At 42.7% G+C, this 144179-nt stretch overlaps 2 protein-coding genes, 1 long non-coding RNA gene and 1 other non-coding gene across 7 annotated transcripts; 2 read left to right on the top strand and 2 right to left on the bottom strand.

Annotated features, from left to right (window-relative positions):
• Positions 1-7030: 7030 nt before the first annotated feature.
• LOC103170763 lies at positions 7031-11530 on the top strand. 2 transcript variants are annotated; one of them, XR_003762139.2, is made up of 4 exons: positions 7031-7203; positions 10246-10327; positions 10515-10715; positions 10942-11530. It is a non-coding gene; the product is annotated as an uncharacterized LOC103170763 (long non-coding RNA). The 2 variants fall into 2 exon arrangements; XR_003762137.2 differs by having other exon boundaries at positions 11007-11530.
• Positions 11531-12483: 953 nt separating this feature from the next.
• LOC103170762 lies at positions 12484-19556 on the bottom strand. 2 transcript variants are annotated; one of them, XR_486374.2, is made up of 4 exons: positions 19339-19556; positions 15902-16012; positions 12658-12759; positions 12484-12570 (listed from the first exon to the last, which is right to left on the bottom strand). It is a non-coding gene; the product is annotated as an uncharacterized LOC103170762 (transcript). The 2 variants fall into 2 exon arrangements; XR_005659921.1 differs by lacking the exon at positions 19339-19556 and having other exon boundaries at positions 15902-16195.
• A 3314-nt stretch (positions 19557-22870) lies between these two features.
• On the bottom strand, positions 22871-26773 carry GPR65 (G protein-coupled receptor 65). 2 transcript variants are annotated; one of them, XM_039911742.1, is made up of 2 exons: positions 26688-26773; positions 22871-24333 (listed from the first exon to the last, which is right to left on the bottom strand). In XM_039911742.1, exon 2 carries the CDS (start codon positions 24301-24303, stop codon positions 23281-23283), a length of 1023 nt encoding a protein of 340 aa, XP_039767676.1. In that variant the 5' UTR covers positions 24304-24333; positions 26688-26773; the 3' UTR covers positions 22871-23280. The 2 variants fall into 2 exon arrangements, with proteins under 2 accessions (XP_039767676.1, XP_039767675.1); XM_039911741.1 differs by lacking the exon at positions 26688-26773 and adding an exon at positions 26512-26672.
• Positions 26774-37764: 10991 nt separating this feature from the next.
• Positions 37765-101421, top strand: GALC (galactosylceramidase). Its single transcript, XM_029062159.1, is given in 18 exon segments — positions 37765-37980; positions 43006-43074; positions 44433-44496; positions 51358-51471; positions 52465-52604; positions 53559-53597; positions 66774-66904; positions 75179-75305; positions 75308-75336; positions 78500-78624; positions 80101-80228; positions 83341-83430; positions 85255-85344; positions 87058-87202; positions 90844-91024; positions 97372-97535; positions 98252-98328; positions 99579-101421. Coding segments are annotated over 18 exon segments (2085 nt in total). The 3' UTR covers positions 99735-101421.
• Positions 101422-144179: the final 42758 nt, after the last annotated feature.

Below are 144179 nucleotides of genomic sequence, written 5' to 3' on the forward strand. Positions count from 1 at the left end.
GGGGAAAGAACTCTGGTTAGGAGGTGGCTGATAGGCCTTACATTCAGTCAGGGGAGAGAGAGTTAGAGAGGACGTTCAGGGAGCTTTTAAGTAGGAAGAAATCCTAAGGAAAATTGAAAAGAGATTAAAAAGGTAGTAGGGTTAGGCTATTTAAACGTAGATTAGAACACTGAACCTTTTGGTGAATTTCCAAGGGAAATTTACCTCCCAGCTCCCTAAAACGAATGAATAAAAAGTGTTGAGACGAGGCTCCCTGATTTTAGGACGGTTCACTCTCCTGACTAGTGGGATTGGGCTTATATTCCATGTGAGGTTTTTATTGGTGGAAGAAGAGAGGAAAGAAAATGTAAATTCTTGCCCATCCTCTACCGTAGTGATTGGCGAATGAGATCTGGAGAAGAAGTTGTGCTGTACCCGATGAAAAGGGCGGAATAGTCTGTGCTCCAAACCCGGGTTGCTATTTTTCAGAGGGACGTCACCTACCTGCCTCGCTTCTGGGAGCGCCTCATCCAGCCAGCATCCAACCGGGCAGAGCTGCAGTCTCTGGCAGCGGCCAAGGTGGGGACCAAGGAGGGAAGGGTTTGTGGCGGGGGGTGGGACGAGTGAGCTACGGAGCTATTTCCAAGCCTACCAAAGGGAAGAGTCGTCTCAGCAATCATCAGAAGTGAAGCGAGGGGGAGGCAGGGGCCAGGGAGAGGGAACGCTCGCAGCCACGTGCCGCACGTTCGAATCCTTGCCCGTGCAGCGGCGTTTTCTCTCTGGGCACGATTGATTATCCATGCAAAGGAAAGGCCAGAAAGTCATCCGTACCTGCCCCCGCTCATTCAAGGCAGTAAGAGAGTCATCGGATCGTCTTTAAGGGTGTTGGCTAAAGGCTGCCGGGCTAACTGGGGCTCAGTCTACCTCTCCTGATAACCCTAATGAAGGGAGTTTTCTTCTTCCACCACAGGACTGCAGCCTGAATTCAAAATCTCGTGTCGGCTGGGCTCCTTCCTGGAAGAATGAAGATTGCAGTGAGAGAAGACCTTCACTCCGGATGATGTGGCAAGAGAGGGATAAAGGGAAGACCCTTTTAGGCTCTGAACTAATCCCCAAGCCTGTGTCCCAGGTCATTATGGCCTGGAAGATTGAGGCAGGGGAGGGGGCAAAAATCTTTTTTTTTAGGCCAACAAGCTCCTGCTTTTAGTTCTGTAGCTAAAGTCTACACGACCTGAAAAGATACTATGGGGTTAAAAAAGGAGAATTTTGCTTAATGCCAAAACTCTCTTGCCTGTCTGTCTCCCTAAGGCCTTAAGGGCCTTCAGAGAAATTACACGAGGAGGAAAAGGAGAGATCTGGCTCTATGGTCAGGCATCTCCTCCACATCGGTCCACCTCGGGTCTCCAAGGCCCTTCACTGGAGAACAGCTGGAGAGTAGTTGAGGTACCGCGGTGACATTTGCTTCATGCCCAAATTCTCCAGGTGGCATATCCCTACCGAAGGTCTTTGGAAAGGATGTTTGAGGTGCCAAGGGAGAAATTTTCTTCATGCAAACCATCTCCAGGTTTAGTTTCTCCTTCGAAGGTCTTCAAGGCCACTGAAGGGTATATTGAGGTGAAAAAGAGGAAATTTGCTTGATACCAAAAAATACATGAATCCATAAATGAATCCATCAAAATCCTGCTGTGGATTGCCTCTCCCTCAAGTCTTCAACTCCTGAAAAGCCCATCTCTGGGGTTCGAAGAAAGGGAGAATTTTGCTTCATGCAAACCCTCTCTGGCTTATTTGGCCCACCGAGGTCTTCAGGGCCACCAAAGAGCATATTTGAGGGGCAAAAGGAGAACCTGACTTCCTGCAGACATCTCCGGTTCATTCCTCCACCTCGGGCCCCTGCAGCGAAGCCTCGGAACTGAAAATGAATGAGAGACTATTTGAGGTGGCAAAGGGGAAATTGGCTTCATGCCCAAATCTCCAGTGGGGATTTCTCCCCCTAAGGTCTTCAAGGCCAGAAAAGAGAATCTTGGAGGTCAAAACAGAGCAACTCGCTTCATGCGAACAATCTCCAGCTTTTCTCTCTCTCTCTCTCTCTCTCTCTCTGTCTCTTTCTCTCCCGAAGGTCTTCAAGGCCCCGAAAGAGAGTGTAAGTAGATGTTTCTCTATGGTCTTCAAGGCCTCAAGAGAGGATATTTCCAGTGGAAGAGGGAGAAATCTGCTTTATGCAAAGGATTTCCCGCTTTCAGTTAACCGACTCGAGGCCGGAAAGGGCAGGGCATTTCACCAGGAGAATTTTGCTTCACGCAAAACCCTTCCAGCTTCTTTGTCCACTCTAGGTCTACGAGGCCTCCTTCCAAGATAACATATGAAGTGAGAACTGATCCATTTGCTTCATGCAAACAATCTCCAGCTTTTATTTCTGTAAGGTCTTAAAGGCCTTGCAAGGGAATGATTTAGGTGAAAAGGGAGACGTTTCCTTCATGAAGTAGCTACGTCTCCCGTTGGTGACTCCACTTCAGGTCTTCATGGCTTTTGAACTGAGAATGGAGAGAGAATATTTGAGGTGCCAAAGGAGAGATTTTCTTCATGTGAACCAACTCCAGTTTTTGTTTCTCTGAGGTCTTCAGGACCTCCAAAGAGAATATTGGAGGTTCAAAGGGAGAAATCGGCTCTACACAAACAGTCTCCTGCGTTCTTTCTCTGACTAAGGTCTTCAAGGGCTGAAAAGAGAGTCGATGGCATTCGGGAAGGAGAGTTTTGCTTGCGGCCTACGCCGTCCTGCTTTTGGTTCAACCCAAGGTCTTCAAGGCCGTCAGAGAACCTAGGAGATGAAAGAGGATGATTTTGCTTCATGCAAACCATTCTGGCTCTTAGGCTTCTAGACAAGGTCTTCAAGGCCATGCATAGGGACTATTTGAGGTGCGAACAGGGAGAAATGTGCTTCATGCAGATAGACTTCCTGTGCATCGGTCCACCTCAGGCCTTCAGGGCCCCTGGAATGGAGACTGAGTAGAGACTCTCTGAGGTCATAAGAGCAGAAATTTGCTTCACGCAAATCCCGCCCAGCTTTTGTTTCTCTACCTGCGGTCTTGGAGGCCAGGAAAGAGAATAGCTGAGGTGCAAAAGGAGAAATCTGCTTCATGCAGACCATCTCCTCCTTTCATTTCTCTACCTAAGGTCTTCAGGGCCTCTAAGAGAAGAGTGGAGGTGCAAGTGGAGAAATAGATGGTTCATGGGACTCCATCTACTACTTTTCTTTCCCTCCCTAAGGTCTTCAGGGCCTGCAAGGAGAATACTGGGGGTTTATGGAGAAATCTGCTTCATCTAAGCCACCTCCCACTACTTCCATTTCTCTACCTAAGGTCTTCAGGACCTGGAAGGAGACTCTCTGTGTGAAAAAATGGACCCGTTTTCTTCCCGCAAACCATCTCCTGGTTTTGTTTCTCTACCTAAGAGCCGGAAAGAGTAATGAATAAATGGCGTTAGAAGGGGGGAAATGTGCCTCCTGCTACGCAAACCTCACCTCCTCAGTTTTCTCCCTAAGGTCTTCAAGACCCGAGGAGAATGTAGTTGCACCGGGAAAGGAGAAATCTGCTTCATGCAGAAGCATCTCCTGTTGTTGACGCCACCGGAGGCCTTCACGGCCTTTTGCAAGCCAGTGACTTGGAGCATATCGGTGGTTAGAAGGAGAAATTTGCTTCATGCGAACAATCTCCAGCTTTTCTCTCTCTCTCTCTCTCTCTCTCTGTTTCTTTCTCTCCCGAAGGTCTTCAAGGCCCCGAAAGAGAGTGTAAGTTGCCCTGGTGCCCGACTGTTGAAAAGCTTAGCGTCATGATGTGAAACAGCCTGCCCTGAAAGATAGGATCCAGCTGTCTTAAGCAATCCCCAGTTGGTCTTGATGGCTGTACATCTGGACCAAGAGATTATCCTCCTAGACATTTTGGGCTATTTCCCTTGCGAGCCTTTGTGTTTTCAGAGCGGTTAGAGCTGCTCCAGTTTGACCCTGTGGGCTCATTTTCCGTGAGAATGGATTGTGCGGTTTTCCGGGGAAATACCTTTCCCAACCGATCCTACGGTGTTATGTCAGGAGTAGCGTTTCCAAACCTGTAGGAGGACAGCCCAACAGAGGGAATTCCTTGTCCTTCTCTAAATCCTGGTTGCCCAACTCAATGGTCAATGGAATGCTGTTTTTCACTCATTCAGTTGATAGAAAACAACTCAAAGATTGAGGCGGTCCATCACAGCGGCATTTAAAAGTAGCTAAATAGCAATAAAACCTCTCTAAAATAAAAAGCAGTGTCAAAATCCACTAGGTGAAGCACAGTGAAACACAATAAACTAGCTTAAAATAAAAATGAACCGTAAAATCGCGAACATATAAAAGAATTGACATATAAATATCTCCAACACTCATTCCATTGAACGTCGACGTCTGGGATACCTTTGGATCTCAAAAAGGAAAAAACAATACCGTGTCTTGGAAGACCCAAAATGGCGAGGTGGATCTCTCTGCCCTTTGTAACGGGATTAGATGATTGGCTCTGTGAACGCAAACTGACTCTAACACTCTAGGCCCACCCAGTAACCTCAAGGGAAAATTCAGTCCCATTTCCAAGCCATTTGGCTGGATTCACTTTGCTTCCAAATGTCTTTCACATGGAGTATTTTGCCTTGAAGGTTTTGCATCTGTACAGATTTGGGGGGGCTGCTACGCTGGGCTGGATCTTGCCTGTCTGTGGTAGGCACCGGTAGGAGCAGGGGTAAGTGCGGGCCGGGCGGTGGAATTGTACCAATTCCCGTGATGGGGGTTTTGGGGGAAGGGGTTTGAGGGGAGGGAGGGTTCAAGGGATATCCTCAGGGTGGCCCTGGGAGCTGGCAAGTGTTGCCTTGATGAATGTCAGGGCATTCGTACCTGTCTTAGCTTTTCCCCTTCCAACTCTGCTGGTAGGATTTTTGTTCCCCACGTACAGCAAGGGGAGGATGGGTGTTCCCGGATCCAGGGGCCAAAAATGAGCAGAAGGTGCTGCGGGCAGACCGAGAAGGAGAATTCCCGCGACAGGATCGAGTCTGCCGTCGGAGGCTCAGCCTCTGTCCCTGCAGCCCCTTATTGCGGTTGGTGGGCGGGGGGAAGAGGGAGGGCCTGGGGGAAGCAGGGGCAGCCCGGTGAGTGGGGAACAGGGAAGGAGGGTGGTGAGGGACCGGGCCTGAGGGAGGTGGGATGGAGGCTCTGTGCCCACGGCAGCACTGCCACTAGGTGCCCCTGATCCTGGGTGGGAAGCCCGCTGCCAGGGGGACGGTGGCAGTGCAGGGGAGGTAGAGGCAGGGAGGGAGGAGGGTGTTGGTGGGGACCCCTTGTCTCCCTTTTCCCCTCTTTGCCTCCCCTCCTTTTACTCCAGCCACTTCCATGTCTCCTCCTTCCCTTTCTTCCCTACAAGAAAAGTCACCAATGTTGCTTCCACAGCACCCCAGCATTCGAGGACCACAGCCCTCCAGCCAAGGCAGCTCTACCTTCCTCCTGGACTCTCCACAGCCTGAGGGAAGCCAACCAGAGCCCTCCTGCTCCACCGCGGTCCCTGCCAAGCCGAAGACCCAAGCCTCAGGAGGGAAACCATATCCTGAAGCCCTCCTGACTCCACCCCAACCCTGCCAATGTGAAGACCCAAGAATCAGGAGAGAAACCATCCTGCAGCCCTCCTGACTGACTTCACCGTCCCCGTCCCCCCCCCACCCTCCGAACCCGAAGACTCAATCTGGAGTCGGGAAGCCATCCTGAAGACCTCCTACCTCCTCCCCACCCGAAGACCCAAGGTTTAGGAGGGAAACCAACCTGAAGCCCTCCTGTCTCCATCCCAATCCCTCCTAACCTGAAGACCCAAACCTCGGGGGGGAAACGGTACCGAAGTCCTCCTGACTCCACCCCAACCGTACACAACCTGAAGACCCAAGCCTGGAGTTGTCTTCCGGGGCCTGGGGTTGTTTCTGACTGCGCCCTGTGCCCCCGTCCCTCCTCCCGCCTTCCCCGCCCCCACTCCATCCGTCCTCCCCCCGCGCCCCCCTCCGGCTCCACATATTCGGAGAAAATCTTTTCTTCCTCCAATCGTCTGTTCACCAATAAAAGTTGTGAAAATCCCATCTCATACCGGATGGCGTTTCTTGTGGTGTGTGGTTTGGGTCTTTGTATGGTTTGGAGAGATGATACCTGCACAGGATTATGTAGACAGATGTTCGGGGCTAATGACTACAACTCTTCTTTTTACCAAGGAAAGTGATGGTGGCAGCCCTGCCCGAGGGCTTTACGGTAAGTAAGCTGATGGGTGGGCAGCACTCCTCAGCAACCCAATGGTGGGACAGTTTGGGGAGTAAGTGATCTATGGCACTAGATGATGATGGAATGTGTTCAGCGCTTACTGGGTGCCAGGCACTGTACTAAGAGCTGGGGTGGATCCAAGCAATTGGAGGGGGACCAAGTCCCTGTCCCATGTGGGGCCCCTGGTCTCAACCCCCATTTGACAGATGAGACAACTGAGGCCCAGAGAAGTGAATCGACCAGCCCCAGGTCACCTGGCAGATGGGTGGCGGAGTTGGGATTAGAACCTTCTGGCTCCCGAGCCCGTGCCTTCTCCACCATGCCACGCTGCTTCCCCAGAACGTAGGGCTCACCCGGGATATGAAGCCGGGACCTCTCGCGCCTCAAGTGAGAATCACGCCACTAGACGGACCGGCTGGCAGTATGCCCCCTCTTCTTCACCACTTGGGTTTTGGGGGCATTTTTCTTCTCTGCCGGATGAGATCTGCCAGATCTGCTCTCTGGGTAGAGCCGACGAGAAAGATCTGCTACCGCTACCACCCGCAGGTCTCAGGAGGTGCTCCCGGGCCTAGACGAGCCTGCCTTTGGCAGGGTGAAATCTGGGATTGCTCTTTCTTAATCAAGCTCTATCCCTCTCCTTTCTAGCATCCTCACTTGTACTCTTAGCTCCATTCCAAATTTGGGCACCTTTAGAATTACCATCAAAATATTAAATCCTTCCTGATATTGTGGAAACAGTCATTGCACCTATTTTTTTGTTTTTACTCGAGCCTATGAAAGTTCTGTGACTCCTGTCCGACAGTAAAACATTTCAGAGAGACAGTGTGCTTCATTCGGGTTTTTAATGAAGAGAAAGAATTCATTCTCTGGCTCCACCCTGAGGATTTCAGAAACCAGGTTTACGGGAAAACAGTAAAAGAGGGGTGAGTATCCCAGTATTCCGATGAAATGTCGGAATACATTTCTTCGGAAATTTTCTTTCTTTTTTTTAAGTAAACACGTATCGATTACAGAAATCTCCTCCAACTGTCCTTGGTGGAATCCTGACAAAGAGGGTTCAGCATCAGACCTACATTAGTGAGGTTGAGGGGTTATTTCATTTATTCGTTCTTTCAGTGGAATTGATTCATTCATTCATTCATTCATTCAATAGTATTTATTGAGCGCTTACTAAGTGCAGAACACGGTACTAAGCGCTTGGAATGTACAAATCGGTAACAGATCGAGACAGTCCTTGCCGTTTGACGGGCTTACAGTCTAATTGGGGGAGACGGACAGACAAGAACAATGGCAGTAAATAGAATCAAGGGGAAGAACATCTCATTGAATCAAAAATAGCAAATAAATAGAATCAGGGTGATGTACATCTCATTAACAAAATAAATAGGGTAATGAAGATATATACAGTTGAGCGGACGAGTACAGTGCCGAGGGGATGGGACGGGAGAGGGGGAGGAGCAGAGGGAAGGGGGGAGAAGAGGGTTTAGCTGCGGAGAGGTGAAGGGGCCGTAGAGGGAGCAGAGGGAATAGGGGAGCTCAGTCTGGGAAGGCCTCTTGGAGGAGGTGAGCTTTAAGTAGGGTTTTGAAGAGGGGAAGAGAATTAGTTTGGGGGAGGTGAGGAGGGAGGGCATTCCAGGACCGCTGGAGGACGTGGCCCAGGGGTCGGCGGCGGGCTAGGCGAGGACAGGGGACGGTGAGGAGATCGGCGGCAGAGGAGCGGAGCGTGCCGGGTGGGCAGTGGAAAGAGAAAAGGGAGGAGAGGTAGGAAGGGGCAAGGTGATGGAGAGTCTCAAGATCACGGGGGAGCAGTAGCGTGGCCTAGGAGATACAGCCCGGGTCTGGGACTCAGAAGGATCTGTGTTCTAATCCCACCTCCCCCACTTATCTGCTCTGTGACCTTGGGCAAGTCACTTGACCTCTCTGGGCCTCGGTTACCTCATCTGTAAAAGGGGGATTTAAGACCGTGAGCCCCACGTGGGACAACCTGATAACCTTGGAGCTATCCCAGCGCTTAGAACGGTGCTTGGCACATAGTGAGTGCTTAACCAATACCATCATTATTATCAAAAGCACTTAGTACGGTGCTCTGCACACAGTAAATACAATGGAACGAAATACAATGGAAAATACAATTGACTTTTAAAGGTGAGGTAACTGAGGCCCAGAGGAAGTGAAGTGACCTGCTCAAGGTCACCCAGCAGACAAGTGATGGAGCAGAGATTAGGCTTCCTCTTGCTTCAGCCCAAGATGCCTGGCTCGTTACAAGTGAATCTCGTCCAGATTGGGGGCCGACAGCTGCCAGGGACCACCCTGAATACAGTCTAGGTGCCAGGCTGAGACTCCTGGAGTCACTTCCAGGCTGCTCTGGGCAAACCCTAGCTGTTGGATCAGCCCCAGCCACCCAGATTGACTGGCCAAATCAGGCTGTCCTGGGCTTGCTCCAGACCTCCCGGGTTTACCTTGTTCAGGCCCATACCCCCGGGGTTAAAAGGATAACACAAGCTGCCATCGGGAACTCACCCATGCCCGTCCTCTTCCCTCCTTCTCTTTCTCCTCCTCCTCTTCTTGGAGACTGTCAGTTCCTTGCGGACAGGAATCTATTATACTGCACTTCCCCCAGGTACTTAGTCCAGGCCTCTGCACACGGTAAGCGCTCAATAAAGACCGCTGATGGATCGACTGATGTCTGACTCCTACCCCTCTGTGGCACAAGGCCTTGTGCTTTTTGACGGAGAAAACATAACCTATTTGGAGTGACAAGGAGAAGTGTTCTTCCTGTTTGAAATGTGTTCCCCGTCATTTATCCATCCAAGTCTTTGCCTCCCAAAGCCTTTGCGTTAGGAGAGAAAAGAAAATATTTGGGCCGAAAGAAAAAGAAAGGTAAAACCTGCTTCATGCAGACAAACCTCCTGCTCCTTTCAGCATCTCAGGCCTTCAAGGCCCTTGAATTTGCTGTTGAGATGAATGAAAAAGGAGGCATGTTGTGCTTCCTGCCAGTCAAAATGCCATTCATTTCTCCACCGTAGGTCTTTAAGGCCTTTTTTATGGGCTAGTTTATATAGACTAAGTGGAGGGCTGAAACGAGGGACCAGATTGATCCGCACAGCCCAACTGGCTCCATGCAAAAATCCAACCATGCATCCTCCTGAGCACTTGTCAGGCTCCATCCCTGGACTCTTCACGGCTTGGGCCGTTGGAGAGAACAAAGTGGTAGGGCTGGGGTGAAGAGAGCTTCATGCTAGTTCCCCCCTAATAAGAGTTCCCCCAAAAGAGTTCTCCTTTTTATCTTTCCACTCTGCCCTCTCCACCTGGGACAAAGTCACCGACCCACTCTGCCATCTGACCAGGTAGGACCAACCAATCCTACAGTGTTATGTCAGGATTACTGTTTCCAAACCTGTAGGAGGAAAGCACAACAGAGAGAACTCCTTGTCCTATTCGAAATCCTGTTGGCCCAACTCAGTGGTCAATGGAATGTTATTTTTCACTCATTCAGTTGATAGAAAACAACTAAAAGACTGAGGCAGTCCATCACACCGGCATTTAAAAATAGCTAAATAGCAATAAAATAGCTCAGTAAAATAAAAATAAATGTCAAAATGATTAGGTGTAGCACAGTGAAATACAATAAACTAGCTTAAAATGAAATTAGCAGTAAAGTCACTAACATAAAATAATTGACATAAATATCTACAACACTCATTCCATTGAACATCAAAGTCTGGGATTTCTTTGGATTTAAAAAAGGAAAAAACAATACCGTGTCTTGGAAGACCCAAAACAGTGAGGTTGAGCTCTCTGCCCTTCCTTATGGGATTGGGTGACTGGCTTTGTGAACGCAAACTGACTCTAAAACTCTAGGCCCACCCAAAACCTCAAGGGAAAATTCAGTCCCATTTCAAAGCAATTTGACTTGATTCACTATGCTTCAGAATGTCTGTAACATGGAGTATTTTGTCTTCAAGGTTTTGCATCTGTACAGATTTGGGGGGCTGCTACACTAGGCTGGATCTTGCCTGTCTATGGTAGGCACCGGTAGGAGCAAAGGTAAGTACGGGGCAGGCAGTCGATATCTACCAGTTCCCGTGATGGGCATTTTGGGGGAAGGGGTTGAGGGGAGGAAGGGTTCAAGGGATATCCTCAGGGTGTTCTTTGGAGCTGGCAAGTGTTGCCTTGATGAATGTCAGTGCATTTATACCTGCCTTAGCTTTTCCACTTCCAAATCTGCTGGTAGGATTATTGTTCCCCACATCCAGTGAGGAGAGAATCAGTGTTCCCAGATGCAGGGGACAAAAATGAAGTGAAGGTGCAGCGGGCAGACCAAGAAGGAGAATTCACTCAACATGATCATAGCTGCTGTTGGAGGTGCGGCCTCTGTCCCTGCGGCCCCTTATTGCAGTTGGGGGGTAGGAGGTCCAGGGAAACGGGCAGCCTGGTGAGTGGGGACCAGGGGAGGAAGGAGGTAAGGGGCCCGACCTGAGGAGGTGGGACGGAGGGTCTAAGCCCATGGCAGAACTGCCTCTAGGTGTCCCCTGATCAGTGGGAAGCCCACTGCAGGGGGAACGGTGGCAGTGCAGGGGAGGGAGCGGCAGGGAGGAGGGTGTTGCCAGGGACCCCTTCTCTCCCTTTTCCACCATTTGCCTCTCCTCCTTTTTCTCCAGCCACTTCCACTTCTCCTCCTTCCCTTTCTTCCCTACAAGAAAAGTCAAAAATGTTGCTTCCACAGCACCCCACATTTGAGGACCACAGCTCTCCAGCCAAAGCAGTTCTACCTTTCTCCTGGACTCTCTACAGCCTGAGGGCAGCCATCCAGAAGCCCTCCTGACTCCTCACCCAACCTTTGCCAACCCAAAGACCCCAGTGCTCAGGAGGGAAACCATCTTCAAGCCCTCCTGACTCCACCCCAACCCCTCCCAACCTGAAGACCTAAGTCCCAGGAGGGAAACCATGTGGTGGCCTCCTTACTCCACCCCAACCCCTCCCAACCTGAAGAACCAAACCTCAGGAGGGAAACTATCTTGAAGTCCTCCTGATTCCACCCCAAATCCTCACAGCTCAAAGACTCAAGCCTTGGGATGTCTTCTGGGGCCTGGAGTTGTTTCTGACTGCCCCTACACAGCCCCCCGCCCCACCAGCAGCACTCCTACATCCTGCCCTCCCCCTTCCAGATATTCATAGAAAACCTTTTATTTCCCCATACCTCTGTTAATGAATAAAAGTTGTGAAAATCCCATCTCACAACTGATGGTCTTCCTTGGGGGTTGTGGATTGTGTCTTTGTATGATTCATAGAGATCATGTCTGCACAGGATCATCCAGACACATGTTAATGACTAAAACTGCTCTTTGTACAAAGCTTAGTGAAAGTGGCAACCTTGCCTGATGACTATACAGTATGCAGATGGGTGGGCACTCCTGAGCTAGGCAAAGGGGTGACAGTTCTGTGGGGAACGTGGAAGAGTAATATTTGGCACTATATATGACCTCTGTTCTTCAGAAGCTTTTTTTTTTTCCTCTGCCAGCTCCGAGTAGATCCAGTTTACTCCCCAGAACAAACTGAAGCTTTCCAAGGTATAGTTAGTAGTGTGCACAGCTTCCTTGGATTAATGGCCAGGGTTAAAACTAGAAAAACACACATCCTTGTTGTACCTCCTGGATGCTAAACCATTCTTTACCTCTTTGCCCCACTACACATCCCTCGCCCTTCCCACATATATCTCTTCTCTTTTTCACTCACCCTCCTTAACACACAAACACACCCCTTTGCTCTCCCCTTAGGGTCCACATTTCTTCACACATACTCCTGTAACTTTCTTCCCATGCTGCACAGTACTAAACACACAACCTCACACACATTCCAATCTGCCTTGGACATACACATCCTCTCCCCTTCAGAGCTGGGGTAGAGGAGCAGAAACTGATAGAGCAGGTGAACAAAACTTGCTTCTGCCAACACCAGCAGGTCTCCTGGGGCTAGACCAGCCTTCCTAAGTGTGATGAAAACTGGAATTGCTCATTACTAATCAAGCCTTGTTCCTTTGCTTTCAATAGTCGCCCCCTGTGCTCCTAGTTCCATTCAAAATTTAGGGACCCATACAATAGCCATAAAAAATTAAATCTTTACTCATATTGTGGGCAGTCATAGTACTTTTTTTTACTATTGAGCCTATGAAAGTTATGTGACTGTTGTATGACAGTAAAACATTTCAGATAAATAATGTTTTTAATTCTGTTTTTAATGAAGAGAAAGAATTCACTAGAAGGCTCCACCCGAGGATTTCAGAAAGCAGGCTTAAAGGAAAACATAAAAAAAAGGTATCAGTATTTGGATGTTCTGATAAACATCAGAATAATCCTTGGTTACTGCTGGATATTCACCTGGTAGCGGCTTGCTTTTCTCATGGTAAACTTTATACTGCATGATCAAGATTGGGCTCAGGTCTAAGTCAACACCAATGGTGACACAGCATCTGTGAAGATCTGGATTTTTGAGAGAGTATTGCACATTTTATCCATGAAAACACAGAGGCAACTTCTGTGGTCCCTTGACTTGTGGGGGACATTAGAGCTCTGTCCTACTGCCAGCAGTTTAGACAACAGAAATGTCTCATATACTTTTATCACTTCCACTTATGTACTATCATGTCTGTCTCCCCCACTGTTCGTACAGTCCTTGTGGGTTTGGGATCACATCTATACACTGTTTTGTAACCTTCCAAACTTCCAAACCTTTAGTAATATGCTTAAGTGTTACAAATCCCATTGCCTAGGTGATCTAGAAAGGAAAGGAATGGCTGAAAGGGGACCTTAGTCTAGGGCAGAAAAAAAAGCTTATTTCATTCATTTTTTAAAAAAAGTATGAACATTGGTGTGATTAAAATATTTATCACAGAAATCACCTTAAACTGTCTGGTGGAATAGTGATGAATAGGTTTCAGCATCTACAATATATTTGTAGTTTTGGGGGGTTATTTTGACATCTAAAGGAAGAATGAAATGGATTTAAAAGTGAAGACATGAAGAGTTTCTTTTTTCTAGTTGGGGTGCAGGGGTGGAGAAGGAGAATATCCTACTCAGAGGGACAGTGTTGACCAGGCCCATTGGGTCATTGCGGCACCGACCTGACCTCCTGGTGACTCACTAGGTCACTCGGACACCAATCTCATTTTTTTCTGACCCATTCGGTCACTGAGCTACTGACTAGCTGGCCAGGAGGTTTCAGTAAAAGGCAAGCAGAACTGCCAGCAAGAGGCACAGGGGAGGTGAAGGGGGAAGAGGCTTTGTCACTAAAGGGAGTCGGAGTAAAAGAATAAGTTCACAAAGTACATCAATGAAAAAATTACTCCAGAGAGCCAAAAATACTATCTTGATCATTGTACCAACTCTCACTGGGGCATTTGATGGGATTTGCCTCTCAGAAATGCCAGTTGGATTTAAAACCATGACATGGTGGGTAATTTTCACTCCTAGAAGCCTGAAGTGATAACCGAGAAATGATCAAACATTAAGGACTTTTCCACCCAGTTCACTCCTGGAAGTTTCAGGAGGAAATTTGTGTAGAGAAAAATAGGGACCCCTGAAAAATTTTCCAAAGGAGTTTTCTCTGGTTTTTGTGTGGGTCATCTTTTGAAGACTTCTTTTCAATCCAATTATGCCTGTATGATTTTTCAATTTCTTATGAGGTGAAAGGCTAATCAAATGAGTGATCATTTTTCTTAAATAACTTTACCTCAACCAAATCACAATTCTTTTTTAATGCTAAATTAAACCGACTCCACAAGAGAAAGATTGATATAGTTCCGCAACAGACTCAAAATTCCTTCTACAGCAATAGAAAAATCCAATTTGGAATTAATGGGTATGCACCCAGTTTAGAAAACCTGAGGAGTATCTTTTTCTTTTCTTTTTTTCTTTCCCATTTTAATTGGGTGAAGAAGGCGGGGAGAAGGAGATTGCCTCAAGTCTGAGCCAAGAGAGGGCAATCCTTGGGTCCGCCTCCCACGTTCTTCCAGCATTGACCAGAAGAGGCCGCCACGCAGTTTCTCAGTTTGGAGCAGGCAGAGCTGAGAGGGGGAGGAGGCTGTGGTGACTGGTGAGGAGAGATGGATGGACATACGGGCAGGGGAGTGAGCGAGTGGTTGGGCAAACAAACAAAGGGACGTAAGGAAAGCCTTTGGTTACTCAGAGCCAGGCTGAGGGAGGATGGCAGGTTCAGGGGGAAGAAAAGAGAAGCATTAGCTTACAGGAAATCAAAGAGAGCAGCACTAACTCTGTGTGCCCTCCCCTTGATCAGTTTTACTGGTTTAGCTTTTCAAAAAATCAAAGTGATTTTAAGGAATTATGGGGCTCTAAATTGGCATTCAAAATGAGTCCCTTAAAAGTGCTGCCCTCCGTCCTTTGATGAGTCATCGAAATGTGAGAATATCATTCTTAGAAGGGACACAATAACTTGACTGCCAACCTGATTTGAGGAAAAACATTGATGATGATGATGATGATGGTATTTGTTAAGTGCTTACTATACAAGGTAATCAAGTTGGTCCACATGGAGCTCACAATCTTAACTCCCCTTTTACAGATGAGGTAACTGAGCACAAAGAAGTTAAGTGAATTGTCCAGAGTCACACACCTGGCAAATGGAGGAGCCTGGATTAGAATCCATGACCTCTGACTATCCACGAAGCCAGCATATGTCTTGCTTAGCCAACTACCTGTATGATTTAGAGAGCAAATAGTAGCTATGGGAACCCAGGTTCCATGCCATCCTGACGACGGCTTCTGCTACTCTACTCCAGGTGCTAGAATAGAGTAATAGCATTTATTAAGTGCTTACTGTGTTCAGAGTACTATACTAAGCTCTGGAAGAGACTACACAAGTGGGACTGGGACACGGTCCCTGCCCCTCACTGTGAGAAGCAGTGTGGTCTAGTGGAAGAGGCAAGAAGCCAGGAGTCAGGAAACCTAGGTTCCGATGCCGGCTCTGTCACCTGTCTGCAATGTGACCCCAGCCAAGTCAGTTAGCTTCTCCATGCCTAATCTTCTTCATCAGTAAAATAGAGACCAGTTCTCTCTTTCTCTTCTTCAGTCTTTGTGAACTCCATGTGCAATGGGACTATGTCCTGATCTTGTGGCATTTTCCAAAGTGCTTGGCTTGTGATAGGCACTTAACAAATATCATAGTCAATATCACTACAGCTCGTGACCCGAGTTGATAGTCACACCCAAAAAGGCTTTTATTTCTTAGGTCACAGCCTACCAGTAAATTCTAAAAAGCTCCTCAAGCTACCCAACAAAACACTTTCTTGATACCACACTTTCAGATGGATATGTGGCAGAGAAGAAAGTATAGTCAAGAGAATATGCCTCACTGGTTTTCTAAAAATACATAGGCACATTCACATTGTCAGGTAAAATCAGGAAAATAGGTCATGATATGTTAGACATAGAAAGCTTTTGGTTTGTTTGTTTTGGTGGGGGTTTTTTTGGAGAAGCAGAAAGCTTAGGAAGCAACACCAATTTTTGGAGGGAGGGATGGTTCTACAGTATCACTGTCTCTGAAATGATGCCCAGCAATGGAGTTTCTTTCCAAAAACCATTTAGAAAAAGTATTCATTCCAACTACCTTGTCATGTCACTTGGATAGGTCTCTCCTGACGTCATTCATTTCGGGAGAGAACTGGACCAGAGGAAACAATGAGGGCTCTCAACTCACATTTTGGACTCCCAGGTCTGTCTGAAGAGAAAGGTAGGTGACTTTCTCAAAAAGAAAGAAATAATTGCCTTATCTCCTGGCCTGCAAGGAAGTTTTCATCATGTACTAGCCAGATCCTCATTTACAAAGTATATTTGTACTTTGAAGATGGGGAGAGTGATCATCTGCAGAGCATGGGCCTGGGAGTCAGAAGGTCATGGGTTCTAATCCTTGCCCTGTCACTTGTCTGCTGTGTGACCTTGGACAAGTTACTTCACTTCTATGGGCCTCAATTACCTCATCTGTAAAATAGGGATAGAGACTTTGAGCTCCATATGGTACAGGGACTGCGTCCAATCCAATTTGCTTGTGTCCATCCCAGTGTTTAGTACAGTGCCTTACACAGAGTACGCCCTTAACAAATATCATTATTATTATTATTATTATATGAAGAGGATGGGAATTTCAGGCCAGAGGCCCCATGTATGCAGGAGGTCAGTAGTGAGATAGATGAAACTGAGATACAGGTTAGTATTAGAAGAGTGTAGTTTGCAGATTGAGTTGTAGTGGAAGAGTAGTGAGGTGAGGTAAGAGGGGGCAAGGAGATTGAGTAATTTAAAGGCAGTGGTAAACCACTTCTGTATTTTTACCAAGAAAACTCTGTGGATACACTACCAGAATAATTGCAGGTGTTCTGGGAGAGATGTGTCCATGGCGTCGCTATGGGTTGGAGACAACTTGACAGCATGACAAGACAAGAGTGTGTAATAAAAACTTCATCCTCATCTCCCTTTTCACTTTAAGATGACAAGACCCAGACTAAGCAACTTCTTATGGCTACAAGTTTGAGCTTGGGAAGAAAAAGCCACCCTTTCTCTCATGGTAGATGGAGCAAGATCAGCTTCTAGTGGTGGCAGGGCTTCTGGTATGATTTTCCTGAAGGAAACAGATGTACGCTATGGACTGAATGAATGAATAGAAAAGTAATGAGGAACACACAAACTTTTGTCTCCTGCCTTCACCTGATATCATTATTCAATTTTATAGAAAATAGCTAGATGGTAGTTTAGAGAATAAAAACCTGAGGCATCAGTTTGCCAAATGAAATATCAAAAAAAAATGAAATAGTATACTGAAGAGAAAAAGTACTAGCTGAAAAAAATCATTTTACCTCAAATTATCCCAGATTCCCACAATACTGAATTAAGCACAGATCTTTTTCTTTTTGATTCATTTGGAAACCTACAACCACCATGAAGGCTATGAAAGAAAAAAAAAACCTAATTAGAACTAGCTATGGGCCATCAATGAACACTAATGAAAAATTCAAAAAGCCATTTGCTTCTCCAAGCTCTTTCTGATAAAGGCCCATTGCTAGACAAGAAGAGGAACTTTAACCATTAAGATCTAGCCTGGTGGTTTGGGAAGGCTAAAAATGAAAGCAAGCAGCTGATGTCAAGGCAGCCCTGGGGAATTTGTGATTTGGCATTTAAAACTTTTATACAGTAGAATGGGGCAGTGCTTAAAGTGGAGTAGGATGAAGTGAAACTGGCATCCCATTTCTTTTCAAAAGGGCTCTAAACCATTTCAGTACCTTTTGAGAAGAAATCTATGCCTGCACTTGTATTATCCCACTTATTTCTCAAATGAAATGGTACATAAACCATCCCACTTCCTAATTTTTTCCCTTCATTTTAAACACTAACTTTTTTTTTATAGTGCAATAACATGAGAAAGTGTGTACTTTCCCAAATCTATTTACAGGAAACTTCATTGTGTGTAAAAGACCTAGTATGACCTAAGTGTTGATTTTTCATATGCTGTTTATCACACTAAGGGACTGTCTTTTAATTCCTAGACATCATCATGCTGTAACTAGACAAATAATTCTATAATTACAATGTCCTGCACAGTGCAGGATGTTTCCCTAGCAACCTAAGGATGGCTTTAAGTGGATTAAGGAGAGGATGCAGATCTCTGGATGGGGAGGAGAATGTCATATCGCTAATGCTATATATGAGAACTCATGGCATATGGTGAGAGTTCAAAAATAAAATATCTGGCTTGTTTTTACATAGGAGGAGGTGGGAGCGAAAGAGGTAATTCATACTTACATCGGTTGCATTATTTTATCATTACCAAGGAGTCTAAAATGAATGCTTGGAGGAGACTGTGCATATCTACAGGACTTAAATTGTAAGTGGAGGTAGGCGAGGTCAGCAAGGGAGTCAATTTTTAGAGGGAAGATTGGAGGTTCAAGGCAGTTAGGTCAGGTTAAACCTGATGATGATCATTAGTCTCTAAATTAGAAGATTAGAAATGACAGTGATGGATAGGAATATTGTTATGTGGGACTTTTAAGTTGATATAACTACAGTCTGTGGGATGGATGAGTCCTGCCCCATAGACTATCAGCTCCTAGAGGGCAGCAACTGATGCATGGGAACATTCTGAACAGAATTTAGCCCTTTATGACACTTACTGGGATTGATTATCTCTCACCATGAAGGGCAAGTGTAGACTTGTCCAAAATGACCATTGGGGAAGGTGATTCCGTAAAAGAATGTTGAATCCCCATTGTGCTGGTGAGGGAAGTGAGGCATAGAGATGTTAAGTGATTTTCCTAAGGTCACACAACAGGTAAGTGGCGGAGCCAGGATTAGAACCCAGATCCTCTGACTCCTGGGTCTGCCCTCTTTCCATTATGTCACGCTGCTTCCCTAAATAAGTAATATGACCTATCTTAGTACCATGCTCTGCACACAGTGAGCACTTAATAAATACGATTACTATTTCTACTACTAATGGAGAGACAATAAGAGTGAAAATCAGGAAGCCTGGGTTCTCAAACCAGCAATGCCACAAGGTTAGCTCTGAGATCTTGGGCAAGTCCCTTAACCTCTATAAGCCGCACTCTCCTCATCTGTAAAGTGGGTAGGAATTTCCCATTCTTCTTTAATTGTGAGCCTCTTGTGTGACAGGAACTGTGTCTAATCTGATTTTGTTCCAAACCCAGTGCTTATTCCTGCCACCTGAATATTGGGAACAGCAATGCATGGGGTTCATTGTGCTTGTCATAGGCTGGGGGATTGTGGGTATGAAGGCCTCTTAGCAGCCAAACGTGACTTATGATTCTCTGGCCTAGCTCTGGTTGTTCTCCCACTCTGCTCTCCAGTAGGGATTTCCTGTACAATGGGTGGAGGAAAATGATTTTACCAATAGCCATGGATTCCCAGTGAATACAGAGTGATTATCCCTTTAAGAGACCTATCTATCTCCACAGAAACAGGAGATGTTTTCTCTCCCATGCGAGCCCAGTTACTAATTCAGGGGTGAAAGTAAAAATAAATAAATAAATAAATTCTTACCTGATGAAAGCCTAGTAACTAAGGTTGCCACTGAAAAGGCACATGTATCGTCACACACAATTAGGCAGGGAACACTGTGTATAATGCTGTGATGTCACAGGATGGCACATTGTATATAATGCTGTGATGTCATGGGATGGCCCAAATTGGCTTAGTGGATAGAGCCCAGGCCTGGGAGTCAGAAAAACCCATGTTCTATTTCCAGCTCTCCCACATGTCTGCTTTGTGACCTTGGGCAAGTCAGTTAACTTCTCTGGGCCTCATCTGTAAAGTAGGGATTAAGAATATGAGCCCCATGTGGGGCAGGGACTGTGTCCAATCTGATTAACTTATATCTACCCCAGTGCCTAGAACAATACTTGGCATATAGGTATTATTATTATTAACATAAGGACCAGGATAAAAATTAGAGAGGCTAGAGTTGTCCATTGGACAGGAGACAGAAAGTCTAAGGAAAGAGACTCATCTCTCTCTGTACCCTTCCCCCTCACACCCAGAGAGCTCTCTTTTTACATCCTAAAAGTCACATGGGTCTGGACCGCAGCTGGAACTTGGCTTGGGGCAGCTCCTTCCCTTGGGGATGCAGAACCAAAGCTTGGGTTGTGGCAGGGCTACAGCTAGGCCAGCCCTTCTGGCTGGGACCTGAAGTATGCCTCCACCTGACTGAGAAGACAGTTTCACCCATTAAATTTGGGGGCTCCTCCCTCTTCCTTACTCCTGATTGCCTCTCCTCATGACCAGAAAGTTCCCCATCAACTTTCTCCCTGGAATTCTCCCCCGAATCCTGCTTAATTAGTGTATTTCTTAAGTGTTTACTATATACCAAGCATTGTATTAGGTGTTGGGGTAGATACAGGATAATCATGTCCCACAGGGAGCTCACAGTCTAAGTAGAAGGGAGAGTAGGTAGTGAATTTACATTTTGCAGATGAGGGAATTAAGGCACAGAGAAATTAAATGACTTACTCAAGATCACACAGCAAGTAAGTTGTGGAGCTGGGATTGGAACTCAGGATCGCTGACTCCCAGTCCTGTACTCTTCTGTTCTCCATTTACACTCACTCCCTCGGTGAACTCATTCGCTCTCACGGCTTTGACTACCATCTCTATGCAGATGACACGCAGATCTACATCTCCGCCCCTGTCCTCTCCCCCTCCCTTCAGGCTCGCATCTCCTCCTGCCTCCGGGACGTCTCCACCTGGATGTCGGCCCGCCACCTAAAACTCAACATGAGCAAGACTGAGCTCCTCATCTTCCCTCCCAAACCCGGTCCTCTCCCAGACTTCTCTATCACCGTGGATGGCACGACCATCCTTCCCGTCTCTCAGGCCCTTGACTCGTCCCTCTCGTTCACCCCACACATCCTATCCGTTACCAAGACCTGCCGGTTTCACCTCTACAATATCGCCAAGATCCGCCCTTTCCTCTCCACCCAAACGGCTACCTTACTGTTACGGGCTCTCGTTATATCCCGGCTAGACTACTGTGTCAGCCTTCTCTCTGACCTCCCTTCCTCCTCTCTCGCCCCGCTCCGCTCTATTCTTCACTCCGCTGCCCGGCTCATCTTCCTGCAGAAACGATCTGGGCATGTCACTCCCCTTCTTAAACAACTCCAGTGGTTGCCTATCGACCTCCGCTCCAAACAAAAACTCCTCACTCTAGGCTTCAAGGCTCTCCATCACCTTGCCCCTTCCTACCTCTCCTCCCTTCTCTCTTTCTACCGCCCACCCCGCACGCTCCGCTCCTCTGCCGCCCACCTCCTCACCGTCCCTCGGTCTCGCCTATCCCGCCGTCGACCCCTGGGTCACGTCCTCCCGCGGTCCTGGAACGCCCTCCCTCCTCACCTCCGCCAAACTGATTCTCTTTCCCTCTTCAAAACCCTACTTAAAAATCAGAACTCCAAGAGGCGTTCCCAGACTGAGCTCCTCTTCCCCCTCTACTCCCTCTGCCATCCCCCCTTTACCTCTCCGCAGCTAAACCCTCATTTTCCCCTTTTCCCTCTGCTCCTCCACCTCTCCCTTCCCATCCCCACAGCACTGTACTCGTCCGCTCAACTGTATATATTTTCGTTACCCTATTTATTTTGTTAATGAATTGTACATCGCCTTGATTCTATTTAGTTGCCATTGTTTTTACGAGATGTTCTTCCCCTTGACGCTGTTTATTGCCATTGTTCTTGTCTGTCCGTCTCCCCCGATTAGACTGTAAGCCCGTCAAACGGCAGGGACTGTCTCTATCTGTTGCCGACATGTTCATCCCAAGCGCTTAGTACAGTGCTCTGCACATAGTAAGCGCTCAATAAATACTATTGAATGAATGAATGAATACTCTTTCCATTAGACACTGCTGCTAAGCACTCTCGTGCCAGTGGTGGTGGCAGAGGGAGGGAGGAGGAGGAGTGATAATGCCACTGTCATCTCCTTTGATCCTACATTGTGGCCTAGAGAAACAGCATGGTCTAGGGATAGAGCACGGGCCCAAAAGTAAGAAGGACCTGGGTTCTAATCCCAGATTTACCACTTGTCCGCTGTGAGATCTTGGGCAAGTCACTTCACTTTTCTGTGCCTCAGTTACCTCATATATAAAAAGGGGATGTGGGACATGGATTGTGTCCAACCTGATTAGTTTGTATCTTCCCTAGTGCTAAGTTTGCGTAACACAAAGTAAGTGCTTAATAAATACCATTTTTAAGAAAACAAGAAACAACATGATAGCAGGGTTTGAAGCAGAGCAGGGATCAGGAGTGTCAGTGGGATATCGATACCCAGACATATCGGGTGGCGGGAAGGGGAAGTTTGGGGGTGGGGGTGGCTGAGAGAGACCAGTCGGATCTGGCTGTAGAGCAACTGCCCACTGCCCACCTTGCACTACTCAAAAGCATTTCCAATCCCAAACTCCATCCCACCATTCATGGCAAATCTCAGTCTCTGCAAGCCCCTGCAGGTCAGTGTGAAGTCTGACTCATTTGTGAGTATGAGGAGCAAGACCTAGGATCTCTGAAAAACTCCTACGAATACTCATTCCAGAACGTATTTTTTGATCTGAAACATAGTTTCAGTGAAGTTCTTGTTCACTTTCACCTTTGCTGGTGCCCCTTTCAAATATTAAGAGGAAAACCTAATAATAAATACACAATAATTAAAAATAATAAATACTCAAATTAAAATTATAAAATAAATACACAATAATTAAAAATAATAAATACTCAAATTAAAATTATAAAATAAATACACAATAATTAAAAATGATAAATACTCAAATTAAAATTCTATTCCATAACTTCAAGGCTCTGAACCTATTGGTTCCTCCATACCTACCTCCTCCATACCTACCTGCTTCATCCTCCTGCCACATCCTGGCTCATGCTTTCTTCTTTAAATAAGCAAAGATATTAATTGTTCCTGACCCACAGTAGTCCATCTCCAAATCTTTGCATTCTCTCAGCTGACATTGCTCTCCCCTCCTTCAAAATTACTCCTCCATGAAGGCTGCCCAGATAGTGCAGCCTGAAAAATCAAATCCAACAGGATCTTAGATTTAGAAAAGGGACAAATTTTATTTCAGCAAGTGGGATTGAGAGTCATGAATCTCTTCCACTTCGCTTGTTTTCACCTGGTCCCAACAAATGCCTACTGTGCTATCATTGTAGCATATAATCTAGGCCCTTTCAAACACATAGTATTACATTTATTTTCTTCAGCCTAACAGTCTGAATTTTTATCATTGTCCTCATGACTATCATTCTGTTATTGTCTGTTCTCTGTGTGGTATTCTATAGGACATCATAGGACTACAAAGTTGAATTCAGACTCCACTCCTATCCTCAAGGCCTTGACAATCTAGGAGAAAAACTTCCAGAGGTTCATAAAAAAAATCGTTTTACTTTTAAGTTCCATTCTGATACTGTGGAACTCAGTGCTTTGAAAAATATTCTGTTTAATTCAGTGCTCCATTTCTAATTCGGTATTTTTTGTTGACCTAGAAAATGAGGAATCTTTTGGTATGCACATCTCATGTTGTTGCTTATTGCTGCAGGACTTAAAAATATTCCACATATCTGATCTCCCTGTTTCACTAACAAAGCAGTAGAGAATTGGATCAGCAATACAGTTTAAACTTGTCAGGGCAACTGTGATTCTGTACGGTTTGAACATGTGCTTGCCAAAACTGTGATTGTTTCGTTCCCCAATACTGCGAATCAGCAACATGATGTGGAAGGGGGTGAAGCATAAGAGGAAAGTCAAGCTGATACTTAAGAGCAGTTTTATAATCCTCTTCTTTTCGTGGTTGTCTGTGGCTTGATTGCTCACTATAGCTCGGTACACTTTGTGATTACAAAACATCATTATGGCTAAAGGGATCCCAAACCCTGTACAGGTCCTGAAGATGTTTAGATTAGCTTGCCAGATTTCTAAAGGGTATTTGTCATAGCACAGAGTATAGTTGGTGGCATCTTGGCAGTTTTCAATATACATATCATTTTCAAACAAAATCTTTGAGTTGAATAGTATTTCTATTGCCCAGACTGTTATGCTGACATAGACGGCTATTCTTCTTGTCCGGAGGTAGGAAAACTGCAGGGGAAATACTATGGCCAGGTATCGATCTACGGAGATGCAGGTAAGGAATGCTGAGCTACTGTAAAAGTTCACATACATCAAAAAAGCACTGGCTTTGCACATGGTGGCTCCGAATACCCAGTCATCTTCATTCCAAGTATAATGGATCCACAGAGGCAAAGTCACTGAATACAAAAGATCTGCTAAAGATAGGCTGAAGAGGTAAACACCCAATTCATTTTCCTTCTTCATTTGCCGGAAGGACACACACAGAGATCCAATGTTAGCAGGAACACTGATTACAATCACGATGATGTAAATAATTGGAAACAAGTAGGGGTCCAGCTGATATTGTTCATTAGCACAGTGAGAAGAATGAGACAACTGAGAGGTGGAATTCCCCATTGCCTTACACGTGGCTGTGGAAGTAATTTCCTAGAAACAGGAGAGAAACAAAGCTTTGGCTCATTGTTGGCTTTCACTTGCTTGGAGACCTGTAAGAAAATATGCCCACTTCCATATCAAACAAAAAGTCCTCACCATTGGCTTTAGAGCACTCCATCATCTTGCCCTCTCCTTCCTCATCTCGCTTCACTCCTTCTACAACCCAGCCCGCATACTTTGCTATTCTAGTGCTAACGTTCTCACTGTGCACCAATCTTACCTGTCTCACTGCCGACCTCTGGCCCATGTCCTGCCTCTGGCCTGGAACGCCCTTCCTTTTCAAATCCATCAGGCAATTACTTTCCCTCCCTTCAAAGACTTATTGAAGGCACATCTCTCCAAGAGGCCTTCCCAGACTAAGTTCCACTTTTCCTTATCTTTCACTCCCTTCTGCATCGCCGTGACTTGCTCCCTTTGCTCTCTCCCATTCCCAGCCCCACAGCACTTATGTATATATCTGTAATTTTATTTTTTTGTTTAAATGTCTGTCTCCTCACCTCTAGATTGTGAGCTCATTGTGGGCAGGGAATGTCACTGATTATTGTTTGTATTGTACTTTCCCAAGCGCTTAGTAAAGTGCTCTGCACACAGTAAGTACTTAATAAATATGGTTGAGTGGATGAATGAATGAATAATAATAATAATAGTATTTGTTAAGTGCTTATTATGTGCCAAACATTGTTCTCAGTGCTGGAGTAGATACACCTTATTCAGGTTAGACACAGTCCCTGTCTCACATGAGGCCCACACTCTAATCCCATTTTACAGATGAGGTAACTGAGGCACAGAGAAGTGAAGTGGCTTTCCCAAGATCACACAACAGACATGTGGAGGAGCTGGGATTAGAACCCAGGTCCTTCTGACTCCTAGGCCTGTGCTCTACCAACTAAGCCATGTTGTTCCTCTGAATGAATGCCATCTGTTTATGTTGAAATTTCAAAGATGAGCTGAGTGACTGTTCTCTGTGAACTGGTTCAGGCATATTGTTCTTTTCAAAGATTCAGGTGAGCTTTCTCTCTCCCTTCCCTCCTCCCGAGGGACAGGGAGAATTGGGTGCCATATGTGCCCAGGGTTCTGACACAGAATCTGCAATCAAAGTTGTCCAGCTTCACTGTTAAGAACATCATCTTTGAGTAGTAAGTATAGTAAACATAGATCTTGAAAAGGCTGTCATTTTTAATCTAGGCAGAATTATGCCTAATCTTTCAACCTAGAAATGGCTGGTCAGATAAAAATGCGTAACTTTTTTGCAGCCCTGACTTTATTTCTCATTAAATATGATTTTACTCTGCAATGAATGAAATATAACAAAAATAATTAGGACAGTAATGTGAGTCAGGAGACTTGCTTTCTAGTCTCATGGATTTTGGGTGAGTCCTTTAACCTTCTTGTGCCGTAGCTTCTATATCTGTAAAATGGGAATAAAATACTGGGTCTCTCTCTCTCTCTTTCTCTCTCTCTCTCTCTTTCTGTGTGCATTTGTGTGTGTGTGTATGTATGTGTCTCTCATACTATGAGCTCCTTGTGAGACAGGGTTCTGCACATAATAAGTAGTTATGTGGTAAATATCATCATTATTATCATTACAAGGGTTAAGTGCCCACTTTGTTCAAGGCAGTGGAAAATATTAAGCATTAGATAAATTATAAAAGGCAATAAAACAAATGAAACTTGTCCATGAGAAGTGAACAATATAAGGGAGAGACAAACATATAGACTGTTAAAATATCAAATTTAAAATGCCGCTGTTGTTAACAATGAAAAATCACACACACAAACACAGATATCCAAGTTGGAGAAGGATAATGGACTGAGTACTGTAACTTCCATCCATCTAAAGAACCCACTGATTTTTTAAAAATTTTCACATCTATACAATAGTTATTATGCAAAGTAATTGAAAAATATTACTGGACAATTTTTACAGATGGGAAGCTGAGTCCCAGGTACAAAAGCAAGTAATAATGTAAGGGACGGTAATCTCTCCCTACCCTCCAAACTAGTGGTCTTTCTTTTAGAACACAAAGCTTCCCCTAAATTTAAATGAACTCTAGAGGAAAAACTTGTCGATACATCCAAAATTATAAACTATTTGCTCATCCCTAAGTGAGTAGAGATTTTCCCTAGACAATTTTAAATTGGTTTTAAAACCCAGACTGTCCACCTTACCTCCATTCATGAGAGGAAATTTTCAGCATATTTTTCTTCATCATCAATTGCCAGATTTAAATATCAGTCTACATCAGCAGTTTAAAATTGTCAAAGCTAAAAGTACTGAAAAGAATCAAAAGATAACCTACAATCTATGCCTCTCTCCCCAACCTTATTCATTTTATTAGTCTTACCAGGGGTTTCAGGGAAGCAGCATTTTGAGTTGAGGAGTTTAGTAAATCTGCTTGCTTTCAAGAACAGAAACTGCAGTCTAGGCAGGCAGCAGGAAATTACAGCAACTTGCTTGCTTAAAAAAAAAAAAAAGCAATGAGGAAGCATGGTTTGATAAGAAAAATGAAACATGTCTGGAAAAATATTACAAAATTTTATTTTATTTATCACATTGAATCATTTTGGGTCAAATCTGCAGAACTTTGCTGGTCTCTCTCTTTTTCTCTCTAGCAAACTTCCTAAATATAGAAAATCCATACTATTCAAATAATCCCGGCAAAATCCAATACACTGCTTGGTGCAATCTCAGACCAGCAGTTCTGAGATTAAGCTAGAGAGACATTAATTTCTACTCTATGGAACAGTAGGTTTTGTGCGATAATTCATTTGCACTGGTACATTTTAGGATGAAATTCTTCAGTATCAGAGAGAATAAGGGGTAGAATCTATTTGTCCCAGCAAGGGATGACTTTCAGAGTTAACCTGAAATATATACCAGAGGCAGCTCCTGGTGGGCAGGGGAGGTGTCTGCCAACTCAGTTATATTTTACTTTTCCCTGCATTTCGTACAGGTGTTATGCGCACAGAGGCCTTCCCTGACTGAGCCCTCCTTTCGTTTTTTTCCACTCCCTTCTGTGTTGCCCTGACTTGCTCCCTTTATTCATCTGCCCTCACAGCCCCACAGCACTTACGTACGTATCTGTAATTTATTCATTATATTAATGTCTGCCTTCCCCTCTTCTAGACTGTAAGTTCAGTGTGGGCATGGATTGTGTTTGTCATATTGTTATATTGTACTCTCTCAAGTGCTTAATACAGTGCTCTGCACACAGTAAGCGCTGAATATAAATAATTGAAAAGTTCTGTACACAGTAATCACTCAATAAATATGATTGAATGAATGAATTAAGCCATTCAATAAATACCAGTGATTGACTAATATTGTAGTTTTGGATATAAGAGTTGCCTACAAATGCCTTGAGCAATGACTCTCTCAAGTTTCTCTTTCTGGAATGAAGCAATTTCTGAGTTGCCTTACAGGCACTGGGACTCTGGGAGGGCAGGGATATGACTACCAAGTGTGTTGTACTGAACTCTCCCAAGTATTTAGTACAGTATTCTGCATTCAGTAAGCATTCACTAAATATTGTTGATTGATCAAATGAAGAGACATGCCTGTACTGCTTTAATTATCTCTCATTCCATTGCCTTCTTCCCTGGCCTTCAGTAGGTGCAGCCCATCTTGGAGGGACTGCAAGATCATTGTGAGCAGGGAATGTGTCTGTTATGTTGTTATATTGTACTCTCCCAAGTGCTTAGTACCTTGCTCTGCACACAATAAACACTCAATAAATACAATTGACTGACTGATCGACTGGTTGAGCTGCAGCAGGTTGCTGAAGGCTAGATGCTTCAGCTACCAGAGGGCAAAGGATGCCTGGTGGTTGGCCACTAAGGATAATAATAATTATAATAATTATGATATTTATTTAGCACTTATTATGTGCCAGGCACTGTACTAAGCACTGGAGTGGATACAAACAAATTGGGTTGGACCCATTCCCTGTCCCACGTGGGACTCACAGTCTCAATCCCCATTTTACAGTTGAGGTAACTGAGGCACAGAGGAGTTAAGTGACCAGCCCAAGGTTGCACAGCAGACAAGTGGTAGAGCCGGGATTAGAATTCATGACCTTCTGACTTCCAGGCCCATGCTTTATCCACTACACACTAGATTACATTGCAGACATGGGCCTTAGGGATAGAGTTAAAATAAGAGAAGTCAATCTGCGGCTATTGAAGACCAACAGACAGCAAGGGCTGGGGCCACAGATGAGCATTTCCTCCTCTCCCCAGGCCAGGCCCCTAGGGGTGAAGGCGTCACCCCTACTCCACTGGCTGAAAGCATCCCCCCACTACTGCCATGGTGGCTGACAAATAGTTCTCATTACTAAGGGAGTTTTTCTGTTACTGGAATAGAATCCTGCCCTGTTGGATTCACTTCCACTCCTGTCCCAAACAGAGGGGAAGGGACACTACAAACAAAGCTGGTGACGGTATATGCACATAAGGTTGGTTATTAGAGGGATTTGCAAAATTGAAAGTAATTCTGTTGGGGAAGGAAGAATACACTAAAAATAATACTGAAGTAGGAAAGAGGCAACTAAAAAGAGGTACAAATAATCTAAGGAATGGAGGATTTCCTTTCCTATCCAGTCCTCATCCTCTGAGAGGGCCAAGTAACAGCAGAGGGAATTAATTATCTTTTGGAGGATGAGATTTTTGTCTGATGGTGAGATTTATTCTGGTAGTGAGATTTCACATACTGTGGTGCTTGTTGAAAAGTTTGACACATAGCCAAACAACCATCCTTGATCCACTGGCACAGCAAAAATCACCCTTTACTATTTGCAGCGCTTTACACAGGGTTTGATTTGGCTTTTGCTACCCACCTAAAGGATTTCCCATGGGTAGAATCTTCAAGCTTTTTCTTCCTTCCCTTTTCTTCCAGCTATGCGTGACTCTCAGTTGAGGCAAGTTGATGGGGGATTTTTTTCAGTCTCTCTGGGCTTAGAAACAGTCAAGAGTTGGCTGCAGCGTTCAGGTGTGGTAGGATGAGGAAACATCAAGGCAGCAGGGAAAGCTGTTTTAACCAAGTGAAGGAGGCTGAGAGAAGGTGGATCAAGAAAAGAGCACCAGGTTTACTTTGAAATCTTGGCTCTGTTTCCAGGATGAAGCAGAGCCAAGGTCACTGTGATGATGTTTGAACCGACTCAAACCAACTGGGCCTGAAGCTTGCAGAGGTGACAAGACTTCTGAAAAAGCTGGCCCAACCAAATGTCAAAATGCAGTATATTCTCAGTTCCTGGATATATAGCCAAAGTATTTAGAATTCCTTCAGATTAGGATCAAGGAAAAGCTAAGACTAATTAACACCATAGCAGAAATAGATATTTTCATAACCAGATATGCTGTCTTCAAGATACCCAGAATTCTGGTCACTTTAGGCGAGGTGACGTTGGGACTGTGTATAAAAAGGGATTTCTGGTGTGGCTGGAAACATGTAGTTCCAGCTGACCTGGAAAATGATTACCGTTACCCGACCCCAAGATAAGTCAGAACAACTGTGTGCTGCTGATGGTAGCAGCAGCTTCTTCCATCTCTTGCTCTCAGTCGACTGCTGCTGCTACTACCATCAGCATTATGTCTGAAAGATTCCCTTCTGCCACTGGGAGAAATGCTTTTTGGGTGGTGGGTTGGAACCCCAAATTATATGACTACCCTTCCCAATTTACTACCTACTTTATTAGTGAAGTCAAAGTTGTCATAAGTGAACTCCCTTAAATTCTCCCATCTCTTCCCCACCATTCTCTTCCTTCTCCTGCTTTTTTATGTTATTTATTAAGTGTTTACTATGTGTCAGGCACTGTACTAAGTGCTGGGGTAGATACAAGCTGATCAGGTTGTACACAGTCCATGACCCACATGGGGCTCACAGTCTTTGTCCCCATTTAACAGATGAGGTAACTGAGGCAGAAAGACTTGAAGGGACTTCCCTAAGGTCATACAGCAGAAAAGTGATGGAGCTGGGATTAGAAATCAGGAACTGTGACTCTGAGGCCCTTGCTCTTTCCATTTCATTCTTTTTCACTGCTTTCTTGATGTTTCTCAAAGGGGGTCTCCTTCTTGCTCTCTAAATCCACTCCCTCCACCTGTACCTTTCACCTCCTCAAAGCACTTATTCCCACTCCCTCTCCTCTCTTTATGTTATCTTTAACCTCTCACTCTTTGATGACTCCTTGCCATCCTCTGACCTTTCAGCTACCTTTAATCAACCCAGTCATGCACCCCCTTCTGGAAATTTTATCCAGCCTTGGATTCTCTGACTTCGACCTCTCCTGTTTCTCCTCCTATCTCTCTGGCCACTCATTCTCAGTCTCTTCTGTGGGCTCCTCCTTTGCTTCCCACCCCCTAACTGTGGGAATCCCTTAAGGTTCAGTTCTGAGTCCCCTTCTATTCTTCAGCTACTCTCACTCCCTTGGAGAACTAGTTTGCTCCCATTGCTTCAACTAACCACCTCTTTGTGAATGATTCCCAAGTCTATGTTTCCAGCCCTGTTTTCTCTCTCTCTTTCTGTAGTCTCACATTTTCTCTTTCCTCTTTCAAGACATTTTCACTTACATCTCTCCCTGACATCTCAAACTTAACATGTCCAAAACAGAACACTTGATCTTCCCACCCAAACCCTGTCCTTCCTCTGACTTTCCCATCTCTGTGAACAGCACCACCATCCTTCCTGTCTCATAAATCTGTAACCTTGGTGTTATCCTTGACTTCTCTCACTCATTCGATCCACATATTTAATCTATCACCAAATCCTGTCAGTTTAACCTTTACAACATTGCTAAAATCCACCCTTTCCTGTTCATCTAAACTGCTACCATGTTAATCCAAACACTTATCCTGCCTCCTTGCTGTCCACCCTGCCTCCTGTCTCTTCCCAATTCAGTCCTGTACTTCACTTTGCTGCCCAAATCATTTTTCTACAAAAATGTTTAGTCCATGTTTCCCCACACTTCAAGAACCTCCAGTGGTTGCCCATCTACCTCTGCATCAAACAAAAACTCCTTACCATCATCTTTAAAGCAGTAGATCACCTTGCCCCCTTCACCTTGTCCCCTCTACCTCATCTTGCTGCTCTCCTACTACAGTGCAGCCCACGCACTTCACTTGTCTGGTGCCAATCTACTCACAGTAGCTTGAGATAACCTATTTTTGCCACCAACCCCTTGCCACATCCTGCCTCTGGCCTGGAACGCCCTTCCTCTTTGTATCTGACAGACAGTTATTTTCCCCACCTTCAAAGCTTTACCAAAGACTCATTTCCTCCAAGAGGCCTTCCCTGACTAAGGCTTCATTTCCTCTTCTCTCACTCCCTTCTGCATTGATTGCCCTTGCACTTCGATTTGCTCAGTTTTTCACCTCTCTCTCAGCTCCACAACACTTATGCTTTCCAAATCTACATCTTCAACTCTGATCTGTCTCCTTCCCTGCACTCTTGCATTTCTTCCTTCCTTCAATACATATCAACCTGGTTGTCCCTTAGACCCCTCAAATTAAACTTGTCCAAAACTGAACTCCTCATCTTCTCACCTAAAACCTGTCCTCCCCTTGACTTTCCCATTAATATAGACAACACCACTATCATCCTTACCTCACAAACTCATAACCTTGGCATTGTCCTTCACTCATCTCTCTTTTTCCACCCACGTATTCAATCTGTCACTAAATCCTGTCAATTCCACTTCCCCAACATTGCTAAAATCTACTCTTTCTTCTCCATCCAAACCACTATCATGCTGATCCAAGCACTTATCCTATCCTGTCTTGACCACTGCATCTGCCTTGCTGACCTCCTAGCCTCCTTTCATTCCCCACTCCTTTCCATACTTCACTCTGCTGCTTGGATCATTTATGAACAAAACTTTTCAGTCCACCTCCTTCTCAAGAACCTCCAATGCCTACCCATCCACCTCTGCATCAAAAAGAAACTCCTTTACCATCAGCTTTAAAGGACTCAATCAGCTTACCCCATTCTACATCACCTCATTAATCTCTTTCTTCAGCCCAGCCCGCAGTGTCTGCTACTCTAGCGTCAATTTACTCATTATGCCCTGATCTCATCTATCTCACTGCCAACCCCTTACCCACATCCTCCCTATAGACTGGAACTCCCTCCCCCCATATATGCCAGACCACCACTCTCTCCACCTTCAAAGCATTACTAAGATCATATCTCCAAAAGGCTTGATTAAGCCCTGATTAAGCCCTCTTTTCCCCATCTTGGTCTCCCTTCTGCATTGTCTATGCACTTCAATCTGTGATCTCTGGACATCTGATACTTGCCCCAGCCCCAGCCCCACAAAACCTATGTACATATCTTCAAATTATATATTATAAATTACTTATTCATATTTATGTTTGCCTCCCCCAATAGAACATTAGCTTGTTATGGTCAGGGAACATGTCTGCTAATTCTTTTGTATTGTACTCTCCCAAGTGCTTAGTACAGTGCTCTGCACATAGTAAATGCTCAGTAATTACCATTGATTGACTGACTATGTATATAGCCATAATTTATTTATTAATGTCGACCTTCCCCTCTAGACTGTAAGCTTTTTGAAGGCAGGGAATGTGTCTACCAACTTTGTTATATAGTACTCTCCCAAGCACTTAGTATAGTACTCCACATATAGTAAATGCACAATAAATATGATTGATTGGTCAATCAGCCCTCAAACATACCCAAATCTCCCTCAAACTAAAAAAAAACTCTCGAACCAGAGCTCCCTGTTGATATCGCCTCACTCCAGTTCCGTGATAGGGTGGCTGATTTTGCTGTACATTCAGGTGAAATCTTTTGAGAGATGATATATCAAAGGGCATTTTCGATCAATCTGCCTCATAGTTTGAATTACTAGGTTGCCCGATCTGGCAAGAAGGGGGCAGTACCAGGGAAGAGGGAGGCGGGACTTTCTTTGAAGTTCCAAAGGAAGGAAGCCAGGCTGATCACAAGCCTGTTTTTCTTGGCTGTCCTGGCTCATTTTCTTGAGTTCTGGAGTGGTGGCTTCAATGGGGGAAGCAGGAAAATGCTTTTTCCTCTGCCATCCAGTTTCATTTTCCCTGGTTGATTCCCAGATGCCAACCCGCCACCGCAGCCATGCTCAGGACTGGGTTGGGGATGGGATTAGGTTGGGATCTCTTGTTGGTCCATCTCTTTCTGGGGTAGGCAGAGGAAATTAAATGAGAAGTCTCCTGTTGGTTTTCTTTTTAAGAAAAAAATACTGAAAAAAAAATCCCCTGGGGCCAGAAGCGGTCTGAGGCATGGGTGACCATCAGATCAGGGAGCACTGTGGCCACAGCCTGGCCCAATAGGGCTCCACTCTGTGGGTGGGCACCAAACCTTGGCAGATTCCCTCTTATGACTTGTTGCAGGGGTGTGTGGGGGGGAAATGGCATCATGTTGGATTGTAGTTCAACCCTTTAGTCTCAGGACTGGTAGAACTGATAAGCCATCCAGACAAATTCATAAACCAAACAAGTGTCTCATTCAAATTGCCCAGCCCGGACTCCTTCCTCCCATTCCTAACCAAATTTAAACTTCATTTCCATCAAATCACTGTTTGACCTGCTTCAGCCAGATTTTTCACCCATCACTCCACTAACACTTTTTCCTCTAAGGCCATGGATAATCTTTGTATTGTGCTTTCCCACACCCTTGATACCATTGATTGATTGATTATAGCCTACTCCAAAGGACTCGACTCTGTTCCTAATTATCTCCCAGTTCCTTGCACATTAATCTGTCAACCACTTCTCTAGAATTTACGTATTTATTTAAACATTCCACCAGTAGTTTTGTTTATATATCTATATCTATATCTATGCATATTTATATGTAAGGTCAGCTGAGAGTCAATGTATTTATTCTGACTACTCTATTGGTAAATACTTTCATGTCTGAATGCCCTCTTCGGATGTAAGCTCCTTGTGGACAGGGAATGTGTCTCATGCTTCAGTTATAGTTTCCTAAGCACTTGGTACATTATGCCCAGTGGATGTACAATAAATAACTTTACTCCTCTATTCCTACACTTGGTTACATTATCCAAATGTCAGCACTCCACAGGTCTCTGTCTTATTCTGAGAGGAAAGTAGGTGCTGAATATCCTTGCACCTAAGAGGCAAAGCTCCGACATGTGGTTAACTCTCAATAGTGTTGTGTAGGATTTTGTAATCCACTGAGGCTACAAAGCCACCAAACTAAAAGGGACTCCTGTCCTGCTGCCTGGCTGGAATTTGGAAGGAAAAAGCATTTTCTTAAAAAAAAAAGAAAAAAAGTCCAGCTTCTCTCCCCTTTTCCCTCTTCTCCCTTTTCCTCCCCTTTGTCTTCCCCATTTTTGGGGTTTGAGTGTTTTAACATTTCAGGTATATGACCAGGTAATGCACCACACACCTCTTGCTGGTGACCTGATAAGAATCTGTGGACCAATATGTTAATCATTTGTTGGCTCTGGTAAATACTGTTGATGATGATAATGACGGTGGGGGTGGAGATGGCACAGGGTCCTGTTATGCATGTTGCTGAGTTGTCCTTGTTTGACTTCCATCACTGTTGATTACTCCCTTCTAAGAGTTCCTAGCATATACAGTCCTAGAAATACAGTTCATTTCCCAGGCCTGGGACTCCATGTCCCAGGAACACATGGATCAATCAATCAATAGAATCGATTGAGGATTTACTCTGTGCAATGCACTGTCTTAAGCAGTACACTAGAGTACACTAGACTTAGTAGATATGATCCCTGTCCTCAAGGAGCTTACAATCTAGTGGGGGAGCCAGATATTAAAATAAACTAGAGGTCTGGAAAAGCAACTGAGTTTGAAGTTATGTTCATACTGCTTTTGGGGGAAGTGAGGAGGAGGAGTCCCCAAGTGCTTAGATAATGTGGAAATATCGAAACAGCCCCTTAGGCAACAGACCTGCTCACATATTGTCCAATTACAAAAACTGTCACGCTGTTTTTAATCTTAGTAGAATGCCAGTTGATGCTTATTTGAACTACTTTTAAATAGTTTTGCAAATACCCTCTAAGAAGAGACTACTTTTAGTTGCTTAGTTGTGCTAACTTTATCAACTAAAAGAAACAAATGGCAAAGCATAATCTTGCAGAAAATCAGCATGTCATTTTATTTGAGATCTGTTGAAGACTTTGAGAGCAGCATAGCCTAGTGGCAAGAGTATGGGCCTGGGAGTCAGAAGCCCTGAGTTCTAATCCCAGCTCTACTGCTTGTCTGCTCTGTGACCTTGGGCAAGTCGCTTCACTACTCTGTGCCTCACTTATCTCCTCTGTAAAATGGGGATTAAGACTGTGAGTCACATGTAGGACAGGGACTGTGAGCCCCATGTGCACCATGGACTGCATCCAGTTGATTAGCTTGTATCTACCCCAGCAAGTTGCTTGACACATAGTAAATGCTTAAAAGAAAAAAAGAAAAAGATATATTTTGGGTGATTTCTTATGACCAGACATGCAAACCTCCCACCCAGATTCCCATCATCCTTGTATACATACAAGGATCCTAAGACAAGATCTCTCAGTCTTCAAGAGCTAGTGAAGCTTTGGGTTTGTAGAAATGCCAGGCTGAATTAATCAAATCAGTCTCTACACTATAAGCCCTTTGTAGGCAGATGTCTAATGTCAAATGTCTACCAATTCTAGTATACTGTACTCTCCCAAGGGCTTAGTTCAGTGCTCTGCACACAGTAAGTGCTCATTAAATGTGACTGATTTATTGATTACAAAACAAGCAAGTGATATATCCCTGCCCACAAAGATCTTGCATTCTAATGGGGTAGACAGGAAAAAAACACTTTACAAAAATGTATCAAGATAGATAATTGAATGTGCAGCTGAATAAATGCATAGGCATAAGTGCTGAGGCTGAGTGTAGGTAGATAGAAAAATGCTGAAGATGACTGATGGGTTTATAAGACTGAAGATATGGAGAGGTGATTGTGGAAGGTAAGGAAGATAATCCTTGCGGTAGCAAGCTGGTACAGATTGGAAAGGGAAGGGTTTGAAGCTCTGAAGGCCCAATAGCCAAGTTGACACATTCTCTGTCCCACACGGGGCTCACAGTCTTAATCTCCATTTTACAGATGAAGTAGTTGAGCCATAGGGAACATCAGTGACTTACTCAAAGTCACACAGCAGACAAGTGGAGGATCAGGGATTAGAATCCGGGTCCTTCTGACTCCCAACCCCTTGCTTTATCCACCAGGCCAGGGTGCTTTTGGAACAGCTTGTCCCAAGGTGGAAGCTATTTGAGTAAAAAGGAAGGGGCGGATCAGAGAAATTTTCTTAGTTAGAACCATCAGGATTTGGCAGGAGAATGAACGTGAGAATTGAGACACAATGAGGAGTACAGGACAACATTGAGGTTGAGGGCTTCCTGGGCAGGAAGGACGGAGGGCGCGGCTCTCCCGGTTCTTGACTTTAGTGTGTCCCCTGATGCTCCCATGATATGGTGGCGGGTTGGGAAGGGAGCCAGAGCCTGTTCCCAGGCTGGACTGGAACCTCAGAGAGAGTGCAGGCCAATGAGCGGCACCAGGGGAGCAGGCCCTACTTCGTGCCACTAAAAGCTGGGAGAGGAGAGGGGGCTTCTCTGGCCTGGTGCCTGGAGAAGCCAGGCTCTGAACCTCCTGGAATCAGTGCAGTAGCAAGGTGCCAACAGCAAGAGCAAACTGCAGTCGATCAGTCAATAGTAGTTATCGCAGGCTTACTCTGTGTAGAGCACTGGACTAAGCACTTGGGAGAGTACAATATGACAGCGAGGGTAGACACGGTCCCTGCCCACGAGTTTATAGTCTAGAGGGGGAGGCAGACATTAATATAAATAAATTACGATTATGTAGGTAAGTGCTGGGGAGTTGGGGGAGGGGTGCATAAAGGGTGAAAATCCAGTTGCAAGGGTGACGCATAAGGGAATGGGAGAAGAGGAAATCAGGGCTTGAGAAGCAGTGTGGCCTGATGGAAAGAGCATGGGCCTGGGAGTTTGAAGGACCTGGGTTCTAATCCTAGTTCTGCCCCTTGATTGCTGGGTGAACTTGGGCAAATTAGCCCCTCATCTGTCTTAGCTCCCTCAAGCTAAGCTGGAAAATGGGGATCAAGACCGTCAGTCCCTGTAGGACGGGGGTTGTGTCCAACCTGATTAGCTTGTATCTACCAAGCGCTTAGAACAGTACCTGGCCCATAGTCAGTGCTTAACAAATACTCTTAAAAAAAAAAAAAGTCAGGGAAGGCCTTTTGGAGGCGACACGCTTTTAGTAAGGCTTGGAAGGTGGGGAGAGTGATGGTGAGTCACAGATGAAGGGGGAAGGCGTTCCAAGGCAGAGGCAGGACAAGGGTGACTTGTCAGGCGGGCAGTCAGGCGCGCGCGCGGTCGCGGCGGGGGCGCGCTCACGTGACCCGCACAATGGCCGGGAGGCGGCGAGCCCCGCGTTGCCCGCTGCCCATGGCGCCCCGGCCGCGCCGCCGGAGCCGGGCCCCGCCGGCCTCCCCGTGGCTCGGCCCGCTGCTCCTCCTGGGCTGCGCCTGCCGCCCGGCGGCCCCCGGCCCGCACTATGTGCTGGACGACGCGGCCGGCCTCGCCCGGGAGTTCGACGGGATCGGGGGGCTCAGCGGCGGAGGGGTGAGTGGGGGAAGGACGGGGGGGACACCCCACGCCACGGAGTCAGCGCTCCATAGATAGGGAAACAGCGTGGCTCAGGGGAAGGAGCCCAGAGGGCAGGGGTGCGAATCCCGGCCCTGCCACTTGGCGGCTGGGGGACTGTGGGCAGGTCACTTCACTTCTCTGGGCCCCAGTGACCGCATCTGGAAAATGGGGATGGAGACTGTGAGCCTCACGTGGGAAAACCTGATGACGCTGTATCTACCCCAGCGCTTAGCACAGTGCTCTCTCTGCACACACTAAGCGCTTAATCAATACCAAGATTATTATTACTATTGAATAAATGAATGAAGTTCAAAGACATGGTAAGCGCTTAACAAATACCAACATTATTGTTATTACTGTTGAATGAGTGAATGAAGTTCAACGACATAGTAAGCAATTAACAAATACCAACATTATTGTTATTACTGTTGAATGAATGAATGAAGTTCAACACACGGTAAGGGCTTAACAAATACCAACATTATTGTTATTACTGTTGAATGAGTGAATGAAGTTCAACGACACAGTAAGCGCTTAACAAATACCAACATTATTGTTATTACTGTTGAATGAGTGAATGAAGTTCAACGACACAGTAAGCGCTTAACAAATACCAACATTATTGTTATTACTGTTGAATGAGTGAATGAAGTTCAACGACACAGTAAGCACTTAACAAATACCAACATTATTGTTATTACTGTTGAATGAGTGAATGAAGTTCAACGACACAGTAAGCGCTTAACAAATACCAACATTATCGTTATTACTGTTGAATGAGTGAATGAAGTTCAATGACACAGTAAGCGCTTAACAAATACCAACATTATCGTTATTACTGTTGAATGAGTGAATGAAGTTCAATGACACAGTAAGCGCTTAACAAATACCAACATTATCGTTATTACTGTTGAATGAGTGAATGAAGTTCAATGACACAGTAAGCGCTTAACAAATGCCAACGTTATTATTATTACTGTTGAATGAATGAAGTTCAGCGACATAGCAAGCGCTTAACAAATACCGACATTATTATTATTGCTGTTGAATGAATGAAGTTCAGTGAATAATAAGTGCTTGGATAAGCGCTTACTATGTGCAGAGCACTGTTCTAAGCGCTAGGGTAGATACAGGGTAATCAGGTTGTCCCAAGTGAGGCTCACAAACTTAATCCCATTTTACAGATGAGGGAACTGAGGCCCAGAGAAGTTAAGTGACTTGCCCACACTCACACAGCTGACAAGTGGCAGAGCTGGGATTCAAACCCATGACCTCTGACTCCCCAGCCCGGGCTCTTTCCACTTAGCCACGCTGTTTCTTTTATTGTACTCTTATTGTATTCTTCTACTGAGAAGCAGCGGAGCTCAGTGGAAAGAGCCCGGGCTGGGGAGTCAGAGGTTGTGGGTTCAAATGACGCCTCCACTGCTTGTCACCTCTGTGACCTTGGGCAGGTCACTTCACTTCTCCGGGCCTCAGTTACCTCATCTGTAAAATGGGGATGAAGACTGTGAGCTCTGTGTGGAACAGCCTGATTACCTTATGTCTACCTAGCGCCTAGAACAGTGCTTGGAACATAGTAGTAAGCACTTAACAAATACCAACATTATTATTATTACTCTCCCAAACCCTTAGGACAGACAGTGCACTGCATATAGGAAGCGCTAAATAATAATGTTGGTATTTGTTGAGCGCTTACTATGTGCAAAGCACTGTTCTAAGCGCTGGGGTAAACATAGGGGAATCAGGTTGTCCCACGTGGGGCTCACAGTCTTAATCCCCATTTTACAGATGAGGGAACTGAGGCACAGAGAAGTTAAGTGACTTGCCCACAGTCACACAGCTGACAAGTGGCAGAGCTGGGATTCGAACTCATGAGCCCTGACTCCAAAGCCCATGCTCTTTCCACTGCGCCACGCTAAATAAAGAGCACTGATTGATTGTTGGTGGTGATGGTATTTGTTAAGCACATACTGTGTGTCCAGCACTGGGCAAAACACGGGGGTAAATACAAGATCATTCAATCGTATTTATTGTGTGCTTACTGTGTGCAGAGCACTGTACTAAGCCCTTGGAAAGTACAATTCGATCAGATTGGACAGTCTCTATCCACGTGGGGGCTCACAGTCTAAATTTAATCCCCATTTTACAGATGGTGAAACTGAGGCATAGAGAAGTAAAGTGACTCGCCTAAGGTCACACAGCAGAGAAACAGCATGGTGTAGTGGATAGAGAGCACTGGCCTGAGAGTCAGAGAGTCAGGCGTTCTATTCCTTGCTCTGCTACTTATCTATTCTGTGACCTTGGGCAAGTCACTTCACTTCTCTGGGCCTTCTTCTCTGGAAAATGAGGATAAAGGCTGTGAACCCCATGTGGGACAGGGACTGTGTCCAACCCAATTTTCTTGTAGCCACCCCAGTGTTTAGTACAGTGCCTTGCACATAGTAAGCATTTAACAATTGCCATAATTATTGTTATGATAAGTGGTGGAGCTGGTATTGGAACCCAGACCCTAGACCACACTACTTATTCATTCATTCATTCATTCATTCATTCATTCATTCATGTTTATTGAGCGCTGACTATGTGCAGAGCACTGTACTAAGCACTTAGAATGTACAATTTGGCAACAGAGACAATCCCTGCCCAACAAGTCTAAATGGCTCACAGTCTAAAAAGGGGAAAGAGACAGCACAACAGAACAAGTAAAAAAAAAAAAAAAGTTGGTATTTGTTAAGCACTTACTATGTGCCGAGCACTGTTCTAAGCGCTGGGGTAGATACAGGGTAATCAGGTTGTCCCACGTGAGGTTCACAGTTAATCCCCTTTTTACAGATGAGGTAACTGAGGCACAGAGAAGTGAAGTGACTTGCCCAGAGTCACACAGCTGACAAGTGGCAGAGCCGGGATTCGAACCCATGACCTCTGACTCCAAAGCCCGGGCTCTTTCCACTAAGCCACGCTGCTTCTCATCAGTACCATCAGAATAGATAAATAGAATCAGAGACATATACACATCATTAACAAAGTAGAGTAATAATATATACAAATATGCACAAGTGCTGTGGGCAGGGGAAGGGGGAAGAGCAGAGGGAGGGAGTAGGAGGAATGGGGAGGGGAGGAGCAGCAGAGGGAAAGGGAGGGCTCAGTCTGGGAAGACCTCCTGGAGGAGGTGGGCTCTCAGTAGGGCTTGGAAGAGAGTTAGTTTGGCGGATGTGAGGAGGGAGGGCATTCCAGGTCAGTGGTAGGACGTGGGCCAGGGGTTGACGGCGGGACAGGCGAGAACGAGGGATCGTGAGGAGGTTAGTGGCAGAGAAGCAGGGTGGGCTGTAGAAGGAGAGAATGGAGGTAAGGTAGGAGAGGGCCAGGTGATGGAGAGCTTTGAAGCCAAGAGTGAGGAGTTTTTGTTTCCTGCAAAGGTTGATAGGCAGCCACTGGAGGTTTTTGAGGAGGGGAGCGACATGGCTAGAGCGTTTCTGTAGAAAGATAATCCATGCAGCAGAATGAAGAATAGACTGGAGCAGGGATAGACAGGAGGATGGAAGATCAGAGGAGGCTGATGAAGTAATCCATTTGGGTTATTATGAGACTTTGTATCAGCAAGGTAACGGTTTGGATAGAGGAAAGGGCAGATCTTGGTGATGTTTTGAAGGTGAGACTGGCAGTTTTTGGTTCTCTGCTAGAATTTACTGGGAGGGAAGGAAATGGAAGGTTCAAATGAAAACCACTATCCTTGGAGAAAGAATATCAGTTCATCTATGAAAAGTACTGGGCAATTGCTTTGGTCCAGTGAACTGTGACTCCTTCCCATCACCCCCAGACACAAACCCCCGACTCGAGGCAGTGGGAAGGTCAGAACTTGGCAAGGGTTCTGTGGAACTATGGGATTTCTGTTATTCTTGCCTTTCTAATATATAAAATGGGCTTTAAATACCTTTTTGCTCTCTCCCTTAGTTTGTGAGCACCATGAAGGACAGGGAACTATGTCCAACGTGATGATCATGTATCTACTTCAGTGCTTAGTACAATGCTTGTCACATATTAAGCACTTAACTAATATCACAATTATGATTTTTATTATTATTAATTGTATTATTTTTTCTAAAGCCCCTGGAGCAAGGGAAAGCAGAGTTTCTGCAGTTTTTTGCAGTTATAATAATTATGGTATTTGTTAAGGATTTACTATGAGCCATGCACTGTTCTAATCCCTGGGGTACAAGGTAACAGGTACCTTGATACAAGATAATCAGGCAGAAAGAACGTAATCAGGTTGTCCCACAAGGGGCTCGTACTTAGTCCCCCTTTTACAGATGAGATAACTGAGGCACAGAGAAGTTAATTGGCTTGCCCAAGGTCTCACAACTGACACATGGCGGAGCTGGGATTAGAACCCATGTCCTCTGACTCCCGAGCCCATGCACTTTCCACTAAGCCACGCTGCAGTAGTTCCAGGCTAATGTGGATGCCCGATGTCTGCACATTCAATTTTTATTTTTTAATGACAATAGTGAAAACTCCTACTGAAAGCACTACTAAGTGCTTTCATAAATCCCCCCTTCCAACTCTGCTGTGGCTTCTGAGCCGGCAACACCCAGGAACTAGCTTGGGCTTTTCAGCATTTAGTGCCGGCTCATGTATCCTGTGAGCACTTAAAAAATAATGAGGGCAATGATAGGGAAGAGAATAAAAGGAGAGGCCAGACTGGCATCCCTCCATGCCAAACTGCTGCTTCTGCTACTCTCTGAGTGGTGGAAGGGTACTATTGTTTAAGGGCTACAAATTTATCACAGCAGGTGAAATAAATTAACAACAACAACAAAAAATACCCAAAGACTGTAACATGGGGGAAATCTTTTGCTTTCCTTGGCATCATCTCTACTGCTTTTAGGCAGGCCAGTTATGGTCAGATGTTGGTACTGAGTTACGGGTAAGTTGTTGGATATCTTTTTGTTTACAAGGTTGTATTAAATCTATCTGCTAATGTCTTTCCAATCTTTTTTTCAGGCAACTTCTCGACTTCTAGTGAATTACCCTGAGCCATATCGCTCCCAAATCCTGGACTATTTATTTAAGGTAAATTCCTTTGGGTCAAAAAACCCCCAACCCAACAAGTATTTAAGCCTGAATTTATAATGCTAGAGCTTTTTTTCTTTCTTAGAGTGTATTGTCATGCTGCTATATTCTTTTGAAATCCGGGTAATGTGGCCCTATTGCACATTTGGAAAAGTGGTCTGTAACATAACAGCCTTATCTCCCTGCATGCCAAGGGCTCCCCCAGCTGCAGCTGAGGAGCTCTCTGCATGTCCTCAGCATGCTCTTGGCACACTGAGGTAGGTCTAAAGGCTGCTGCTGTGCCTCCTTGGTCCTCTACTGCCATGGCTAAATGCAACGTGGTAATTTCAGTCTTGCCTCTCTGCACAGCCTCTACCTTCCCAGCCCCCACCATGCCCAATGAATTCTGTGTTCCAACTACTCTGTCTCCCAGAAAACCAGCACCTCTCCTCCGCACCATCTCAGTGGACACCATGTCATCCTGTTTGGGAGGGAAAGAGAACAGAATCTGTAGCACGAAACTTCTCATGATCTTAGGAAAGCTGGTGGCTGTGGTGGCTGTCGTCGTGCCCTTGGGTATGAGATGGACTCTGACTCATGAGGAGCCTTGAAATTCATTCTTCTAGGCACAGTTCTCTGCTGACTTTGGTTTCATTTTGTGTATTGTGTATTTCTCCTTATCTTGTGTTGTTTTAGTATTTTATAGTTTCATTGCTCTCGATGTATCTATCTCCATTCCTGTGCTCCTCCTATATTCATGTATTATGAGCCCCTCGGGGCGGGATACAGTCCATGTCTTATTCCCATCTGAATACTCTTTCCCAGTACTTTGTACAGTGCTCTGCACACAGTAAACCTTTAATAAATGCTATTATTATTTTGTAGGGCACCTGTTGTGTACCGAACCACCATCTTGCTAAAGTCGTGGTGTATTTGAGTAGTAGGACATAGAAAAGATTTTATAGATTTACTTATGAAGTAGTTCCCTGATTATCTCCTGCTTAGGTTCCAACACCTATGCTCAAAGCCTCTGGCACAACAAACGTCTGATATTGGTATTCACCTTGGCTCTAAAAATGGATGACTATCCCAGGCCTTCCTCAGAAGTACACTAGAGCAGCTGAGGTCCTCTAGGCTCCCGTTGCTTCCCCCTAAGCTTCAAAGTCCATGTGACAAATCTCCTTCAGTGTTAAATGATAATTCTGCTTATACATTTTGGGCTCTTCCTCCAGCAGATAGTCATTTAACTTCACTGCCTTGTTTTTTTTGCGGTTGTTGCTGTTTTTAATCTGTTGAACAAGGGCATACTTGTATATAAGAAGGACCTTGACCTACTTAAACTAAGCACTGTTTAATTTCTGTTTAATTCTTTTCCCTAGCCAAACTTTGGTGCCTCCTTGCATATCCTGAAAGTCGAAATAGGTGGAGATGGGCAGACAACAGGTAGGAATTGGTGGGGATTGATGTTTTCTCAGGCTACTCTTAGTACCTCATAGGCCATCCTCACACAGTTGGTTACATTGGCGGTCCACTGGTATTACTGATCCAACACCTTGGCCTAGTGGATAGAGCACGAGCCTGGAAGTAAAAAAGGACCCGGGTTCTAATTCTGCTTCACCACTTGTCTGCTGTGGCAAGTCGCTTAACTTCTGGGTGCCTCAGTTACCTCATCTGTTAATGAGGGTTAAGACTGTGAGGCTTATGTGGTTCAGGGACTGGGTTCAACCTCATTTGCCTGTATCCACCTCAGCACTTAGTACACTGCCAGGTACATAGTAAGTGCTTAACAAATACCACAATTATTATTGTTATTGTTACAACATGGCTAGGAAATCTCCTTTTTCTCCCAACTTTCCCCACACCCTTTTTCCTCCTCTTTCTGTTTTTTAGACTTGGACAGACTTTGAATTTTCTCATGTAAAAGCAGCAATTAGCACTTGAAGTAATTAGAAGCAGTCAATCAGTTCAGAACACAAAGACTTAAAGGTTGAAAAGTGAAGAAATCAGGCTTTAGGATTGAAATTTTACAGGTCAAAGTAACCATTGATTTCAACTAACTCATTGTGGGCAGGGATTGTGTCTACCAACTCTGCTATATTGTCCTCTCCCAAGTGCTTAGTTCAGTGCTCTGTGCACAGTAAGTGCTCAATAAATGCCATTGATCCATTTTTTTAAAGAATAAATGGTTCTTTTACACTTACATTTTTTTGTTTTAAATTGGTGCAACATTTTATATTTGGTTGTTTGAAGCCTTTTATTATTTCAATTATTTAAAAGACTTCATTATTTCAAATAAGAAGTAAAGTGGGCCTCTATTCTATTGGTAAAGCATTCAATTGATCACAACAGAAAAAAACAGGTAGGTTCTATGTATACTATCTGGGCAGGGAATGTGTCTGTTATAGTTTTATATGGTACTCTCCCAAATGTTTAATACAGTGCTCTGCACACAGTAAGTGCTTAATAAATATGATTGACTGACTATCTCCTGAGCATAGGTTAAGGCTCTTAGGGGGAGACCTGAATTCTTTCAGGCTATTACACAGCCTAATTTTTTTTTGCATGTATCACTTTCAGAAACCTTTTTTTTTTCCAAACCTAGATTATCCTGATTTTTTATATCTCACCTCTGACAGAGGTGGGTGATTGGGGCTGAATTGGCCCTTCTGGGCATCAGAATAAACTCAGTGCCAGCTGGTGCCAATGTGGATGGATTTGGGGTGGAGAGGCCTTGGAATTAGAAGAGCTTCCACTTCTGAAGCTCTCCCTTCCTTATTCCCGCTAAATTTTTATGCTGTGGATTTCCCAATAAAATCTTAAAGGCATTCTGACCTTTTTGTTCTTAACCACAGACTCTCTTGTCCAGGCATTAGCTTTTAGTTAGTCTAGTTAGAAGGAGTTAATGATATTTGCTTCAAAACCTTATTGAAGGCATTTCTCCCTCCAAGGGGCCTTTACAGACTAAACCCCACTTTTCCTTATCTCCCACTCCCTTCTACATTGCCATGACTTGCTCCCTTTGCTCTCCCCGCCCTGCCTCAACCCTGAAGCACTTATGTACATCTCTGTCATTTTATTTATTTGTATTTTTGTCTGGCTCTCTACTCTGGATTGTAAGATCATTGTGGGCAGGGAATGTCACTGTTTATTGTTGTACTTTCCCAAGCACTTAGTGCAGTGCTCTGCATACATTAAGCACTCAGTAAATACAATTGAATGAATGAATGAATGTTAAGCACGTACTATGTGCCAAGCACTACATTAAGCATTGGAATAAATACAAATGAACAGAGGACAAAGTCCCTGACCCACAGTGTAAATAGGATGGAGAACAATATTGAATCCTTATTTTACAGATGAGTAAACTGAGGCACAAACACATTAAATGATTTGCCCACAGCAGCAAGTGGTAGATTTGGGGATAGAATCCAGGTCCTCTGACTCCCAAGATCATTATCTATCCACTAAGTCATGCATGGCTAAATCAGTCAATGGTATTTATTGAAGGCTTACTGTGTTCAGAACACAGCACACAGCATTTGGGAAAGAACAGTACAGTAGAGTTGGTAGATGTGAGCTCTGCCCACAAGGAGCTTACAGTCTACAGTGGGAAGCAGCCACTGGGAAAAATTACAATTAGGGGGAAAAGGCAGAGTATAAGGATGTGTGTAAGTACTTTGGGCTGATTATAAAGTGCTTAAGGAGTACAGTTCAAGTGCATAGCTGATGATGATGAAGGGCGGGGAAGGGAAATAAAGGTTTAGTAAAGGAAGGCCTCTTGGAGGAGATATGATTGTAGAAGGTGGGAAGAGTGATGGACCGTCATATATGAAGGGAGAGAGTTACAGGTTAGAGGGAACATGAGGTCAAGGGGTTGGTGGCGAGATAAAGATTGAGGTTCAGTGAGTAGGTTATATTAGAGGAGTGAAACTGCACAGGTTGGGTGTGGTAGGAGACCAGCAAGGTAAGAGTAGGTGGGAGAGATCTAATTGAGTGCCTTAAAGCTGATCATAAGAGTTTCTGTTTGATGCAGGGTTAGGTAGGCAACCATTGGAAGTTTCTGAGGTGTGGTGTTTATGGACTAAATCCTTTTGGAAAAAAGTGGCTTTAAAGCTCACCATTGGCTTAAAAGCTTTCCTTCACCATGCCCCCTCCTACCTCATCTCACTTCTCTCCTTCTACATCCCAGTCCACACACTTGGCTTCTCTGGTGCTAACCTTCTCACTGTGCCTCTATCTCACCTGTCTTGCTTGCAACCCCTGGTCCATGTCCTACCCCTGACCTGGAATGCCTTTCCTCCTCAAATCTGCAAGACACTCTCCCCCCTCCTTCAAAGCCTTACTGAAGGCACATCTCCAAGAGGCCTTCCCTCCTTTCCTCATCTCCCACTCCCTTCTGTGTCACCCTGACTTGCTCCCTTTACTCTGCCCCCCTCTCCCTACCCCACAGCACTTATGTATATATCTGTAATTTTATTTTTATTGATGTATCTTTATTTGTATTGATGTCTGTCTCTCCACCTCTAGACTGTGAGCTAGACTCTTTGTGACCAGGGATTGTCTCTCTTTATTGTTGTATTGTACTTTCCCAAGCACTTAGTACAGTGCTGTGCACTCAGTAAGTGCTCAATAAATACGATTGAATGAATGGATGAATGTCAGCAGTCTAAAGTATGGACTGGAGAGGGGAGAGACAGGAACCAAGGTAGGCAGTGAGTAAGCTGATGAAATAGACATTCCTTTTACCCTTTTTAGCTCTTGAAGTCAGTGGAGAATTAGGAGTTAAATTTTGCATCAAGCTATTGAACTTTCCTTTTTACTCTCTTGAGGCATAGACTGGACCATCTGACATCCTATGAAATACCTCTACTTGAGAAGCACCCTATAGCTCTTTCTCCCTCTCTCCCTCCTTCCTTGTATCACTCTATAAAATCATTTCCAAATTACTTTTGATTTCAGATTGGGAAAGGTTTTTCATTTGGGTTTACTGGGTATATGACTCATCTCATTTAAACGTTAAGATAACAGGTTCTTCATAGATTTAATTGACATGCATTTTAAATATAGACTATGATTTAAATATAGACCCTGATTTCTAAATAGACACATCTCTTGGGGATACAAAAAAGATCAAAATGAATGGAAATCCACATGATTAAAATCCACAGTTAAAACTGTAATGATTAAAATGAGCCCACTGACCTTGACTCAGCTAATATTGTGTTGACTTTCATATTAACATTTCCCCAGAGCTCAGTTATTTGATGTTGAACTTTATCTGTAAGTTTAGTTTGTTACATATATCTAAGTAATCAACAAGACCCCTAAGACATGACGTAACTGCAAAACTGATGAAGTATAACCTCATGATTTTATACAGCCCTATGCCAAACTGATAGCAAGATTTCATCATCACATTTTTATAGTTATTGATATGGAAGAAACATTTTTAGTATTCAGCTCTTCAGTGCATAATAAATGCCATTATTGCATCAGGCTGATAGTCCATCCAGTCCATTAGTGGCACCAGGATGCTTGGAAGAATCATGTGATGTTGCTTTCCTTGATGTCCATTCTAATATTTAGGGCTGTGCTATCAAATGCTAACTTTTCCATTCAACTTCCTGAGATATCCCCTCTAATAGCCCCCTATGGACAAGTTATTCATGAATTTTTCCAGCCTCTTCATAAATATATTAGTGTTTTCTCTGCACAATTTCCTGTTTGTAACAGATCACATATGCTTTTTTTTTTTAATAGTATTAAGTGTTTATTGTGTGTCAACTACTATTCTGACTAGTGACTCCATGGACACATCTCTCCCAGAATGCTCCACCTCCATCTGCAAACGCTCTGGTGGTGTTATCCATAGTTTCCTCAATAAAAATACAGAAGTGGTTTACCATTGCCTTCTTATGCACTGTAAACTTGAGTCTCTGCCCTTGACTCTCTCCCATGCCACTGGTGCCCAGCACAGGTGAATTTTGACTTGTAGCAGATTGCCTTCCACTCACTAGCCTCTGCCCAAGCTAGGAATGGAGTGGGTGTGCCTCTGCTTGACTCTCCCTCTTGTAATGAGACTGGAGAATATTGGAAACTCCAGGTGCGATCCTGAGAGGAAGACTGCTGGGTAGGAATAAGTTAATTAAGTCAGGCACAGTCCCTGTCCTGCATGGGGCTCACAGACTAGAGGGGAGAGTAGGTATTTAATCCACATTTTACAGTTGAGGGAACTGAGGCACAGAGAAGTTAAATGACTTGCCCAGGTTCAAACAGCAAGCAATTGGGAAAGCCAGGATTAGAACTCAAGTTCTCTGACTCCCAGGCCTATGCTGTTTCCATCAGACCATGTTGCTGCTCCCAGCTTCTTGGAGAAGAAATAATTTTCTTTAGTCTTGCACCAACCACTGTCACATTTCATTCAGCTTGGTGGTCTTGTGTCTTCTCTCTGACCTCCCTTCCTCCTCTCTTGCCCCGCTCCAGTCTATTCTTCACTCCGCTGCCCGGCTCATCTTCCTGCAGAAACGATCTGGGCATGTCACTCCCCTTCTTAGACAACTCCAGTGGTTGCCTGTCAACCTCCGCTCCAAACAAAAACTCCTCACTCTAGGCTTCAAGGCTCTACATCACCTTGCCCCTTCCTACCTCTCCTCCCTTCTCTCTTTCTACCGCCCACCCCGCACACTCTGCTCCTCTGCTGCCCACCTCCTCACCGTCCCTCGGTCTCGCCTATCCCGCCGTCGACCCCTGGGCCATGTCCTCCCGCGGTCCTGGAACGCCCTCCCTCCTCACCTCCGCCAAACTGATTCTCTTCCCCTCTTCAAAACCCTACTTAAAACTCACCTCCTCCAAGAGGCCTTCCCAGACTGAGCTCCTCTTCTCCCTCTACTCCCTCTGCCACCCCCCCTTTGCCTCTCCGCAGCTAAGCCCTCTTTTCCCCCTTTCCCTCTGCTCCTCCCCCTCTCCCTTCCCATCCCCACAGCACTGTACTCGTCCGCTCAACTGTATATATTTCCATTACCCTATTTATTTTGTTAATGAATTGTACATGTAATGAATTTGTTGTGTGCAAACATGCAAAATTGGGCTGTTTTTGTTTTTTATCCCCTTCCTGACGATGCCCAGTGTCTGAATTGCCTTTTTGGCTGCTGCCACATACTGAACCAGTGATTTAAAAGAACAGTCAACAATAACTCAAGCACAACTTGGGGAAATAATCTGATAACTCTGAGTCCATGATCATATAGTTCAATTTAGATTATTTTTCTTTCAGTACATTCCATATCAATTCTTTACACTGAAACACATCTACCACACTTCAGCCTAGTCATTTCCTCCCATTTGATATCAAACCGACAACCACTTTCCCACCTTTGTTAAAAGGTGTTAGGCTTTGGTCAAGACAGACCTTTGAACATAATAATAATAATAATATTGGTATTTGTTAAGCGCTTACTATGTGCAGAGCACTGTTCTAAGCACTGGGGTAGACACAGGGGAATCAGGTTGTCCCACGTGGGGCTCACAGTCTTCATCCCCATTTTACAGATGAGGTAATTGAGGCACAGAGAAGTTAAGTGACTTGCCCACAGTCACACAGCTGACAAGTGGCAGAGCCGGGATTCGAACCCATGACCTCTGACTCCAAAGCCCGTGCTCTTTCCACTGAGCCACGCTGCTTCATGAGGTGACCAATGCAATAGTTCAGAGGTGTGCACTTCTCAGAAGTTTGGTCAGCTGTGATTGGCTCTGGCCAAGAGAAAAAACAGGTGCTGAGCAAAGTGTGAATCTCATATTTTTGGGGTTGAGTCTTGGGAGTTTGGTTTTTGCAAGGCTCAAAAGTTGTGCCTTGGTGACACATCACAGAGGTTATCTTGCAATCTTGCCTGCTCCATGTTTGTGTATTGTACATGCATAAACTTAGAACAGTCCATAATGTTTAAGGCCAAGATCTCTTTTTTATTGTGTCCCACCAAGGTCATGAGAATCAGTCTGTTAGAGCAACTTTCCAAATCCCCCTTTTGTGTCCTGATTGGGCCTGGGAGGATGTTGGGAGGGAGAGGTGCCACAGATGTTCCTCGCTAAAGATTGTTCCTCATAAAAGATTGTGGAGCATGGATCTGGTCCACACCTTCACCTTCACCTTCACCTTCAGTTGGTTTAAAATTGAACATTTTCTATACAGAAATGCATTCCTGTCCAATTATTTGGAACCCTCTGCATTAGAACCTGAACAAAAACCAAGGAATGTTAGAACTGAGTTGGGTAATACAATGTCATATTTTCTTTCCTTGTCCTGTTCAGATGGCACTGAGCCCTCACACATGCATTATGAAGGTGATGAAAATTATTTCCGAGGCTACGAATGGTGGCTGATGAAGGAAGCGAAGAAGAGGAACCCCAATATTACACTTGTTGGTAAGTATTTGAAGTTCTTTTTCTTCCCCTGAATTCTTAGAAAAGATTTTTGTCTGTCTGCCCCATTAGAATGCAAGATCTTTGAGGTCAGGAAGATGCTTTTTGCTTCCATTGTAGTCTCCCAGTTAATACAGTGCTTTGTACTTATATACTCAGGGTACTAACTGTGTTGTATCGTACCCTCCGGAGCTCTTAGTACAGTGCTCTGTGTACAGTAACCGCTCAATAAATACTAACAATTGATTGAAAAGTCTTAAATGGTTGAGTCATTCTTGTTTTGTGGGCAGCCAAATAATGTTTATTAACAAGTTGATACTTTAATTGAAATTTCCAGGAGAGAAAACACTTTTCACGGAATAGTTAAGTATGAGTTACCTTGTACTTGTGCTGATGAAAAGTGGAGGCTATGCATTATTTTCATTCCTGGGTATTATAAATTATAACCTTATTTAGAAGTGTAGTCAACATTTGATGCTATTTATGATGGTCTCCTTCTGGGATTAGTTCTCCTTCTGGGATACTCTTTGTTTGAAGTAGCAGTTGTCTTTACTACTCATTTTCTTTAAGGTGAACCAAAATTGTGCAGGAAAAAAATTTCCAAAGCAATGTTTTATTAATTACTCTTTTATTACATCTGAATTAGAATTCAGAATTTGAATATTTTGCTAAACATGCTGAAAGTCCTCTCCCAAGCGCTTAGTACAGTACTCTGCACATAGCCCTCAGTGAATACCATTGATTGATTGATAGATAGGCCCTCAAGGGAGGTGATTGTTCTAAGAATCATGTCAAAAAACAGTAAGGAATTTTAAGGAATCTTCCCATCATAGGACTGGAGGAAATTGTCGGTGGTTAACTATCCCATTACTGTATATAAAAGTAGGGGCAAAGTTATGTCCTTCCAGGTATTAACTGAACATTGCTTTTGGTCTTCAGTTGGAACAGATGAATTGCCCACTCAGCACTTGGTGCTCTGACTTTGTCTTTCTACAGGGTTACCCTGGGCATTTCCTGGATGGATAGGGCAGGGTGAAAACTGGCCTTATGACTTCCCGGATATTACTGCTAGCTATATTGTAGCCTGGATTCTGGGTGCTAAACAGCATCATGGTTTGGACATTGATTATGTCGGGGTTAGTAAAAGTACTTTCAATACCTTTTTATCTTTAATTTTCACCCCACTGTCATTTTTCCTGCATTTCATTAGTTAACGCTTCCTGGGTTCTAGGGCTTGGTGTGGGGGTGCTTTCTGGTAGTCATGTAAATTGGGTTTATTATCTGATACACCCACAGTTCATGAAACTGATTTTTGAAATCTGAACTTGAGATTTTCAGTATTCTTAAATTTGTTTGTGGTTAAAGTGTTTTGTGATAGTTTTCCCTCATGCATTGGTGACCCTTAGAAACACTTTCTCATCATTATAGTGGTTCATTTTATTCCTGGTGAAGTAGTCTTAAGTAATCCACCAGGTTTATTCAGACAATTTTTGGGAGGCATAGTGTTTCACACTTCCTAAGAGTAACTCTTTGGGGAAGGGATTTAAGGAAGAAGCTTGTTCTCCTTAAGTATATCATTACATTGGAGCCAAAACTGGTCTACACTGAAAAGCCCTATCCTTGCTCTTTCCTCCGGCCCCTTGCACTTCCATCTCCTCCACTCTCAGTTAAGGATTTGGCTGTTCTGTCTGACTCTAGATCCCCTAAGCTTTTCTTCTTTCTGGCCTAGAGAGCTTGCTGCAGAGTTGGCTTTCCAATATTATAATAAAGTTGGTTTTTCAGGATATTCCTAGGTATGTCAGAGAATATAATTCTTCCCCGAATTGGTTGTGGTTTGGGAATTTTTGATTAAAACATTTTTATGTATATGACAATTAATTTAAAAAAATTAATTTCCCTGTTTACCTTGAATGATTTACATGAGGGAGGAAATTGCGTGAAGGTGACAATTCCTAGGGAAAGAGGAAACACCATATCATCTGGAAGATGGCTGGGGTTTATGAGTAGTGTGGAACTTATGTGAAAAAAGGTCTAGTATTTTTAGGCTTAAAGTTATTCATTTTATTGTTCCCCATTTTTTTGTCTCTTAGATTTGGAATGAGCGATCCTTTGACATCCAGTATATTAAGGTCTGTAGAATTTTTGTTACCGCAGTCATTTCTTTACTGCCAGTGGAAACACTCATTTACTGCCCCTTATTTATTGAGTCACTTTGGCCCCTATCCTCTGGTTGCTTCTTCTGCTGATATGATTCTCAGGACTATTTCAAACATCTTTTACCTCTGTCCTTGATCTTTTCATGTATGTTTCATGGCATTTCTTATGTGACTTTGGAAAGCTTTTGAGGAATTGCATTTCTCACTTTTTAAAACTTGGATCACCAATACCATAAACTATTTAATTGATTACACTCCTGAAACAAAACAACCATGTCATTGTCAGCTTTAGATTTTAAAACATTTTGTGACAAAATAAGTATAAATTAAGTTTGCTTTTGCAGCTGTGCCAAGCAATCATTATCTTCTCAGAGAAGAGGAAGGTCTGACTTAAAGTCAGTGACAATAAGTAGTTGGCTAACTAGTTATGGGGTATTTGCACATTCACCAACCTCCCTCTTAGTACTTTCTTAAATCTCAGCAGAGCATTTTCATCCTGAAAAGCAGTATATAAAGCTGAGATTTAATTGGTAGATGGAATAGAATTAGATAATTATCTTTTGTTTACATTTGTAAAATTGCAATCAGTGCTTAGGTCTTTAAAAAGGCACAAGCCTCATGTGATGACTTTAATCCCCTAAAAGTAATCTACATAATCGCAGTGAGAAGTCCTCACCAGTTACAGTGACAGGATGACACCTGGGCAAACAAGCTTAGCAGCTCATGACTTGAATGCCTAACCTGCAAAAACAGGAAAGAGTAGGAGAAAAGTGGCAGGCAGACTGGAAATTGCTTCCTGCACAAAAGGAAATTCCATCTTTTAAAACAGATTAGCTGTAAGTGCTACCTTATTTCTCCTCTGGGGTCCTACATTTGATCATCTCCTACAGAGATGAATGGCCCTTTTATAGGTCTTCAAAAAGGGGAAAGGTTTTACTTCCATAAATGGTGGCTAAACATTTAGACGTGGAGTCCAGAATAGTAGGTTATTAAAACCGAGAACCAGTAATAGGAAACCAGGCACATTTTTACTTTTTTTTTAAATCAAAGTTATTTGGTCACCCTTTGCTTCATTATGTTATTGCATGTTTCTTACTGGAATGTACACCATAAGAAGATCTATTTGTGATTAGCCATTTCACACTTGCATAATTATTAACTCAGTCTTTATGCTCATTTGGAAAATAGTATTCTTGATAGATTTTGGAAGGGATATGAGGTTAATTTCTAACTCTAAATTTTACCTCACTGGAGATATAATTAGTTTATTACTGCAATTAATTACCAGTTTTATACCATAATTTAGGAAACCATTTTTTGTTGCTAAGGGAGAGTTTTTACCCCTGCCTACATTGGTTTTTGTAAAATTGCAACCCCAAAGCATTCCTTGACTTCTAATTGTTGTTCCTCTATGCACTTAAGTGTTTAGTGTTTTCTAACTTCCCTGCACCCCATAGCACATTTCTGATTACATTTTCTTTTTTAACATTGCTTATAGCTTTTTTCAATGATTAGTTCTTCACCATTTTGTGAGACTGCCAAACTGTATTTTATATGTATTTATAGAACCTTACAAAATAGAGGATTTTTTTAAAAAATGAAGGCATCATCTGTTACAATATGTCCTTTCCCCATCTGTCGCACCTATGGGAAACAATCACAGGAGCTAGGTAGCCAGTGTTGCAGCCAGGACCTGATAGCAGTGTAGGAGAGAGAAAGATGAGTGAGAAGCTCAGTGCTTGGACTGGGGACACCAGGAGTAGGAGAGGTAGGAGTGGGAAAAGGAGTGAAAATGGTAGTTGGTGAAGAGCATGGCAGATCCTGTGGTAAACTTGAGAGCAGGCCTGGAGCAAGATTGACGGTAGGTGCTAAGGGGAGCTATTCAGCCTTGGGTAGGCTGGGATCATAGGGAAGCTCTCTCAGGTTAGGAATTGTGTCTTACTCTTTCAGTCTCTAGTACAAGTGACCTGCACAGAGTAAGCATAGAGTAAATACTGTTGAGAAAATGAGTGAATGAAACTGGGATGCAGTTTTGGTAGGAGCGGATTTATTCCTGTGAGCTCAAGATACAGAGTGCTATCACTCCCAGAGAGGTGAAGCATAGAGAACACAGAGTCAACAGGTCGCATCACGTCAGTCACCGGGTGGGCTCAGCACATGGCCTCCAGTCCAAGTACTGAGTGTGGGCTGCTTACATGGGTGATCCCTCCTCAAATCAGACAATTACTCTCCCTCTCACCCTTCAAAGCCTTACTGAAGGCACATAAGCTTTATTGAAGGCACATCTCCTCCAAGAAGCCTTCCCTAAGCCTTCTTTTCCTCTTCTCCCATTCCTTTCTTTGTTACCCTGGCTTGCTCCCTTTATTCATCCCTCCTCCCAGCTCCACAGCACTCAGATACATATCTGTAATTTATTTATTTATATTAATGTCTGTCTTCCCTTCTAGACTGTAAGCTTGTCATGGGCAGGAAATGTATCTGCTTATTGTTATATTGTAATGTCCCAAGTGCTTAGTACAGTGCTCTGGACACAGTGAGTGCTCAATATGATAGAATGAATGAACACATCTGTTCATTTGCATAAGCCCACCCCAGCCTGAAGCAGTTAGCTCCTTTGGCCCTCCTGAAGCTGCTCGCATGGTTGCAAAACCTCATTAGTCCTTGGGCTGTTAGGTTCCGTGACTTATCTCTGGTGGTTGAGCAAGAAGTTGACATCTCTCAGTCTCCAATGGTCCCCTTTCATTACTCTTAGTTCCCCCTCCAATGGTCTGTTGAGCTCCACCTCATGGCCCAACCCACCATCTTGGAGCCATGAGGCCTGGCGGGGGTTGGACAGTGGGAACCCCCAAAATGCCAAGGCGTTGGGGAAACACAGGGCATTAGGATCAATCCCAAGCTACGTTAGGGCAGGGGTTAGAGATATCCCGGTGTCCTAAGGTGGCAGCGTGCTCCAGGGCTGTAACTGGGGACACATCATGATACCTTGGTGTTGGGGGGTGTGTGTGGGGAGGGGACAGTGGTCCTGGGCCACTGGAGCCAGTCAAACAGTGGAGCTGGGCCCTGGGACTGGTAAGGAGTGGCAGGGGGCTGGGGGAAGTGTGCTGTGGTCATGGAGGCACCCACTAAATATCACAGGTGCCCTCCGAAACAGTGGTGGTTCTGGCCATCAGAGTGTGCCTCAGGGGAAGGGGGGCAGGGGAAGGGAGAGGCTGCATCAGCTCCATGCCAGTGGCAGCTCGGAGTCCCCTCTGTGCTGTGGGGGCCAATCTTGGGACATAGGGATGACAAAGTGCCTTGAATCCCTCGCCCCACAGAGTGCAGCTCAACCCAGACAACAGTTAGGGGCAGGAGGGAAAGACTGCCGAGGCAGCTCGGGCACCCCCCGCTGCCCTGGGGCAGCAGAGGATCTATGTGTGGGGCTCCATGGTAGAAGCATTGCAGGGCTCACTTCTCTTCCAGGAGCCCTTGTCTGAGGAGGGCAAGGGGAACACAGAGTGTGTGAATCTTAGAACCAGGTGAATGAGTAAATACCTAAGAGATGCACTTTAATTTTTGAGGGTTTCCAAAGTGGAAATTGGTGGATCAGCTGTGTGCCAGAATGTGGAAGTCTTGAAGTATTTTATTATTTCTGGGTGCTAATCTCTTCAAGACTGGAAAGTTACGATGTGTTATCCTTCTTAACTGGAAAGGTGGGAAAAATCTTCCCCCATCTCCAAGTCCTTATATCTTTGACTGTCCCTTATTTTTACAGGTTGGATTCAGGCACTTAAGCTGTTGTCAAGTTTCCAGGCCCCAGTTCAGTATAGGTGCACCCCAAGTTATCAGTTAATTATATTTATTGAGCACTTACTGTGTGCAGTGCACTGTACTAAACACTTGGGAGAGTACAAAATAGCAGATTTGGTAGACACTTGCCCTGCCCACAGTGACCTTACAGTCTAGAGGGAGATACAGATATTAATATAAATAAATTACACATATGTACGTATGTGCTGTGAGGCTGAGGGAGGGATGAGTAAAGGGTGCAAATACAAATGCAAAGGTGATACAGAAGGGATTGGGAGAAGAGGAAATGAGGGTTTAGTTGGGATAGGCCTCTTGGAGGAGGTGTGCCTTCAATACGGCTTTGAGGGTGGGGACAGTAATTGTCTGTAGGATATGAAGAGGGAGGGCGTTCCAGGCCAAAGGCAGGATGTGGGCAAGAGGTTGGCAGCAAGATGGATGAGATCAAAGTACTATGAGTAAGTTGGCAACAGAGGAGTGAAGTGTGTGGGCTGGGTTGTGGGTAGGAAATTAGAGGTAAGGTAGTAATGGGCAAGGTGACTGAGTGCTTTAAAGCCAATGATAAGGAATTTATGTTTGATACAGAGGTGGGTGTGCAACCACTGGAGGTTCTTGAGGATTGGGGAAACGTGGACTGAATATTTTTGTAGAAAAATGACTGGGTCAGCAGAGTGAAGTATGGACTGGAGTAAGGAGGCAGCGAGGCCAGCAAGGAGGCTGTTGCAGTGATCAAGGCAAGGTAGGATAAGTGCTTGGATTAACATGGTGGCAGTTTGGATGGAGAAGAATAGGCAGATCCTAGCAATGTTGTGAAAGTTGAACCGATAGGATTTGGTTACAGAATGAATATGTGGAATGAATGAGAGAGATGAGTTGAGATTGATGCCAAGGCTGTGTGCCTGTGAGACAGGGGTGATGGTGCTGTCTAAGTGATGGGAAAGTTAGGGGGAGGGCAGGGTTTAGTTGGGAAGATGAGTTTCGTTTGGATATGTTGTGTGGTTTATGACATAATCCGTCTACCCCAGGACTGTGCCCTGCTCTGCTTTACTTAGTACAGTGCTTTGCACAAAGTAAGCACTCAATAAATACAGTTGAAAGAATTGAATGAATACATAAACTCGGCCCATAGTTATGACTAGAGGCCTAAGGAAGGTCAATTCTTTCCTGCTCCCTACTTTCCTGCTCCATCTTTCTTGTCCTTCATCCCTGCCTTACCAGGGAGGCCCTGGTTCCTTCTACCACTCCCCATTGCTCCAGTATTTCTTTCTTTGTTTTAACTTGAATAACAGTTATAGCTATTTTTTGCTACCTTACCCTGGGGATGGGGAAAAGAACGGGCCAGGGAGAGATGAGGGGAGAGGACTATTTCCCCCTTGCTTTCCCTGTTTCAAATCATTCCTAGTCTTTACCTGTCCCTGTTCCTGGCCTTTTGGCTACAAGCAAGGAGGGGGAGAGGTCGTTGCCTTTGCTTGTAGCAAGAGCTGTAGCTTTGATTTAAGTTTAAGAAAAAAAACCAATTAGAGCATTGGGTAGAGAAGCTGGAAAGACAGGGAAAATATAGGGTGAGTTGGTGTCTAGTTGGGTTGATGGGGAAGCAGGACAAGGGGAGGAGAGGGGTTTACAGTGTAATTTGTACTTTTAGGGCTCAGCTAGAAAGAATTGTAATTAATTGCATGAAACAATGTTAAGAAATATCCCATGATAGACAAAATAAACCACATTTTCAAGGAATGTTCACCAATTCATTTATTCATTTAATCGAATGTATTGAGTGCTTACTTTGTGCAGAGCACTGTACTAAGCAGTTGGAATGTACAATTCGGCAACAGATAGAGACAATCTCTGCCCAACAATGGGCTGTATTGTATGGTACATTTGTAAGAGTTTCTAGGTAAAGGTTTAGGTGGTGTACATGGTAAATGGAACACTGCACACTGTGAAATTTAAATTGGACATTTGAATCTGAAAGGTTTTGCTCAAGTATTTTTTAATTAGAGTCCTGCTAGATAAAGTCTTTTTTAAAGGATATTCCTGATTACACCAAATCTGCTGTTGAAACTCTTGTCAATTGAGTTTCAGTCAGTTCAAGTCTTTTGCATTTTGTAACATCTATTACCAAGGTTCTTTGCCATACTTTGGACAAAGTGGGTTTTAAGGACCTTGGTATCATTGCTGCAGATGGAAATTGGGAGATTTGAAGCGCAGTGCTAGTTGATCCGTATCTTAACCATGCTGTTCACATACTGGGGTAAGTGCTGGAACAAGGCATGATGGTGTTTCAAAGGGTGTAGTTTTCTTATTCTGAATCTGCATTTGAGAAGAAGCCACTATCTCCTCATCACACTAGCCATTTTCTTTTGTGGTATGTAGTGTCTTTGTAGTTGTACCAACCCTTTGAACGGAAGCTGCTCTCCTTTTCTTGGACTTCCTCTTGACCCTACAGTTTCCAACGTACACACAGTCGCCTTTGACACTGTTGACCATCCCCTTCTCCTCCACACCTTATCTCACCTTGGCTTCCTTCACATACTCCTCCTCTCCTGGTTCTCCTCTTATCTTTCTGGCCATTCATTCTTGGTCTCTTTTGCGGGCTCCTCCTCCCTCTCCCATCCGCTAACTGTAGGGGTTCCTCAAAGGTCAGTTCTTGGCCCTCTTCTGATCTCCATCTATACTCACTCCCTTGGTGAACTCATACGCTCGACTTCACGGCTTCAACTATCATCTCTATGCAGATGACACCCAAATCTACATCTCCTCCTCTGTTCTCTCCTCCTCCCTTCAGGCTCGTATCTCCTCCTGCCTCCAAGACGTCTCCACCTGGATGTCTGCCCGCCTCCTAAAACCCAACATGTCCAAAACTGAGCTCTTTATCTTTCCTCCCAAATCCTGTCCTTTCCCTGACTTCCCTGTCACTGTGGACGGCACAACCATCCTTCCCGTCTCACAAGCCCGCAACCTTGGTGTCATCCTTGACTCAGCTCTCTCATTCACACCCCACACATCCAATCCGTCACCAACACCTGCTGGTCTCACCATTACAATATCACCAAGATCCGCCCTTTCCTCTCCATCCAAACGGCTGTCGTGCTGGTACAAGCTCTCATAATATCCCGGCTGGATTATTATGTCAGCCTTCTCTCTGATCTCCCTTCCTCCTGTCTCTCCCCACTCCAGTCTATTATTCATTCCGCTGCCCGGATCATCTTCCTGCAGAAATGCTCTGGGCATGTCACTCCCCTCCTTAAAATCCTCCAGTGGTTGCCTATCAACCTCCGCATGAAACAAAAACTCCTCACTCTTGGCTTCAAGACTCCATCACCTTGCTCCCTCCTACCTCACTTCCCTTCTCTCTTTCTACTGCCCACCCCGCACGCTCCGCTCATCTGCCGCTCACCTCCTCAGTCCCCCATTCACGCCTATCCCCCCATCGACCTCTGGCCCAAGTCCTCCCGCTGTCCTGGAATGCCCTCCCTCCTCACCTCTGCCAAACTAACTCTCTTCCGCTCTTCAAAGCCTTACTGACAGCTCACCTCCTCCAAGAGGCCTTCCCAGATTGAGCTAGCCCTTTTCCCTCTGCTCCCTCTGCTCCCTCTCTGCTCTCCGTCTGCCCTCTGCTCCTCCCCCTTCCCCTCCCCTCAGCTAAGCCCCCTTTCCCTCTGCTTCTTACTCTTACCTCTTCCCTTCCCCTCAGCACTGTGCTCATTTGTATATTTTTTAATTACCCTATTTATTTTGTTAATAAGGTGTACATCCCCTTGATTCTGTTTATCGTGATTATGTTGTCTTGTTTTTGTCTGTCTCCACCGATTAGACTGTGAGCCCGTCATTGGGCAGGGATTGTTTCTATCTGTTGCCAAATTGTACATTCCAAGTGCCTAGTACAGTGTTCTGCACATAGTAAGTGCTCAATAAATACTGTTGAATGAATGAATGATCCATTGTTCTTTGAGTGCTTTGCATGACATAATTTACTTCATGCACCTTTTCTTTAGGCAAAAAATGTTCATAAATCTCACCAATCCAACTGTGGAATAGAGTTAAGGCAGTCTGTGCTCTTTGGTTAGGTTTATAATCCAAGAAGTCATGTTAATGATCTGGATTGCTTGGAATTATATTATTTCTCAATGATCCAGTTTAACATCATTTGAGGAGTTCTGTGCAAGTTAGATTTTGTGATCTAAGCACATTTTCCTTTATCTGCTTCATATTGACATAGTAATGATCTTATCTGTAAACTTTTTATCTGGTTAAAAAGTCAGCTGGTTATAAAACTAACATGGAAAGTTTTGGCCCTTCACTAGGACACGGCAATTTATTAAAAAAAAATTCCCGGGTATGCCTGATTATTTCTTTCTGATAAGAAGAAAACAATTGTCATCAAAAGAATCTTTTTCTTTCTTTTAAATTCAGCATAGGGGCTTTATCAAAAGGCAGCTGAAATGAGGTTAGTCCAGTACACTAAGCAGTCAACACCTGCAGTAAGATCAGGACCAGCCCTCCTTAAAACCAGCACTTGGAGAACATTTATTTAGAGTTTGCTTTTCACAGACACTAAAAAAGAAATATTTGTGACTTTTTTTTGCATTTTATGCTACACAATTCCAAATCTTGCACCTCTTTACTTTTTAAATTGAGATTCTAGATACAAAGAATTTTAAAAGTATATCATATCTCGGAGCTTCTGGAAGTGTGTTTTGGAACATAGAAAGTAAAAGGACCCATGAATATCCCATTTGCTTCCTGTCTGGACTTCTGTGAAATATAATAATAATGTTGGTATTTGTTAAGCGCTTACTATGTGCCGAGCACTGTTCTAAGCGCTGGGGTAGTCCTTATCAACAACAGATCAGCAGACTTTAGATCATTATATGGAAGATGTGTTGATCATTCAATCAAGCTATGGTATTGAGTGCCAAATTATCTGTTTTCCCCCCTTCAAAGCCCTACTGAGAGCTCACCTCCTCCAGGAGGCCTTCCCAGACTGAGCTCCCCTTTTCCTTTGCTCTTCCTCCCCTCCCCTTCACCCTTGCTCCCTCTGCTCTACTCCCTTCCCCACCCCTCAGCACTTGTATATATTTGTACATATTTATTCTTTTTTTATTAATGATGTATATATTTCTATAATTCTATTTATTTTGATGCTATTGATGCCTGTCTACTTGTTTTGTTGTCTCTCTCCCCGTTCTAGACCGTGAGCCCATTGTTGAGTAGAGATTGTCTCTGTTGCTGAATTGTACTTTGCGAGCGCTTAGTACAGTGCTCTGCACACAGTAAGTGCTCAGTAAATGCGATTGAATGAATGCATGAGTGTATACTGTGCATAGCTCTGATCTAATCGTTCTAGTACCATGCACAATCCTTAACTTCAAGGAGCTTATGATCATTTAATCAGTACTATTCTGTTTACTCAGGTAGTAGTCATTCATTCATTCAGTAGTATTTATTGAGCACTTACTATCTGCAGAGCACTGTACTAAGCGCTTGGAATGTACAATTCGGCAACAGATAGAGACAATCCCTGCCCAATAATGGGCTCACAGTCTAAACGGGGGAGACAGACAGCAAAGCAAAACAGAACAAAACAAAACAAAACATCATCAAGATAAATAGAATCATGGAGATATACACCTCATTAACAAAATAAGTAGGGTAATAAATAATACAAATATGCACGGTGCTGAAGGGAGGGGAAGGGGGAAGAGCAGAGGGTGGGGGGGACGGAAGGGGGGAGAAGGGGCTCATATCACATAATTTCACCCCTGTCTCTCATGTCCCCAGTTTTGAGAAAGGAATGAAAGTTTTTTTAAAGCAATGTAAGTGGTGTGAGCTGGATAAGGAAGAATGGTAGGATCAGCAAAAGGATATAGACTCCAGTCACATAGTTTTCTTTTTGGAAATTTGCATGCTTCTACTTGAGTAGGAAGAGAAGAAGGGAGTTGGGAAGGGGTTACCTTAATTATTTGAGTCCCTTTTGTTTGCAGCACTTGGGAAAGTGCAATAGAAGTAGAAGATACAGTCTCAAATGCCCTCTTACCGTTTTCTTCCTTCTTTCCTTTCTTCCTTTTTTTCTTCCTTTTTTTTCTTCTCTTCTCCTATTTGCTAGACTTAATTCTCCACTTAGTAACCCCTCTGTTTGGGGTTGCAAAAAAGCTGGCCCTTATATGAGTAGGTAAGGTATTTATGTATATCTAATGTGTGCAGAGCAGAGTTTGGGACAGTACATAGAGGTAAAAGACACAATCTCTGCCCTCAAGGATCTTTACAATTTAACAGTATCTAGCACTGCCAACCCACTCTCAGGGTTGCACCTGGAGAGTTTCCAGTACTTTGCCAGTCTTGACTACAGGATGGAGAGTCAAAGCAGAGGCATACCCTTTCCAGTCCTAGCTTGGCCAGTGGCTTGCAAGAAGGCAAATTGCTTCAAGTCAAAACTTACTAGTGCTGGGCAGCAGCGATGGGAGAGAGTCGAGGGTGGAAAGAGGCAATGGTGAACAACCTCCGTACTTTTATCAAGAAAAAACCCTCTATGGATACTCTACCAGAAGGATTGCAGATGGAGGTGGGGCGTTCTGGGAGAGATGTGTCTGTGGCCATCACAATGGGTCAGAGATGACAGCATAAGACAACACTGCCAAAATGTATTACTAGAAAACCTTAGAAGGTACATCCTTAATCATGAGGTCAGGTATCAAAAAAAGCAGTTTATACTCCCCCCCTCCACAAGCATCTTTGGTGTCACTTTTGCAGGGAACTATAGGGTTGAATTGGCCAATGGTTTGATTCAGTATGACAATTTTTACATTTGCATGTTCTTAGACCAAGTATACCTGGCAAGTAGTGAAAAGGCTTATGTCATCATTTTTTCTTACTGTTTAACCTCCCTAAAGGAAGGTAGATTAGTGAAATATTTTTGTTCAGTAAAATTCAGTAAATTGTCCTTTTTTGGTAAGGTTTTGCCCCAGTTTTAGACATAACTTTTATCTTCTCCCAAAGGATGGTATTCAATTAAAAAAACACCTACCTCTGTAAGTAAAATTAAATTTTCTTTGTTAGCCAGGGTTTTGAAATCCTTATTTGTGTCCTTGGAATCTGTGGGTTGTTTTCAATACATACATGATCCTCACCCAAGAATTATATGTTTTCCAGCAAGTGAAATGTGTTGTTATTACTTCTGGAAATTGTAAAGCGGATCCCAAACTCTGCATTTAGTAAGGTGAAACTCTCTTAGGACAGATCCACAATTTCGAGCCATTTATAGTTCAGTAATTATGTGAAATAATAGTTTGTACCCACAAAGAACATCAGCTTCTGGACCGTTCAGCTACAAATAAATCTCAGATGACATTTGGAAAACAGTTGCTTCATTTCTAAAATGTCTGGATCCTTTTTGGAATTTGTTGATGACCAAATATTCAGGCATCAGGTCATTGCCAGAATGCTGCTTGGTGGGTAAGAATCTAAATTTGCTTCTGATCCTTTTTTTTTTTTGAAAGGTCTAAATCCTTTGCAAGAATAAATGCTGTTATAAAGTAAATAAGTTCCTGAATCTGGAGACTTTTGCCTGACTTTACAAGTAGTCAGGTTGCTTCATTTAACTTTTTTTAAGTCACCACATAATTTTAAAACTTTTATACAATTTTAAGGACATAAACCAAATCTTTTCCCCAAGATATATTTATTCATTAATTCAATCATTCAATTGAGCACTTACTGTGTGCAGAGCACTGTACTAAGCATTTGAGAGAGTATAGTACCACAATAAGCAGACACATTCCCTGTTGATTTTGTAGCTACTCACTGAATAGTTCTGTTTAAGAATTTCTTAGGTTTTTGAACATGAAGGACATGAATGGAATCCCAAAATTCTGAGGATATTACCACAGTTGAAAGAAATATTACCTGAAGAGGCAGGGAGCTTTTTAATGAACACCCATTGAACATGCTAAAGAATAAACTGAGTAAATATGCCAGGATGTTCTGTGGTTACTTGTATTAAATAAGTATCAATTCCGTTTCAGTTTTAGACAGTACAACTTCCAAATATGGTATCCAAAATATGAAGTTTTGATAGACTCAAACGGATAATTATAAAATATTCAGTCAAAATTTCTGTGGAAAATTTTGTAAATCCACAATTTTTTTTAATGGTGTTTGTTGAGTGCTTACTATGTGCTAGGCATTGTACTAAGCACTGGGGTACAGGCTTATCAGGTTGGATCCACAGTCCATGTCCCAAATGGGACTCACAGTCTTCATCCCCATCATCACAGAGAAGTTAAGTGACTTGCCCAAGGTCACACAGCAGACAAGTGGCAGAGCCAGGATTAAAACCAGGTCCTTCTGGCTTCCAGGCCCATGATCTATTCACTAAGCCATGCTACTTCTCTCATATATGCACCTGCCCTCCTCCCACCCACGAACACACATGCTTTCAGATGCTTGAACATATATCCACTTTTTGGTGCTTCACCATGGGTGCTCTTGTAAGGCACTGGCAGTGGGGCAGCAGGCCTCTTTACCCTTTGCCCTCTCTGTAAGGCAAGGGCTCTGTTTTAAGGCTCAAGACTCCTATCCAAGTAGCCAGGTAGGCCTGGGAGCTTCAGCTCCCTACATTTAAAGAACCAGCATAACTGTGATGTTGGATCTGACCACTCCAGCACCACATTCCTTGCCATCCCCTTTCCTGCCCTTAGATCACCTTTCCAGTTTTCCAGGCCAAGTTTTTAGGTACTCATTAGATCAAGTGACTATATCAAGTCTTCACTGTGGAAATGTTTTAATGCCATTGTGTTGTCATGTCTTCTCAAGGAATGATTCACTTTGTGTGCTTTGGGAGTATTGTAGTGTTGAAATTTCAGGTAGCAAAGCTCGCATTTCAGCTTGTATCATCATTTATTGACATTTGTTGCTGGATGATCAGCAGATAGAATCTTCTATGTGTGCTCATTCACCATGTTTCCAACCTTCACCCCTCACTCTCCCTTCTCCCCGCTCCTTCCTCCCTGCTGCTGTTTCTGACAGTGGCCAAAGACTTGTGGCCACTGGTGAAAACAGGATGTCTTAGTTTTTCCTCCTTTAATAAAGTAAAAAGTCATTTTGGTCTTAAGGTATTTTTTAACTCCTCAGGGCAATGTTTTCCCTTTGAATAATCTTTTTTAGGTTTACATACATTTGCAGGGGTAAATTAATTCTGTATGAGCTATGTTTTCCTCACCTTTAGACAAATACTTATGAAGTCGTAAGTCATCTGCAATGCATGTTTTATCATTTATGTAAAAATGCTCTATAATCTTTTTAAATTGTTTTAAAATTTGTTTTCTATTTCTTTTTATTTAATCGTTTGTGTGTCGTTCTTTATTTCCAAAGCTGCTAAGAAGCATTCTGGATAAGCAAGATCTGGAGCAAGTGAGGATCATAGCCAGTGATAACCTCTGGCAGCCGATTTCATATTTTCTGCTGCTTGACTCTGATCTCCATGGAGTAGTGGATGTTATAGGGTAGGGAATGCTTTTATTTTAAAACTCTAGTCTCTGTCTACCACTTGTTCAGCAAAGGTATGGTTCCAACCTCATTTTCTCCTCCTCCATTGGATTGCAGTATCAGAAAAACAGTTTTCTGTTTTCTTAAGTGTAACTTAGTCTTCTTTTTGGTAAGACAGCTGGACCAGACTGCCTGATATTGGACCAGACTGCCTGATATTTTCATGTTTGTTTGTATCTTTTGTGTGATGCTGTACTACCTAGGCAAGTTTATTGTTTTTCATGTGAGCAGTCATTTTAGATGTTTGGCTTTTGATAGAATGATGCCTAGGACTTTTGAGGTGTCATTCATTACCTTGCTAGTAGTACCTAATTTTTGAATCTAAGGAATTCAGTATTCAATTTTTTAAGACTCATTAAGTGAAGACCATCAGTGAAATTACCTTTAACTCTGTATTCCCAGTCTTCATTTCTTCTTGGTTTCCTAATTCTACTGCTTGTCATTCCTCTTCTCCTTTTCATAATTCTGATTGGGATTTTCCCTGCCTTGAGCTCAAATCTCTTCATCTCAGCATGATTACTAGTTTCTAGATGATCTGTTCTGAGTTTCTCTGAACAGTATAGTTCTTTTAGGTGTAGAGGAATGTTAGAAATTAAGTAACAGAGTATATATCTTCTAATAGTTGTAGTATTTGTTTAGCGCTGATTACCTGCCAAGCACTTTACTAAGTGCTAGAGTAGATAAAAGATAATCAGGTCCCAAATGGGGCTCACAGTCTAAGTGAGAGAGAGAACAGGTCCCCACCGCTTCTCCACTAGGTCATGCTGCGATATAGAGGCATGCCTTATCCTTCAGTCTTGTCTTTGATACTAAAGGCGGGCTGCATCAATCAGAATCCATACGAGCTAAGTAAGAAAACATGAGCCACATGAAGCTTAATTTATTCTTCATTATGCAGTATGATAATCATGGGACTGGAATTATGAATTTAAGATTCCTAATTCACATTTTGCTTTTACTATATTTTATATCATGTGTCTTTTTATAAAAAATCTTAGATTTTAACCTTAAAAGGATGGGAGTGTAAAATTTAAGATTCTGATAATTCTAAGCCACAGTTTGTGTTTACCTACCTCACTCTTTCAGCTCCCATTAAAATGTGAGAAAAATTAGGCTAGATGGCTTTCCTTTTGGGTGAAAGTTATCTCTCTGATATCAGTTTATCTGTGTATTTAAAGTCTTTACTGAATTAAACTGTCTCTTTTGCCTGTTAATATTCTTAAGTGGGGCATTGATCAAGAAACAGGAAGTCTGGCTTCTGTCCTCACATGACTCCCCTGTTTCCTTCTGACTCTTCTTTCCTGAATTCTGTCAACAGAGAATTGTCACCTACTTTCTAGATGTTGAGAAGCAGCATGGCGCAGTGGGGCCTGGGAGCGCTTACTATGTGCAGAGCACTGTACTAAGCGCTTGGAATGTACAAATCGGCAACAGATACAGTCCCTGCCCATTGACGGGTTTACAGTCTAATCGGGGGAGACAGACAAAAACAATAGCAATAAATAGAATCAAGGGGATGTACATCTCATTAAAACAATAACAATAAATAGAATCAAGGTGATGTACATCTCATTAACAAAATAAATATGATAATAAATATATACAAATGACCGGATGAGCACAGTGCTGAGGGAAGGGGAAGGGAGAGGGGTAGGAGCAGAGGGAAAAGGAGGGGAAAGGGGGCTTAGCTGAGGGGAGGTGGGGGGGGTAGAGGGGCAGCAGAGGGAAAAGGGGAAGTTCAGTCTGGGAAGACCTCTTGGAGGAGGTGAGCTCTAAGTAGGGCTTTGAAGAGGGGAAGAGAATTAGTTTGGCGGAGGTGAGGGGGGAGGGCATTCCAGGACAGCGGGTGGACGTGGCCTGGGGGTCGACAGTGGGATAGGCGAGAACGGGGGATGGTGAGGAGAGCGGAGCGTGCAGGGTGGGCCGTAGAAAGAGAGAAGGGAGGAGAGGTAGGAGGGGGCAAAGTGATGGAGAGCCTTGTAGCCTAGAGTGAGAAGTTTTTGTTCACGTGGAGGTTGATAGGCAACCACTGGAGGTTTTTAAGAAGGGGAGTGACATGCCCAGAGTGTTTCTGCAGGAAGATGATCCGGGCAGCGGAATGAAGAATAGACTGGAGCGGGGAGAGACAGGAGGAAGGGAGATCAGAGAGAAGGCTGACACAACAATCCAGCCGGGATATTATGAGAGCCTGTACCAGTAAGATAGCCTTTTCGGTGGAGAGGAAAGGGTGGATCTTGGCGATATTATAAAGGTGATATTATAAAGGTGAGACTGGCAGGTCTTGATGACGGATTGGATGTGTGGAGTGAATGAGAGAGCTGAGTCAAAGATGACATCGAGATTGCGGGCTTGAGAGCGGGAAGGATGGTCGTACCATCCACAGTGATAGGGAAGTCAGGAAGAGGACAGGGCTTGGGAGGGAAGATAAGGAGCTCAGTTTTGGACATGTTGAGTTTTACGTGGATAGGCAGATATCCAGGTAGAGATGTCCTGGAGTCAGGAGGAGATACATGCCTGAAGGGAGGGGGAGAGAACAGGAGAGGAGATGTAGATATGTGTGTCATCTGCATAGAGATGATAGTTGAAGCCGTGGGAGTGAATGAGTTCACCAAGGGAGTGAGTGTAGATGGAGAACAGAAGAGGGCCAAGAACTGACCCTTGAGGAACCCCCAACAGTTAGAGGATGGGAGGGAGGAGGAGAACCCCCGAAGGAGACCGAGAATGAACGGCCAGAAAGATAAGAAGAGAACCAGGAGAGGACGGAGTCCATGAAGCCAAGGTGAGATAAGGTGTGGATGAGAAGGGGATGGTCAAAGGCAGCTGAGAGGTCAAGGAGGATTAGGATAGAGTAGGACCCATTGGATTTGGCCAGAAGGAGGTCATGGGTGACCTTTGAGAGAGCAGTCTCGGTAGAGTGGAGGGGACGGAAGCCAGATTGGAGGAGGTCCAGGAGAGAATGTGAGTTAAGGAATTCTAGGCAGCGAGTGTAGATTGCTCGTTCTAGGAGCTTGGAAAAGAAGGGAGATAGTGTGATAATTGGAAGGGGAAGTGAGGTTGAGAGAGGGAGTCAGAAGGACCTGGTTCTAATCCTGACTCCCCCACTTGTCTGCTGTGTGACCTTGGGCAAGTTACATAACTTCTCTGTTACTAATTTGTAAAATGGGGATTAAGACAGTGAGCCCCACGTGGGGCATGAACTCTAACCTGATTAATTTTTGTCTACCCCAATGCCTAATCAGTGCCTGGCACATAGTAGGCGCTTAACAAATACCATTAAACCCCCCCCAAAATTCATCATCTTCATTTATTAGTACTAATATTAGTACTAGGCTTTACAAGAGGAAGACACATCACTAGATAGAATCAGATGTGTGAAGAAGCACTTGAAATTCCCTAAAGATAGAAATAAGGTATTTCTATTGTGGAATATTTATTCCTTGTAATGCTGTTAGGATAACTTTGCATATAAATTCTCTTCTTTTTCCAGAAAGAGAGGCAACCATGACATTTGATTATTTAAAATAGTGATTTTTTTCTATGCAGTGGAATCAAAGGACATTTATCAAATTTTGCACATGCTTCGTACTGCATTTTGCACCTACTGTGCATATATGGGTTGATATTGGGCTGGGTGTTGGTCTGTAGGCCAGCCTCTCAAATAGTTCCCCAGGTCACATTGGCTAAGCATAATTAAAGCTTTTTCATTACACTCATGTAGAATCTCCAGCATGTGCTATTGAGTGGAATGTGAAACAGAGAGAACAACGCAAAGTTCAACAATGTAGAAGTCATTTCTAATTCTACAAATCTAACGTAGATTCATTTCTAATCCCAAACTCAAATATGACTCTGGCTGCCTACTTCCAGACTTGACCTGGCTCCACCTACGCCTACAGACTCACCTGATCTAGGCCTCTCTTGACCCAAGCAACCAAGTAGGAAATGGAGTGTGGGTGGAAAGAATAGTGTGTTGATAGCATCAGAAGGTAGCCTTTTTGGAGAGACCTTTCTTTATTAAGTCCTTTTTTTCCCCAACTCCGTCTATCGTCTGTATTGTCTATGCCCTTGAATTTGTAATAATAATACTAATAATGGCATTTGTTAAGTGCTTACTATGTGCCAGGCACTGAACTAAGTGCTGGGGTAGATAACAACACAGTCCCTGTCCCACATAGGGCTCACAGTCTTAATCCCCATTTTTTCAAGTGAAATAGCTGAGGCACAGAGAAGTAAAGTGACTTGCCTCAGCAGACAAGTGGCAAAGCTGGGATTAGAACCCAGGTGCTTGGGCATTTGGAATTCACCCCACCTTCATCTTACAGCACTTGTGTGCATATCTATAAAATATTTATATTAATTTAATATTAATCTAGAGATTAATTTAGTTATGAATCCATCTGTCTCCCCTGCTAGATTTAAAGCTTGTTGGGGCAGGGACCATTTCTACCAACTCTTTTGTATTGTACTCTTCCAAGTGCACAGTAAACATTCAAGCAATACCGTCAATTGATGGAGAAGACAGTGCTTACCTAATATACTCTGCTTTCCAACCTTCATCTTATCCTAATTATTTTTATAAAACCTTTTCTGGAAGAAGGGAACTAGACTATTTTGTAAGGGGAGGTTTGATTCCATACCCTGTCTTAGCCCATCAGCTTGCAATTTTTAGTAAGGTACACCTATCTTTGGAAGACACAATAACTCAGTGCCATATGTGCAGGGCACATTCAGGAAATGCTAGGTAAAGGTATTGGGTTACTATAACAAGGTGAAGCCAGCCTGGAACACATTGTTTTTTAATATATTTACATGTAATGGACAGTTCACAACTTTTTTTCCTTTTAGTAAATTCTTCATCCTTATTCAAGCCTTGAGGGAAGAATTGTTTTTTTTTTTAATGGGCACAGAAAGAAAGAGTAAGCTTTGGATTTAAAGAGAGTTGTTTTTTAGTGAAGCCTGTTTCCTCATCCTTGGGGCCAAGCAGAGTGAAATTTGCAGTGGTAATAATAATGCATACCATAGTGCATACTATTTGCCAAGCACTTTTCTAAGCACTGGGGTAGGTACAAGGTATTCAGGTCAGACACAGTCCCTGCCCCAGCCAGGGTTCACGTTTTAAGTATGAGAGAGAAAAGGTATTGATTGAATCCTCATTTACAGATGAGGAAACTGGGGCACAGAATACTAGTTTATTGGGGATATTTGTTTCTTACTGACTCTTTGCTAGTAGTGTTTTACCAAAGCACAAGGTAAGTCATTACTGTAAAAAAAAAAAAAGGTCTATCATTATGATGACTGTCTTTCAAGAGGAGTATAGACCTTAAAATGAGAATTTGTTTCTTGTTTGCAAAAAGGATTAATTGTTACTCTGTTTTTTTTAATGGTATTTGTTAAGTGATTACTTTGTTGCTAGCACTGTATTAAGCATTGGGGTAGGTACAAACTAATCAGGTTGATCACTGTCCATGTCCCACATGGGGCTTGCAGATGTAATCCCGATTTTACAGATGAGGTAAATGAGGCACAGAAAAGTGTAGTGACTTGCCCAAGGTCACACAACAGAGAAGTGGTGGAGCCGGAATTAGAACCCTGGTTCTTCTGACCCCCAGGCCCATGTTCTAACCACTAGACCACACTGCTTTTTATAGTTCCTTAATAAGGAGCAAATGCCTGGAGTTCCCCAGTATGACACTTTATAAGGACATTGTAATTCTTGCTTTGGAAAAACCCCTTCACACTGATTGGGTTTAAAATTAGCCCTTTTCTATGTACCTATTATGTTCCTCAAAAAATTCAAATTAAAACAAATTCTGTTTCTTCACTCTAAACTATTTAAGGATTCATTTGTGTGTGGATCAAATCTTGGAAATGTAGAAACTGTTTAATTTCAGAAATAGTCTTCTGGAATAGAAAAAGAAATCCCAAAATTGAGGTGGAGATGTTAACTCATGAATGCATTAATGTCTAATTTTTCTCATGTTTAAGGGTGAACTTGAGAGCTGCTGAGTATGGGTTTGTGGCAGAGTGAACTGCCTCAGTTTTCTTGGTCAAACATAAATAAATGTGAACTTTAAACTGTTATGTGACAGGGGCCTTTGACCTACAGATAAGAATCAGCTTTGCAGAAGATGGTAGTTTGGGTAGGTTCTTAAGAGATAAATGATGTGGTCTGTCATTTATATCGGTTACTGTCATGGATTACTGCACCATTGGTTTACCAGTTCATAAATTCCACTAGGTCACTGTTAAAGCTCTGAAATAAGTGGCTTAAGTAGGTACCAGTGGAAGAGTTCTCTACTTCTTTGGTATGTGCCAAAACAAAAATACTGAAAATGGCTATCTTTCACTTTTACAGCTTGCAAGGAACCTTTAACTAATCAGACCTCTGAGGTTGGATAGTGCTAGAAGCACTGTAACAGAGGAAGATAATGAGGCACAGAGTGGTGATCTGACCCAGGTCGTAAGTTGTGCCGCAGCTCAGAATAGCATCTAGATTTTCTATTTTGTCCAGTCAAATGGCGTTGCATATTCTTTCCACTATAGCTCTAAGTCACTTGAATTATTTGAAAAGCCTTTTTAAAATTTTTGCTCTTTCGTAAACCCAGTACTCAGGAGCATCCTTCTTTTTGAAGTTTAAATTACTGAGACTGCAGTGAGTGTACCTACTGACTTTTGAAAATTGAGTACCATAGCCTAATAACCTAAAAGAAAAGAAGAAAAGAAACCATAGCCTAATGCATGCATTCATTCGTAGCCTAATTCATTCACTAGCTGTGTACACATAACTTTCTGGATTCTCCCCTGATTAGACTGTAAGCCCGTCAAAGGGCAGGGACTATATCTGTTACCGATTTGTACATTACTAGTGCTTAGTACAGTGCTCTGCACATAGTAAGCGCTCAGTAAATACTATTGAATGAATGAATGAATGGATTTTCTTATTTTGTGAACTATCAATTTTTTTTAAGACCATCTAGTACAGATCCTCCTACTAGAGTACTGGAACTCAAAGGAAGGATGTGGGCAGCAAGTTCCTTAGTTACCATAAATTAGGTTGAAATAGAAAACTTATTTTTTGGGGCCTGACATGTCCATTGTGTGATAAAATGTTAATAACTTCAGTGCCGTATTACTTATTTATGATTTCTCTTCCTCTGAACTTTGACTTCCTACAACTTGCACCCCAGTCTTGTTCGACCATTTCCATTGACCTAGTCAGGACTGTGGGTATGACTGTACAAGCCTGTTTTTCTATTCTGAAGCATAGTTTATTTGGGCAGATTCAAAAGGAAGTGTGAAATGCAACTAATTTTTTTTTTAATTTTCAGGTAATGCACAATAAATGCATGTGCATATAGGCAGTGAAAGAGAGAGGACATCACTGAGTAGGGAGGAATCATTTCCCACCCCTTATAAATAAAATGCATATTTTTATAAATGACCTGTAAGTAAAACTGTAGGCCATATTTTATTCATTTCTTCATCACATTTCAGGACCAATTTTTATACCTCTATATTAAATACGATTTTCTACTTTCAGATAAACAGCAGTATTTTACTAATCGCTACATCTATTTTATTGGAAATTTTGAACTACGGGAGGGAGAATAGCTGCTATTCACTTAAAGAAGTGCACCTTATTGTCAGGAACATGCAGGGGCAGTAGGAAAAAACTGAGTTCTGATTTTCTTGGGATGTATCACAGGAGCCTGAACTTTGCTGAAACTCATCTCTTTCATTTTTGGGTTAAATAATATGTGATCTTTGTACCAAGTGATCCTTAAGGCAATATGTAAGTAATATACATGAAGCATTACTTTAGTCTCAGGGATTTGGTGAGATCATCGTGAAAAAATGTAAGGCCCTAATTTAGCTTTCTCATCAGAGTCCTTACCATTCTATTTTGTACTGGGAAAAGACAGTGGGGTGAAGATGAAAGAAGTAATGCTGCTTTATTCTTTGCAGTAATAGTTTCCAAGTGGGAACAACAGTAGGACATGAACTAATGACAGATGAGTGCATTATTGGTAGTAGCTAAAGGCTTTGTCGACAAAGCTATTTATTAGATCCGTTGACCGTCTTCAAGCAAGCGTGCCCTATAAACAAACTACTCCAGAATTTCTCAACCTTTGCCTTGATTATTAGTTCTGTGGAGGCTCTGCATTTTGTGAATGTCTTTACTGTACCTCCATATTCTCCAGCTTTTTTTTTTCTTTCTTACACCAATTTAGGGCTCATTATCCTGGGACACGCACTGTAGAAGATGCTCTAAAGACCAAGAAGAAACTCTGGTCTTCTGAAGATTACAGTACTTTCAATGATGAAATCGGTGGAGGTTGCTGGGCACGCATCTTGAAGCCAGAAATTACATAAATGGACACATGACTTCGTAAGGATGTTTTTGCCAAATATACATTTTTAAATTTTGCTCATACAGTTGAACACCTATCATCCTTTCAGTTATAAGCATTTGCTTTATGATGCAATATTTTCTAGGGAGTAATTGGGCATATAAATTGGCAGAAGAAAAGAAAATAATTCTAAAAAGGTACTTAGCCTCTGTTCTTCAGCAAGCACAGCAAATGCCAGATAATAAGCATTATTATTTTGCCAGATATCCTTATCAGTACTTATCTGGAGTAACTTTTTTAAAAAACGGAAAGAAAAATTTCCCTTTTAAGATTGCTTTAAAAATTCTGTTCATATTTGCCTCTGGAAGGACCATCACATTAGGAAGGTCCAAGTCCTTTTTCCTCTTTTTTTAAAAAAAATGGTATTTGTTAAGCACTTACTCTGTGCCAGGTACTGAACTAAGCACTGGGGTAGATACAAGATAATCAGGTTGGACACAGTCCCTGATCCACATGGGGCTCAGTCCTAATCCCCATTTTACAGATGAGAGGACTGAGAAACAGAAGTTAAGTGACTTTACCAAAGCCACACAGCAAACAAATGGCAGAGCCAAAATTAGAACCCAAGTCCTCTGACACCCAGGTGCATGCTCTTTCCTCTAGGCCACACTGCTTTTCACAGAAAGTTGTTCTCACAGACTGATTCTCATGGCCTTGGGGGTGTACAGCAAAAAAAGATCCTGAGCTTATACACTCTCAACTGTTATACACTTGTGCATGTACATAAATCAAATATGGCACATCCAAGATTGCAAGAGACCCTTAGGTATATCACCATGGCACAACAGCTGGGTCCTGCAAGAACCAAACTCCCAGGGCTCAACCTCAAAAATGTGAGATTTATACCCTCCCCAGCATCTGTTTATCTCTTGACCAAACTCAGTCACAGCTGACCTACACTTCTCAGAAGGGAGAAAAGAATACCTCTGAAGCGTTGCAGTGATCACGATATGTATGTTCAGAGTTTGGTCATGATAAAAGTCTTACACCTTTGAACTAAGGTGGAAAGAGTGATAATCTGTCAGATATCAACTGGGAGGGAAGGACTAGTCTGAAAAACAGCAGATGAGCTTCAGTATAGGAAGAGCAAGAAAATGCATCAAAGAAAAAATAATTTTAATTGAACCACATGATGATGGACTCTATCAGTTTATATAAACAGTGCCAGGATGGTCAGTTGGTCTCCACTTATCATTTATAAACATTCTTTCCAGAGTAGGCACAAAGCCTGTACAGTTGAGCTCCTAATATAGTAAACAATGTAATTCCTCTACCATCTTCAACTACCATCTCTATGAAGATGATTCCCAAATCTCTATCTCTATCCCTCATCTTTCTCCTTCTCTGGAGTCTCATATTTCCTCTTGCTTTCAAGGCATCTATACTTAGATGTCCCGCAAACACTTCAAACTAAATATGTCCAAACAGAACTCCTTATCTTCCCACCAAAGCCCATCTTCCCCCGACTCTCTCACCACCATCCTCCCTGTTTCACAAGCCTATAATTTTAGGATTATCCTCAACCCATATATTCAGTCTGGCACAAAATCTTGTCAGTTTTTAGCATTTAGACTATGTTATCGTACTCCTCCAGAACCTCTAGTAGTTGCCCATCTACCTCTTCATCAAACAGAAGCTCCCTCTAGATATAAACTCACTGTGGGCAGGGAACATGCTTATTAACTCTGCATATTGTACTCTCCCAAGCGCTTAGTATAGTGTTCTGTACACAGTAACCACACAACAGATACTTCTTACTTGATCACCTTGCCATTTCTTACCTTACCTCTTTGATTGACTACTCCAACCCATCCCACACATTTCACTCCTCTAAAGCTAACCTATTCACTGTTCCTTGATCTCGTTATCTCGCCCCAGCCCCTCACCCACAACCAGCTTCTGGCTTGGAACTTCCTCCCTCTTCATATCCAATAGATGATCACTCTTCCCGCCTTCAAAACTTTATTAAAAGCACATCTCCTCCAAGAGGGCTTCAACCAAAACCTCATTTCCTCTTCTCCTCCCTCTGTATCTCCTTTCTGCTTGGATTTGCACCCTTTTTCACCCCACCTCAGCCCAACAGCACTTATGTTTGTGCCTAAAATTTCGTTATATTAATGTCTTTCTCCTCTAGGCTATAAGCTCATTTTGAGCAGGGAATGTTTCTACCAACTCTGTTATATTGTACTCTCCCAAGAAGCAAGCCTGACATAGTGGAAAGAGCCTGGGCTTAGGAGCCAGAGGTCGTGGGTTCTAATCCTGGCCCTGCCACTCATCAGCTGTGTGACCTTGGGCAAGTCACTTAACTACTCTGTGCCTCAGTTACCTCATCTGTAAAATGGGGGTTAAGAGTATGAGCCCCAGGTGGGACAACCTGATTGCCTTGTATCTAAGCACTTAGATCAGTAAGCACTTAGGTCAGGGCTCTGCGCACAGTAAGTGCTCAATAAATGTGATTGATTGAGTCCTCATATTACAGGGTGGGAAGGGACTCTCACAAGGCCATCAGGTCTGGCCCTCTGCCTTCAAGCAGATAAGGATCTAGACCAGCCAAAACGTTTTACAATTTATTTTTTAATAACTCCAAGGAAAAAGATAAAAATTTCCCTTGGAAGCTTTTCCTAGGATTTCTCACCTCGGGTGTCTAGAAGCTGTTCCTTAGATCTAATTAAATCATATTGCTCATTTGGAAACCATTTGCTATTAACTGTTTTGTAAACCTGGAAAAACATGGGTTCAGTCTTCTACCCATAAAATCCTTTCCTTAATGTCAAATCATTTTGTCTCCCCTTAGCCTTCACTTTTCCAGGCTAAGCAATCCCAATTCCTTTCATCCTTTCTCAAAGGACTTGTTTCTCCTCATGCTAGTACCTTTGGTTGCTGTACTCACTCCAGTTTTTTGTTTTGTTTTTTTTTGGCCATTCTCTGCCAAAAGTGGATTGATCAAAACTGAACCTCAGTTGGTTTAGCCTTAATTTCAAATTTCCCAAACCCCGACTGTTGATAAAACCTCATTTTAGGATGTTTGCCATCTTAGCTCTCCCAAATGATCAGCAATCTTAGTCATAACGGTTATAGCGATTATGCTAAAATACATATGTGTATTTGTGTGTGTTTAACTTTAAGAAACATATTTTCCAGCACGATCTCTTGGAACTTGTTGGCTAGTTACTATGAACAACTGCCTTATGGTCGGGATGGATTGATGACAGCTCAGGAGCCATGGAGTGGCCATTATGTAGTAGAAACACCTATCTGGATTTCAGGTATCTTTTTGTTTAGAAAAAGCAAATATGCTAATACCGAGAACTTGGTCTTTATAAACTTACAATTATACCCTGTTTTCTGACTTTGTTTTCCTCTCAACAGTCTCCAAGTATGTAATGTGGGTCTGGAAGCCCGTTACCTCTTTTATCATCCTTCCTAGAGCAGGCCTCCCATCTCCTCCTTCCACCCACTCATTTTATGCTAGCCAAGCTCTTACCTCCCCTCCTGGAAAGTCATTTAAGGGTCTGTTGTGAATGAGTCACCAATCTCTGGGAGCAAAAGCAGACTCCTAGTAAATGAAATCAGAATTGGGAGATAGCTCATTGCTATGAGAAACCTGTTATTTGTTATTTTGTTCAAAAGAGGTTGAAAGGTCTCAATTGCAGCTATGGAATCTTGTCATAATGATCTCTGGTAATCCTCAGGAACTCTGAACTTTAAACTTTGACAATTCTTCTGTTTTTATTACTTAAAAACAGATACAGGTTTTTCATAGCAAAGCACTATCTCCCAATTTTGAATTAATAGCTTTTACACCAAGTTCTGGACATATGAAGAAAAATAGCAGCAGTTTTTAGCAGTTGTTCTCCAAACTTGTATTGTTTTAATTAAATTTTTATTTGAGAGAATGAACAGATTTGTCATTTTTAAACTCGTATTTTCCTTTATGAAAGCATGTTGCTTGAAAAGCGAGGTGCTGTCTAGCAAAATTTTAAATTGTATTTAAAAAGTGAATCAATTTTAATAAAAAATTTGTTGCTACCTGTTGATGAAAGATAAGTTCTTTGTAACATTGGCATTATGGAGGTTGAATATAAGGAAAAACTCATTATATATCTGCTTCTCATGGGAAAGAGGTGAAGGATTGGAAACCTTTTTCCTTGAGCCTTTTAATGCCTGATTAGATTAAGTGTTTAAAAGTATACTGAATTAATTGATATTATACTCTCACTTGGAATGAATTGGATTTAAGAAGTCGATGATATTTCTGATTCTAGGGTAGAAATTATTATTAAATCTTTGCTAGACAGTATATATAGTTTAATGTACCCCATTGGAGGGATAGATTAACCATAACTATTTGCAAACTCAACTATTTGCATTTTTTAAATGCAGTATTGACTAATAAATACTACAGTCTCTTCATTACTTCAATGAAATATTATGGTCATGGTGACCTTACTTTGCTTTTGCAAGGGTAGATTTTCATTTATTTTCAAATGCAAAGCTTTAGCATGTACTCTAATTAGTTGGGTTGTTATGTGATAAAACTTCAGCTGAGGCAATGACATTTGACTGAAATACACATTTGTGGAACATGATATTGGGGAATATTGGCAAGTGGTTTCTTCCAAAATGGAGCATTTTAGAAAATGGACAGACTTATAAATAGTTTAATATATGATCATAGGCTCGTAGCTATCTCAAAATGAAACACTTAATTCTTATTTTCAGGTCTTTATGGTTTTTTTCAGCTCATACTACCCAATTTGCTCAACCAGGTTGGCATTACCTGAAAACAGTTGGCCACTTAAAGAAAGGAGGAAGCTATGTAGCTCTAACAGATGGCATGGGAAACCTCACTATAATAATTGAAACTATGGTAATATTATTAGCTTATCTAAGTGGTTGTTTCAGATAATGTTGCTAACTCTGAAAATCTTTTTTTGTTAAATAATTATTTGGTCCTATTTAAATTTTCTGTAACTTTACAATCATGGTATGAAATTAAATTTGTTTTCAGTACTTACTGTAACAGTATGAACAGCGAATGAAGTTCATTATTCTATACTGAAAAAGTGATGAAGAAGGGAGAGACCATGATAGAGAGAGAACATGTTTTTCAACTTCTGACTCTCCTGAAGAGACTTTTTCTTGTTCTTTTCCAGTATATTCTTCATCTTGTTTTCTTTATGGCTGGCCATTTGGATACACAGTCAATAACACAATAACTAACACTCCTGAATGTTTATTAATCATTTTCTGCCCAGCAATGATTTGGTTTGACGAAAGCCTGCTCAATCCGGCTACTAAAAAATAATATAAGTAGAAATGTCCTTCTCCCCGTTACACTGGCAAGGTGGCTCAAATCTGAATTGGGCTTTTGGTTTGCAGAAAACTGGACTGTTGGGATCCCACACTTGCAGTAGTCAGATAAATAGAATGATCAACAAATAGGAAGGTGATGATTAGAAATTATAAAATGTAAATGATAAAAGCCTGAACCTGTCCCTAACTCCAAAAAACTTATATGTAGCTTCTATTTTTATTTTACCTAAAAACAAAATGGTGGCAATGGTACTCATCCAAAAAAGATGATATTAGCCAGGATTCCAAGTGCAACCCCTACCCATGGTCCCCATTTGTAAGTGACACTGGTGGTTTCTAGGACTGGATTTACTGGTTAGTTTTCATCCCCTTTTTTATCCACCCACAAGAAGCATCCATTGTATGAACAGAGCTGAGTTTGTTGCCTGGGTTTCTTGCAGACCCTTGACCCTCAGCAAAGTGCCCCTCTCCCTGTTTATTGTTATATTATACTTTCCTATGTGCTCAGTGAAGTGATCTGCACACAGTAAGCACTCAATAAATATGATTGACTGACTCTACCAAAAGACCGACCGAGGCTCTGTAGAGAAAAACCTGCCATAGCACACTCATGCTCACATTTTATCTCCCATGGTTTGTTTGAGTGCCCCCTCAGAAGGCAGAGTGATGTTGATCACTTACTTCCTTCTTCTTCAAGCAGTCAACTGCCCATGCTAGGCATGCACTTCCATGTTACATACACTGAGCGTGAACATTCAAATGATTCTGCTTCTGTGTAAAAATTGTCATCCTTGCCACTGTGCATTTCTGATTGGTGTGGTGAGGGCAACCCATCCTTTAACTGTTGGAGTTCCTCAAGGGTCAGTTCTTGGCCCTCTTCTGTTCTCCATTTACACTCACTCCCTCGGTGAACTCATTCGCTGTCACGGCTTTGACTACCATCTCTACGCAGATGACACGCAGATCTACATCTCCGCCCCGTCCTCTTCCCCTCCCTTCAGGCTCGCATCTCCTCCTGCCTCCGGGACGTCTCCACCTGGATGTCGGCCCGCCACCTAAAACTCAACATGAGAAAGACTGAGCTCCTCATCTTCCCTCCCAAACCCGGTCCTCTCCCAGACTTCTCTATCACCGTGGATGGCATGACCATCCTTCCCGTCTCTCAGGCCCGCAGTCTCGGTGTCATCCTTGACTCGTCTCTCTCATTCACTCCACACATCCTATCTGTTACCAAGACCTGCCGGTTTCACCTCTACAATATCGCCAAGATCCGCCCTTTCCTCTCCACCCAAACGGCTACCTTACTGTTACGGGCTCTCGTTATATCCTGGCTAGAATACTGTGTCAGCCTTCTCTCTGACCTCCCTTCCTCCTCTCTCACCCCGCTCCAGTCTATTCTTCACCCGCTGCCCGGCTCATCTTCCTGCAGAAACGATCTGGGCATGTCACTCCCCTTCTTAAACAACTCCAGTGGTTGCCTATCAACCTCCGCTCCAAACAAAAACTCCTCACTCTAGGCTTCAAGGCTCTCCATCACCTTGCCCCTTCCTACCTCTCCTCCCTTCTCTCTTTCTACCGCCCACCCCGCACGCTCCGCTCCTCTGCCGCCCACCTCCTCACCGTCCCTCGGTCTCGCCTATCCCGCCGTCGACCCCTGGGTCACGTCCTCCCGCGGTCCTGGAACGCCCTCCCTCCTCACCTCCGCCAAACTGATTCTCTTTCCCTCTTCAAAACCCTACTTAAAACTCACCTCCTCCAAGAAGCGTTCCCAGACTGAGCTCCTCTTCTCCCTCTACTCCCTCTGCCATCCCCCCTTTACCTCTCTGCAGCTAAACCCTCATTTTCCCCTTTTCCCTCTGCTCCTCCACCTCTCCCTTCCCATCCCCACAGCACTGTACTCGTCCGCTCAACTGTATATATTTTCGTTACCCTATTTATTTTGTTAATGAATTGTACATCGCCTTGATTCTATTTAGTTGCCATTGTTTTTACGAGATGTTCTTCCCCTTGACTCTGTTTATTGCCATTGTTCTTGTCTGTCCGTCTCCCCCGATTAGACTGTAAGCCCGTCAAACGGCAGGGACTGTCTCTATCTGTTGCCGACTTGTTCATCCCAAGTGCTTAGTACAGTGCTCTACACATAGTAAGCGCTCAATAAATACTATTGAATGAATGAATGAAAGATCAATACATAGGTGATCCAGCCACACCTATATCATGACAAAATTCCTTTTCACTTTCCCGTTGGTGTTGGAATGTCTTTATTTCCATTGCCTCAGGTAACCACTACACACTTTACATACATTCCTGCTTTTGTATGTTGGTAACTGGTCCCTTTGGAAATGGGGAATCTTAAAGTGAACATTTATTCCACAGCACCTCTGAGTTTTAGATAATCATGGAAATCGTGAACCTTCAGACTTCAGTGGTACTTCTGATTCTGAGATAGTAATCAGTACATAGTTTCAAATGCACCATCTGGAGAGGGACAAGTTAAAGAGAGACAAGTTAACCATAAATATTTACTAACGCTTTAGTTTTTTTTTTTAACTGTCAAATTGATATAAATGTGCTAAGAATATTTTGAAAAAACACTGTATTTTACCCATGTAATGAGATTAATATTGATGTTATATATGACCTTTTTATTTCTTTTTTTTTCCTAGTCTCATAACCATTCTAGGTGCATAAGACCACCCCTTCCTGCTTTTACCGTGTCAGCGCAGAATGCAACCTTCTCCCTTAAAGGATCTTTTGTAAGTTTGTGTGTGGACCCTTCATTTTTTTAAATAGTACTTGTTATGCAGTTTCCGTGTGCTAGACACTGTAATACTACTACTACTACTACTACCAATAATAATAGTATTTGTTAAGCGCTTACTATGTGTCAAGCACTGTTCTAAGTGCTGAGGTACATACAAGGTTATCAGATTGGATGCTGTCCCTCTTCTTCATGAGACTTACAGCCTTAATCCCCATATTACAAATGAGGTAATTGAGGCACAGAGAAGTTAAGTTGCTTGCCCAAGGTCACACACAGAAGGCAAATGCGGGAACTGGGGTTAGAACCCAGGTCCTCTGACTCCTAGGCCCATACTCTTTCCACTGGGCCATGCTGCTTCACACTATACTAAGCGCTAGGGTAGATATATATCAGGTTAGACACAGTCCCTGTCCCACATGGGGCTCACAGTTTAAGTAGGAGGAATAGGATTTAATCTCTGTTTTATAGATGAGATAACTGAGGCACAGAGAAGTTAAATAACTTGCCCAAGGTCACACAGAGGACAAATGGTGCAGTTAGGTTTAGAACCCAGGTACTCTGACTACCAAGCTTGTGCTATTTGCACTAGGCAATGATGCTTTCATGTGGTTGGAGGTTCATCTTAATCTCCCCCAGACTAACATTTTCGGAGACCTTTTCTTGAACCCCAGAGGGACACCTTGGAAAGCTGACTCAGTAATGACCTTTATCTTACCCCGAGTTGGGTTAATTTATTTCAGTCTATAATAGAAACTGAAATGGAGATGCCAAAAGGCCTCTTGCCTTGCTTGAGAGCATCTGCAAGGATGCCTCTAGCAAAGTTAGTTTTATATGAATTCAACAACCAAGTTATTACTCATACCTGCATTGGATTTCACTATAATGAAACTACTAGACTAGGAAGGAAACTGGAGATTGGGACCCCAAATTTGCAAACTGGATATTGGGACCCCAAATATGCAATTTCTGAGTAGTGATTGGTTCCAGGAAGGATGAATTTCCCATTTTCCATTGGCTCAAAAACATCCTCATCTCTGTTGTGGGCTCAAGAGAAGTGCCTTAAAAGGCAGCATTACTAATTAGGGATTTAGGACATGCACTAATTTGGGAAAACCAAGGTGTAAGGTTTAAACTAAAAACAAACATTGAACTCCATGGGCTGAATTAGAATTCTCAAATTGTACATTTTCAAATTGGGATGCAGCCTCTACAGGGGACGTGTGAGGCAGTGTGGCTCAGACTCCAAGGGGACAGTTTATCAGACCTCGAGTCCATTAATTTGAATGCTTCTCCTTGCTCTTGGTGCTCTAAGAGCAAGATCCAGGAACCTCCTAAGGGGCAAGGGAGTGGTGAGAGCCTGTCTCCAGTTAAAGACTGGAAATCAGTTAGAAAACTGAGGGATAGATAAGCAATTTAATCTTATTGATGGCATTCTTAGAACCTACCTATTCTAGATTCCAGGAATGCCTGCATATATATGCTTACAGGCTTATAAAAACAGATTGATTTCCAGTAAGATTAATTAGTTCTATTTACTGGGAAATTAAAGTATTACACTACATGTTTTGTCTGCATGTATATACACATAAACCAGATTATTATCTTTGGGAATCAGAAAAGAGACCTCATATCTCCACGGATTGCACACAAAGTATATCTTACATGGTTACGGGTTGCTTCAATCTCTGATGTTTAAGCTCCAATTTTTGCATGCCAATGGACAAAAAGAGAAATTTTTTGTTGTCAGTGACTTTGAGAAGACTATGTGGATTATTTGGCTAAGGAAATTGCTTGCATTTTTGTGTTTGCTTCCTAGAATAATCTGAAAACACTTCAGGTGTGGTATTCCAAACTGGAATACAAATCTGCGAACTCCATTTTATTCAAACCACTGACTCCTCTAAAGGTAAGAACTAGTGTTGGTTTACCTCTGCCAACTTTGTCTTTTCAAGGCAAGGAAATGCCTTCTGGTTGGGTTCTTATGTTCTCATTCTAGTCCAAGAACGCCCCAGAAACCCTAGGCTAGGGTTCACTTTGTGCCACAGTTATTACTTTCTCTTCAATCCAGGGATGAGCAGTGTGCACCAGCAAGGAAACTTGAAAAACAAATAGTGACCCACGTTTATAGTGACACTGGCCGGGGTGTTTAGACTGTGATCCTGTTATTGGTCAGAGATTGTCTCTATAGAGAAGCAGCGTGGTTCAGTGGAAAGAGCCCTGGCTTGGGAGTCAGAGGTCATGGGTTCAAATTCTGGCTCTGCCACTTGTCAGCGATGTGACTGTGGGCAAGTCACTGAACTTCTCTGTGCCTCAGTTACCTCATCTGTAAAATGGGGATTAACTGTGAGCCTCACATGGGACAACCTGATTACCCTGTATCTACCCCAGCGCTTAGAACAGTACTCTACACATAGTAAGCGCTTAACAAATGCCAACATATATATATTTGTTGCCAAATTGTACATTCCACGCACTTAGTTCAGTGATCTGCACATAGTAAGCGTTCAGTAAATACGATTAAATGAATGAATGAATTACTGTGTGTTTTACTTCTGTTGGTGGTTCCTAAGTGCCTAGTATGGAGGTCTGCATGTGGAGTCACTCAATTCATTTTCTTGCCTTGAAAACACACTTCAGGAAGTTCAAAGCCAGGTTGTATTTTCTAGGAAGTTGTCCTGGAGCAATTACAGAACCTCTACTCAACTTTGTAATTGTTTGTTTTAGAGTAGTTTTTTTAGGAAATGAGCTAGTGCTCACAGTTTTAGACAGTACAGCTTCCAAATATGGTATCCAAAATACGAAGTTTTGTAAGTTTTGAAGTTTTGAAAGACTCAAATGGATAGTTATAAAATATTCAGTCAAAATTTCCATGGAAAATTTTGTAAGTCCTCAATTTTTTTAATGGTGTTTGTTGAGTGCTTACTATGTGCCAGGCATTGTACTAAGTACTGGGGTGCAAGCTTATCAGGTTGGAACCACAGTCCATGTCCCAGATGGGGCTCACAGTCTTCATCCCATTTTATGGATGCGGTAACTGAGGCACAGAGAAGTTAAGTGACTTGCCCAAGGTTACATAGCAGACAAGTGGCAGAGCCAGGATTAAAACCCAGGTCCTTCTGGCTCCCAGGCCCGTGATCTATCCACTAAGCCATGCTACTTCTGTGCACCTGCCCTCCTCCCACCAACGAACATACATGCTGTCAGGTGCTTGAACATATATCCACTTTTTGGTGCTTCACCAGGTGTGCTCTTATAAGGCATTGACTGTGGAAACCTCTACTCAACTTTGTAACTGTTTGTTTTAGAGTAGTTTTTTTAGGAATATGTTCTGAAATTTCCTCATTCAACATTGGAATTTTTCTGAAAGAAGCCCAGAGAGATAGTCTGGTCTAGTTTCCTATCTCTGGACAGAACTAGAAAAATAGATTACATTTTTCTTTAAGATCTTTGAGTTGATTCCTTAGCCTCACTTGTAGGGCAATATTTTAAAATCTGTCTATTAGGAAATTTAAACCTAAATGTCCCTCGTGGAAATTATTGATCATTTGCTTCTATTGGTCTTTTATTAGTATGTTATTTTATCCTGGAATTTAGTCTTCTAGTGTGTTTTGTCTTGCAGTTGAATGAAAGCTCATTCACCTTATCCCTGGATGTGGATGAAATCTATTCTTTAACAACTATAACTACAGGGCATAAAGGCAGTTACCCAGTTCCTCCCAAATCACAACCATTTCCTCCTACATACAAGGATGATTTTGATGTCCGTAAGTATTTCTTTTTTTAAGACTCTGGGCGAGCCTTTATTTGCAGAAATAAGGAAAGTTTCCTGGTAGGTAGTTTTTACTGTTGAAATGACTCTTCCATTTGTGAAAATTTAATTACACATAAGAATTAACCTTTTATTTTAAAATATCCATGGGGGAGGGTGAGGTTTTCTTCATATCCTACATTGTGCATTTCCTAGTTTTATGGTTACATAGGTGGCAATTAATTAGGACAAAGAATTAGTTTTGGGGGCCTAAAAGAGCTTTATATGGGCCAAGATTAAACCCCCCAAGTTTTAGTGTCTGTACCCAGCCTTAAGCCCCAGGTGGTCAGTGGGGCTTGCGTGTTTCCAAGGCATGATGGGACAGCGTAGATATGGCACAGCGGCCATAATGTTTACTGGGAATTGTAATCTCTTGTAATGCACAAAAACATCCATTCATAAACTGTTTATTCCTGTAAATATCTCACGGTTACCACACTTGCCAAGAGCCTCCTCCACTACTTTCCACTCCTCCCCCCAGTAATAGAAGTCCTGAAATGGGGGCTACCAATCCATTAAGTGATCCCACTCCTGCAGACACCCATATTGTTCCTAATGCCTTTGCCAAAGAGGTGTAGCAGGACATTCTCCAAATAGCTTTTTAAAATTTATTTCCCTGATTTAAAAATTACTTAGAAGTGTGGTGAACTATTTTATTTTTATAGTGACAGAATACAACTAGTGTTCCTACTTGTTCAATCCCAAACCATAATAGTGTTGTTGGGGAACCCTGTCCGGCTTCAGGGAAGATGCACCTTCCTTTTGTTGTGGGATGAGAGGTGGGGTTTAGGGCCTTACAGCTTGTACCTCCCATGAGGAGGGTGGGCATCCCATTGCCTCCCAATCAGGGTAACCTGTCAGAGATTGGAATTGTGGATATGGAGTTGAGAGCTGAGGTTGAATCCGGGCCAGGATTTTCTCTCACCTATAACTCTTTTCCATAGTGTATCAGGGCATAAAGCAACTGAACTACCTCAGGTGGCTTTCCTATTGTAAGGTCCACAGTGGATTTGGGTTCCAGCCACAGTGGCACTTTCTGCTTGGCTCTGCCATGCGTTTGATGGAATTTGGTTGGTGAAGACTTCAGTTGGTGTGTTGGGAAATGTTCTAATTTTGCTGGTTGAGAAATAACTTCCTTAAAGAATTAGTAATGTAATATATCTGCCTTTTATGTAAAAGTATCTCTCATGGATTCTTAGAGAAAAGTAGGATGTGACAGGGTTTCTACCAGCCCTAAGTCTTTATACAGCCATCCATGAAAATCAAAGGGGCAATTCAGAAACTTCCAACCACTTACCACACGTTAACCCTTAATGTTAACTGAACTATTTAGTTTTGAGCTAAAGGAAGCTCCTTTTCTGCAAAATTTGGTAATGCAAGTGAAGCTAGAATCAACAATAAACAGACTCTTTGGGTGCATTGCCAGGTAATTTAGCTGAGAAATTTAGTTCGTGGTTTCAGGAGTGGAGATAAGGATGTAAAATCCAATGAAATATAACACTTTTTACTTATTCTACAAATGGGTTACTTAAGCCTTCCTGAACTATTTATAGCTAGTGAATTGTGATGAATTATATAAAATAAAATTCACTAGAAACCAATTAGAATAATTCCCCTGATAAAGAGTAGAAAGCCCATTTTATGTTCTTTAAGAAATTAAGGTTAGAAATTTCAAAGATAATATTCTAAAATCATTATATAGCTGTTTTAAAAGGAATAAGGACATGAATGTCTAGTATTTTACTCTAGACTTCGAGGTTGTGGACAGGGAATGTGTCTACCAACTCTGTTGTACTGTACTCTCCCAAGTGCTTACTACAGTGTTCTGTACACAGTACATGCTCAATAAATATGATTGATTAATTGATTGGACCCCCTCCAATCTGGCTTCCATACCCTCCACTCTACCGAGACTGCTCTCTCTAAGGTCACCCATGACCTCCTTCTTGCCAAATCCATTGGCTTCTATTCCATTATAATCCTCCTTGACCTCTCAGCTGCCTTTGACACTGTCAACAATCCCCTCCTCCTCCACACCTTATCTCATCTTGGCTTCATGGACTCTGTCCTCTCCTGGTTCTTCTCTTATCTCTCTGGCTGGTCATTCTCGGTCTCCTTCGCAGGTGCCTCCTCCCCCTCCCATCCTTTAACTGTTGGAGTTCCTCAAGGGTCAGTTCTTGGCCCTCTTCTGTTCTCCGTTTACACTCACTCCCTTGGTGAACTCATTTGCTCCCACGGCTTTGACTACCATCTCCTCGCAGATGACACGCAGATCTACATCTCTGCCCCGTCCTCTCCCCCTCCCTTCAGGCTCTCATCTCCTCCTGCCTCCGGGACGTCTCCACCTGCATGTCTGCCCGCCACCTAAAACTCAACATGAGCAAAACTGAGCTCCTCATCTTCCCTCCCAAGCCCAGTCCTCTCCCAGACTTCCCTATCATCGTGGATGGTACGACCATCCTTCCTGTCCTCAGGCCTGCAACCTCGGTGTCATCTCTCTCGTTCACCCCACACATCCGATCCGTTACCAAGACCTGCCGGTCTCATCTTTACAACATTGCCAAGATCCGCCCTTTCCTCTCCACCCAAACGGCTACCTTACTGTTACAGGCTCTCGTTGTATCCCGGCTAGACTACTGTGTCAGCCTTCTCTCTGATCTCCCTTCCTCCTCTCTCGCCCCGCTCCATTCTATTCTTCACTCCGCTGCCCGGCTCATCTTCCTGCCAGAAACGTTCTGGGCATGTCACTCCCCTTCTTAAACACCTCCAGTGGTTGCCTATCAACCTCTGCTCAAAACAAAAACTCCTCACTCTAGGCTTCAAGGCTCTCCATCACCTTGCCCCCTCCTACCTCTCCTCCCTTCTCTCTTTCTGCTGCCCACCCCGCACGCTCCGCTCCTCTGCCGCCCACCTCCTCACTGTCCCTTGGTCTCGCCTATCCCGCCGTCAACCCATCGGCCACGTCCCCCCGCGATCCTGGAATGCCTTCCCTCCTCACCTCCAACAATCTAATTCTCTTCCCCTTTTCAAATCCCTACTTAAAGCTCACCTCCTCCAAGAGGCCTTCCCAGACTGAGCTCCCCGCTTTTTCCCTCTGCTCCCTCTACCCCCACTTCACCTCTCCGCAGCTAAACCCTCTTCTCCCCCCTTTCCCTCTGCTCTTCTCCCTCTCCCATCCCATCCCCTCAGCACTAGTCCGCTCAACTGTATATTTCATCACCCTATTTATTTTGTTTAATGAGATGTACATCACCCTGCTTCTATTTATTTGCCATTGTTTTTATGAGATGTTCTTCCCCTTGACTCTATTGCCATTGTTCTTGTCTGCCTGTCTCCCCCGATTAGACTGTAAGCCCGTCAAAGGGCAGGGACTGTCTCTATCTGTTGCCAATGTGTACATTCCAAGCGCTTAGTATAGTGCTCTGCACATAGTAAGTGCTCAATAAATACTATTGAAGGAATGAGTGAATAACACCAAGATGCTAATTTATAAATATTTTCTGTTTAAAGGGTTTGAAATGAAGGATTTGAAATTGTGCTGAAGGAAAAAAGAAAATTAAACCCAAAGTTGAAATGCAACTTTTGTTTTCTGGACAGGTGATCCACCTTTCAGTGAAGCTCCAAATTTTGCTGATCAAACAGGAGTGTTTGAGTATTTTATAAATATTTCAGACCCTGGTGAGCATATTTACACATTACGCCAGGTGCTTACTCAGCGTCCCATCACCTGGGCCTCTGACGCAGACCAGACCATCAGTATTATAGGAGATTATAAATGGTAAGTTAAACGGTTGCTTGATTCCGGTACCCTGTTCTTCATCTGTCTTTCATCAGTCTTTGTGAATAGAGAATGATGCATCACTTGTTGTTGCCTGTTTCAGTTTCTCCATACATGCCCAACTCAGCGGTGCCTCTCCCAGGATAAGTAATGAGGATTTTGAAACTAGAGATTCCTGACTTCAAACGGGTGTTAGGACCTACATCTAATTACTCACTTCATTTATAATTATACATCAGGCCTCAGAGGGGAGAGTGAAATTGATCATTTGTTCCTGTCAGTCTTAGATTGCCACCTTTTGGATTGTAAGTAGAACTGCTTGAATTCAGCCTGTGAATTAAAAGAGATATTGTAAAACTTTGCCACTTGACCCAGTAGGTGGCATTGGTGAAAGGCAAATCAGTACCCTTTTTAGAAAAAGTGCAGTGAATCTTTAGCTGAACTTTTCCTAAACTGCTGAGGTAGATGAGATGTCTAGTGATAGATATCTGCTGAGCCATTTGAAAGGCAAAATCACTTTCCTTCTAAAAACAACAAGCCACTTTAAATGTTATTTAGAGATTTTAGCAGTAATAATGGCAGTAGTGATACTTAACAAATAGCCTTCTTTACACTAGTATTCTGATGTTTGTGCAGGGCAAAACCCCCTCCAAACTTGTGGTTGCTAACTAAATGGACAGTGTCATTATGATTCTGTCTTCCACATGAAACTGAAGAGCACTGTTCTACCGTTACTTATCCTTAGTCCCTATTCCCTTCCTCCACAACTCAGTCCATGGGAACCCCCAGTCTTAGGCAAGAACAATAATTTTGGGGGGGGGGCATTTGTTAAGTGCTTACTATGTTCCATATGCTGTACTAAGCACTAGAGTAGGTGTACAAGATAATCAGGTTGGACACAGTCCCTTTCCCATCCTGGCCTCACAGTCCCCATTTTACAGGTGAGGTAGCTGAGGCACAGAGAACTGAAGTAACTTGTCAAAGGTCACACAGCAGACAAGGATAGAGTAGGATTAGATCCCAGGTCATCTGACTCCCAGGCCCGTGCTCTTTCCGCTAGACCATGGAGAACTGCAGTTCCTTTCTTACACTGCTTAGTCTCAGGATACTTCCTCAAGAGGGTGTTGGGGGTGGTGCCAGAATCTCCTGTTGCAGTCAGGGAAAGTTTCACTCCATTTGTATCCTCCTCTGAAACTGAAAAGCCACTTCAGTAGGAGCTTGTAGGGGACAATGCAGATTTTTGAGCTTTCAGCCATAGCACTGGACTATGGGAGCACCTTCAGGAAGGAATTGAGAAGGGACAAGGATGGGATCCTTGTTATTAAGAGGTATGCAGTAGTTTTTAATGAATCTTTGCAGTAACTGATTTCAGGGTTTCTCCATGGGATGGGACTTTAAAATGCTGTGTGGTTTGTGTGGGGTTTCCTTTGCCAGAAAAGACTTTTAAAGTTCTGAAATGGAGAAGTCAGGAGTGGACTACCAATTCAGTAAATGTTCAATAAATACAAAAAGTGGAAAGAGTGGAAATATTTTACAGAAGAAAGGGGAGACACTGACTGTACCTACAGGCAGTGTGCTCTGTAGCTGGTCATTGTGGGTAAAGACTGCGCATGCATTTTACAGTGTGTTGCACCACAATCTGCCACCTGCTCATTGCATGCCATGTACTAACAGAATCGTAACTGGCAGGGACACGCTGTGCAGGCCACTAGAACTAGAGTCATTGTCTGTGTTGAGGTTTTTTATCTTAATGTCTCAAGATCAGAGTTCATCTGTCATTCCTGACTCCTTCACAAGTTATCCTGCAAAGTCAGTTAATATGGTTCTGTCCATTCTGCAAGAACTTCTGTGCTGAAATATCATTTTTTGTCCAAGGCCAAATGTGTTGACCTTGTACAAAAGTCTCATACTAGATATCCCAGATACCTTGCCAAATTTGCCCAGGCCCATTAACCACGGGAATGAAATGATTCATACTGGCCAGCAGAAATAAATGTGTTTTCATTTGTTTTATGTCTGAGAGGACCAAGTCTTCGGCTTGTTTTGGGATGCTTTTATTTAAGGCTCTTGTGAACTCCATATTTGAGGGGAGTCTCCTGCATCAGTGTAGATTTTGTGGGGTTTATAATAATAATAATAATTAACAATTAAGGTATTTGCTAGGCACTGTGTGCCAGAGACTGTACTAAGTGACCTCTTCTCCACCCCCCCCCCCCCCCCGCTCTCAACCCTCTCCCCTACTTTTCCATCCTTCCCAGCAGGATCCACAGAGGTCTCCTCCCTCCTCGCAAGTGCCACCCCCTCCACCTGTGCTTTGGACCGCATTCCTGCTCACCTTATAAAAACTATCGCCCCTTCCCTCCTCCCCTCCTTAATTTCCATCGTTATCCACTCACTCTCCAATGGCGTCTTCCCCTCTGCCTTCAAACAAGCCCATGTTTCCCCCATCCTAAAAAAACCCTCTCTTGACCCCACTTCCCCTTCCAGTTATCGTCCTATCTCCCGCCTACCCTTCCTTTCCAAACTCCTAGAATGAGTTGTCTACACTTGCTGCCTTGAATTCCTCAACTCCAACTCTTTCCTGAACCCCTCCCATTTGGCTTCCGTCCCCTCCACTCCACTGAATCTACTCTCTCAAAGGTCACCATTGAACTCCTTCTTGCCAAATCCAATGGCTCCTACTCTATCCTAATCCTCCTCGACCTCTCAGCTGCCTTTGACACTGTCGACCATTCCCTTCTCCTGAACACTTTATCTAACCTTGGCTTCATGAACTCTGTCCTCTCCAGATTCTCCTCTTATCTCTCCGGCTGTTCATTTTCGGTCTCCTTCGTGGGCCCCTCCTCCCCCTCCCATCCACTAACTGTAGGGGTTCCTCAAGGGTCAGTTCTTGGCCCTCTTCTGTTCTCCATCTATACTCACTTCCTTGGTGAACTCATTTGCTCCCACGGCTTCAGCTATCATCTCTATGCAGATGACATCCAAATCTACATCTCCTCCCCTGTTCTCTCCCCCTCCCTCCAGGCTTGTATCTCCTCCTGCCTTCAGGACATCTCCATCTGGATGTCTGCCTACCACCTACAACTCATCACGTCCAAGACTGAGCTCCTTATCTTCCCAAACCCTGTCCTCTCCCTGGCTTCCCTGTCACTGTGGACGGCACAGCCATCCTTCCCGTCTCACATGCCCGCAACCTTGATGTTGTCCTTGACTCAACTCTCTCATTCACCCCACACATCCAATCTGTCACCAAAACCTGCCAGTCCCACCTTCACAATATCGCCAAGAGCCGCCCTTTCCTCCCATCCAAACTGCTACCGTGCTGGTACAAGCTCTCATAATATCCTGACTGGATTATTGTGTCAGCCTCCTCTCTGATCTCCCATCCTCCTGTTTTTCCTCGCTCAAGTCTATTCTTCATTCCGCTGCCCAGATCATGTTTCTACAGAAATGCTCTGGGCATGTCGCTCCACTCCTCACAAACCTCCAGTTGTTGCCTATCAACCTTCACATGAAACAGAAACTCCTCACTCTTGGCTTCAAAGCTGTCCATCACCTAACCCCCTCCTACCTCACCTCCCTTCTCTCCTTCTACAGCCCACTCCGTACATTCCACTCCTCTGCTGCCGCTAACCTCCTCATGGTCCCTCGTTCTCACCTGTCCCGCCTTCAACCCATGGCCCATGTCCTATCGCTGACCTGAAATGCCCTCCCTCCTCACCTCTGCCAAACTAACTCTCCTCCCCTCGTCAAAGCCCGACTCAGAGCTCACCTCCTCCAGGAGGCCTTCCCAGATTGAGCCCTCCCTTTCTCTGTGCTCCTCCTCCCCTTACAATTCCCCCTACTCCTTCCCTCTGCTCTTCCCCCTTCCCCTCTTCGCAGCACTTGTGCATATTTGTATGTATTAGTTATTACTGTATTTATTTTGTTAATGATGTGTACATTATTATACATCTATGATTCTATTTATCTTGATCATATTGATGCCAGACTATTTGTTTTGTTGTCTATCTCCCCTGTTTAGACTGTGAGCCCGTTGTTGGGAAGGGATTGTCTCTATCTGTTGCCGAATTGTACATTCCAAGCACTTAGTACAGTGCTCTTCACATAGTAAGCGCTCAGTGAATACAATTGAATGAATGAATGAATATGAGCAAATTGGGTTGGACACAGTCCTTGCCACATGTGGGGCTAACAGTCTCATTCCCAATTTTACAGGTGAGATAACTGAGGTACAGAAAAGTTAAGTCACCTGCCCTAGGTCACACAGCAGACAAGTGGTAGAGTTACGATTAGAACCCATGACCGTCTAAATCCCAGGCCTGTGCTCTAGCCATTACGCCATGCTGCTGCTCCTTCAAGTGGAATACTCAAGTGGATTATTCAACTGGAATAATCCACCAGCGGTGAAGCAATTAACGGGAAAAACATTTTAAACAAATAAGGGTGCTCAGATAACAGAACATAAAACTAGCCATCCAACTGTACAAAAGTAGGGTGGTGCAGAGCAGAATCTTTGATGGCATGATGCATAAATGAAAGGGGCACCAAGCATATTTTTATGTTTTTGTTAAGTACTTACTATGTGCCATTACCTGTCCCACATAGGGCTCCAAGTCTTAATCCCCGTTTTTCAGATGAAGTAACTGAGGCACAGAGAAGTGAAGTGACTTGTCCAAGATCACACAGCAGACAAGTGGCAGAACTGGGTTCGAACCCAGGTCCTCTCACTCCTAGGCCCGTGCTCCCTCTGGCAGGCCACACTGCTTCTGGGAGGCAGATGACATTGTTCTACAAGAGACAGTCTTGGAGTGTCCATGGTCATACATTGGTTTGCTGTCTTTGACCCCCAGAATAGATTTATCTATGTGAATATGAAGCAATACTATAAAAAAAAAACCAGTGATCTGTGAGTTTTATAAGTATCCAAACTGAAGCCAGTTCAGATGATTCAAAAACAAAGCATGGTAGCTAGTCAAATTACAAGTTTGTCGAAGATGAGTGAGTTTATCCTATAAATGAATTCTTCATGTCTGAACTAGACTCAGTACAAATTTATTCAGATAATGCTTTTTACTTAGTTGTTTTTCTCCTTGGGCTGTGTCAAAAAATGGTAGAAAATGGGTGAAGGGTAAACCTTAGATTTTTGTTGATGTGTAAAAGGACTGGCAGCCCGTGGCAGTAGGATAGAGTGATTCTTTTGCTCTCATATTTTGCTTTAGTTGAATGGCAATAGAGTCATTTGAGCATACTACACAGACTTTAGCTGAAGCTGCTTAAAACTTTCCATCTTGTTAGTAAGCATTGATTACGATCAGAATGGCAACCATAAAATTGCCTTTTCACAGCACATTTCTGATCATTGCATCCTGAGTTTCAAATTTGCTTAATTTACTGGCAGATTTTTGCTTTCATCAGCACTGCAGAGGGATTACGGCTGTGGAAGAGCAAACTGCACTCTATTCTATTTCATTCATTATCTACAAAATTGCCTGCTAAATTCTAATTCCAGAATCACTTATTCTGAGTTGTGATGCGTGAAGTTGAAAGAGGTTTACTTTTTTCTTTCCCTCATAAATAGGCTGCGTTTGTAGTGCTGGGTGTATTATTTGTGATATTTAACACTTACTTAGTACCAGAAAGACTAAGGGGATCAAAGGGACATAGAGAGCCATATATAGCCTCTTTCCATGGGTTTTTAATCCTGTCAGGGAGATAAGTCTTTAGATTTTAAAATATACTCATTTCTTTTCTTAAATGAAGATTACATTTTGCACAACTCAGTCCTAAGGAAAACCACTCACCTGTTCCATCATATATATGGGCTATCATGTGACTTTTTTCCGACATTCCGGTGCAGTGCAACTGGACAGGTTCATGGAGTCGGGAAACCAGTCTACTATTGATTGATGACTTACTGAATTTGTCCAGAGATTTACCAGTGTGTCTGTCCTTTCCACACCTTTTAGGCTGTAAATCATCAGCAGGTTCATTCAATAGTATTTATTGAGCGCTTACTATGGGCAGGGCACTGTACTAAGAGCTTGGAATGTACAATTCGGCAACAGATAGAGACAATCCCTACCCAATGACGGGCTCACAGTCTAAAGGTTCAGAGACTGTGACTGTTCCGGTGTGCTTCTACCTTATCTTTGCCCTCACTGCAGTGCTCAGCCCAGAGTAAGAACTTAGCAATTGTAATTGTAATGGAAGATGATGATGATAATCATCTTTAGGAAACCAAATTTTTTCTATATAAAAGTGTTGAGAATTTGAAATTATTTGTGATGTTTCTTTTGAGATTCAGAACACTCTTACTTACCAGAACCATTAACTTTGTTCTACAGGGTGAATCTGACTGTAACCTGTGATATTTATATAGAGAAACCTCACACAGGAGGTGTGTTCATTGCAGGAAGAGTAAACAAGGGTGGGGTGCTGATTCGAAATGCCAAAGGAGTTTTCTTTTGGGTTTTTGCAGATGGTACCTTCAGAGTTACTGGGGATCTTGGTAAGTACATTTCTAATCTTACTCTGCAACAGGCTGGTGCTTTTCATTTCTTCATAAACAGCATCTTCCCATCTTAAAAAAAGTTATCGTAGTTCTGAGTCTCCACAGAAAAATTCATGAGATGTGATCAGGCCATTACCTGGATACTGAAAGTTTAAACAAATGCAACAAAAAACACTTTTGAATTTTTTGGTAATTAAAACCAATAAGCACAATTGGAAATTTCAGACAAGGAAGGGATTTCTTGGCTAAAAATTATATATGCATTTCAGCCTTCTCCTTCCTGTTGTCTGTAGAGGCCTAGTTTCACTCTTTGGCATGGCCTAGTGGAAACAACAAGGGGCCTGGGAGTCATAAGATCTGGGTTCTAATCCTGCCTCTGCCACTTGTCTGCTGTGTGACCTTGGACAAGTCATTTCATTTCTCTGGGCCTCAGTTATCTCAACTGTAAAATGGGGTTTAGATTGGGAGCCCCATGTGGGAAATGGACTGTGTCCAACCTGATTACCTTATATCTACCTTAGCGCTTAGTATAGTGACTGAAATATAGTAAGTGCTTAACAAATACTAAAAAAAAAAGTGTCTACAAGACTTGTAGTGGAAAACAGGAGTAGAAGAAGAGTGGACAGTCCCACAAACTAGATAAACAGTGCTTAAATAATGAATCCCCTTTAATTTTATTTTAACTTGCGACAGAATTTGCTTTTCTTTTGTAGCTGGAAACATTGTGTTGCTCAAAGGAAAAGCTGGAGTCAGAGCTAAAACATGGCACACGCTTTCTCTGAAAATTGATGTAAGTAACCAACTGAAGCACTCAGAAATTTATTTGTGCTTCCTGATGGAAGAAAATAATATGTCTGTTTTTGGGGAATGGAGACTTATTAAATTCTGTTGTAAATGCAAACAAAAGGGAAGAAAAAGCATACTTAATTTGTAAGAACAGGCCTTTTATTCTGGGGACCCTGGATTTAGCTCTAATCCATTCTTTGTATCTGAACCAGTGGCCAGGCTGGGCAGTCTTATTCTACAGGCAAGAGAGTGATATACTTGTATTAGAGTTTTGACAGCACTGAGAGAAGAATTGGTGGAAAGGCAGGTAGGTGGAGAGATGAAATACTGTTATGTCCACTTTTCGAAATGTTATATGATTTCCCATAGAAGAAAACATATTTGTAATATTGCAGAAAGTCCTCTACATTCTGTCAGACTTCTTGGTTTATTTTTAGACCCTGTTTCAGAAAATAGTTCATGAATCATCTGGAACTGTTTTCTGGTTTAATTTTAAAGTAATGAATTTTGCAATGCACACGTGCCTGGATTTTTGTGACTGACCTATCAGTATGAACAGGAGTATTTACAAGTAGAAAGGAAACTTGAAATCAAACTTTCTAAATGGTGTAGCCTAAAAACTATTGTACACCAAGTTTTCCCTGAATGTGTCTATACACAAGTGCTAGGAATAACGACATGTTTTATTTTCATGTTTTTCTTAATTTAAAATAGTAAAGGAGAAGCATTGTAATGGTAAATTCCATTCTAGGCATAAGTAATGTCAACTATTGCTTTGACAACAGAGTTATTCAGGGCCGGGGGTGGTAGTGGGTGAGTCTTATATCAATTACTGTCTCCAGGCAAGATGAAGAACTTTTCCTGAAGAATGCCCTCTTCTTGTTTCAAAGATGGCCCTGAGCACCTTCTAAGGCATCCTGAGATTGAGAAGGATATTTGATTGATTGGATGGCTGGATAGACAAACATTCTAAATTATCAACAATTCTTACTAAGTGGCTGTTGAGTGCAAAGCTGGTTTAGAGGAAGCCATTGTGTATGGATTGGGAGTAGGAAGATGGGGTGATAACTAGACGGGGGTTTGGGATTCAGAGAAGATTTTGAAGTGTGGAGACTTGAGTGTCATTGAAAGGAAGGAGCCATTCAAGAATGAGAGGTTGAAGATAGCGGGAGGAGAGGGAATTAAAATAAGCCGTTCTCATTGTGATACTGTTCTTTTTTCTCTCCCCCGACCCCTTTTCCTCTCTCTGGACAGGGTCCTTACTCCTCAGGGCTGTTAAATGGTTATCCTCTCTGGAAAGATGTCTTGATTAGCGGTTCGAGCAATGGCTGGGCAGCAATAGGAACCCGATCCTTCGAATTTGCACAGTTTGACAACTTTAATGTAGAAGCCACACTAAACCTCGGATGAGTTTTTTTTTTTCTAATTTTGCCTTCTTTGAGCCAGGCCCTATTTTGAAGGCCAAATCTAAAGGGAGAGATCTTCTTAAATCTTAAGGAGAGAGAACCATCCTTATAATTGCTGCCATTGTTATCTATATATTAATTTAGTGAGAGTTACTATAATTTAGTAATGCCACCTTTGCTTTCTCATCCTCTCACTTCAAAGAGGGCAGGCTACTCAGAAGTTGTATTGCCACATTGACAAGTGGATTATTTCTCTTTTTGATCCCTCATATAACAAAAAAGTTGAAGTCCAGGTCTATTCAGATGTTATAAACTTAGTGAACCTATCCACAGAAATAATATTTACTGCTGCTGACAACTGGACTCAATGAATGGATTGGTTTTACAGTATTTTGGGGAGATACTGTTTTCCCCATGAAAATGGTTTCTATATGAAGCAAAGTAGTTCAAGTATTCTGTTTAATTTTAACGTTCTAACAGTTTTTTTTAAAGGGAAAAGGCATGATCATTTATACAAAGCCTTATTAATAAACTACCTCTTAAAATACTGCTACAGCTAGTAATAAAAGCAAGCTAATTTGGGACTTTAATGGTCTCTAATTCTTTCACTATAATCAATTGTCTAGGTATTTCCTCCCTCCTTTCCCTCTTTGTGGCTTTGGTCATTGATTTGCAACTGGAGGAAGAGTTGATACCGTGAACAAATTTGACATCACAACCAAGGGCAGTGTGATATGCGAATGGAACAGAAGTGTTTAATTCAGAGGCAGCTGTGTAGGAATTTTATTTTTGTGCCTATTTTAATGTTCCATTTGGGAACATCTTCCTTTTACCTAGTTCATTAGAGCATTTTCTCCTTAAAATCATCAAACAAATTAAAAGAATGAGCGAATTATTTCTACTTGAATATGGAGGTAAAAGAGAGCTACCTCTTTATTATTACTCAATGTGTTCAATTGTTGGCTTTCTGAGTCATCAGATGCAGCTAGTGTCTATTTAAGTATAAGTTTATATTTGAATAGTAGGTGTGATTTATAAGTGAGGGAATCGTTGCAAATTACAAATCCAGTAGACATTTTTAAATGATAGAAAATCACATGGAGCTTTTGCAAATAATATTTTTATCATGGCAGTCTAAAATAAGCTTTATGAATTATGAATTTGAACCAAAGAATGATTTATATAATTTCCAAGTGTCCGTAGAATAGCTATGACAGTAGTTTTTGTGCAGCCAGGGAAAATGCAGGACTTTAGTGCCCAAGAATGTTTGAAACAATTTTGGTACAAATGTGTTATTTGTTGTCCTCTCAATAACTTCAAAATTTACCTGAAAAGGGAGAAACTAAACTGGTGTGGCTAGATCATGCTTAAGGACAGTGCTTGACTTTTTCTCTTCCCACTAGTTTTAACACATTGCACTGATGATTTTTAATAGTTTCCTTAATATTCAATTCTTAGTTAATGGGGTATTTATGTTGTGTTAACCATTTTAAATATCTTTTGTATTTTGGGAATGAATGTTGACTATATTGTTTTGGCATCTCTAATTCTTATTCAGTGAATTGAAGGCCTTTGTTGATAACAAAATAGACTTTCAAACTGAATGTTTAGCAGAATCAGATTGCTCGAGAGTGGTTATAAATACAAATGATTTCAGATGAACAAATAAAACGATTTTTAAAATCCCTTTATCTCTGTAGTCTAGTTTTATAAATGCGTCATCATATTCTAGAGTGAAAGGAATTATACTCTTTTATTTAGGATATCACATTTAACTTCCAGGTAAGATGGCTTGCCATTAGTCTAACAGTGATGAAAGACTTTATCACCAGTCTGAATGATGTAATGGCCTCCAGTACACTTTTCTAAAACCAATCCCTTCTGGTTGCTGTGGCTACCATATTGCCTAGATTAAGATTGTTTTTAAATAAATATTTATTATTAAAATTTCTTATGTGTAACTCAGTAATATTTTATATCTTCTTAATTCCTTTCTTCCCTTGGTTAACAGATGGAACTGTTCTTTTTACTCCATTTCTGGGTGATTGACACAGTAATTTCATCTCTATTTTGTGCTTAGTGTTCACTAGAAAAAACATCCAAATCCTTCCAGAATGTTGGGTTTTTTCTGGATTTTTTTTGGTAAAAAAATAAACAGGCCAGAAAATTCCATATATAAAGCATGTCTACTTATGTCTCACAAACTTTGAGAATATTTGAGTATCTGAAGAAAACCAATTTGTCTAGATGCTGATCTCATAACCTTGTACCCACGCAACATGTAACACAGAGTGGGTACTTAATAAGTGCCTTTGTTATTTTTTATTAAAACCCTTCTTATAAGAAGTGAGAACCCCAATTCATTGATCACTCCCAGGTTTTCTTCAGCACGTCTATTTGATGTCTCCTCATTGTTATGGTATTTGTTTAATTCTTACTCTGTGTCAGTTGTATCACACTCTCCCACGTGTTTAGTACAGTGTTCTGCATATAGTAGGCACTCAACAAATACTGATGATGATGATGAAGAAATGGCCTAAGTTTTTCATTTATTCATTCATGAATTCATTCAGTCGTATATATTGAGTGCTTACTATGTGCAGAGCACTGTGCTAAGTGCTTGGAATATACAATTCAGCAACACATATAGAGTTTTTGCTAGGAAGAGGGAGAAAAAATGGCAACAGGGTATAGAAGGTACCTGTGTCCTTTTGAAAGGGATTTAACATTTAGAGGAGTTCTCGATTTCAGGTAATGCAACAGAGTTTGTACTAGAGGAGCACTTCGGCCTTGTCTTCCCATCTTGTCTCCTCTGAGTCAGAATCAGCATTGTCCCTCCAATCTCTGCTTCACCCATTCATTCATTCATTCATTCAATAGTATTTATTGAGCGCTTACTATGTGCAGAGCACTGTACTAAGCGCTTGGGATGAACAAGTGGGCAACAGATAGAGACAGTCCCTGCCGTTTGACGGGCTTACAGTCTAATCGGGGGAGACGGACGGACAAGAACACCCGCACTACAGGATATTGTGAGGAGTCTGTAAGCTCATTTTGGGCAGGGAACGTGTCCACTAACTCTATTATGTTGTACTCACCCAAGCACTTAGTGCAGTACTTTGATCACAGTAAGTACTCAATGAAATACTACTGTTTGATGGAGGCATTGCAGAGTCACCCAGTGCCTCACCCCCACATCCAAGGGGCTTGTGTGGTCCCAGGCTGGTCAGCCACAGAAGAATCTCTCGAGTTAGAGTAAACTGAAAAAATTTGGAGTTGGCTGGAGAGAGTTAGTGAGTGGCAATTAATCCTATTTGATTCTCTATCCAATCACAGTATAACACACACTTCTACTGCCTGTATAATTCCCCACCAATATCCATTCGTGGTAGTATATTCTATTCCCATTGGACCTGTATGATTCTATAGGATCATAATGATTGTTAAACAAGTGAAGGAATATATATACATTTTTCTTTTTGAAAATTTTAAAACAAGTGCTAGAAAAGATCTTACTGTTCATTAAGGGAAGCAACAGGAATATCTTCCGGTGCTTGAAAACTCATCCTTCCAAGACATGGTGCACTGGGGCTATGGGAAGTCAGACTCTTTAACAGATCACCATGGCAACAACAACAAAAAGTCAAAATGCAGTTATGTTTCATGAATAGTGGTGACTTAATAGATTGCTGGGTTATTCTTGGTCTTTCCTGAAGCAAATGAACAAAGTGGGATGAGAAGAAAATCTGTAATGGTCCATCTTCTTTGCTCCACAGAGCTGAAGAATGGGAAGTTTAATGTCATTTTTTTTTTAAACAATGGTGGGTTGGTAGAGCTCAAATGAAGTAAAGGATTGAACAATGGACTGGTTGCTCTCTATAGCTTTGGGTAATTCAGACCAAAAAATGCTCTCTGGGACCTGATTTATCCAACAGGGCTGTCTTCACGAAGCAAATTAACCGGCTAGTTAGTTGCTCAATTTCCATTTGGGTTGTGTGGGCCCAGCCAAGCTCCATGAATGGGTAAGCATTTTATATAAATACTTTGATCAGTCAGTTAGGAGTTTTGTTTCCCCTCAGTTCTCAAAAACTCATTTCCCAATAAGAGAATTATATGGTAAAGCTGTTGTCTCTCCCCTGAGACTGAGATTTCACTTCTCTCTGACATGTTAACTGTACTCAGAAACATTTCAAGCATTTGCTCTCTAATGAGTTCTTTATCCCCAAACTGATACCATTGATATTGTAACTGTAGGTGGCAAGTTTTAGGGATTTAAAGGAGTGGGGGTACAAAAAGAGTGAGGAGAGATAGAAACCAAGGGAAGAGAAACGGAATGGAGAGGGAAAAGAGAAGGCAAAAGGAGATAAAGGAATGTGGTGGAGGTAAACTTAACCTCTGTAACTGCCAAGGTCAAGTTCACTGTTGCCACTGTCCATTGCCACTGCTATCCATCCAACTCTGCCACTACTTCCTGGCCTCTGCAGTTCTGCCAAGCCAGATAGGAGCTCCTGCAGCAGTGTTGGAGGTCCAGAAGCCCTTTGGGCCAGTAGAAGCAGCATGCCTAGTAGATAGAGCATGGACCTGAAAGTCATGGGTTGTAATCCTGGCTCTTCTTTTCTTTTCTATTGTGTAACCTTGGGCAAGTCATTTCACTTATCTGTGCCTCAGCTACCTCCTCTGTACAATGGGGATTAAGACTGTGAGCCCTTTGTGGGATATGGACTATATCCAATCTTATTAACTTGCTTCTACCCCAGTGCTAGTTCAGTGCCTGACACATAGTAAGTGCTTAACAAATATGATAAAAAATAATTATATTTTCAAGCCATACTGGAAATACATAAGAAATGCACAGAGTTGGACCTTTGGTCCCATATTCTCTCTGACAGTAACAACGAAAAGCTTGGAAAAATCTTGTGTCCTTGATCCTAGCGGTTAGAAACGTAGGATCATTTTCTCTCCATATCCCTAACTTACCCTCTAGTAACTCAGTGCAGACTGCTCTTGCATGAATTAATTTAAACCAGTCTCATGACCCTACTGTCAATTTCTGCTCACATCATTCTCTGTGGTGAAAAACTCCATGCACTTTATCATCTGTTATCTGAAAAGTGTTTCCTTTGTTCTAAAGCTACCATACTCAAATGGCAAGGGGTGTCTCCATGTTTTAGCATGGGCAAGCAGCAATTTGGTGAGCATTCACCTTATTCTGTTCTTTTGGGGTTTTTCAGGCCTCAGTTTTGTCCCCTCTCAGCTGGCATCTTCCCAGATCAAGGGACCTAATTTTTTTCAGTCTGAACTCATAAGAAATCTCCATTCCCCTAATCATCTTGGTTGCCCTTCTCATTACCAGCCGTGGAGCTCTAGATATTGTAAAAAGAACTCCATATAGTGTTTCAGTGTGGGCCAATTTATGCAATGGTGTAAGTATGCCTTTTGTTCCCTATACCTTATCTTTTATTGTGGTATTTGTTAAGTGCTTACTATGTACCAGACACTGTAATAATAATAATAATGTTGGTATTTGTTAAGCGCTTACTATGTGCCGAGCACTGTTCTAAGCACTGGGGTAGACACAGGGGAATCAGGATGTCCCTCGTGGGGCTCACAGTCTTAATCCCCATTTTACAGATGAGGTAACTGAGGCACAGAGAAGTTAAGTGACTTGCCCACAGTCACACAGCTGACAAGTGGCAGAGCCGGGATTCAAACTCATGACCTCTGACTCCAAAGCCCGTGCTCTTTCCACTGAGCCACACTGCTTCTCTACTAAACACTGGAGTAGATACAGATATTTCAGGTTAGGCTCAGTCATTGGCATGGGGCTCACAGTCCTAGTCCCCATTTTACAGTTGAGGTAACTGAGGCACAAATAAGTGAAGTGACTTGCCCAGAGTCACACAGCAGACAAGTGGCAAAACCAGGATTAGAACCCAGGTCTGTCTGGCTTGCAGGCCTGTGCTCTATCCATTAGGCCATGCTGCTTCTGCAGGCCACACTGCCTTTATGCAACCAATTGAACTGAGGCAACAATGGTTGAAGCCACAGTGGTGGCAATTCCCATTCTGACTGCTGAAAAAAGGCCTCCTCCTTCTCAACTAGCAAGACCAGCTGCTGTGGCTTCTACTCCTAACACTGCTATAGTGACTGGAGGGTTCTGTTCTGAAATGCCAGAAATGGGGCCTTAATGAATCCTGCCTTAGGCTTATCTGGTTACTTTACCCAACAATAAGAATCTAATCATTTAACTTCCTTGCAATATTTGGTATTCCTACCTTGACCTGTGGGATGGTACTAATCTATTACTTGAGGAGTGAGTGGGAGAGGATTAAGTAAAGAAAAAAGTGTCAGCTTAGAAACTTTACTGATGTTTTTGTCTCTTTTGTACTCTACTAATGATTAATCTAGCTTCTGATAGTGAGGAGGTATGAAAGCCCTCTTTTTTTCTATACAGTAAGTTGTCTGATGAGTTGAGGTTCCTCCTCAAGCCCTCCCCCTGCTAGGTTTTCTTGAATAGGTAATTCCCATGTGACAGTAGTGTTTCTTTTAGCAGCTTTTCCAACAGGTCTTTCTTTTGACTTGAAGTCTTTCTTTTGGCATCTTTATTTACCAGGTCCTTGGGTAGTGGCTTGGTAGTGATTTGAATCCTCTGTTTGGTGCAGTGATTACCATCCCCGAATATTATGTAAATCTGAGGGATTGTTTTTTCTTTAGGTGGTTTGGATCCAAACCTCAGTTGGGAATGTTTGGTTCTGAATTGGTCCCAAGCCCTTTGTACAGTGCTCTGCACACAGTAAGCACTCAATAAATACAATTGAATGAATGAATAAATTGGTCATTGAGGAATGGACAATGGCAAAACATAAGGTCCGTGGGTACTAAATAATCCTTTCCAAACTTCTGGGCCATAGGTAAGTATTGGGATGGACTATTCATCAGATGCCCATATATTTCAAATACCAAGTGTGGGTAATCCAATAACTGTATCCATCTATTAGTGAAGATTCCTAAACATTGAATATACAGAGTAAAAAAGATGAAATTTATTGAATTAATAACAGTGTGAATAACAATTTAGAATGCAATAAAAGACCACATAATAATTAAAGAATTTCACCAACAAAAGGAAGTTAACTTTTCACTGAGCTAGGGGAGGGCACGTTGTAATCTGATTTAAAGCATCTTTTCAGTGATATAGTTGGCCAAAATTGCAGGATTTGGATATGTTTGTACAACTAAACTCAGATGAAAGCTCTGTTACTTTGTTATCATTTCATGGCCAATATTGCACTCAGAAATACTTGTGAAGTGTCAGAATTTAGGGTATCCTGCCTTTTCTAGATATGGTGGTCCCAATTAAAAACACTACATGGTTCCAGGTTGGTTAGGTGTTTTAGGATTGTCCAACTGGGTACAAGGGCCTGTGCTCTATCTCAGGTATCTGAGTGTGCTAGCTAGGGTGGTAGGAGAGTTAGAGAGGCCTAAAGTCTTTAAAGTTGTGTGACTTATTGGGCCCTTCCCTTTTTGTATGAGCCAGAGAAAGAGGAGGTTTGGGTGAGAGAGTGAGAGAGGAACCACTACCCTAAAAGATTATTGGGCAGAAGGAGGTATTCAGAAAGTGCCTTTAAAAGAGGAAACATCCTGTTGAAGGTCCAGGAAGCAGGCAATTACAATATGTAACCTGGAGAAATGAAATGGGGAAGGTAGCTGAAATCACATGAGAATTTTTGATCTGATTATCTTGTATTGTGCCCAATAAATACCATTGATTGGTTGACCCCAATGGTTAGCACAGGGCTTTTGCACATCATACCTATTAAACATAATAATAGTAATAAATCACTGATCTGGTAGATTTTGAAGAGAATGCATAGGGGCAGAAGCCAAGTAGGGAAGAACTCAAACATGAAGATTATTAGATGAATTTTCCTTGCCTGTCTAGACATTGCTGTTATAGGCACCCCACTGTATTATGACTGTTAGCTAAAGAGACCAAATCTTGGTTTGGTTAGGGCTGTCATACATTTTGGCTTCCTTTCTGCCCCCCAGAAATCTCTGGGTTCCACACAGAGAGTGCTCAATCAATGCAAATGACTGCAGTCTTTTGCACTCAAAAAAAAAGTATGACTTTTAAGGCTCTAATTTTGTTGTAAAGCTCTCAATTTTGTTTACATTGGCGTTACGTTCTTAGGAAACATGCTGGATTAAAGAACCAATGAAACTGAGGGCAACCTTATGCCATATTCTCTAGCCCATCTGCAGTGAACATAACCTTGTTCAGTAATTAGTTATGCTATCTACTAAGTGCTTATTATGTGCAATTCACAGTACTGAAATGACAGTGTTGTAGATTTTAAGATTCTCCATAAAATTGTGAGCCCCTTGTGGTCAGGGAATGTCTCTTTTACTTTTGTTATACTTTCCCAAGCGTTTAGTACAGTGCATTGCACTTAGTAAATACCATCACTATGACTACAAAACAAACTTAGTATTCCCTTCCTCTCCTACAGTATCCTCACAATCCCTCAAAAAAAGAAAAAGGAAGATGCCAAATTCTCTTTCCCATCATTCCAGAAAAAAAAACAAAAACTGTCCAGGTTTTTCTTCTTTTGCCCACCCTACAGCATCTTAGATCTGAAGTCCTACTTGGCTCTTAATACTGGAAGGGATGAAATGGTGAAATCTGGAAAATGTCAAGGGCGTTTGCAGTTCATATCTTGAATGATGTTGTTCCACATGTGAAGAAGTTGAATTAACAGTATTCTCTTCCAAATGGCTGAGTATTTGTCACCCAGTAGTGCTCATGATGTCTCTGAAAAGAAAAATATAAAGGCTCAGCAAATGTGTTCTTGTTTGAGACTAGTTTTTAAAAGCACATCAGTTAAACTGAACAAAGGGCATGTTATGGCTTATATAATGGCACTCCCTTTCAGTGGAATACATTTTCCCTTTTGAAAAAAGCTTCTTAGCCCTAACCAAAAGTAGATCAACAAAAATAGTATTCCAGCTCATTGAGTGTGACTGAGACAATATTTGAAAATATCATTCAGCCAAGCCAGGCGAGAGCGCTGGCTTATGCCTCAGGAAAAAAAAGTCCCCCAAACAAAAAAACTCATTACTGAAAATCTGATCTGTACTAAGAAAAATCTATCAAGGTATCACAGAGATTGGTTTGCTTCAAGAAAAAATAGATGTTTGACATGAACCTTAGGACTTTTTATCCTTCTTTGACAAGTTCGAAAGACAGACTAACCTTTATTCTCAGGTATATCCTCTAGATGGCAGCATGACTATAATTAAAGGAAAGTACCAGCATTACAGGAGGAATTAGGATTTTTTGGGTACAAGAGAGAATAGAATTTGTTAATATGAATGACAATTCTGAAGCCTTCATGCTCATAAAACCAGTTTCACCTAAAGTAGCAATGCCAACTTTTTTCCGTATTGATTTGAATGTGGTTTTTGTAGGTTAGCAGTTGGGATAGCCCTGGATTTCTTCAGACTTTGCAACCCAACAATGTTATTCACATATGTTTCTTAGTTTGAGCCTTGTGTTTTAGCACAGGATTTAGAGGGCTCTCTTTTGTGATGATCATAAAAAGATGCAAAGTGTTGAGGATTCACTTCTTGCTTTGCAGAAAGTTTTTTAATTCAACAAGTTTCATCAATCAGAGGCCTTTATTACACATGCACTCAGTGAAAACACTCCCTGAAGCACTAGGGAGAGTGTAACAGGAGCAATATGCAAGCTTCCTGTCCTCAATGAACAGTGGAAGACAGGCAAGGCAAAAATAATTTATAATTAGTGTGCACAGGAAGAAGAACAAGGGAAGAGCAGATAGTAGTGTAAATATATCAGGCTGAATTTATCAAATCAGAATCTATACTATAAGCTCTCTGTGGGCAGAGAACATGTCTAGCAACTCTGTTGTACTCTCCCAAGAACTTGGTACAGTGCTCTGCAGACAGTAAGCACTTAATAATAATAGTAACAATAATGGTATTTGTTAAGCACTTACTATGTGTCAAGCACTTCGGAGAGCTGAGTTAGATACAAGCTAGTCAAGTTGGACACAGTCCCTGTCCCACATGGGGCTCAGAGGCTTAACCTCCATTTTACAGATGCGATAACTGAGGCACAAAGAAGTAAAATGATTGCCCATATTCACGCAGCAGAGAAATGTCAGACTTGGGATTATCACCTAGGTCCTTCTGACTCCCAGGCCTGTGCTCTACCCACGAGGACATGCTACTTCATACCACTGACTGTTTGATTGAAGTCAGTCATGGTCCTGTCACTGTATTGAATCCACAGTCTCGATGACAACCTGGTTGACAATATTTCAGAAGCCCTGTAGTTGATCCAGCACTTAGTACACTGCTCTGCACACAACAAGAACTCAATAAACACCATTGATTGATTGACTGGAAAGGACACGGCTCTGGCAATCAAGCAACCCGGGTTCTAATAGGGGGCTCTGCAAAAACTCTTCACCATTGGCTTTAAAGCTCTCTATCACCTTGCCCCCTCCTACCTCACCTCCCTTCTCTCCTTCTACAACCCAGCCCACACACTTCGCTTTTCTGATGCTAACCTTTTCACTGTGCCTTGATCTAGCCTGTCTCACCATCGACCCCTAGCCGACATCCTATCTCTGTCCTGGAATGCCCTCCCTCCTCAAATCCGCCAGACAATTACTCTCCCCCTCTTCAAAGCCTTATTGAAGACACTTACTGAAGATCCCTTCATTGTGGGAAGGGATTATCACTATTGCTGTGTTGTACTTCCCTAAGCGCATAGTACAGTGCTCTGAACGCAGTAAATACTTAGTAAATACGATTGAATGAATGAATGAAAGTAGGAGAATGCCTACTGGGACTGTTGCATCAATCTTTCATGAGGTGGACAAGCCCAGCAAGAATCCTGGAAAATAGCTAGTTCAGGAGGTGAAGACCACAGTGGCTACCAAGGCAACTGCCTGTTGGGTCGTGGCTCTGTTGCCCAGCATCAACTCTATGCTGTGATCACTTGGACCATGAATGGGTCCTGCAAGTTAAAAAAAAAAAAAAACAAAAAAAAACCCAAAACCCACAAAGAAAACTATGATTGCACTTTGCACTGTTTTGGACCCCTCCTTGCCTTCTGCGAAGCAGCTTGACTTAGTGGCAAGAGCAGGGGCTTAGGAATCAGAGAAAGGAATCTCGATTCTGCCACCTTTCTGCTATGTGACCTTGGGCAAGTCACTTAACGTCTCTGTGCCTCAGTTGACTCATCTGTAAAATAGGGATAAATACTGTGAGCCCCATGTTAGACAAGGACTGTGTCCAACCTAATTACCTTGTATCTACCCCAGCTCTTAGAATAATGCTTGGCACATAGTAAGTGCTTAACAAATACCATTATTATTATATTACTGATTTCATAAATCCCTGCACCAGCAGGAACATGTGTGGAAAGAGGAAGAGAATACAATTGGTTCTATGCAAGCCACTATCACTGTTATCAATTCCCTTTATACAGGTTCTTGGTCCTGAAGGCTCAGATCCTAGGCTCACCTGTCATTTTCAGTGGAAGACTCCGTTGTTGTCATCATCATCATCGTCTCAGAGAAATATCCACTCCCTATTTCACCTCAGAACTTTTAATTAGATCTCTTTATTCCAGTAGACCTCCTGTCATGGAATGCCTTGCGATGTCTTCATTCTCCAGAGTGTGTTCAAATGATTTGGAAACCAAGAGCTCAGTAAGGGCAGGGACACTGTTTTTTATATTTAGTGTACTCACCCAAGAATTTGGTACAGTGCCCTCCATTTAATGGGTGCTCAATAAATACTATCAGATAAGTATTTGGAGCATATTAGATCAAATGGTCAGTCCTGACCAGCACCTGGCCATCCTCCTGGTTGCAGTGATCTATATACCTTTTAGGCCCTCCTCTGCCAGACCATTATTTAGACCTTGGGTGTATCCACAACATGCCTTTCTCTTATTTGGGAGGATTATTTCGATAATTACAAGACAGTGTTTGGCAAGCTCACTGAACAGTGTTAGATCATTGCTCCTTAGTTTACTAATCCCATGTGGATGCTTCTATATTTTGGCATTACTCCCCAGCCTGGTTTTAAATTCCTTATGATGATCAGCTTGTCAAGTGTTGGCATTGCTGAGATGAGTTGGTCCTAATCCTTTTGGATTTTTCTTTCTCTCTGCCAGCGAGTCAGATTTGGGGCACACACACTGATGATGGTGTAGCATTTTTGTTGCGGAGGAGTATTCTATTCAGGCAGATTTGAGAAGCCTGAGATGGGATCACAGTAAAAAAAATCTCAGACTTGAACACCACCACCTACAGTGATTGGTGGTCATATGTGGGGAGAGAAAGGGGAGTCAGTCATAGGTTCAGCCTGCTGCCATGAGGAAGTCCTGCATCGCTCCCCACAGTTGATTGTTTGCACCAGGGGCTGCATCCTATAGCAGAGAGCAAGAAGTGGCATCGCCATGTGGTTCCACTCTAGCCCATGACCCTTCTGATACCACAGACAGGTTGAGCAGACTGGGCACACTGCCCAGGGATTTGGGATGGGGTAAAAAAAGAAGGGGCCACTGCGGCAGTTGGCAATCAAAGACAGCAGTGGCTGGGAGTGGGACCTGGAGCTGGGCCCAGGTGCATCAACCCCCACCTGAACAAAGAGCCACCAAGAAGCGGCATGAAGCTTAGTGGACAGAGCATGGGCCTGGGAGTCAGGAGGTCATGGGTTCTAATCCTGGCTCCTCCACTTGTCTGCTGTGTGACCTTAGGTAAGTCACTTCACTTCTCTCTGCCTCAGTTACCTCATCTATAAAATGGGGATTGAGACTGTGAGCCCCACGTGGTACAGGGACTGTGTCCAACCCAGTTTGCTTGTATCCACCTTAGTGCTTAATACAGTGTCTGGCACATAGCACTTAACAAATACCATAACTGTTATTGTTACCAAATAACTAGCACGGCCTCTTGTTCTTCCCTACCCTCAAAGCTGGTGGAGGAACTCTAGATGTAGTTCATTCATTCAATTGTATTTATTGAGTGCTACTGTGTGCAGAGCACTGTACTAAGAGCTTGGAAAGTACAATTTGGTAACAGAGACAATCCCTACCCAACAATTCACAGTCTAGAAGTGGGGAGACAGACAACAAAACAAGTAGACAGGTTTGGTAGCATCGAAGTAGATAAATAGAATAATAATAATAATAATAATGTTGGTATTTGTTAAGCGCTTACTATGTGCAGAGCACTGTTCTAAGCGCTGGAGTAGATACAGGGTAATCAGGTTAACCCGCATGAGGCTCACAGTTAATCCCCATTTTACAGATGAGGTAACTGAGGCCCAGAGAAGTGAAGTGACTTGCCCACAGTCACACAGCTGACAAGTGGCAGAGCAGGGATTCGAACCCATGACCTCTGACTCCCAAGCCCAGGCTCTTTCCACTGAGCCATGCTGCTTCTCTAATGTTGGTATTTGTTAAGCGCTTACCATGTGCCGAGCACTGTTCTGCGCTGGGGTAGACACAGGGGAATCAGGTTGTCCCACGTGGGGCTCACAGTCTTAATCTCCATTTTACAGATGAGGTAACTGAGACACCGAGAAGTTAAGTGACTTGCCCAAAGTCACACAGCTGACAAGTGGCCGAGCCGGGATTTGAACCCATGACCTCTGCCTCCAAAGCCCATGCTCTTTCCACTGAGCCACGCTGCTTATATACATCATTAATAAAATAGAGTGATAAATATGTACAAATATACACAAGTGTTGTGGGGCAGGGAAGGGGATAGAGCAGAGGGAGGGTGTAGGGGTGATGGGGAGGGGTTGAGGAGTAGAGGAAAAAGGCTCAGTCTGGAAAGGCCTCTTGGAGGAGGTGAGCTCTCAAGTAGGGCTTTGAAGAGGGGAAGAGAGCTAGTTTGGCAGATATGAGGAGGGAGGGCATTCCAAGCGAGAGGCAAGATGTGGACCAGGGGTCGACGGCAGGATAGGTGAGAATGAGGCACAGCAAGGAGGTTAGTGGCAGAGGAGTGTAGTGTGTGGTCTGGGATGTAGAAGGAGAGAAGGGAGGTGAGATAGGAGGGGGCCAGGTGATGGAGAGCTTTGAAGCCAATAGAGAACAGTTTTTGCTTCATGTGAAGGTTGATAGGCAGCCACTGGAGATTTTTGAGGAGGGGAGTGACATGCACAGAGCATTTCTGTAGAAAGATAACCTGGGCAGCAGAGTGAAGTATAGTGAGGTGAGTGGGAGTGAGTGGGAGTGAGAGTGAGTGAGTGAGTCTCTCTCTCACTTGGGAGAGTGAGAAGCAGCATGGCTCAATGGAAAGAGCATGGGCTTTGGAGTCAGGGCTCATGAGTTCGAATCCCAGCTCTGCCACTTGTCAGCTGTGTGACTGTGGGCAAGTCACTTAACTTCTCTGTGCCTCAGTTTCCTCATCTGTAAAATGGGGATTAAGACTGTGAGCCCCACGTGGGACAACCTGATTCCCCTATGTCTACCCCAGTGCTTAGAACAGTGCTCGGCACATCGTAAGCGCTTAACAAATACCAACATTATTATTATTATTAAGTATAGTCTGAAGCAGGGAGAAACAGGAGAATGGGAGATCAGAAAGAAAGCTGATGCAGTAATCCAGTCAGAATATGATGAGAGATTGTAACACCAAGGTAGAGGTTTGGATGGAGAGGAAAGGACGGATCTTGGTGATGTTGTGAAGGTGAGATCTGCAAGGTTTGGTGGCGGATTGGATGTGTGGGGAGAATGAGAGTGCGGAGTCAAGGATGACACCAAGGTTGGGGGCTTGTGAGTCGGAAAGAATGGTAGTTAAGGGTATAGATAATGGACATGAGTGAATAAATAACAGTTGACTAAACAGATAATACTTGAGTGATGCAGTGACTTTTGGCAGGAGATGGCTGGGAAAGGGGAGTATTAATTAGAAATGATTATGAATCACATCATAGAGTTGACTCAGCCCAATGGACTAATAAGTCTGAAGACGTAACGTACCAGCGAATCCTACAGGTGATCCAAGATGTTCAATGGCAACAGCACAGCTTAACACTGCCACTGAGTCAGTATTTCCAAAACGTGTGTGGTCTGAGGATGTAGGAATAACATGAAAATCAAATCAAGAAGCTAGCATTTTTTTTTAGCTCTGTACCACCCTGAAGGTCTATAAAAGCTGTTGCCCAACCTCCTATATAGTGATGAGAACTGGATAGAAGGCAAATAGACTCAGGATTGTGGCAAAGAACAATATTTATATTTACATGCACTTAGTATGAGATGGATTGTTAATTGTATATCTGTCCTGTCAACCACACCCACATCCATAAAAAGAATTTGACCTTCTTTAACATAACCTTTGAACATGGGGAGCTCCCTGTCATTTGGTTCCTGCAAGGCTCTTGGTCATTCAAAATATCTTTGTGGTCAGGTGAAACTTTGGAGAAGAAAGGGTGGGCCGAGAGGACAGGGGCTGGCAAGATGAAGCCAGCAATGCTGAGCTCCTTGCCATTTCTTACTTTCTTGCCATTCTTTCATGTCTTTGCCCCCGTCTACTGTACCCTCTTCGGCCATAGCTCCTCTTCACCTCCACTATTTCACCTCTAATGGGGATCTTTGGATGCTTGTATGTAGTTTAGAAACTCTTGAATAAAGAACAACTCCTTATCAGTTTTTTTCTCTGAGGCAAATTATCCCAAAGTTTCTGGTGAAATCTCAGCTGCATTGAACATAAAGATAGGTTGTCTTTGGGGAGTAAAATAATTTCTTCTGGGAACTAGCTGGACTTGCTAGAGGGAGATGGGAAAGATAAATGGCAACATCCACCTCTGCATCCAGCATTAACTCCTTGCCATTGGCTAGCTTATTGTGGGCAGGGAACATGTCTACCAAATTGGTTGTATTGTATTCTCCCAAGCACTTAGTACAGTGCTCTGCATACAGTTAGTGCTCAGTAAATATCATTGCTTGATTTAAAGCATTCAGTCAGCTCTCTTTCACTCTCCTAACTTAACCTTGCTGGTTTCCTCGCTGGCTACCCTCAGCCTACTCACTTTGCTCCCCTAACACCAAACTACATACTGTACCTCGATTTGTCTATATCACTATCAACCCCTTACCCACTTGCTCCTTCTGGTCTGGAACTTCCCCCCTCCAAATAGAACAGACCATCAATATCCTCACCTTCAAAGCCTTATTAAAATCATATCTCCTCCAAGAGGCTTTCCCAGACATAGCCCTCATTTCCTTTTCTTCTGCTCCCTTCTGCATCACCTATGCACTTGGATATGTACCCTTTAAGCACTTAACGTTTATCTGACTCTCAGTCCCTAGGGGCTTACATACATATTCTCTAATGTCTGTCTTCCCTTCTAAACTTTAAATTTCTTTGTAGGCAGGGAACATGTCTAACAACTTTGTGACACTATTTTCTCTGAGGAACATAGAGCAGTCCTCTGCAAACAGTAAGATACCATGGTAATCAGTGATAAGATAAATACCATTGATTGATTGATTGGCAAGTAGAACCTGGGCTCCTGTGGCCCAAACAGCAGAATTACCTGTCCCTGACAACTCCTCTGGTCCTGCCTCTGGCCCTCAAGGCAGAAAAAGGAGACGGAGGCCAAGACTGATCCCTCCTGGTTAGGCTAGAAATGTCTTTGCTGTTATCATTGTTTAACATGCGGTCTACAGAGCCACAGTATTAAGGAGGGAAAGTAGCTAGAGAATTGGGGCATAATGGGGCTGGTAGCTGATCAGTATGAGAGAAGCAGTGTGGCTGAGAGAAGCAGCGTGGCTCGGTGGAAGGAGACCCAGCTTGGGAATCAGAGGTCATGGGTTTGAATCCCGGCTTGACCACTTGTCAGCTGTGTGACTGTGGGCAAGTCACTTAACTTCTCTGTGCCTCAGTTACCTCATCTGTAAAATGGGGATTAACTGTGAGCCCCAGGGGGACAACCTGATTACCCTGTATCTACCCCAGTGTTTAGAACAGTGCTCTGCACATAGTAAGCACTTAACAAATACCAACATTATTATTATTATCTGGAAAATTCAGGCCCCCAAATTTGCTTTGGCAAGAAGTCTGGCCTTGGGATTCTGGGGAGGTTTTAATTTCAGAGGGAGAGAGGGGATGTTAGCCTGACATGATTGATTCCATTTTAGAGAGGCCACTATTCAGTACTCCACAAGGGACAGGAAGGCTTAGCCTCCACCCTCCCTCCCTCCCTCTCCTCCCGCCCTGGCTAGCTAAACCACCTGCCCATGCAGTGAATTGTTCCATTCCTGCAGTCTCCAAGTTCTTCAAAAATGGGGGGCCCTCTTCAATATACAACAAATTAGAAACTACCATGACTCTTGGCTCTCAGTGATCTGCTCTCGCTGAAAGGGTTTATTAGGCTCTCGCATACTCATGTTAAAGCCAATCATGAGACACCGTGTAGCTGGTTGAGTGGTCGGCCTGGACTCGACTCTCTGGGCCTCCTGGGGGACTCTATGCTGAAATACAGAAGCTGCAAGGACTCCGGCTCATAGTTTACTGGTCATTTTTGTGAGTATCCCCCTTCCCCTTCACCAAACTGCATTTAGGTTTTGCTCAAGGTTTTGTAGTTTCCTATAGTCAGATGCACCTCTTTGGAGAGATCCTCCCTCCACTCCCGACAAATTGCCCCAGGGGTTGTGCTAACCAGGTGGTCCCAGTGATCACCTGGAGATCCTTGATTAATTGGTTACTGCTTTTCTTTCTTGCAGTTTTTACAATAAACTTAGTATTGTGGCTGTGACCACATCTGCAGTGGCTCACCAGTCTCTATTATGCAAAGTCTTGCATTCTTGTTACCCAGACCTACCCTACCCCTGGTCTGATAGGAGGTAAAGCTGTTGAAGAGTTAAATCTACCCAAGCTAGAGGACCCGGGCCACTGGTGGTCCCTCTTTGGCCTTACAGTAACTCACAAGAGCAGATTTGGAACCCAGAGATGATCCAGAGAGGATGAGAAGTTTTCTGGGTCATACTTCCCAGTGCAGAGATTCCCAGGGATCCCCTGTTCCAGAATCCCCTGTTAGAGAGTTCCATGGACTAGGCAGGAAGAAGTCAGATGACCCAAACTCCCTTCCAAAACTGACCTTCTTGCCTCTCTTTTTTACGGTATTTGTTAAACTCTTTCCATGTGTCAAGACTGTTCTAAGCACTGGGGTATGTACAAGTTAATGACGTTGGATACTGTTCCTGACCCACATGGGGCTCACAGTCTAATAGGAGGGAGAACAGATATTGAATCTTCATTTTAGGGTTGAGGAAACTGACGCACAGAGAAGTTAAATAACTTAAGTAAAGTCACACAGCAAGCATTTGGCAAATTTAGAATTAGAATTCTGGTCTTCCGACCCGCAGGCCTGTACTACTTCCACTAGGTGGTGTTGCTGCTCCCGTCCACTAAGTTGTCCCGTTAGGTTGTAAGTCTTCAGTGGGAAGGGGACACATTGTACTTTCTCAAGTGCTAAATACAATGATGGCTCTCAGGGGTCGTTCAATAAATACCATGACTACTATTGTAGGTTTCAGTGGGTGAGATGGAACCCATCCCTCTCTGGACCCCTTTTGAATGACTATAGATCCCTGCTATTCTTCAGAATAACTCCGTTATAATGGAAATTTTCTGGATCAACAGTCAGTCTGTTCCAAAGTTGACCCCCATGGGAGCAGCAGTGGGTCACCAAGAACTATGCTGGGTTCAACCCTAAAGCTTGGTCTGATCCCTGAAGGGTCCTAAAGCCATTCTTGGCTACAGAAGGACTTCAGTAAAGCAGCCTTGTAGGAACTGCTGAAAATGACAGATCTGGAGAAAAGGTGGTATGCTTGGGGGAGGGGAAATGAACATCTACATTTTTGAAATATGAACATTTCTGCTACCCAGTGTGACCCTTGTGAATTTAAGAGTACATATCACATCTCTACAGAGGATACTTGAAAAGTTGATATACTTTATTTGCTTTGGAAAATGCTGTTTGTAGGCAATAGTGATCCTTAATCAATCAATGATATTTGAGTGCTTACTCTGGGCAGAGCACTGCACTAAGCACCTGGGAGAGTACAATTCAACAGAGTTGGAAGACATGTTCCCTGCTTAAAAGGAGTTTACTATCTAGAGATCCTTAATGTAACAATAGGGAGTTTCACTAAAATACTCGATTGTTGCCTGAAATGTGGTCAGCTTCCTTTTGGGATAGATTAGGAAATTGTTTTTTGTTTGTTTGTGTTTGCTGGTTTTTAATGCATATCTATATATATATGTATATATACAGATGGTGTTTGTTAAGCGCTTACTATGTGTCAAGCACTGTTCTTAGCACTGAGGTGGGTACAAAGTAATCAGGTTGTCCCTTGTGGGGCTCACAGTCTTCATCCCCATTTTACAGATGAGATAACTGAGGCACAGAGAAGTGAAGTGACTTGCCCAAAGTCACACAACTGATAAGTGGCAGAGTCAGGATTAGAAACCATGACCTCCGATTCCCAAGCCCAGGCTATTTCCACTAAGCCACACTGGTTTGCATTTACATTTAGAGAGTTTGCATGCTTAGGGACATTTTGCTAAGTGAATTTGATGATTGACTTTTCAGTTGAGCTTCTGGAGAGGGGAAAAGGAAAGGAGCTTGGAGAAGCAATTTTCCCAGTGGGAGTATAAAAACCTTCAGCCTAATGGAAAGTCCTATCTGGTTTTGAGATAACAGCAGACTTCTTTTGTTTATATGCCTAATATTGATTTTTTGCTTATTTTTTAAGCCTAGCAACTTGATGAAATCCAGTTAATTGCATTTTATTAGACCGCTTTATTGGGATTTTCTATATCTTTCCATCCTTGGTCACGGGCTTCCCTTCCCTACCTACCCCTATTGCTTTGCTATGATAGATGGTTTGTGGAAGTTTAAAAAGTTGAAATCTTCAGCCTACCTCTTTGTTCCTGGCCCAGTTCATGCATCTGCTCTGCTTCTGTAAGCACACTGAAAAGACAAAGGCCATTAAATAGTGAGATACTGAAATATGATCGTTCAATCCTGATGGGATTTTCATTTTGCATGCAGTAATTTCGAAAGCAAACAGTTTTCCAAGAGGATCCGATAAACCAAGAATATGCAGTGAGATAGGGAGAGGTGAGGTCTCAGGCCAACTTTTCCATCAGAAAGGGACAATGCTTATTTAGAAGCCCCTCAAGAGTTGGGAAGTGGCCTCAGTAAGGAAGATGCAGCTCCTGACTAACGCAGATTTTGTAAAATCAGCATGGTTTGGCAGCCAAGTGTGAATTTTCAAATCAATTTTAAATGCATTTGGTGGTTTATTTAGTGAAGAATTTACTTGAACTGTTTTGTTGTTTGGGAGAGGAGATGAGTTAGTTTAGAAAAAGGTATGAAGAGGAGTCCTGGTGACATGATACGCTGGGAAACTAGGAAGGCTACTGTTTCTGAGTGACAGAAGGAAGGAAATTAAAATTAAGATTGTTACAAGTCAAAAAGGCCCAAGATTTTCAGATTGGGTAACCAAGATTGGTAACGCTAGTCAGAATGGATGCATTATTCTACCTTGCACTTCATCTTGAATGACTGCCTCCAAATTCTATAATACCTATCCTGTTTGGATTAGGCAATTCTTTTATCCTCTGGTTTTATAACCCAAATCCTGAAGATTCCTTTTGGCTGGAATACACAATTATAGAGATAGGGAGGAGATTTAGGGAACAGGGTACCTTCTATAAAGGGGCTTTTCCTGCCTGACCTGAAAAAGGTCTCTTCTGAAATGTTGGCTCGAAATGAGTCTCTTGTTTTAGGGAGGAGGTCATTGAGCTGATTGAAATTAAAGTTCTTGGGAAACGTATTCCTGGGATAATACTCATCACACTTACTCTCCTCTCAAACCTGGCATTTGTCCCCTGTAAGCACAGATGGAGTTGCACAACCCCAGACTGTATGTGGTCTCTGGGAGGTTCTGGGAGAGACCATGCAGTCAGTTTGGTGGCTCCTTTGATGCTCTTGTCAGAATTGCTGAACATGCATAGCTGCTCTTCTGCCCCAAATTTTAACATTAATTTCCAAGGGTCATGGATTGACATCAGCATTATTTCTTCAATATCGATCACCTTTTAATCAGTCAACCAATCATATTTATGGAATATTTATAGGATTTACAGGGCACTGGGAGAGTGCAATAGATTTAGTAGACATAATCGTTGCCTTTAAGAAGCTTGCAATCTAAAGAGGGAGACAGACATTGAAGTACACTTCAAATACTGTGGAACGTAAGAATTTAAAAATACCTATATTAAGTGCTGTTGCAGCAGTGGGGGAGTGAGGAATTCTGAAGTGCTTATGTGATGAAGAGGCTGCAGTGGGAGAAATAGGGTGGAGAGATGGGAGATTTATCAGAAAATGTCTCCTGCAGGAGGTGTGAAGGGGAAAGGAATTGCAGGCAGAGGAGAATCAGTATCATTTAAAGGAAAAAGTACAGCCCTCGGCATCAGAGGAGTCAAATTCTAATCCCTGGTCTGCCAAGATATCTGCTGTGGGTCCTTGGGCAAGTCACTTAATTTCTGTGGGTCTCAGTTTCCTCATATGTAAAATGGGGATTAAATCCTACTCCCTTCTACTTAGACTGTGAGCTTCATATGATTAACTTAGATCTATTTCAGTACTTAGGTCAGTGCTTGGCACATACTGAGTGCTAAAATTCTATAATTCATTAGAAAGGAGACATGAGCAAAAGGTAAGTAAAGAGAGATAAAAGAATGAGGCACAGCGACAAGGTTGGCTTGAGAGAAGAAAAGCATATGAGCTGGTTGTAGTGGGAGAAGAGTAAGAATAAGAAGAGGGAGAGAGCTGATTGACCAGCTTACAATCAGTGATCAGGAGTTTTTACTTGGTGGAGAGAAATGTGCAGCAGGGGAGGATCTTGAGAAGTGGGGAGATGCATGACATATGATATTTTAGAAAATCTGGGTACTAGAGTGAAGTATGGAGTGGAGAGCAAGATGCTGCATGCAAGAAGGTCTGTTAAAAAGCCACTCCAATAGTTGAGTTGAGATCTATCAAGTGCTTGGCGTGGTGTGCTGGCTGATGGTGCTTCATTTATCTTAAGGGGGAGTGCTGGGGCTTTAAATACCAGGATCTGGCCTAGTAATTGCAGATGCTTGGGGCTTGGTGGACGTGGAGAGGGTTTCTCAATTTCCTCATCTGCAAGATATGGATAAGATATCTATTTTCCTTACCTCTGAGATTGTGATTCTAATATCTACCCCAATGCCTAGAAGGTGCTACCATAATAATAACCTCTAAGGTCTTTTTTTTGGAATTTAGAAACAAATATAAATCCTGAAGAAATAAGAGAAAGTGGAAATTATAGTTTTAAAGTAGCCAACTGAATAAGATTGAACTAAATTGACTATGAGAAGCAGCATGTCCTAGTGATAGTGCACGGGCCTGGGAGTCAGAAGGACTTGGGTTCTAACCTGCCACTTCTCTTCTGTGTAACCTTGAACAAGTCATTTACATCTCTGTGCCTCAGTTACCTCATCTATAAAATGTAGATTAAGACTGTGAGCCCCAGGTGGGACATGGATTATGTCCAATTTGATTAGCTTGTATCTACCCCAGTACTTAGAATAGTGCCTGGCACATAGTAAGCACTTAAATACCATTTTAAAAACTAATAAAGCATTTGGCTAGAAAGACAATTTTAGTAAGGCTGACGGTGTTTACAAAAGGAATTAGGGCATTAAAGTAGCCAGTCAAAGGAATTTTCAGTTAAAAAGACAGACAATTTCAAGGCAGATTGAGTTTACAAAAGGTTCAAAGTTCCCAAACATAGCATCCTGGGCTTCTGTTGACTTCCCTGTCAGAACTGATGGCAATTCATAGTTCTTCCAACTTCATCTTCTAGAGCTTTGTCCAGTCCCATTTAGACAGGAGATCAAGTCTGATGGTTCAATTGATTACTCACTATTTTAACAGAAACTACTTAGTAAGCATAGGCAATGACCATAAATGCTATCGATAACTTCTAGGAGCAGGAAATACAAAAACTTGTTTTTATGTAAAATTTTCTTCTCATCTAGGTATTTTTCTTTTTTTTAATAGATGAATTTTAAAGGAACATAAAGACTTTTTACAAGATGTTTCCCTACACATTAGTTTTCTCATATCCCTCTCATTTATTCTAACTCTACTTGGAACAAAAAAAACTACTCTTCTCTTTCCTCCCTGCTGTTAACACTCTTCAAATACTTGCAGATGCTTACCACATGCTCCCTTCATCTCTGTATAGCATATTTAGTAGATTTAGGATTTTTTTCATCTTTGTTCTTAAATCATTCCTTTCACTTCTTAATCATTTTTATAGCTCTTATGAATCATTTGTAATCTGTCAAGATCTGCCTAGTAGGGAAGTTCTGAGAACAGGTTGTTTTTCATTTTTTTAAAAGAGTGATACTCCAGTTCCCCACATGATAAAATGAGGTGGAAAGAGGGGAAGGGATCTAGTTAGGGACAGATCCAGAATATGAACCCAAGCTCAGTGCTCTCTCCACTAGATTTCTAGGGTATTAAAGATAACAAAAGTTATCACAAAAGGTATAACAAAAGATAACAAACCTAAGTTAGGAGGAAAAAAAGCACTAAATGCCCTTGCATAAGGCAAGGAACCAGTCAATCAACATGCCAGACCACCACTCTATCCACCTTCCAAGAATTGCTAAGGTCACATTTCCTCCAATTAAGCCCTTTTTTCCCCGGCTCAGTCTCCCTTCTGCATTGTCTATGCACTTGGATCTGTGACCTTTGGACGATTGATAATCACCCCAGCCCCAACCCCACAACACTTATGTACATATCTTTAAATTATATATTATAAATTATTTATTTGTATTAATGTTTGTCTCCCCTGTATAGACTGTAAGCTTGTGATGGGCAGAAAATGTGTTGTCTAATTCCGTTGTATTGTACTCTCCAAAGCGCTTAGTACCATTGATTGATTGGTTACTATGTACAGAGCACTGTATTAAATGATTGGGAAAGTATAATAGAGTCGGTAGACATGATCCCTATTTTCAAGGAGCTTACAATCTAGTGAAGTTTATGATCTTAAAGAGAAGAAAGAGAAATAGGAAAATCTACAGGTTTTAGGATAGTCAATTTCCTTCCAACAGTTTCTCATTTAGAATGCTATAACTCTATCTCTGATGCAAAATAATCAAAGTTACCAAAGAAAAAAAAGAACTTAAATGATGAATGTTCATCTTGCACAGGTGGTCTAATAAGAAGGTATTTCAATGAGATATCAATCAATCTTTTTTTTTTAGTCAATTGCATTTATTAAGCACTTACTGTGTGCAGAGCATTCTACTATGGGCTTGGAAGAATGCAATATAAAAATATGTGACACATTCCCTGCCCACAATGAGCTTATAGTCTAGAGGACATCATACAAGGAGACCAGTTTCCCCCATGCATAGGAGGATGGAGGGCAGCATGGCATAGTGGATAGAGCACTGGTCTGGGAGTTCCAGGCCAGGGGGAAGATGTGAAAAGGGGATCAATTGTGAGATAGATGAAATCAAGGCATACTCGGTGAGTAAGCTGGCCCTAGAGCAGCATGGCATAGTGGATATGGCATAGGTTGGGGAATCAGAAGACCATGGGTTCTAATCCCGGCTCTGCCACTTGTCTGTTGTATGACCTTGAGCAAGTCACTTCACTTCTCTGGGCCTCAGTTACCTCATCTGTAAAATGGAGATTGAGACTGTCAGCCCCATATGGTACATGGACTGTGTCCAACCTGATTTGCTTGTATCCACCTCAATGCTTAGTACAGTGCCTGGCGTCTAGTAAAAGCTTAACAAATACTATTATTATTATTGTTTTATTAATACAATCTTATTTGGGGCTTAATGGATGCCTGGACCTCCTGGAATTCAAACCTGGGACCTTTGGTCAAAGTCTGTCACCTCTATTAGGCCATTTCATGTTTTGTTTTTTCATGGTATTTGTTAAGGGCTTACTGTGTGCCAGGCACAATTCTAAGCACTGGGGTAGATACAAGATAATCCAGTTGGACACAATCCATGTCCTACATGGGGCTCAGAGTCTTAATCTCCATTTTACAGATGAAGTATCTGAGACACAGGAAGTGAAGTCCCTCTAAGGAGAGGACATTGATCATCCAGAGATCTTGCAGATGCCACAGACTCAGGAAGTTCGGAGAGAACGCTACCAAGGAATGAGTGCTGTAGTCTCCAGGTGCAATCCTGAGAGGGTATCAAACTTGGACAGAACTTAAGTCTGGCCTCTAAATTAGATGTGTTGAAGTTCTGGACTCGGGTGAGCATCAAACCAAGCTATACAAAAATTTCATTTATTTAAATTTGTAATATTTATCAATTCATATTCATTATTTTAGCATGGTAGTTAAAATAATATTGTTTTGTTTTGTTTTCACAGCATTTGTTAAGCACTTTCTATGTGCCAGGGATACAAGTTAATCAGATTAGTCACAGGCCATGTCCCACATGGGGCTCACAATCTTAATCCCCATTTTACAGATGAGGGAACTGAGGCATAGATTAAGTGTCTGGCACAAGGTTACACAGAAGACAAATGGCAGAGCAGGGATTAGAATGCAGGTCCTCTGACTCCCAGGCCTGTGTTCTCTCCATTTCATTCTGTTTATTGTGATTTTTAACATTTCCCCCCAAAAATTTCTATTGTTCTGGTTGCTTTTTGATATCTTGGAAAAGCCTGTGCTTTACATTGTTTATGAGAAGCTGTACTTCATTTAGTGCTTTTTCACTTCAACCTCTATTTTCATGGACCCAATTAAAGAGTTTGAAGATGGGTTTTTCGGTACTATTGGCCAGGAAGGCATGAAGACTGTGGATGTAGGGAGGTACTTGCAGCAAACCGAACAGTGAGTCAACACCATCAGGCAGCTCCTAATAGCTAAGACAAGAAAGGTGATTATTGAAGCTGAAGTTGTGGGATGCAAAAGAAGTTAATGAACCAGGACCATAGAGGATGTGACACAGAAATTGAAGATTGTATATCTGGGAGACCTAATCATAACAGCAGTGTAAGGAAGAAGCATGACACAGTGGAAAGAACAAGAGCCTGAAACTCAGAGGACCTGGGTTCTGAACCCTGCTTTGCCATGTCTGCTGTATGACCTTAGGGCAAGTCACTTAAATTATTTGTGCCTCAGTTACCCCGATGGTAAAATGGGGATTAAGGCTGTGAGCTCCATGTGGGACCTGAACTGTGTCCGAACTGATTAGCTTGCATCTACCCCAGTGCTTAGTATAATGACTGGCCCATAGTAAGCGCTTAACAAATACCATTAAAAAAATAAAATTGGTCATGCATCCCCACACTTAAGTCCTTGGATCAAATCTCTCCATTATCTTTAAACCCTTAATGGCAGGAAGGTATCCCCCTCCAAGTTCAGAGCGACATTGTTATGGCATCACTGAGTTGCATTTAAGACTGCTGAGAGATGGATGTGAAGAGTGGGGAAGTGATCTCTTGACACTGCTTTTTATTACTTCCTCACTCTAAGTGTAAACCCTAGGTATGCTGAGAGCACAGATCGACTCCAGGGGAAGCAAGTATGGGAAGAGGGAGAGGAAGCCGCACATTGGTAAACATGATTCCTTCCCCATGGGGCAGTGTGCTTTCATATTATAGAACTCAGTTTTGCGTTTGGATATCTAGAGGGCTTTTTTGCTAAGAGTGAGGAAAATTCAGTGTTTGTTGAAGCAAATGTAATAATCTAGTCAACCAGACCTTGCAGGAAAGGAAGTGTTTCCCTAGGAATAAAATTTAAGCACTTCGAAGTGGGTGGAGGGATTGATTTCAGAGGTGAAAGCAAGCTGGAGTGGCCTGGAATGCAGTCGCAGAAAAACAGGGCAACAGGCATTCTGGTATGAATTGTATGAAGACACCAAGCCTCACCCTGCCCTGCTAAGGCTGTGCCAGACATGAAGGCTCTGGGGCTAGTGGAGCCTCAGGTCCAGAAATCCACATGGTGCCAGTGCAGTTTTCCCACTGGCCAGGGGAGGGTGGCATGTCTCCAGGCAGGAACAGGGAACAACCAGGTTCTTGCTGCCCAAGGCCTGCAACTTGCTGGTGGTGGACTGGTCAGAAGAGCAGGTTGGAAGGAGCAAGCACTGATTTGGGTCCCCAAATGGGCAGGCAGAGAGGACACTGGGAAACACCGTTTGTGCCTTGATGGGGCACTCCAGGGCACTCCTGCCATGTGGCCTCATGGAAAGAGTCCTGAACTGGGAGTCAGGAGATGCCAGTTCAAGTCCCAGCTCAGACAAAAGCCTGCTTGATGACCTCGGGAAAGTCATTTAATGTGCCTGGGCTTCAGATTCTATTCCCCTCAACTAGAGAAAAAATAAATTCTGAGTGTTTGGTGGGACAGGGATCTATCTGATGTCATAACCATAGAAACAGCGTGGCTTAGTGGCAAGAGCATGGGCCTGGGAGTCAGAGGATGTGCATTCTAATCCCAGCTCCGCTACTTGTCTACTGTGTGACCTTAGGCAAGCCACTTAATTTCTCTGTACCTCAGTCACCTCATCTGTAAAAGGGGGATTAATACTGTGAGCCCCACGTGGGACAACCTGATTACCTTGTATCTACCCCAGTGCTTAAAACAGTGTTTGACACATAATCAGCACTTAACAAATACCATAATTATTATCATTATTATAACCTTGGAGTTATCCCAGTGCCTAGCACAGAGTAAATGCTTGATAAAAGACATGGAGAACAGTGGCAGCTGCCCAGGTAAGAGATCAAGAGTGGCCCCTAACTCTCCCAGCTCCACCTTAGCCCCTGCATAGGCCCTGGGAATGTAGAGGAGAAGAAAACTCCTGTCAGCTCCTCAGGTCAATTTGGAACCCAAACTGGAGGACACAAATTGACTGTTATGAAGGGAGGGTGGGAAGTTGGAGACCTGATCTAAGAGTAATATTTGTCAAGTGCTTACTCTACCCAGAGCACTGTACTTAGCCCTATGGAGAATGGAATAGAGTTAGTAGAGATGATCCCTGCCATCAAGGGGCTTACAGTCTAATGGGAGAGCTTACAGGTCATTCACTCAATTGTATTTATTGAGCACTTACTGTATGTATAGCACTGTACTAAGCACTTGGGAGAATACAACAATAAGCAAACACATTCCCTGCTCACAAGTTTACAGTCCTTTGAACAATTAGCTGATCTTTCGGACATATTTCAGTAGGCTGATATTCTGGGATCAGAAGCAATGGTAATTTCTTCCCATGGTCAATCATTCTTCCCCTTTCCACTTGGTAGGGAGTAAAGAACTCCCTTGTTTAATATAGTGCTCTGCACAGTGTAAGCTCTCAATAAATGCTATAGATTGACTGCACTGATAATGTATAGGCTGGTTTTCAGAAAGAACTACTTGCTTGAGTTAATAATAATGTTGGTATTTGTTAAGCGCTTACTATGTGCAGGGCACTGTTCTAAGCGCTGGGGGAGATACAGGGTAATCAGGTTGTCCCACATGAGGCTCACAGTCTTCATCCCCATTTTACAGATGAGGTAACTGAGGCACAGAGAAGTTAAGTGACTTGCCCACAGTCATACAACTGACAAGTGGCAGATCCGGGAATCGAGCCCATGACCTCTGACTCGCAAACCCGGGCTCTTTCCACTGAGCCATGCTGCTTCTAAGTTGAGATGAAAACACTCTTAATAAATATTATCATCATCAAAATAACTTGGGTTTGGCTGCTTTGTCCCCTCTCTTTTCTTGGAGTGTCCCGGTCCATCTGCCCTCTAAGGCAGGAAGCACATGGCAGAAACTGGGTGGTCCCTTAAGTCTCACTGGAAGGATGATGTGTTTGAGGGGAGAAGCTTCTCTGGAGTTCTGCTGCTGCTGTCACACTGGCATCCCTAGGGGCAGAGCCAGTCAGTTTCCCTGGTGACTGCAGCAGTGGCCACTTGGAGGACCTACTCCATCCTTTGAAGATGCGGGATACCCAGGTGGGCCAGGGTCGAGAGGAACTGTGCTCATACCCAGGTGCCCTTTGGTGGCCGAGGCAATTATGGTCGGCGGGGGGGGGGGGGGGGGCCTGCTCTGGAAACTCTATGGCAACCCCTGCAGGACAATGAAGGACATGACTGCTGTTGCTGCTGCTTACTAGACCAGTAGCCACCTGGAAGGGGTGGACTAGCAGCAGGAGCAGTGGTGGAGAAACCATCTCCCACAAAATACCATGCTTAACATAACCACGCCGTGCTAGGCACATGCCATGATGTGGTTGTGTCTTGCATCTTAAGGGGACAGCACTTTGGATTCTTGCTGAAATGTTTGAAGTGGGCATTGCAGGAGGAAAACATTGTGACTTTCCCCCATTAACTCTTTCAAGTCATCCCAACCTAGTAAAGAGCTAAAGTTTCCAGAGTTCTGGGGATGAAGGGCAGCTATAAAGATTGATGGGGTTGAACTATTTGGTTTGGTGTTTTATGTGTGGAAGAAGGGGGTTGTTGACTGATAAGGCCATGTTCATCATGTGGGTGAAGATCCTGGCATCTTTTCAGAGTCACCAAGTCAGAACCTCTGGTGAAGTGCTGGCTGATCTGGCTGCCTCTCAGGGAGCATGGCAATCTGATCCCACTGACCTGGCAACCTTAGGGATTGGATTCCCTCCACTATCTATCAATCAATCAATCAATGGTATATATTGAGTACTTTGTGCAGAGCACTGTACTAAGTGCTTGGGAGAATATAATATAGTAAAATTAATAGACCAGTTTCCTGCCCATAACAAGCTTACAATCTAGAGGGGAGAAAGACATTAATATGAATAAATAATTTGAATTATATATATTATGTAAAATATAATTCAAAGATATGTACATAAATACTGTAGGATTAGGGGTGGGGCGAATGTCAAACATCCAAAGGTCATTAGACTGTAAGCTCACTGTGGTCAGAGAATACATCTACCAAGTCTATTGTATTTGACTCTCCCAAGCTCCTAGTACAGTGCCCTGCACACCATAAGTATTCAATAAAGATGATTGATTCCCCACAGGCTCCAACTCCTACAAGGTAGGAATGAAGATAATGTGCTAATATACCAAGAGACAGAGGGCAAAATTAGAATGTATAGCCTGAACTAAATTTACTTTTGAAGGAAATATGCTATTCCCTGAGCTGTCCAAGGACAGATCTTCTACCTTTCCTGTCCTGCCTCCCCTCTCCTGTCTCTTTCTGTAATCTTTTTGCTGCAAGGCTTATTTGGGAATGAAGTAGATCAGCTCCTTAAACTTATTTCATTCATCCAGTGCACCTTCACTAAAATAAGACTCTTCTCTAAAACCTATCTTTGGTATCAGAACAAATTAGATAAGTACAATACCACAGTATATTCACACATAGCTTTTAAGGCATTTTATTAAAACGATAAATCAGGCACTGAATCACAAAGTTGGTGTTTGAGTGGGCTTTTATTGAGTTATTCCAGTTTCCCCATCTAGCTTTAAAATCCCTCCTCTTGCATTTATGATTTGAAACTTTACAACATCAGTTATGTCTCTTTGGCACTTTAATCTAATACAACACTTTTAGGGGTGAGTGTTTACAACACTGAGCCAGGTTATGATCGTTTTATGAAGCTTTTGTTTTATGGCTGCACATTACCTTTACTACTAGAACCTGTAGCATTTTTTGCAATCTGGTTATAATTATATATAGCATTTGTTAAGAGCCTCAATAGAAAGACCAGTCATTTTGAAGACCAGGCACTTCTCACAGAATGTCGTGGCACGTTTGTGAAAATGTCTGTCAGAGGGAGTTATGGAGATTCTGTGAATGGTTTCATTTCAATGGAGATTTTACATAAAACATCTGAACAGAGAGCTTCACTGAAAAGCGTGTTCAGGCCTTGCATTCCTCAGTCTGATGTTACCTGTCCACAAGCACAGTTTCAACCTTTTGGGGAACAGAGAGCCTTTTCCACTTGTGGCTGAACCTGGAAGTTAAAAGTTCCCAAACCTGGATGGAGTACCATAAAATTGCTTTACACAGCCTGGGTAAGAAGGTCAGGTTTAATGGGCAGACTCTAACCCTTTATAAAGCTTCTTTCTGACTTTAGTAGGAAGAAGAGGGGTCTGTCTTGTCTTTAACTTTAAAGCCACTGTCAATATCCATATACCTCTTTAACTCTTCACAGTTAGCTCTAGGGGTTTTGGGATTGTAGATAGGAAAAGACATTTAAAAAAAATCACCACAAACAGGCTAGGTCAGTCAGGAACTGTTTAAAATTCCATAGGCTAAACTTTCATATACTATGAGCCTCTGGGAAGTCAATAAATGTCAAAGAAATGTCAGAATATTTATATATTTATTAGGTCCAAGGTGCATTTTTGAGGAGACCTTGTGGCATTTGGCCGTCACATTCTTTGAAGACGTAATGCAGGGTAACAGTGCCATAAATACATCAAAAGGATTTCAACATTTGCTTCAGCACAATAAATCTTCAGACATCAGAGAGATGGAGAAAGCACTTTCCTCTCAGGCATTTTCTGTGCAGGTGATTCTTTTAGCTCTGATGTTGAAGTTGGGAGGAGGTCTGGGATAGCTTCTCAGTGGAAACAGGAGGCAGACTGAGCTTTGATGTAGCCTTCAGCCTTTGTGCAATCTCAAAAACTTATAACTCTTTAAAGTTTGTTAGTAGTCATTTGTATGAAAAGAAGCTGGTATTGGGAAGTCATTGCTCCTCTGGGGGAATTCCAAAACTGATAATTTCCAAAGTCATGAAAGTGTATCGTTTGGGGGTAGTTTGAACAGATAGGCTATTGGTTTTCATTAAGCCCTTACTATGTGCCAAGTACTGTGCTATATGCTGAGGATATATACAAGATAAGATTGAGCACAGTCTCCATCTCACTTGGGTTTACAGCCTAAGAGGGAGGGAGAACAGGTATTTTATCCCCAGTTTACAGATGAAGAAATTGAGGCAGGGGTCACACAGCAAGCAAGTGCCAGACCCTGGACTAGAACCTGAGCCTCCTTATTTTCAGCCCTGTGCTCTTCCTCAAGACCTCCCTGCTTTTTATTCCCTCTGATGTTGTAATTTCCCAGTGAGTCAGTTCTATTTTTTGAATCACTATTTTGTGCAGAGCATTATGCTAAGCACTTGGGAGCATATAAGGGGGATGTTTAAGACTGGGTCCTGCCCTCAATTTGATAACAGTCTTATAGTGAAGACAGGTGAAAACAAATTATTTGCCAATAGTGGGACAGTAGGAAGAAAAAAGTTGCATTTAGTAATGGCGAAAATAGTTGTGGTAAATGGAGGAGTAATTACATTTACCGAGTGCCCACTGGGTACAACGAACTGTAGTAAGCGCTTGGGAGAATGCTACAAAAGGAGCTTTCAGTCTAATGGGGGAGACAGACCTATAAATATTTGCTTTTCTAAGGGAGGATGAGATTAGAGTTGGAGAAAAAGTGGGGTGGAGAAGGGGACCAGAGCAATTGGCTTAGGTCCCGTGTGATACCGGATTCCCTGATTTAGGAAGTATGAGTCCCAACCACTTTCCAGCTCTCTCTGCTTTGTAAACTAACTCCTATCTGTTTGTCCTTTGCCTCTGCCACAGTCCACGTTAATCAATCAGTCGTGCCCATGGCTTCAACTACCTCCCCTATGTGGATGATTCCAGATCTAAATCTCCAGTCCTGATCTCTCTCCCTCTCTGCAGTCTCACATTTCCTCCTGCTTTCAAGACAACTCTACTTAGATGTCCCGTCATCACCTCAAACTGAACATTTCTACAACAGAACTCCTTATCTTCTCATCCAAATCCTATCCTCCTTGTGATTTTCCCATCACTGTAGACACCACCACCATCCTTCCTGTCTCACAGGCCTGCAACCTTGGCATATCTTAAACTCATCTCTCTCATTTACCCACATATTCAATCTATCACTAAATCCTGTATATTCAACCTTCACTACATCACTAAAATTCACCTTTTTCTCTGCATCCAAACTGCTATCATGTTAATTCAAGCAGTCATTCTATCTTGCCTTGAACACTGTATCACCACCCTTACTGACCTCACTGCCTTTTGTCTCTCCCCCCTCCACTCCATACTTCATTCTGATGCCTAGATCACTTTTCTACAAAAACATTCAGGCAAGGTTTCCCCATTCCTCAAGAACCTCCAGTGGTTCCCCAACCACCTTTGCATCAAATAAAAATCCTTGCCAAAGGACTCAATCACCTTGCCCCTCCTATCTGATCACCCTGATTTCCTACTCCAATTCAGCCCACATACTTCACTCCTTTATTGCCAATCTACTTGCTGTACCTCAATCTTGTCTATCTTGCCCTGACCTCTCACCCCCATCCTGCCTCTGGCTTGGAATGCTTTCCCTCTTCATATCTGGCAGACAATTACTCTCCCCACCTTCAAAGCCTTATTGAAGGCACATCTTCTCCAAGAGGCCTTCCCTGACTAAGCCCTCATTTCCTCTTCTTCCACACCCTTCTGTGTTGCCTGGTTTGCTCCCTTTATTCAACCCTCCCTCAGCCCCACAGCACTTATGCACATAATAATGTTGGTATTTGTTAAGCGCTTACTGTGTGCAGAGCACTGTTCTACGTGCTGGGGGAGATACAGGGTAATCAGGTTGTCCCTTGTGAGGTTCACAGTCTTAATCCCCATTTTACAGATGAGGTAACTGAGGCACAGAGAAGTTAAGTGACTTGCCCACAGTCACACAGCTGACAAGTGGCAGAGCCAGAATTCAAACCCTTGACCTCTGACTCCCAAGCCCATGCTCTTTCCACTGAGCAACGCTGCTACATATATCCATAATTTATTTATTTATATTAATGTCTATCTCCCCCTCTTGACTGTAAACTCATTGGGGTTAGGAATGCATTTACCAACACAGAAGCAGCTTGGCCTAGTGGATAGAGCACAGGCCTGGGAGTCAGAAGGTCCTGGGTTCTAATTCTGACTCCACTATGTGTCTGGTGTGTGACTTCGGGCAAGTCACTTCACTTCTCTGTGCCTCAGTTACCTCATCTGTAAAATGGGGACTAAGATTATGAGCCCCATTTAGGACATGGACCATGTTCAACCTGATTATCTTGTATCTACCCCAGAGTTTAGAACAGTGCCTGCCATATAGTAAGCACCTAATAAATGCTATTAATGCTATTAAAAAATCCAAAAGACTCTCTTATATTGTGTGGTGAACCCACAACAAGCTGCTTTATTAATGACTGTTTCTGATCCTGTGAATAACAAATAATAAGAATAATAAAGTTGGTATTTGTTAAGCTCTTACTATGTGCAGAACACTGTTCTAAGTGCTGGGGGAGATACAGGGTAATCAGGTTGTCCCACATGAGGCTCACAGTCTTAATTCCCATTTTACAGATGAGGTAACTGAGGCACAGAGAAGTTAAATGACTTACCCACAGTCACACAGCTGACAAGTGGCAGAGTCAGGATTTGAACCCATGACCTCTGACTCCCAAGCTCACACTCTTTCCACTGAGCCACACTGCTTCTCAAAGCGAAGTGACTTTATAAAGCTGATGGGCTTTAACTGAGATAGAATATTGCTGGCTTGTGGGGGCGGGGCATGGAGAGAGGCATGGCTTTCTCTCCCTGTTCTATCCTGTAACAGGACTGGACCAATCAATGACTGTCAAGTGGAGCCCCAGCTGCGTTGCCTAAGACAGATAAAACGTGCTCGTTTTGAATAGGTCGAGGCACCCGCAGACAGAGGCACGGAGAGAAGCCTAGGGAGGCACACTGGAGCAGAAGGCAGCAGCACTTGGAAGGTGGAAGAAGAAGCACTGGCAGAATGGGCTCCTTTGACCACAGATTGGTACTGGACTCTTAGTGGAGTGACTGAGTGTATGTATGTGTATATTTCACTCCTTTACATGTTGTTAAAGCTAATTAAAAAACTTTGCATGGTAACCTTGATGATCAGAGGTGTGGTTTGAACTCTACTATGCATCACTGAGGCTCCCCCCAGTCCAGGAAGGCTCTCGTTGGTATGAACTGGGGGCTTGTGATGTATTATACTATCCCAAGGGCTTAGTACAGTGCTCTTCATACAGTAGACTCTCAATAAGTTTGATTAGCTTGATTAATCATATTGTGTGCTTACAGTGTGAACAGCATTGTACTAAGCATTTGGGAGTGGTCAATACGACTGAGTTCTGGAACTAAACGTAGCCCTCAAGTACCATGGGAAGGATGCCCAAGACAAGTATGCTTTGATGGAGGGTCAGGCAGCTACTACCTGGGAGGGAAGAATACTGAAATACGTGAATAAGCAAAGCCTGAAAGTTCAGGTGTGTATAAATAAGTAGGTTACAAATCTATGTTTATAAAAATGATCAAGCTGACTGCTGGGGTGGCATGACTTGGAGAGAGAAAAAATATTTGGAGCAGAGGGAAAGGGCTTTGATGATGGGGAGTGCTGTGATTTCCTCTATTTGAAAGAGGGAACAGGTTCAGTTAGTGAACATGAGCAAGAGATCAATGGTGAGAGAAAAGTACAATTAGAATGTTAGCTTGTAAGGAGCAAAAATTTGAATAGTTGTACTTTGGAATGTTTTGATTGGAAATATTCAATTGCAAGGTCCTTGAGGGCAGGAGACAGTTCTTTTTTTTTTTTTTTTTGCTTTTTTTGCATGTCCACAATTTATATTAATGCTGGTCTCACCCTCTACACTGTAAGCTCAGGAACATGTTTACTAACTCTGTGGTATTCTCCTAAGCGCTTAGTACAGTGTTACACCCACATAGAATGAGCTCATTAAATACCACTGATAGATGCCCTCAAGCTCATAGTCTAGTGTTTTGTGCACATTTGGCACTCATTAAATTGTGATGATAATACACAGCTTCAACCTTAACATAACAGTACATATTACTGCACATTTGAATAGTAAATAGTATTTAAGTGCTTAATTGTATGCAGCACACTTTACTGTGGCTCAGTGGAAAGAGCATGGGCTTTGGAGGCAGAGGTCATGAGTTCAAATTCCAGCTCTGCCACTTGTCAGCTGTGTGACTGTGGGCAAGTCACTTCTTCTCGGTGCCTCTGTTACCTCATCTGTAAAATGGGGATTAAGACTGTGAGCCCCACGTGGGACAACCTGATTCCCCTGTGTCTATCCTAGCGCTTAGAACAGTGCTCTGCACATAATAAGTGCTTAATAAATACCAACATTATTATTATTATTACTAAGCTGGTGGGAAGAGATATATGTCCTATCAGCAGAGCTTACTATCAATCAGTGGTACTTAGTACTTAGTGTTTGCAGAGTACTTGAGTTGTTTTTGCATTAAACATGATGGTTTGAGCTGAGCCATACATAATTCTCTTGCCCTGTCCCCTGTGCTCATTGACACACATCACAAGATGACTGGTAGAGAAAATGGGTGCAGTCTGTGGTCACAGATCAAAATATTCAACAAAAAACAGCAATGCAATAAAACCAACAAGAGTAGCACTACTCTGTGGTAACCGCCTCCTTCTCTCCTGCCATGGAGTGTCTCCCTGCTCCCAGCATGTTCCTTGGGCTGGGGATAAAAGCGCTCTTGCCACATTTTTAACTCAGACAATAATAAACACCATCCTGTACACACACATAAGCCTCAGGATTTGTCATATCTCTCTGTTTGTTTATCCTTCTCTGCCCTGCATCTCTTTAACTGGTCAGGCCATTTCTTTGTGAAGGTCTCATGATCCTAGATTCCCTACTACACTGTTAGCTGACTGCAGTGCAGATGTTGTTTATGGCACTTTTGGTGACTTCCATGTACAATTTAAATGGGGGAATTGTCTGGCCTGCAACAGGGTTATAGACAAGTTGTAAATAGTTTGCTCATCTGCTTGCTAAGGTTGGTGCAATTTTCAAAATAATTTAAGTAATTTACATGCATTTACATGCATTAACCATAAAGCAGAATACAGTGCTCCACTTAACACTTAACACTACAGCTGAACTGTGTATCCAGAGATTTAATCTTTCTTTTGAGATTCAGGAGGCACTTGAAGATCTGGTAATGCCTTGGGTCATCAGCATCAATTACCATAATACTAATTGTAAGAAACTGAGGTTGAGGGGATATTGGATTGAGAATGTGTTGATTCAATGACAGATCCTGGAAGCTTAGGTAAATAAGTCCCTGATTTCTGTTTATTTGCCTTCTGTCTTTTCAGTATGAAAGTAACAGTGTGGAATGTGCAGTTTCTTAACTTGTTGGGCAGTATTGTCTACTCCAAATTTAATTAATATTAAAACCTGAAATGGCCTTTCTCTATTTCTTTCCACTAAATTCTCCTTCCTTATGCTACAATATGTCAATCTTCTGCTTCTCTGTCTCTCTGTCTCTCACAATCACATCAGCTTCAAGCATCCATAGTGGATAAAGCACAGGCCTGGGAATCAGAAGATCATGGGTTCTAATCCTGTCTCTGCAGCTTTTCTGCTGGGTGACCTTGGGCAAGTAACTTCACTTCTCTGTGCTTCAGTTACCTCATCTGTAAAATAGGGATTGGGACTGAGACCCCTGTAGGACAGGAACTGTGTCCAGCTTGATTTGCTCATATCCACCGCAGTGCTTAGTACAGTGCCTGGCACATAGTAAGCACTTAATAAATACCATCACTATTATAATATACATCCCTTTCACAGTTTGTTGGTGCTCTCTCTGTTCCTCCACCCCCAAGCTCACCTCACTGGGCCTCATACTTCACTCTTTCACGCCTGAACCTTGACTGATATCTTTCCTTCTGCCTGGAAGCCTCTCTCACTTCAATTCAGTTCTCTCCATCCATCCATCAATCAATCCATCAATTATACATATGGAGTGCTTACTGTATATGGAGCATATACTAAGCACTTGGGAGAATACAGTTTAGCAGAATTGGTAGAAATGTTCCCTGACCCATCTTCAAAGTCCTTCTTAAATCTAATTTAACAATGCTAATAATAATAGTATTTAAGTGCTTACTATAGGCCAAGCACTGTGCTAAATGTTGGAGTAGATATAATAAGATCATCAGGCTGAACACAGTCCCTGTCCCATCTGGGACTGAGTCTTAGTGAGAGGGAGAAAGGGGATTGAATCTCCATTTTACAGATGAGATCACTGAGGCACAGAAGTGTTAAGTGACTTGTCCAGGGACATCAAACAGGCAAAAGGCAGGACCAGGAATAAAACCCAGGTGTCCTGACTTCTAATTCGGAACTCTTTACACTAGGTCAATATGGTTTTCACCTCCTTTAGGAGGTTTTTCCTGGATTACTTTTACATATCTCCCAGATCACATCTGGTGAACCTCTTGGTAAGCCTCCTGTGTACAGGGAGCATGTCTATCAACTCTGTATTGAACTCTTCCAAGCTCTTAGTATAGTCGGTCTTCATACAGTAGGCACACAATAAATACCACTAATTGGTAATTAGGCACTCATGCTTCAAATAGCATTTTTGTTCCACCAATTTACTTTCTTTATTATTTAAGTAATTCCCCCCTATTTCGTGTCTGTCTTACTTGTTAGGGTGTTAAATCCCTGAAGGCCTTGATTGTGTCTTCAGGTTCTACTTTACTATGCATAGGACTTAGTTTCTGTGCTCTACACCCTAAGACATTCAATAAATACTGTTAATATCTTTTATGTCAAGGAATTTTCCTCACCACTTCAAAATTACTGCTAAAATCTTTTTTTTTATCTCTTCCTTTAAAATCTTAAAATTCATCTTTCATTAGAAGAGACTGCAAATATGACACCAGGCCATAATTTTATCCATGCTTTTCTTTGTTTCACTTTGAATGAAATTCTAGGCATAAGTAACATTAAAAATGGCAGTTTTTATATTATCTTGAATTTAGATAGCACCTTTTACTTTTCCAAAGTGCCTTCACATCAGTTATCATCTGTGAGCCTTCCAGTTCCATGAGGTAGAGATAGATATTATCCTCATTTAACATTTGAGGAAATAAATTGAGGTAAGGAGATGTATGTGATTTGGCTGAGGTCATAGCTCAGACAAGTAGCAGATATGGGACTAGAACCCTAATTTTCTGACTCCCAGAGCTGCAGTGGAAAACCTGGATTTGGGAATGAGAAGACCTGGGTCCTAATCCCTGTTTTAACTATTGCTTGTTGTGTGAAGTCAAGAAGACACTTAAGTTGAAAATCTTCTCAAGGGCCTTCATGTTTACTCAACTTTCTCAGGAAATCTCCATAATTGCATTTCAAATTCTGGATCACGCCTTGGTCTATAGGTTGAACAGGGAGGATATGCTGACAGGCAGGAAGATGGCAAAAAATATTACCAGCATTAATTATGTTGCATGAAAATGAGTTCTGCAGTAGTCTAACAATAGACTAGCTTTGCTCTCTTTCAGCGAGACTGTTTCTAAAATGTCTTTCCTGAAAACAAAAGGACATGATGAAACCCACCAAAAAAGATGACTTTGTCTATACGTGAATAACCTGTGTTTTATAAATGGTGGGTGTTTGAATACTGTAGGGTGATCTCATTTTCTTTTCCAGCCACTAAAAGTAACAGCCTAAACTAATAAGTCTGGCTTTATTCTGGCTTAAAACTAACAGCAATAGATTTACCTGAAACTTGCTAAGTTATGTGGTGACAATTATCAAATCGATCAATCATATTTATTCAGCACTTACTGTGTGCAGAGCACTGTATTATTATCATTATTATCATCATTAGCTGCTAACACTATCATTATCATTAGTTCCACACGTGTTAATACTATCAGTTAGTGTTTTGTCCATCTGTCTCCCCAGTTAGACAGTAAACCTGTCAATACGGCAGGGACTGTCTCTATCTGTGCCGATCTGTACATTCCAAGCACTTAGTACAGTGCTCTGCACATTGTAAGCGCTCAATAAATACTATTGAATGAATGAATGCATTAAGCACTTGGGAGAATACAATATAAACTTAGTCTAGAGGGATTAATAATAATGTTTGTTGAACACTTACTTTGTGCCAAGAACTGAACTAACTGCTGAGATAGAAGATAATCAGGTTAGTATCCCCCAAATAGGCTTTTTGTCTAAATCATTATATTGTTCAGGGGTTGGGATGATAGAGGAGAGGGAGAGAGAGTTTGTGTGTAGTAATACAACTGTCTCTCCCTCTAGACTGTTAGCTCCTTGTTGAAATGGATCACATCTGCTAACTATTGCATTATCCTCTCCCAAGCATTAGTATACTGCTCTGCATACAGTAGGCACTCAATAAATAACACTGGTATTTATTTTTAAACTTCCCTGTCAGCCTATTTTTGTTCACTAGATAGATCAGTTTTTCCAAAAATGTGACAAGCTTTAAAACCCAAAAGTCATTTGTCAGAAAATGTTCATAGCTCAGTAGATTTTGCTCATAAAAATAATTTCATTTTCAAAGAAGAGTGGGTCAGAGTAACAAGCTCCTTGTGCAACTTTCAATGAAACCACTCATAGAAACTGTACTCGAGAAGAGAATGGAACTAAAAAAGCAGTGAAGATTCGAACCCAAGGTGATGATGCAAGTAAGGAAAAGTAACACTCAGAGACAGTGCTGGATATATCAGAAAAGGGAGGAATATGACCGAGTGCCCGTTCACCTTGGAGAGGTACGAGTGACACAAGGGCCTCCCTCTCCAGTTTGGCTGTGCCTTTATTTGCAACATATAGGAGAACTAGCCGATCACAAAAGAACTCGGACAAGTGTGTTTGCTTCTTACCCAAAACAGATAAGGCCTGCTTTAAGAGTCTCTTTTGTCACTGAAGAAATCCCAGAATTTGGAATTTGCATATGTGATGTACATCCCACCTGAAATGGGGGACTTCCTGAGACAAAAACAGTCATTTAGATCAAGAGCTGCTATGCTCAGAATGCTGTTTTTAACATAAACCTTAACTAGTGGCTCTACTCTTGGGGCCTGTAGAGGACTGCAATTGCAACAGCTTTATTTGTCTCAGAATTCAGATTTTAAAAAAATGAAAATTGTTCTTTCGGAGCCTTAATGTCATACATCTTGGAAGAGATGGCATTGTCCTTTTCCATCAAAACATCCCTTATTCTCCTCCTTTTTAAGATGTTTACATGTTTTATCTGTTTTAATTTAAACACATCTGTTTTTTCCATTGCTTTAGGCTGATACTTTCTTTTGCCTAATCATAAGGTGGCATTGCTATTTTGCAAAATACGGAAGACAGTACAAAGAGAAATAACCAAGTCAATGGTAGTAGCGGACACAGACAGGAAGAAATCACACACTGTTTATCTTTAGCTACCTGGGCCTAATCTAAAGGCACTCCCACATGATGGAATCACCCACCTTAAAACAATAGACAAACCCAGTCCGGTATGAAGGCTTAAATTGGGAGAACCGGTGGGGAAGAATTGACTATAGGGTTAATGGTTTGTGGCGGTGCCACTTGCACTTTGCCAGTCATTTCCTGCTGGCAGCAGTGGCTGTACCCAATGAGGATTCAGGTAAGGATGCACATCTGTGATGAGCATGCAAGGATATCATGTACAAAACCGGTTCTTCTCCTTATCTTATAGACTGTGGACAGGACTATGTCTGATCTGATTATCTTGTGTGTTATATGTTGTGTTGTGTGTGTGGGCTGGGTTGTAGTAGGAAAGAGCTGAGATAAGGAGGGGACAAGGTGATTGAGTGCTTTAAAGCCAATGGCAAGGGGTTTCTGTTTGGGGAGGTAGATGGGCAGCTACTGGAGGTTAATGAGGAGTGGGGAAACATGGACTGAATGTCCTTGTAGAAAACTTGATTCAAACAGCAGGATGAAGACTGGATTGGGTTGGGGATAAACAGGAGGCAGTGTGGTCAGCAAGGAAGCTGATGCAGTAATAGTAAAAATATAGTATATAAGTGCTTACTATGTGCCAAGCACTGTTCTAAGCTCTGGGGTAGATATAAAGTAATCAGGTTGTTCCATGTGGGGTTCACAGTCTTAATCCCAATTTTATAGATGAGGTAACTGAGGCAAGAGAAGTTAAGTGACTTGCCCAAAGTCACACAGCAGAAAAGTGGCAGAAACAGGATTAGAACCCATGTCCTCTAACTTCCAAGCCCCTACTCTTGCCACTAGACCATGCTGCTTCCCACTCAAGGCAAGATATGATTAGTGCTTGGATTAATATGGTAACAGTTTGGAGAGGAAAAGGTAGAATTTAGTGAGGTTATGAAGTTTGAATTGACAGGATTTGGTGACATTGAATATGTGGATCGAATGAGAGAGATGGGTAGAGTAAAATGCCAAGATTACAGGATTGTGAGAAAGGGAGGGTGGTGGTGCTGTCTATGGTGATAGAAGGTCAGGGGGCGATGTCCTGAAAGCAGGATGAAATGATAGACTGCAGGGAAGGAAATAGATCAGGGCTGGAGATGTAGATTTGGGAATAATTTGCATAGATGTGGTAGAGAAGAAGCAATGACTAGTGAATAGACCATGGGCCTGGGAGTCAGAAGGATCTGGGTTCTACTCCTGGATCTGTCACTTGGGTGCTATGTGACCTTGGGGAAGTCACTTAACTTGTCTGTGCCTATTATCTCAGCTATAAAATGGGGATTGTCAGTGAGCCTCATATGAGACCGGACTGTGTCAAACCTAATTTGCTCGTATCCACTCCAGCATTTAGTGCAGCACCTGGCACATCGTAAGTGCTTAACAAATGCCACTATTTTTATTATTAGTTGAAGCCATGAGAAGTTGCATGTTGAGGTGTTGGCAAGACATCCATCATCAGTGATATTTTTATTAAGTGCTTTCTATGTGCAAAGCACTGTACTAAGTGCTTGGAAGATTACAGTGCAACAGAGTTGGTGACATGTTCCCAGTCCACAATGTCCAAGTAGAGATGTTCTGAAATCAGAAGAAGATGTGAGACTAGAGAAGAAGATCAGGGCTGGGGATGTACATTTGGGAATGATCCTCATTGAGATGTGATGGCAGTGAATGAGTTCTTTAAGGGAGTGGGTATAGATGGAAAATAAAAGGGGACCCAGAACTGAGTCTTAAGGAACACTCACAGTTAGTGGGTGGGAGGCAGAGGAATCCAAAAGAGACGGAGAAGGAGCAGCCAGAGAGCTAGGAGGAGAACCAAGAGAGGACAGTATCAGTGAAGCCGAGGTTGAGTAATATTTCCAGGAGAAGGGGGTGGTCCATAGGGTCGAAGGCAGCTGAGAGGTTGAGGGGGTTTAGGATGCAGTGGAGGTCATTGGATTTGGAAAGAAGGAGATCGTTGGTGACCTTTGAGCCTCAGCAGATTCTGTGATCTTCGTTGTCTATGAGTACCAGGTATTTTCAGACAGTCTGTCAGCCACAAGAAATAGGTGATTCTTTGGTCTTATATATCTTCCTTATTGGCGACATAGTCTCAAGAAACCTCTCTATTTCTTCCCAATGATGGCTAAATTTCAGGCCAATCATAATTTGGCCAAATAAGTACATTCAAAAGTTGTCCTGATTTGAAGAGGCCCAGGTATCTGGGTTGAATGAGTAGGCTTGGTAGCAGCCTATGGACAACCAGGGATCAGTGCAATAAATTGGCCCTGTGAATATAATATCCTGCGTTCTGGTTTCTTTAATGTAAGCACTATATAATAATTGTGGTAAAGTGCCTACCATGTGCCAGGCACTATACAAAGCACTGGGGTGGATACAAGCATATTGGATTGGACACAGTCCCTGTCCCACATGGGGCGCTCAACCTCAATCCCCATCTTACATATGAGGTAACTGAAGCCCAGAGAAGTAAAATGACTTGCCCAAGCCCACAAAGCAGACAAGTGGCAGAACTGGGATTAGAACCCATGACTTTTGACTCCCAAGACCATGCTCTATTAGGCCATGCTGCTTCTCCAATATAAAACAGCTCAATTTTTTCCCCTTTCCCTTGAAAGAAATTGTTTGCTATTTATATGGTTGTTTAATCTCTGCCTCTTCCAGGAGGGGACAATGCTAGAGGGATGCCATTTGGGCATACAATTAAGCAACCAAAAAAAAATTTCATTTCCAGTTTACAGAAGGGATTGGTTAAACCTCACACAGATTTTTGTGTGTGAGATTGTTGTAATTACTTCACTGTTAGCTATCACATCAGAACACTTTGTCCCCTAGTTAATTTGAATGGCAGATGCTGAAATGTGGCCATTTACCAGTCACACTGTAGAGTCTGGAAAAAGAGTATAAAATACCATATTTGCTGTCATTATTTTAACACATTTGCTAGGTTGACCTGCAAATGTTTGGTCCAAACTGGTTATCTTTGCTGCATTAGCTATATCCAAGCAAGCTTCTGA

This window comes from Ornithorhynchus anatinus, chromosome 1, assembly GCF_004115215.2.
Source record: "Ornithorhynchus anatinus isolate Pmale09 chromosome 1, mOrnAna1.pri.v4, whole genome shotgun sequence".
NCBI classification, from domain to species: domain Eukaryota; kingdom Metazoa; phylum Chordata; class Mammalia; order Monotremata; family Ornithorhynchidae; genus Ornithorhynchus; species Ornithorhynchus anatinus.